The sequence below is a fragment of the Pholcus phalangioides genome, unplaced genomic scaffold (assembly GCF_987345545.1).
Source record: "Pholcus phalangioides strain wild (caught in Gottingen) unplaced genomic scaffold, Ppha-v1.0 ptg000015l_1, whole genome shotgun sequence".
Classification (NCBI taxonomy): Eukaryota; Metazoa; Arthropoda; class Arachnida; order Araneae; family Pholcidae; genus Pholcus; species Pholcus phalangioides.
In genome coordinates, this window is record NW_028301608.1 from 24,156,657 (window position 1) to 24,281,951 (window position 125,295).

General features: G+C 35.0%; 4 protein-coding genes across 6 annotated transcripts; 2 read left to right on the forward strand and 2 right to left on the reverse strand.

Moving 5' to 3' along the window:
- Positions 1-5,639: 5,639 nt before the first annotated feature.
- Lnk (SH2B adapter-like protein Lnk) lies at positions 5,640-25,476 on the forward strand. Of its 2 annotated transcripts, none has more exons than XM_089243210.1 (7): positions 5,640-6,613; positions 11,442-11,543; positions 12,083-12,198; positions 12,976-13,061; positions 14,557-14,769; positions 20,252-20,439; positions 23,631-25,476. In XM_089243210.1, exons 1-7 carry the CDS (start codon positions 5,861-5,863, stop codon positions 24,033-24,035), a joined length of 1,863 nt encoding a protein of 620 aa, XP_089099336.1. In that variant the 5' UTR covers positions 5,640-5,860; the 3' UTR covers positions 24,036-25,476. The 2 variants fall into 2 exon arrangements, with proteins under 2 accessions (XP_089099336.1, XP_089099337.1); XM_089243211.1 differs by having other exon boundaries at positions 5,732-6,613; positions 12,979-13,061; positions 23,631-24,138.
- A 9,857-nt stretch (positions 25,477-35,333) lies between these two features.
- LOC149075709 (uncharacterized) lies at positions 35,334-57,507 on the reverse strand. The gene is made up of 9 exons (XM_089243212.1): positions 55,830-57,507; positions 54,506-54,643; positions 49,613-49,657; positions 46,524-46,665; positions 45,495-45,595; positions 44,303-44,352; positions 43,397-43,532; positions 42,089-42,186; positions 35,334-35,573 (listed from the first exon to the last, which is right to left on the reverse strand). The coding sequence occupies exons 1-9, from the start codon at positions 57,148-57,150 to the stop codon at positions 35,385-35,387; spliced, it is 2,220 nt and encodes a 739-aa protein (XP_089099338.1). The 5' UTR covers positions 57,151-57,507; the 3' UTR covers positions 35,334-35,384.
- A 221-nt stretch (positions 57,508-57,728) lies between these two features.
- LOC149075710 (cation-dependent mannose-6-phosphate receptor-like) lies at positions 57,729-74,964 on the forward strand. Its single transcript, XM_089243213.1, has 6 exons — positions 57,729-57,950; positions 62,744-62,895; positions 67,516-67,625; positions 67,759-67,898; positions 70,257-70,383; positions 72,799-74,964. Exons 1-6 carry the CDS (start codon positions 57,754-57,756, stop codon positions 72,904-72,906), a joined length of 834 nt encoding a protein of 277 aa, XP_089099339.1. The 5' UTR covers positions 57,729-57,753; the 3' UTR covers positions 72,907-74,964.
- A 6,125-nt stretch (positions 74,965-81,089) lies between these two features.
- Positions 81,090-122,937, reverse strand: Usp5 (ubiquitin specific protease 5). 2 transcript variants are annotated; one of them, XM_089243215.1, is made up of 20 exons: positions 122,620-122,937; positions 119,265-119,390; positions 115,620-115,668; positions 113,967-114,085; positions 107,685-107,791; positions 106,637-106,872; positions 106,093-106,187; positions 105,411-105,604; positions 101,569-101,640; positions 101,371-101,449; positions 100,060-100,182; positions 98,214-98,367; positions 97,199-97,256; positions 96,595-96,717; positions 96,163-96,251; positions 95,958-96,053; positions 93,773-93,916; positions 91,174-91,304; positions 88,167-88,281; positions 81,090-82,003 (listed from the first exon to the last, which is right to left on the reverse strand). In XM_089243215.1, the coding sequence occupies exons 1-20, from the start codon at positions 122,713-122,715 to the stop codon at positions 81,828-81,830; spliced, it is 2,382 nt and encodes a 793-aa protein (XP_089099341.1). In that variant the 5' UTR covers positions 122,716-122,937; the 3' UTR covers positions 81,090-81,827. The 2 variants fall into 2 exon arrangements, with proteins under 2 accessions (XP_089099341.1, XP_089099340.1); XM_089243214.1 differs by having other exon boundaries at positions 101,362-101,449; positions 122,620-122,845.
- Positions 122,938-125,295: the final 2,358 nt, after the last annotated feature.

Here is a 125,295-nt window from a genome sequence, read left to right on the forward strand (position 1 = left end):
GTTTCCAACGTGCAGTATCTCCCGGAACCCTAGATAGTTATAAGGCTGTTCCTCGGAACCCTTGATAATGATGAGGCTGTTCTACATAACTCAAACAAATATTTGATTATTTACCCAAAAATGGTGTTCCTACTGCTGTCTGAAAAGCATCATAGCCATAGGGCAAAATGAAAGACGACTTAATATTTATTTTCGTAAATCATCTTGCCTTTGCTGACAGGGATCCGGAGGCCCGAGATCATTCTCTCTCTCTCCCATAATTTTTGATTTCACACTACAAATTCATTATAGACAAGCCCTTTAACAGTCTGAATTGAGGGGCCCACCAAATATTTCAGTCTAGGGTCCTTACTGCAGGATGTGGAGGCCATGGGTCCCCGTGCAGTGCCCGGATGGGACTCGTATATCCACTTCTAGTGGATAAAAAATTTCCGAAAAATGAATCAAGCGGTTTGATTACAACCATCACCACACAGAAGAAAAGCTCCCGTACAAGAACTCTGACATATTCTTCAACATGCTAATCATTAAAATGATAAGGTGTTCACCCGAGTTGTCAGTGAATATCCTCTGAGTACGAAATCAAGCATACATCCACAATAGTTTAAGTGAGAACCATGACCCCCCCCCCCAGGGTAATCAACACGGAAACGCAGGGCTCAACACGAGGACCCGGGACAAATCTTATTATTTTTTGTTTTTTTAACACTAAAAATTCACTATCGAGGAAGCCCAAAAAATATCGCAGTCCAGGGAGCCTGGATATAGGTTGTAGAGGAGGGGGGGGGGGGGGGAGTCGAGCAGTCGAGCACCGAGATTCTCCTGGGGAAAGAAAAACTTTATTTCTGCATTAAAAATGTGCTTGTAAACTTTTTCTCCCAGACGTGTGTATGGACGCATTTTCTTTTATTTTATCTGCGCACAAAATTTTGATACCTAGATATCTACTCGAAATGACGAAAATAAAATAATATTTTAATATCAATACAAAATGAAAGATACTTTATGCAAAATAGGGAATTTTTCTCTGCTCAACAAAAAACTGTGTGCAGAGAAGCATTCTTAGACTCTAAACTTCCATACTTTGTAAACTTTATTCACCATGCCATTAATGGTGCCTTTCTTTGTTACTTTTGTCCATAACCAATAAACGGGCAAAAATAAAATGTTATCAGCAAAAAGGTCTTCTAGAAAATACTGAAAATAATTATTCCGTTCAGTGCATATACATATGCATGTACACATAGGCGTACGCAGAATTTACACATAGGCAGTACGGAGCTGTCCCGGAACCCCAAGGTTTTGCGAAACAGCAGTTGGAAACCCATGATTTTGTTGAAGAATGAAAATGTCCCTTGAAAATTTTTTTTTCGGATAGCACTGGTCGGATGTTTCAAACCTGTGGATGCTCGTCTTTAATCGTTAACTTCGTTAACAGGAAGTTTTGATTCCTGAATCGATTTTGCTCGGACCCATGCCACAAACAATACTGGTGCTACAAGTGTCCAAGCACCCATAGCACCCCTATTTCCGATGCCGGGATTATAACAGTTTCGTTTATCTATGTATTTGGCAACATTTATGGCGGCGATTTGCAATTTCCCGATTTGAGATCTCGTATTTTCTCCTGAAAATATGGTCAGCTTAATTATATGGACACCTCATACAACCCTTAGACAAGGTATAGGAGTACACAAGGAGGTTAGAAAACTGCCTTCTAAACTCCCCTGCAGAGGATTCTAACCTCCTTGAAAGAGTATACCTCCTCTATACTTCTATACTTCCTCTAAGATGCAATCTCCTGACTATGAAGAGCATATTCACATGAGAAAAGTATGGGAAATTGTGATTCCCAATACACCGGGAAAACCCTGCGACACCGTCAATTATGGCCAAACATGATACCGAAAGTAAGCAAAGTTTCGCATTGTTGTTGAAATTCCCGAACTACTGCGAATTGAAATGAATTCTATGATATAAAACGCTTCCTAGTTCCTTCCAAACAAAAAAACGACGAAATATGTAGGATGAATATTCATATTATAATAGTTATTGTAATTTTATTATATAGTTCGTTTATTAATGGTTATTATAATTATAAAGTTGGGGAAAATAAGTTTAATCCCTGATTTCAAAAAGTTCAAGTGGGCTTCACAGTTGAAAATACAGAAATCGATGGAGCATTTGAAGAGCCACCCTTAGGAATGTGCGACAAGTGCGGTCGCACCGGGTGCCAAGCTTTTTGGAACCCCCACTCTCACGGTGAGTTATATAGGAGGCTTCCACAAATTCTGAATTTTCGTTAATTACGGGATTATTTCTTTATCAAGGAAACAGTTATTTTCCGGATACTATGCTGAGGTGAACTTGGAAAGAAAAGTCGTCACGTCTCCGCCCTCTTGCATACCGGGTAAGCATGCTACCATCTACACCACTGGAGACATGACCTTGCCTTTCTTATTTCACTCACTGTGGTGTGAGGCGCTGAAGTAGAGACATTAGTAGCCTCTCAACTTCGGGAAATGGCCCCTGGAACGGTTTAGAGAAAGATAGATGGCTTTTTCTCAGCCCATTATTTCTTTAATTAATCCCGAATTTTCATTGATGCTGGAATTATTTATCTTTCAATTCTTTCTTTAATTCATCAGGACTAAAATTTTCATTAGTTTGGGGAATTGTTTCTCTCATTAGTTTAAAATTACTTTCAGTGCTAAATTTTAATCAATTTTTGTGTTGATTCACATTTAATTGTGTGTTTAAAATTTTTTGTAAAGATATTTCTCAGCTTTCCTATGCACTCTGAAATAATGAATCCCTATCCCCTCCCCCTCCCCAAATACAATAAACTCTCTACTATCAGACTCGAAACTATCCTGGTCAAAAATGAATACATATTAATTCTCCATGATTCCAAGATGCTCAAAAACGGTTTTTGGGTGTGGCTACACAAAATCGACCATCAAAATCTCCTGCGCTAGCCACACCTAAAACCGGATCGGTTTTTGCGCGGGTTAGAGCGTAAGTGGAGGAACATTGCGTCACGAGAGAGGGCTAAAAGGGAGGAAGCCCTCAGCATAGGTGCCGCTGTGGTGGTCTAGTGATCATAGTTACGGATCCGTATCGCGAGGACCCGAAACCGAGCATGACCTCCGCTCTGTCCCCATAAGGGGATATAAGCTGGTCACCCAGAGGGTTTGGGCATTGTTGGAAGAGCGACGCAACGTCCGGAACACTAAGCACCGAAAGACCACCAGCGGGCAAGACAAAAAGTTGAGGTTACATGGGCAGGTGCATACGCACGTCGCCAGCAGGCCTCGAAGGGGCCCACGAATAACTATAGACATATATATATATATATATATAAGAGATATATAAACATATATAACAAACATATAAACACTCATATATATAATATATACAAGACAGGCGCATTGCCCATTGACAGCAACGGGAATCAAGGAACTTCATTGTCTATCAGATCGCACAAAGACACCGCGAGACAATCCCAAAAACATCTCATCTTATACCAGAGGATCATAGTCTGAGCCTGATGAAAGGTTGTTATCAGCTTGTGAGGGAGCTGAAACATTCGTACTTTGGCACTGTTTCGTGACTGTAAATGACGTATCTAATAAGGCGCTTAATTCTTTCGATTCGTTTTCTCAGTAACTGTAACTTCCACGTGGTGTAATTCTGTGAAGGGGGGCGGTTCGCGTTTTTTCCTGAAAAATAACACTATAATCTTGGCTCACCCCTTTAGAACCCCAACCCCCCTCCCTTGCGTACGCCAATGCCTGCTCTTATGAAAATGATGGAGATAGGAGGGGGAAGGAGCCAAGCTCTGAAAAAAATAAAATAGCCGCTCTAGAACAGCCATATACTCGAGGACCCGATTTCAACCCCCCCCCCCCCACCGCCAAGTTGGTTTTTTGTGGTTCCCAACTTTGAGGCACGAAAGCGTGCCGATCTTGAAAATGTCGCGCCAAAGAGAGAAACAGGCCTGCAAGCTATACAGATATTCAAACACAACACTTCACTCTTAATTTATAACTGATAAACTTTTTATGTGTGAAAATTCACACATGATGTCGTTTATGAACTCAGACTGTTGGGTACACACATTCACACTTCTGGCGCAACTCAATCAGCAGTAACTTGTCCATGGCGATAGATCGCAGTTGTGCTTGGCTTGAAAGAAAGAAAGATTTTAGGGGCTGAGGCCATTTGGGACACAGTGCCGTCTTGACACATGGACCCTACCGGGCACAATCCAGGGGCCTCAAGAGAAGAGGGAGCCCCAAAAATTAGATCTGGTTGAAATTTTCTAGAATTTCCCAAGTAGGGCCTCAGAAAAATCACTTTGCCCAGGGGCCCATGATGCTCTTAAGACGGCTCTGTTAAGACACTCCCCCTAATAATTTCTGGAAAAAAAAAAGCAATGAAATAATGCACCTTCCTTTTCCTGCGTACGCGCTTGAGTCCCATATATACAGGACGAAAAGCAACTTTCAGGTCCCCCCCTCCCTCCAATGTTTTCATGTCAGTGCTTCTGGCTCTTAAGTCATCTGCATCACAATGACTTTCAAAAAACCGAAACTAAGTTTCGACTCTAATCTTAGACCTACCTTCTGAGATTTTGCGTTATTCAATGAAGAGTGTGAAATAATAAAAATTATAATCTTAGGTTTTACGTTAGTGTTTTGTTTATTTTAAAAGCGCGTACGGCATGTGTTTATCCTAAGAATTCACCCTTCAAAACCTAAAATGTGTCCAATATTTTTATTCGTGGACCATTAATTCTGTAATAAATTCTTAAAATGTCAGTTCAGTACATAGCAAACATTTATTAAGTACTCGCCTGTACTTATAGCTCAGAAAACATGAATAGGAGCGGGTTAGGATGTAAAAAGGGTGTTTTTGATGGCGTTTTGAAAGGTGTTTTGGGTGGTTATAGGAAGTGAGCATTTATACAACTCCGGTTCATTCTCTCCGGCTTTTCTATAATCCGGTCCGCCCTTCCACCCCATTTGGCCGGATAGTCCAGAGTCTCTTGTATACAGTTGAATCCAGTTATAACGAACTCCAAGAGACCAGAGGAATCAATTCATTATAACGAAATTTCGTTATAAATGAATTCGAGGTTTTTGCATTCTTCTTATGTAAACTTATCTGTGGGATTAGAAAAGTTTTTGTTATAAAACGAGGATTTTTTTCGCTATAACGGTTTTCGTAACAAACGGAATTCGACTGTATGAAGTCGGGGCGAAGCTAGCTCTCCAGACATTTGAACAAAAAAATCGGATGACCAAAATTTCGTGAAAATATAGGATGGTTCGGGGAAATACGGCTCATATGGTCAGTTGAACTTCTGATTTGCACCACCAAATTTGGCGAATAGTTGGTGACATTTGCGAAGAAATTGTGAACTCATTTGGCAAGAATTGGCTACATGTCCCGTTTTCGTATCATTGAAATATCGTCACGCATTAACTGTTGGCGATCAAAGAAATGATGAACCATCTGTCGTCTGCTTGTTTTTGAAACCAAATCTTTTGTCGTCTTTGAAATTGGTTTCCCCATTTTGCGGACACACATATTTTGCAAGACGTAAATAATTTCATCATCCCCGTTGAAGTGACGTCCCAATGACGTCATAAGGGCAGGGCGCTGCCGTCAATCCTTCGTTGATGAGTGCGCAACGCGAAAAATATTTCGTGGTGATGATGATGAAATGGCGGATTCCTGTTATTATTCCGTAATCAGTCCGGCGAGGGTTATTTTTATTGTTATCATTAGTTATGGATTCAACCGTGGACGGTTATCATTGTAACAGCCGCGAAGTGTCGGACACAGTGGTATAATGGCGACTTCGGCGAACGGTGGCGGCGGCGACGATCACGAGAAGAGCTTGTGGCCGGAGTTCTGTGAGAAACACGCTCGTGCCGCCGCAGTTGACTTCGCACAGCAGTATCGCTCGTTCATGGCCGAGCACCCGAACCTCGGCAAGTCCGTGTGCAACCAGGACATCAGCAAGAAGTTCGTGGACTCCTTCCTGGACTACTTCGACGCCGAGGTCAAGAAGAGGATAGGAGCCTCTGGCGAGATCCTCGTGCCACCATCAACTAATGGACACGGCGGTGGTGGTGCTGCTACTTCGCAAGACGATGGTGGTGTTGCAAGGACTCGGCCAAAGACTCAGCTGGACGCGACTTCGCAAGAGAACGTGCGCAGCAGCAGCAGCGTGGTCGTGACGAACCACGAGGATTACAGTGACCTTTCGGACGTCGAGGGGGAGTCGCCAAAGTCTCACCACAGGCCGTTCTTCAGGAGGCTCTCCTTCAAGGGACTCAAGAGGGGCAAGGGCTTCTTCCACAAGCAGCATTCGGACGAGGTGGAACTTTCTCACCATCACCACGACCATAGGCGTGGTCGCGGTGGCGACAAGCACGAAAAAACGAAACTAACTAAAATCGTGGTCGAAAGCATACGCGATGGTGTGGTCAGTTATTTGACTGGGGACTATCTGGATGGCCGTCAAAAGTGGGAGAAGTGTCGATTGTCTCTGGTTAAAACCACTGGTGGTTATTTGCTAGAATTTTATTCTCCGCCAAAGGTAATAAAATGACGTGGAAAAGCTATAGTATAATCCCTTTTGGCGATGTGTTGACAGTTTTTTTTTCTTTGGTGAGGGAAAAACCTCCAAAAGCATGATGAGAAGTCGCCAAAACAAACGAAGTCATGCTTTGGGATGTCTTTCTTGTTTAAAAAGAAAAAATTGCCAAAAAGGTATGATAATGTCATGGCTGTAAAACGGAAATTAAAACAAACCACAAAACCAATAACAAACAAAACTTTCTTAGACAACTCTCTTTTAAATACACGAAAATCTTTCAGACACCGGCGGGGTAAAAAAAATTTGTCTGTAAATGCAGGTTGACTGTTAATAGTGGGATTTGAATACATGCTTTTATTGCACAAGGGGGAAATTAATATTTGGCCATAAAAAAAGGGGTGTGTGTCTTGACTTACGTCCTTTTATACGTCAAGAGGGGTTTTACTGTAATACAACGGTCTGGGCAAAAAAAAAAAAAAAACTATAATGGCTAGTATGCAAGAAATTATAAGTATGCTAGTACACAATGGTTCACCCATGAAATGACATCGATCATTTCTAATGAAAATTGCTCTAATTTTTTATCAATACTGTTAATTCTATTGTTTTTTTTGTACAAGTATGATTAGGGAAAAGATTGGGAATTTTGCAGCCCAGCGTGAAAAATAATTTTACGATTATGATATTTTAATGTAATGCTCCAAGTGGGATCAAAGATATCTTTAGAGGGAGGGACTACCTGTGTGTTGCGGCAAGCATGGAGGAATGGTAAATTTGAAAAATGAGTGGACAAGAAAATTCGACTAAAATACTAGAAGGGCGGCAATACCATAATTCCAGTTTTAGAGAGCATGTGTGTGAACAAAAACATGACCCAGAGAGTGAGTTACAGAATGTATGCGATTATGTGAATGTTCAAGGGAGCAAAGGGCTAGATCAGTAAGTGGGCAAGAGAGCGATGAATCATATCGGTGATCAAACAAAATAATGACTTGAGGTATAGGTATATTATTGAGACGGGGGGGGGGGGGAGAGTGCTTATAGCCCAGTGTGGTAAAATCGGTTCAAGAGAATTAGACTAGAAAGGGCAGCAAGATTTGTATAGCTCGCAGGGGCCAAAACCATAAATCTGTTTCTGAGGGTAAAGCAATAACTAGAATTATTGCTGCTTGGGCAGACATGATTTAGCTACCCCCACAACTTTAAAATTTGATAATTAAAAAAATTTTTTTGTTCCCACCTAAAACTGCTACCCGGGGCAGTTGCCTCTTTTTGGTTCCTGCCTTGCAGGGGGGATGATGATAGGACTATTCTGAAGGTTCTGGGCTTCCATTTTATATGGGTTCTACTTTCCTACAGTGGAATTGCTCAGTAATGGTTTTCTGTGGGGACGGTTTTTCTCTGCTAACAGCTTGACGTTGACATTCTATTCCACAGGGTTCGGAAAAATTCTTTAATTGTAAGTGTTGATCAAGCGGAACAAGGTATGGTTATATCCCAACTTGAGTTATGTCAATAATTTGTTTTTAGACTAACAGTGTAAGTCAAGGTAAATTTTTCTACTGATAATCCATACCCTAGAAGAAGAAGAGATAAATATACAGATTTTCTTAGTTTCTTAAAAATTTTGTTTTTTTTAATGTAACTTACAAGTAAACATTTACATTTTAAGAGTGATGTCAAAAGCCTTCTAAATTTGTTCAAATTACATCTAATATAAAACAATCATGTAATTTGCCATGCTGTATTATGTAAAAGGAGCAGTTAGGTTGTGATTTAGAAAGGGTTTGACAGTTTCTTCAGAAGTGGAAGGAAACCGGCCGGAAGAAATAGGTTTCTTCGGAGTGGAAGAAATTAGTTTTCCTTCAATAATTTATCATATAAGTTAGAATTTATGCTTTAGACATAGCAAATGTATATTTTTTATAACATTCAGTGAATTTAATTTCACTAATTTAATTATGTATGCAAATTGATAAGTGCATCAATCTTTTGAAGAATTGGACAGTTTCTTCCACTTGGGAAAAAACTGCCGACCCCGCTTCCAAGTAGAAGAAACCGGTCTTCCTTCTATATTGATCATTTGCACTACAATATAAGATATGGCAAATACATTTTAACACCTCTCTCACAAATAATTACAAAATATCAAAATATTATAAAAATCCTCATTCTTCTCACTGCAGTTCAACATTGAAAAAAAAGTGTTTTTAGCAGTTGTATGCTGTAATCGATTTCTCAGCTTAGAATGAAAATACAAAAATGCAAAATACGAGGAAATTCTTTTGAGTTCTGCAGAACTTGAGAGGGTACTGAGAAAAGCATTATGACATATCTACAAAAAATCTATTAGGAAGCTCCTTCCGAGTTGGAAAAAAACAGCAGGAAGAAATAGGTTAGAAATTAGCAGGAAGAAACTGATTTATAAAAAATTACCTCCTTTTGTAATCATGCAATTATATCAGGATTTTATCAACTGTAATGTTAACATAATATCAATTTTGAAAGGTTTTACTAGTTGTATATTTAAATAAAAAGTCCTTTATTTATGAAATTTAAATTACTTTTATGGAAGAGAAACATAATCATTTTAAAATTGTTCACTTCCATCAGTTCAGTGTAACAAAACCTTTTTGTTATGACACCATTATGCTGTTCCGAAGTTGAGTGGGTGAATCCAAAACACATATTCTTTTTAAACCTGCTGAATTGGCAGAACAACATAGAAGCATTTCAACACAATCACAGGTTTTTGAGAATTTCAGATATTTAACACATTCTTTCTTACCATAATACTATATTAAAATTTGAATGGTATGACAGAAGTGTTGCACTTGCAGTTAAAAAAATTACAAGTTATGCTTTGCCACAGTTCCTGTTCAGAATTCAGTCTTTCATCCTAATATTCAGTATCGATAAGACGAGAACGAATGATAGGGAAGAATATTTTCTTCATATTCCAATTTTGTTATACAAATAAGGCATCAAGTTAGCATTTCGTAAAAAAAAAAGCATTCATTCCTGATAATGATCAGTACTTTGCACAATCTGTCTAGCTGATTCATTGAGTGGACCCTTATGCAATTTAAATTTTAAATTATGTCAAGTATGCTTCTATCCACCTTACACAAGTCCCATGATAATTCCTAAAATACTTTTGCATTTTTGTTAAACACAATATATTATGCCTTTTAGTTATATATTGTCAAGTAATTAGATAAATGTGCTGAATATATGAAACTAATTATTTTCTACAAACATGTATTAATTATGCTTTAAATTGTACATTATTTATACTCATTAACATTTTGAGCGATGATTAAAATAATTTGTTTTAATATGTATGCTTTATATTGGAAAATTAAATATTACACATCTTGGTGAGATGCTTATAATTAAATGTTTAAAAATATTGTTTTAAAACATGCTTGATATTATTTCGCAACCAATGAGGTGAAATAATAAGTATTAATTACCGTATATACTTGTGTATAAGTAGAGTTTTTTTGTGGAAAAATTCGTTTCTCAAGTGGAGGGGGGGGGGGCTGCTTATACTCGGGTCAGTTTTTGATGAGAAAATATTGACTCCCGGATTATTGGTATGGGATATGTTCAAACCCCACAGAACCAATAATGTCAAAGCTAAGGCAAAGAAATCGAAAACATCATTGGCTTTGATTTCAGGTGGGCTAACGTCGTTTGCAACAGCCTGTAGATGTGAGCATCAACAAGCCTCTCAAAGACTATTTGAGGAATTTGTGGATTGAATGGATGAGTTCCTATGATCAAGAAACTACAAACAGTGGTGCCTTGAAGAAAACCTGACATTGGCCTAGTGTGCCAATGGGTACATGAGGCGTGGAATTCTGTTTCCACTGATCCTTCAAAAAGTGTTGCATCAGCAATGCGATGGACGGAACTGAAGATGATATCCTCTTTGAAAATGACAATAGCAATAACAGCCCAGATGAGGATAAAAACAAAGATGCCGCACCCTGTGAGGATCTGATGAATTACGATGAGTTTGGAGATGCAGGCTTAAAAAGTTTGAATCATTTTATGTTGTAAATTTCTGCAAGCTATTCATTTTATATGAAAATATAAGAATTTTTTTTTGGGGCGGCTTATACACGGGTTTTCAATTTATTGCGGTTTTGGTGGTCCTGAAGTGGGGGGGGGGGTCGTCTGATATACAAGTCGGCTTATACACGAGTATGTGCGGTATGTGTACTTCAACTAAAAGGTAATTAATGTAATTTTTTCAGTTTCTCCCATTTCTTCCGGTTTCTTCAGTTTCTTCCACTGTCCCAGAAGAAACCTAACCCGGATTTAGATCAGTTTCCTCAACCTGGGACCATATGGCCACCTTGCGGTCCTGAGATACTCTAACGGGTAGCCAGGGTTGCAAATCAAGTCTAAGGGAAGCCATGATAAGCTGCCAAGCAAGTCACAAAGAGCAGTGGAAAAAGTTTCAGATGTTAAGAAATGAACCTTCATGTGAAATATGATGGGGGGAAAGTGTGGCTACTTTCAGATTGAAGCAGAACTGCCTCAGAAGCTAGGGCCGTCTTAACACATGCATCCACTCACACATGGCCCAGTTTTGAGTGCATTAAGGGGACCGCCCATGACACCAAGATTTGATGTTACTGTATTTTTTTCTGATTCTGACAAATCTTGGCTCGTGCTATGAGAGTGAATTTGGTACAATCAGGGTTGTAGTTTCCAATTAAAATTTGGTTATTTTTCCTGAATTAAGTTTTATTTCTGCTAAATAAATGTGTGAACAAATTTGCTCAATCAATAATTTATGACTGTTTTTATTCAGGCAGTGAAACCAAGGAGTGGCTTGTTTTGTTTCCTCATAACAGAAGCAAGAGAAACTACAGCACTAGAGATGCCAGATCATGAAAATACGTTCGTTTTAAAGGTAAAGCTTATTCTGTGTTAAAATTTCAGTAGCATCTCTTTTCTTGAAATGAAAGTATATGGTCTGTGACTTCAAACATAAGGGGGCATTCAAGTATTACGTAAGCAGATTTTCAGACATTTTTGACAAACCCCCCCCCCCTCCCCCGTCATCAGCAAATCCGAAACCCCCTTGACTCCTAAAATGTTTGTGTTGTGCCTAGATTTTCTTTTTTGATTCATTAATCCCTGAGATGATCAAGAGCAGTTTTCTCCAAAGTGGACAATACTTACCTTCGTGCATATGAAAGTAGTTGGAAAGGAGGGAGATATAACATTTTCTTATGGACCAATTTATCATGGGCAGGAGGGAGGGGGGCAGACAGTGTGAACAATTTTTTCATCAGAAGGAGAGGGAATAAAGAGGCAAATGAGTTCAGTAGCTTCTGATCAAGATAGTCTTGATCACTGCATGTAATATAGGAAAAAAAAATTTTTTTCTCATGAGTGTTTGATGCATTTTAGTATTATGACATTTTCTCATTTGTTTGTTGCATGCAGGCGGAAAATCATGTAGAATATGTAATTGAGGCTCATGATTTGGACGATATGAAGTCTTGGCTGTCTACTATTAAATATTGTATGCGCCACCTTGGAGACTTGTCTGTTGAGAATTCGTAAGTTTTTCTTTATGCAAATAAAATTGTTTTGATTGCAGTTTTTATGCTATTTCTTTGCATAACAGATATATTTATCTCAGATGTGCTCAAGTAAATGGATATAGTTTTGCTAAGTGTGTGGCAATACAAATTACTCTTACCCAACTTTCTTCTCCCATTTTAATTTTTGTACCACCCATTTCCCTCACTTGAGTTTGTGGGCTAAACCTCTCTTCCTGTGAATACATATTTGGTCCAACTTCACATCCTGTGATATTTTAGAATGATGCAGTACGTTATAAATCTCGTTATAAATCTGTTTGTGATCCGGGCAAAATTCACACACACGCACGTTTGGCATGCAGGTCTAATTTTGTGCATCCATGCTCTGTATGGATCCAGCAAACTCTGAATTTTCCAGCATATAATTCTTTGTGTATGTTTAACATAAATTATAATATTTTTCTCGTAATCTGCAGATTATACTTACCTCATAAACTACAGATTATACTTACCTCATAAACTGCAGATTATAACTACCACTATTCCTCCCATAATTCCCACAAGCAGTGTTACCGTCTCAAAATGGGAAAGGGCTGAATATCGCATGCACACACTCCCCCTGCTTGTTAAATAATGTAATTGTGTGTATGTGTGGTTTTCTTTTTGTTTGTGAGAATGTGATTGCATTTGTCATATTTTTGACAAAAAGTGATTACAAAATATTATCTGTTATCTGTTCTTTTTCCTTTTCTTTTGTTTTAAAATGAGGCTGAATTATTCTTAACTTTTTAGTAGACCACGTCTGCCAACTGCTCCAACGGAGAGCTTGAATCGTTTACGAGAAAGACAGAGTTCTGCAGCTGCTGCTGGACCAAAGAGTAAGACTATATTATTAAATTATACTGGTCAAGGATCTGTATCGTTTCTCTCTTGCAGTATCAACAGAAACTTATTTATATGTTTATTTATGAAAATATATATTAAAGCATGTTCACTGAAAAATTTTTGTTACTGGTTATATAATTTTGTGTAACAGTGAAACTAATTTAATGACAGTTGTAAGAAAAAAAGGTGTTAAATTGAGGATGTTAAAAACAAAGAAAATAGCTGTGAATTTGAATTGTAAATTTAACCCTTTGCACTCGAAGCCTTTTTCGCTCGGGCGAACCAGCAACTCAAGACGATTTTCCGCATATTTGGTTAATTTCTTACAGATAACTTAAAATGATTTTCCACACAATTTAATGTTTAAAACTTTTATATTTTAACATTTTATATATCTTTATACTTCAAATAAATAACAAGAAAATCTAATGGTTCTTTTATGTGTGAAGATACTTGTCCTGCGGCTCTTTCCCCGGATACAAACGGTATTCTTCACGGTATTTCTTCGGATTCTGTGCACGGTATACATTCTGAATTTTCTGTCTCTTCGGAATCACTGTTGCTTTCACATTCACTATCTATTATCCTGATTTTTCGCCTTCTTACACCTCTTATTTCATCACTGCTTTTCTCCTTTCTATCATCAAGTAGTCTATGCATAGACGTAATTTCGTTCCTCATCAACGAAAAATTGAACTCATCTTAACTTGAACTGATTCCTTCATCGTGTTCCATGCTTATTGGGCTCCGTAACTTTGAAAGTGATCGACCATTAGCTTTTTTATCATTGCTTCAGAGATTTCAAAATGTATACATTTCAAAGAACATAGAAAGGCCTAATTTAGCATTTCAAGAAAAGTAAAAATTGACACTATGAAGCCAAATTTAACTTCTTTATGTGCAGGCTTTTGGCAGCAAATTTGGATCTTTATTTGAAGAATTTGCGATAAATCTCAAAAACTGGTTTTCTTAGAAACAGAAAGGAAAACGAGATAAATGTTATATATATATATTTCTCTTTCATGATCAACCACATCCTTCACTTTTTGCTACGTGTTTTTTCTCTCTCATATGCGTTATATATGGGGGAATCACTAAAACAGGAGTATAGAAAGATAGAAAAACAACTTCTGTTTGTGGGGTTATAATGAAGCTTCATGAGGATTAGAAGAAGTAAAGAGAACAGGGAGAGCCAGAATGTGTTTCTTCCATTTGGGTTGGTCCGAGATATCTCGTTCCTGGTCATTAAGGGGGTTAAACACTGTATTTGAGAAGCAAGATTTTTAACTATCATTGAATCAAAGAAATTAATATGATTCTATCGTTAAATCATTGAACAGATCAATTAAATTTTGTTTAGACCTTATATTTTTGTTGTTTCGTCGAGATTTAAATGTCTTCTCACATGTTTTTAGTTTGTAATGCAATGAGACTTCAATATAAATTATTACTATCTATATTTATTTTTAAAATTTTTATAATGTGCAGAAAATGACGAAACAACCCCCGATGCTAGTCCTGATCCACCTCCTGACCTACCTCCTAGAGGGCTGTCCACAGCTTCTAGTGCTGCTGCTGCAGCAGTCACCTCAACAACAACCACTACAACTACCACAACTGCTGCACCAATTCCAGCACCTACAGCTGGAGGATCAAATAGTGCCAGTGAACCTGCAGCACACAGTGATAGAGAGCAAGGAGGTAAGTTCAGTTGATAGATTTTTCATTATTTTTCATTGAGTAGCATTTATGTATTCGATTTCAGTATTATATTTCTTTGCACCACCTGGGTCATAACGTTTTGATCAAGATGTTACATTATCCCTTATAACAACAGATTGCAGAACTGTTATAACTATCACATCGCAAAACCTCAAATAGCACATGTTGAAATAAAAATTCCTATTAAAAAAAAGAAATATTGGTTTCATTTAATGTTTAAAATGGCAATAATACATTAGCAACAAATATCTAAAATGATTATTAAATAATTTACCAGTTTCTCTATAGACTTATTTAAGCAAGAAATGGTGAATCTTTCATAGACTACCACCATCCATTCTCCACCAACTTTCCTTTGCAGCCAGTTTTTCCCAGAATTGACAATAGGTGCCATAGACATATAGTGAAATCTTTATATAACAATACTCTGTGGATCAAGAAATAATATTGTTTGAGAGAAATTATCGTGATATCGAGAGACAGCAGTTTAACACTAGAGTATAAACATTTCCATTAAACACTTGAAAAAATATCATTGCAGAGGGGTTTATCGTTATATCGAGTGTCATTGGCGTGAGGTTTACTGTAATACAAAAACCCAATCCTATTCCATGGCCACCACCATGGCTGACATAATACTAAGCCTTGGAAAAGTGGAGGAATGAGTTTAGGAGAAGGCGAAAGACCTTTTTTAAGAATGAAATTGAGTATTCTATTCTTTTTCTTTTTAACACCATAGCTGTTCATCACTGAGAATTTCCAAATCGCACAGTTGCATTCAGAATAACAATACCATTCAACTTTTAAGTATAAAAAATGGGGGAGGGGGGGGGGGTTTAAACTGAAGTGAGTGACCATGCTCTTATCCACACTGAAGGTCATGCTTCATTCATTAGCCCATGCTACCATATATATGTGACATCCATATTTTTTATGGGCATGTTTTCTCAGCCACCTCATTGGGCAATTTGTCTGTTGTGGTATTTTTATGCAGTCAGTCAGCAGCCAACCTGTCCGTGGCCGCCACTTTATAGATAAGAGTTGGGGAGAAAAAAACTTTTCGTGGTTTTTTTTTCTAAAAAAATGCATTCAGAGCTGATAGTTCCCTTTGTATAACCTTATAAGATGTAATAAAAATATGACCCATTGATATTGTTCCCACTGCAACTGCCATGTCAACTTTATGTACAGTATTTTGTTTTTTAAGAAGTTCTCCTCCTATTGTTTTTTCCCCTCTTTCATTTATTATGATCATTATTATAATTATGCTATTAATTATTATTTCTGCCAATTTATACTCTGCAATGGTGTGATTGCCAGTATGAGCCAAGTCATCTTTTTTGGCATTCCCCCTGTTTTTTGTATAATAATGTGTTTTCCTAATGAATAAAAATATGTTGATTGATTCGAAAAACCTCATCTTTATACATACTCACATAAATACCTTTTCGGATTAATCAGATTTTCTGTTCTTGTATGACACTATCAGGTTGGAAACATTTGTAAATAGGATGACAAAGGCTAATGCTATACACGGTTGCTCCTAGCTGATAACGTTTAACATTTTCACCTAGGGTGACAGGGAAAACAAGATAAATATGATCTTTACTGAATAGGTAAAAGATGTGGAAGTTCTGGCTTTTTGTGGCTACTTTTTTTTTTAATTTTCAGCACACAACTATTTATTAACAGTGGTGAGGGAGTAAAAGAAATGTGAGGAAAAAACATGTGTAACTTGCTATAAGGCAAGAACAGACCCCTGATAATACAGATTTAGAAATTGATTGGATGATCTGACATTCCAAGTTCTGCATAAAATACCGTGAAACCTTGATGTACATAATGATACTGGATGAGGTTGTTGTAGAAGGATTATTGTTATATCAAGAGGCAAATTATCATCACATGCCATAAATTTATGTTGCTGTTAACATCTATAAATCAGCATTGTTAGTACCACCAAAAAATGTGCTTTTGAGTATCCATTTGCCGCAAAAGATTTTAATTCATTAGCTGATATCCAAAAATTAAGATTGGCTGTATTGCCCTTGTAAAGAGGCTTATCACAATACATTTTGATGTATCACACAAAAAGTAGTTATACTGAACACTTTAGTGATCAAGTGGTGCTGAATACGAACAGTATTAGACGTCCTCGGAAGAAAAAAATGTGTGATGAGTTTAAAAACATATTTAAAGATATTTCATGTGAAATATCAAAAGAAAACATGGTAGCCATTTCAAAATCTTCTAAAAGTATGGGAAAAAATCTCCTAAAAGAGTGGATTATCATGGTAAAGTATATGGGTTATTCTAAAAAAAACACTTCCACATTTTTGAAACTGAAAATTCATATCATAGCCAAATAGCCAATCACTTGAATTAATTTTTAATATTTTATAAATATTTTTCACTTCTGTTTTGTAACAATATTTAATTTTTTGGATTTTATGACTGAAGTCATGAATTTTGTCCACCCTGTTATGAAAAAAAATATTGCTGTAAAAAATAAATATTTCTGCTAAATTAACAATCCCTAAAAATAATGAAATTTGCTTATTTCTTGCACATATGCTGAACAAAAGGCAGTTTTTTTAAAAAAAATTCTTTTGATCAAAAGTCTTTTTGATGGTTTTCCATGATTTTTTCAAAATAGCATATAGAAAAGTTTGTTTTTTACATATATTTAGCTATTTAAAATCAAAACTTTTTTATTTCTGACGAAGGAGTGGTAATTTATAATTTAACATCTTAGTTTGAACTTTTCTTAAATTTTTTGCCTGTGATCTGCAAAAATGCTTCTCATAACAGAGTGGACACCATTGCAACAGAGTGCACAGAAATGTTTAACTGAGAGAAAGATATCTCAAATATTCTAAATAGGCTATGCAAATACACTTTTATTTTCTCAAAAAGTATATACAAAATGTGATAGGTGACCCAGAGACTCCTCTATAACCTTTAAAAAACATCCACCCCATGAGCAAATTCTAAAACACACACCCCTTGTAGTTTGAATTTTGGTCTGGTAAAATTTTAAAAATTTGGACGCTAGACTTGCTCAGCTGTATATTATATCATCAGGATGATTTTTTTACATCAAATTTTTTTGTTGAAATTGAAAAAACATCAAATTACTTAGAAAACTAATTTGATGTTGCTATAAATCTCGTTGGTTGGGAGAGGGAGAGAAGAGCTTGGAAACAAAAATAATGTAAGAAAATAATGGTTCTGTCCCATAAAATACAGAATGTATTGTGATATAATGACCTTTACTCATACTAAAATGTCCCTTATGGCACATTTGAATCTATGCCTGGCAGTGATTTTGAAATCTGTACTACTTTTGTATTTAACTGAAAGAATAATAGAGAATGTGGTAAATGATTTGAATTGAATAGATAACTTATTAAATTTAACTTAAAACCTCAAAACCATGAAAACTTTACTTTAAATCATAGTTTCTATTCTGTTGCAGTGCTTGAGTTTTTTGAAGATATAATAGAGTGGACAAATTAGCCTAAATTACATTTTTTTACATTGAAAATTTCATTATATTTTGAAGCTTATATCTCCATGTACTGTAACTTGATGTTGATACCGATAACAAAAAAATCCTAATTATTTATGATAGTGACTTAACTGAGTGGACATTCCACAGTGAAAAATCTGGTATTGAAGACATATGAATCTTAAGTCGTTTTTCAAAAGTCAAATCCAAAAAAAGTTGATCAAGCGTTAAAAGTGAATCCTTCAATGAGCTCAAAAGTGCTATCAGATTTAATCTGGAAAAAAAAAGTATATTTCCCAAATGACCGTTACATAGTGGACCATTTTAAGACAGGAAAAATTTTGGGGCACGAACACAAAAAAATAGTTTTTCATAAGAAAAGACATTTTTCCAAAATTTTGTCACTTTTATTCATCTATGACACATATAAAATGTGATTCCATGTTTTGTGGAAAAAAAATTCCAGATTTGCACCAAGTCTCTTTGTTTAACACTTTTTTCAATCTGGGACAGCCAGATTTGAGGTTTTACTACAAACAAATTTTTAACAATATTAGATACCATCTGAATCAAATTAAGACATACCATATGACAGGGAATTCAATGAAGAAATATAAAACGGAATTAAAATTACTCTCAGAGTGCTGAAATTTTATATAAAAAAAATTATATAGTCTCGGAGAAATGGTTTGTGCACTTTTTTGGGAATGACATACAGATATCTGAATTAAGAGGAGTTTAGCGTTAGGCTACAGGCAATTCCAAACAAGATTTGAAAAAAACCATATTGTTATAGAGGGATTTATCATTATATCAAATATCATTGTAGCCAGGTTCCACTGTTTTTGTATCTGTTTTTTGGGCATTGTAAATACATTAAGCATACAATTGTTATTTTTGTGACATTGAAAGCCGCTATTTTGACAAGGCCCCCCCCCCCCCCCACCCACCCAAAAAGATTTTTTTCTGCCGTAGAACTTCTAATCGGTGGTCACCACCAAAGACAGTCACTTTTGTATGGAACACCTAGTAGCAACCTTAGAGAGGTTTCACTCTAAATGCAAACATCTACAGGACACTTTTGCTGAAAAATATATATTTGACAAATTCTCTTTCTTGTTATGCATAGCCTATAGTGTCAATTTTTATTACTAAATGATCTTGAAAATTCCAGGCACTTAGAAAACTACTCTTACTGGGTATGACTTAAAAATATATCTTACAGCTATCTATTCAGCTTGAAATTGGGCAACAATAAACTTTTCTGCTTGTCAGTGCTGATTGGATAAGAAACTGAAGAAAACTAAACTTAGTACAACAGAAAGAATGTCAAATAAATTGTATGATTTTGTGAAAAGGAATTCTCAAATGTTTTTCAAATAATGTTGTATAAACTTATGACAATCATGCTCTGTTAGCATGGCTTCAACCTAAACAATATTTTCAAACTTTGCCTTTGCAATGTTTTAATATATTAGAGATGTGTAAAGTTATAATGATAATTTTGCTGATATATGTAATCCATGATATTCTGTATCTAGTACAGCTTTTCTGAATAACATCAAAAACTGCCTTATTGGCTCATATGTGTATCACACTATATACTTACCATGGTCCAGACTTTAGTCTGCATGTTCCCAAGACAAGGGGTCCACTAATCAGTGTAAATGAAATCTTCAATTATACAGTCAAATCCTGTTGTAACGAACTCCAAGAGACCAGGCAAAATGATTTGTTATAACAAAATTTCATTATAAAAGAAATTCCAGGTTTTCCCGTTTCTACGTAAACTTATCTTCTGAAATCAGAAAACTGTTTGTTAAAGTGAGATTTTTGCTATAAAAGTATTCGTTAAAATTGGATTTGACTGTATTTCCTGTAATCTTTTATTTCATACATTTGATCAATTGAATTTCATTTTCATGATGATTTTCTGTTCCCCACCTTCAGAAAACAGTCCTGATATTTATGCAACTCTAAGGGAATTCCCATGGTTTCATGGTATGCTTTCTCGAAGTGATGCTGCTCAGTTGGTTTTGCGTGAAGGACCAGTAGGCCATGGTGTGTTTTTAGTTCGACAAAGTGAAACCAGGAAAGGGGAATATGTTCTAACATTCAATTTTCAAGGTCGTGCAAAGGTGAGTTTACCACATACCAATGGGCTAATCATTGTATTTATCTGAATTTATTTTTAGAATTCATCTGTCCCATCTAAAAAGTGCAATGTAACTTCATAAAACATGTTCAGTTTATCCATGGAAGTAATTTAATAATTCTATTGAAAACATTCCTGTCATTTGCTGCAAAATAGTTTTGATTAATTACAGTGCCCAATATCTTTTATTCTGGAGATTTTGTTTTATTAATTGGCAGATTTTTATAACCATGTGAATAACTAAAGATATTAAAAATGTATGCGAGAACTAAATATTGAAAATGTATGATTTCAAAAGAAATTCTGTGCTTTAACTATGCCATGTTCTACACTTATGAACATTGCCCTTGCTATAATAACTCATCATATATTACAGTTAATGAAAATATTATTATAGTGGAACTAGGGCTACAACTATATGCTTGATCAGCCAGGCCAGTATGCATCCCTCCCCCCATAATGTTAAAGGGTGAAATTTATGCTCTCTCTGGTCCAACACCCAAAACACCAGACCGGCCTGCTTTCCCCCTTTCCCCAATTGCAGCCATGATTGGAACACTTCCATAACAGACACTTTTGAAATGTGTGAAATGGTGCTTTAATGTATTTTGTTATATATTAACAGAAAATCCTCTAGCAGACAAAAATTTGGACCCCATGGTCACCGTCATTGAAGAGGTTCCACTGTATCTTTATACAATTATTTTCTTTATCACAATTAATGAAACGATATAATCACTTTGCCGATAAAAAAAAATCTAGATTAGTTCATTCTTGTAGCATTCTACTCAAATTTTTATTAAGTACTCTGCTGGTTATCAAGTAAGGCTGCTGGTAATTTTATACAGTCAGTTGTTAGTTGCTCAATAACATTTGCAAAATTGTAAAAAGTTTTCTATTTCTCATTACTTCTTCTATCCTCTAGATTTATAGTTTTCAAGTGTTAGTCCTTGAACTGTGGGAGTCCACATTTTGGTTGTGCTGAGGGATCTGTGTTTCAAAACAATTTGAAAAAGTTTTGCATAAATGCTTGTCTTGGAATATGGATAACTTTCTGGGCATTAGCTTCCCATAAAATAGATTCATTGATCAATTTTGGTCTGAACCTATCTGTCTGAGATATCTAAGGACCTTCTGAGGTCTCTTAATTTCATGATTTCTGAGTGGAATTTTCTCGCCATCCCTTGTAGATGAGGTATGGTTTTGCAGAGATGTAATGAAAGAACCTCCTTTGTCCAGATGGTTGTTCCATCTTAAGTTTAACTGTTTCCACTTGCCACAGTAAAATAACATCCTTTGAAATAAGTGAATTGGACAAACAATGCCCAGATGCCGAAAATAAAACTGTTTCCTTGATATAGTTATTTGCATGTTAAATGAATTTGTTAATGTGATTGAGCAAAAAATTTATGATGTGCAGTTATTTAAATTTGTCCTTAGTAATTTTATTTTGTAAACTTCCAGTTTTAATAGCAGCAGTTACTGTGTTCTTGGTGGGGCTTTTCTGAAGCAGACAAGTGTGCTGGACTAGGAAGGATATTAAATTCACCCTTTAACTCATTCGAAATTCAAACTGGGTGCTGAAAATTCATGCTTACCCTAACTTTAAAGTATCTACACTCATGTCCAAAAGTTAGCATAATGCACACACCCCAAAACACCACCATTCCCGACTAAGTTCTAAGGCATATGCACGATCAAATTTTTGGAGGGAGCACACAAGATTTGGGAAGGTAGGAGCACAAGAATTGCCTCTCTAAAGGAATTTCGAGTTACTAAGCTTCTAAAAGCATTTCAAATTTACAGAAATTCATTAAGATGACATGCAAAGATTTTTTTCTTTTGATATTTTAATTTTTATTTTGATATTTTAATTTTTATTTTGATATTTTAATTTTTATTTTGATATTTTAATTTTTCTTTTGATATTTTAATTTTTCTTTTGATATTTTAATTTTTCTTTTAAATTCAAAAATGTTTTTAATTTCTAATGGTTTTGTGGTAGAGTACATGACCTTTCCCCCTCCTATATTGCTCTCTATGACCACGCCTCTACCCATTCTGACAGGGAAATCCCCGAATGCAGTACACACCAGTGTTTCCTAAAGGGAGCAATATCGTCCTCTGCTGGAAGATAATAGTTATGAATACAATATAGGATGTCACTCGGGGGGGGGGGGGATGAGAGAAAAAGTTTTCTGAGGATGCGATGAACAAAAAAGTTTCAGAAACTGCTATGATCTACATAAACCATTCTGTATTTGGTGATTTCTTCGTCAGAATCTGTGGAGACGTGCTCATAGGAGTATTCGAAGGGTGGAGGGCATATAGGAGGGGGAAGGGTCACGAGTTCTACCACAAAACCATCAGAAATTGAAATCATTTTTGAATTTAAAAGAAAAATTAAAATAGCAATAGAAAACAGCTTTGCATGTCATCTTGATTAACTTTTGTAAATTTAAAATGCTTTTAGACGATTTGTAGCTCAAAATTTCTTTAGAGGCGATTCTTGTTCTTCCTATTTCCCAAATCTTGCTTGCCCCCCTCCGAAAATTCAATCCTGTGTACGCCTCAGAATGTACAGTCTGGAGTGGTGGTTTGTGCATTATACTTTGCTTAACTTTTTGACATAAGTGTAGGTGTGGCCCTGGGTTTATTTTGTTAATTAAACAATGTATTTTTATGGAATTGTGATATTAGGCCAACGTAGTTAAAAGTTTTTCCTTGGACATTTCATTGGCACAAGTGGTAAGAGCATAGTCTCTTATGATGTCTGTGTACTGGAACAAAACTTGCACTTATGCATTTTTCCTGTTTGACTTACATAGCTTTGACATGATTGTTCAGAGTTGAGTCGTGCAAGTCAAGCATAACAAGAAAAAGGCATAAGTACAAGCTTTGCTCCCACCAGATATAGAAAACTTATTTCTTGAAAATGTTTGCCATTCATGCTAACAAAATGTCTGAAAGAAAACAAACTTTTCCATGCCAGGGTAATATCCCAAAACCAAATAAATTGTAAATGAGAGAGAGAGATAGTGCGAAAGCCTTGTTTGCTTCATTATTTTGTTAGTTTGTGCTATGATAGCTTTTGCATCTAATGAATGAGTTATTGAATCTATTGACCTTGTCAGATGTGTTGTCAGTTATGTTATTCATTTTGGTTTTTAATAGCATTTACGCATGACAATCAACCCAGAAGGTCAGTGCAGAGTGCAGCATCTTTGGTTCCAGACCATTTTCGACATGCTGGAGCATTTCCGCGTCCATCCAATACCATTAGAATCAGGTGGTGCCTCAGATGTGACTTTGACTGAGTATGTGGTGAATCTGGACAGTAGCCACTCTTCGTCCTCCCATGCCACACGCTCATCGCCATCGCACACTGAAAGTTCTAGGACCGGAAGCAATGCCCCTGGTCATGCTCATCGTGTGCCTAGCATTCCCGAACTTAGAGAGGTGCTGACGTATGGAGGTTCGGTTCGAATAAGGAGTCAATCCCTCGAGAACCTTCAATCTCCAACTCATCAGCAGACATCGCATAGTAGAGCTGTTGAAAACACGTACTCATTTGTATGATGATTAGCTTGTGTATGTAGTACTCTTTATTGCAATGAAGATTTGTTAATTATTTCTTATAGCCGACTTGCAAAAGCTTTGAAAGAGCCATGGACTTTTTTTCCACATTTATCATAGGTATTACTAGAATGTGAACTGCTTATGTGCTCTTTTTTAAAGCCAAGAAATTTACGAAAGTGTTAATGCAGGCTCGCAAGCAAAAAAAAGTGACAAAAATACATACGCGATACAGCTGTGCGGTGAGCTGTACTTTGAAGTGCATTTAGGCAAAGCCATATAATATAGATGAAGTTTTAGTGTCTGTCAAAAGTCTTCAATGATTGCAAAGAAGGTGCTGTTTTTTTTCTCCCCCTTTAAATTTAATGCGTTTTGTGTGTGTGCGTGTGCTCATGTTATAAATTTTGCTGCATTTTTTAGCTTTTGTCCTTGTCCAAGTATTTATTTATTTTTTACTTGAGCTTGGCTTTGTGATGATGAATCGTCTCATCCCAATGATACCACTCAGATTTCGTTCTTTTCTTATGTCCTATTGCCAACAAAAATGAGGGAATTAAACAAAAATGAATGCTCATATGTGTTGGCGAGATTTGTTTTCTACGTAAAAGTAAAATTATAAAAATCTTCGCATAGCAATGATCTATATGTTCAGTATTGACGTTTTCACTGTTGTCTTGTGTCCAACGTAAATTTTAATGAAATATACTGCTAAAAACTGGAATTAGACTATTTTTTATGACCATGTATAAATTTTATTAAATTTAAAGGCTGAAAGTTTTCAAAAACGCAGGAATCGCAGCTTTCACCTGAAAGAATCATGATTGTCATTTTAAGTGTTAGAGTTCATGATGGCTTCTTTGAGACACAGTAAATGATAGCTATTTGATTTCTACTGTTACTAATAATAGCATTTTTTTGAATTTGGTGTGATTGGATTGATCAGTACGTTATACAAAATCTGAATGCTTCATGCATTCAACTATTTTCATCAGAGTCAAAAATATTTTAATGAAAAGCCTGAAAAATAATTTAAAAAAATATCAAAATCAAGTAATTGAATCATTCTCTTTTATTATGATCATCAGAAATTTTCAAGCGAAGCATGAAAAGAAATTTAATTTGAGAAAATTGAGTGGCATGTAGAAGAGAGTGAGACCAGTGAAAACATAGATAATGTCACAGACTGGTGGAAATGTGACAAAAAATATACATTCTGATGGCTAAGGGAAATAAAAACTAATATAAAGAGACAGTTTTTTATTTATTAAATCTAAAATTATGTAATGGCTGCATGAATTGGCAAAATGTTTCATGGACTGGTGGTTGAAGACCACCGCTCTTTGACGTGAGTGCACAAACTCTAGCCCATTCCATAATTTTATCTGGCTCGCAACAGCAATTAAAAAAATATATGTTCCAAAAAAGATGGAATAAAATTAAATCTAATATATGTATGCAAAATAGTATTAGGAAACCAATGAATATACCTTAATGTGTATGAAGACCTTTGTACCAATCAAAGCAAGTATGTTTCAATTGATTTCATTAGTGTTTTTCCATTCCATATTTGGCCTTCATAGGCATAACTCAGCTCTTACACTGCCAGCAAAAACGTTTCTGGGTGGGTAAAATGGCTGGAAATCTGAAAGTTTGTACAGCCATGGTCTATGACCTCCTGATGAGGAATTGAGTTTGTTAAAATGATTTGCTAAAGGCTTATTTTTTTTAAGGAAAAAAATACATTTTGAAATTTTTTCTTTCTTCACTATCAGAGTGTCTTTGATTTTCTCTATAATCAGATATGCAGTTTGTTGGGCCACAACTTGGAAAAAAATATCATTAATGAACATACCAAAATTCAATTTTATGCATAATATTGCTGAAGTGACGTTTCAGGAAACTTGATGCACACATTGCTAACAGATAAACTAAATAAAGTCTATGTGACTATGCATTGAAATTTAATCAATTATTGCATTTTTAAACAATCTTTCTTTTGGTGAAACTTTTTACCTATAATTCAATATGCTGATCTTTCTCCTGATTGTCAATATGGATATTTGGAGCTTAGTCTGCAAAAAAATTAACTAAATTTTTTGATTACATATTCAAGGATCTACCATTTTTGATCAAAATTTTGACAGTAAATGTGCAATTTTTTTTTCAGCTATGTCATAATATCCTTGTGACAAGAATTACAGTCAAATTCACAGTGACAAATCAAAAACGTTTTTACGATTTCCTTCTTTTTCTCTGTTTTCATGTTTTTCCCCAAGGAAGAAAGATATGCAAACTGTGCTGTTTTGAAATAAGTAGAGCCATTGTTGGATAAGACCTGTTTTCAGGCACACACATAACAATGAATGGTGATTAACATTAAAAACAGATGAGTGACAGCCATTTTTTTTCTAGGATCAGATGCATAAATCCTGAGATAAGGACAGTGTTAGTTAACTATTTTTATTAGTATACTTTATGAAAAATGTTTATCACCATGTACCTTGTTGTTTTTTAATGTAGCTACAACTAAAGTCATCTAGTCATTTGTTTTATGTTGTTCCACTCCCTCCCTTTCTTTGGTATTTGGCTGGTACCAAAACCTGTGTTATTTAAAAAAAATGATTTTTTTTCTCTTATGTATCCTGATTTTGATAGGGCTTGCATAAGTCCTAAATGCCTTTTAACACTCCAATGGTGGCGCTGGATCTGAAAGATCCATATTCACATTTTACTGTGACCACTCCACTAGTTTAGAGGTGCTGAAGCCTCCACTAGTTTTATATTGGTAGTTGGTCAGTTTTATATCAATACATCTGATTTATTCTATTACCTTTTCTCAAACAATATGATATGTATTTGTGATTATATGATCAATTATCTGGATTTCACAGATATGATTCAACTTTTAAACCTCTCAATCATAGAAACATATCTCCAATCAGAAAGGTATTCAAATAACTTAACATGTCATTTATTTTGCAAAGGTTTATGTATTATATTTCTTGGCCTATTTGCTTCAACAGTTACATTTTTAAATTTTGTAGGCTTGTGGCTCTTACGCCTGATGTGCTGCCCATATTAATTTTTTCTTCAAAAAATAAAATCAACCTTCAAAATAGAAATGCCACTACAGGCAAAGTTCCCAATGAGGTGGCTCAAAAAGATGTCCTTTAAAAATATGGTTGTTAAATATATCTGAAATACAGCAACCCAAAATAAGAGAGATTTTCACACAAAAAACAACCAATAATTATATGATACACTGCCCATAAAAAAATTATGGTTGCCGTATTCAAGTATGGGTTAAGCTATTCCATTTATTCACGAAGAAGTTAGAGAAAAATTCCCTTCGACATCACATCCTAGATTTATCACCTTACTAATCTCTACTGGTGTCCTTTTGTTAAAGCAGTTAATTGGTGGTGTATTAATAATTAGTGGTCTATTCTATCCATCCCATTAAAAATTTTAAACACTTCGATTATATCCCCCCTTGCCACCTGATCTCTTCTAATTCAAACGTTGAAAATAAATCTGGTCTTTCTTTGTAACTCAAGCCTGGTGTGCCAACAAGAGTATGTGTAGCCCTTCTCTGCACTCCCTCAACCAATTCAATGTCCTTCTGTAGATATTGTCTTCAAAGCCATACAGCATACTCCAGGCCAGGATGAACTAAACCCCAGAAAATGCAGAAGAATCACTTTAGGAGAACACAGACCTTTTTAAAAAAGAAACAGCATTCTATGTTTTTTTTAAACCACATCATAACAATGTTCAGAAAACCTGAGCCACTCGTCTATGAGAATTCCCAAAGCCGTGATCCTAGTTGTATTGGGAATAATTGTAGTATTCAACATATAAGTGACACATGGGACTTGATTAAACATTTATAACATAGCAGCATGTGATAAAACATCATGAAAATTGAAGTATAAAATTCAAATATCTACTAATAGTATTTCAGGTGTTCAGGATTGGTTTTCTCACTTATATATGTTTTCAGAATACGGAAAAACTGATTAAATGAACATTTCATTTTGGAAAGGTGTGACAGATATATGTCTATGTGGCTCTAACACCTGCGCGAAAGATAGGCCAAGAAATTCGGTAATGAAAATACCTTATCTGCAATATTAGCGTTTAAAACTCTTTGTCTTGTGTTTAATATATCAAGGGTTCTGTTTTCATTGAAAATTCATAATTTTCATCACATAATTTACCAAAAAAAATCCTACTTTAAAGAACTAACTATAAGATAAATGTGCCCGACTGGTGCAGTGGTAAAATGCTCATTTTCCACCTTGAAGGTTGCCATCAAGGTCCACAGGCTAGAACTGCAGGGGGAAAACCACAGATAAGTTCTTTACCTACCAAGCCTGAGGCGACCACCGATTGATGCCACCTTCATTTCCCAGCTAACTCCTATGGTAGTAAATTGTCACGTGGCGATATGACTGGAGTTGGTGTTCGGTAAAGTTGGTATAAGATAAAAAACAAAGCTGAATGTTCAAAATAAAGTATTTATACATCTACGTGAAAATCGAAAGCAAATAGATTCAATTATCAACAAGGTATATAGATGCAGTGAAATTATGACATCAAACCTTCCTCACTTCTGCATTGCTCCCATATAACATTTTAAATAGTTTCAATATGTGACGTCTTTGTAAATATTTCCTATTGGAACATCAAACTTTCTCTGTTTGACTCAAATGCAGGGGTAAAAGTTTCGAGACCATGAGTGTTAAAGCTATGGGTGTAAAATATTGAAAAAATAAAATAAAAAATAATTTAATAATGTACAGCCCGAAGCATTCTGCTTTGGATTCTGTTCTGCAACAAACCCTCTAGTGAATGGTAATGTTCTTAGAGAAAATTCTCATTCACTTTGATAAAATTCTTCCGAGATTGTTCTGCAACATAAATCGCTATTTTCAGCGTATTCTGCTTTGAGGATGTACAGCCCCTTGTAGAATAAGAATAAGTAATGCATTTTAAAATACTTTTTTGTAATTGTAAGTATGTCTCTATGATGAATAGTTTAAAAGTTGTGAAGTGTGAATAAAGCTTTGCGCCCTGTATATTATTACAGTCATGTATTGTCAAAAATGTTTTGCTTCAGCAGAATGGTAATGTTATGGAGCAATGTGTGAAAAAGCATCTGCTACCTATTTCTGCTTTTCTTTTCCATATCAGCATGTGGTTAGGGGGAGCAGTAACTCTGAATGTGCTCAATCAGCAGTGTAAAGCATGTCTGTGGAATGATATTTGATTTCTCATTGAGGCAAAATTTTGTGAAATTATCATTTTTTCTTGCGTTTGCATTTTTTTTTCTTTTTTTGAATAATTTTTGGGACTTCAATTACAAACTTATCAAACAAAAACGAAGAAAACACTATTTTTTGCTTCTGATTTCATTTCTTTTATATCAGAAATGGTGTGAATGTTTCTATTTGCTTATTCTATTTAAATCTTATGTGGTTTTTTTGTGTGTGTGTGTGTGTGTTCTATTTTATCACTGAAAATACTATGTCTTATTGTGTATCATACAGAGATCTTCAATGCCCCTCACATTGTTTATTATGTGTATTTATTGCATGTGTGTTCGTGAAGACATCAATTGTCTTGCATCCCTAATGAAAGGTATTTTTTTCTTCCATACTTTTGAATTTAGGAAACTTTAATTTTTTGGCCATGCTGCACTTCTGTGATTTATGCTTTCAAAAACAGAAATTGTCCAGAAAGATTTATTGTACCATTAACTGATATTTTCATTGCCATTTCACTTCGAAAATATCCTCTCAATCTTTTTTCCTTCTCTAGACTGAAGTGCCAAATTCTTCCACACACTTCGGAAATAAGCCAATGTCTTGACGATTGGAGGCTTTTCAGTGTGGTACAACAGTTCCTAAAAATATGAGTACCATAAAAATCTTATGAATTCAAATACGCAATAATATATCTGATACCTTTGTTGCGGCAAAACAGAGGGCATTAAACTCTTCAAAATTGGGTTTTTTATAATTATTTCAAAAATTTTCTTCTGGTAGGCCTAATAACTTCATGTAAGGATTGAACATTTTTGCTGCAGCTTTAAAAAATGTACATGGTGTGTCTTCACAATTCATGGCCCAATCGTGAGGGGATACATACCAATATTCAATGCAAGGCCCGTGCTGTAAAAGAGAGGTAGACTTTGTGTATTATAGAAAACTTATTTAAATTATGGCCCAAGCATTTTCAATATTTTTCAGTTTTTAAACCTGAAAACTCAAAAAAATGCACAGTGGTGGTCAGCTGAAGTTGGTTTTCTGTAGTTTTCCAATTTTGAGGGGTGAATGCAAACCGGTCTCCCATTTGAAAAAGTCTCTCCACAGATTGCAGTCAGGCCTTCAACATTATACTTACATAACATAAAAAAAATTCAAGCATTTACCATCTTTACTTTAAAATATGGAATGGAACGCAGATAGCAGCCCTAGCAAGAACACTAAACAAGCACAGCTCTAACAACACAAATTCGCTTGAGAAAGGCATGCATATGCATACACTCACGCAACACGTTCTGACATGTACAGATTTGTTAGAAATTTCTCGGGAATGTGCACGAGGTGCATGTTAGGTTAAGTAGTAGTTATAGCATTTTCAGTATTGATTGCACAGGAGATGCTGTCATTTACGAACAGAGAAGAATATCATGTATACATCTATTATATTTCATAGGTGGCATGGTGGAGAGGAAGAGAGGTTGTATCGTAAGCGATATCCTATGTGTTCTAGATGTTTGGCGGCCACTTTTCCCTCTGAGATGCTTAAAATCATGAAATATATTGTGGGTCAGTAGTCTTAATAAGAGGGCCCACAGAGAAGTTTCAGGGAGGTCCATGAGCATGGAGGAGAAAACAGTTAACTTATTTGTGTGCATTACAATACACTGAATATTATTCTGTTAGTGTTTGGGCCAGGGGTGGCTCGAGAAAAGGTTGTCTGTGTGCAGGACCTATTTTTGTCCCCTAGAGAAAAAAATCCTTACCCTTACGAGACCTATTTTTGGCGTCCTGGCCACTTTTTTTTTGGTCGAGACTAGATATGGGACGAATATTTGTGTAAATCCAACATAAACTGATTTTAAAAAATCATATTAATTGGAATTATTTCTATAAATTAAAAATTTAGTGATTATATTTTATTGTGTGTAGTGTATATCCCCTCCGTGAAAAAAATATTATGTCGGGTGAATTCCTAGGATTGAGGAAACATGGAACTGAAAATAGAATTCTAGTGCAATAATTGCATTTTATATTTTATCATGGAGGAGAAATATAATATAATAGTTTTTATAATTACTTTTAATTGATTGCTGTATTTTAGAAATATGACATCCATATTTGCTATGAGCATCTTTTCCTGAACCATGTCATTGGGCATTTTGCCTGTTGTGGCCTCGTATTCGTATAAGGTGGAAGTGAGCACGAATCATACACAAGTTCACTACTAACTGAAGGATGTACCTAGACAAGATACATATTGAGCTACTGAAAGAGGAAAAAGGGGCAAAGAATATCTAAAGAGGAAAAAATAAGAAAAGTCTTAAATTTTATGATGCATTAGTAGGCCTAGTTGAGAGTAAATAATGATTGACATTTTCTTAATTAGATGTAAAATTGTAAGAAGGGCTTAAATGAAAAAAAATGATTTAGTAAGTAATATTAAAATGCAATACATCATCGTTAATTTGATTGTCAGTATCGATGGATATAAAACTCTTTCAATTACCAGTTTTTTTTAAATACTTAAATAATAAATTGCGCAATTAAAATTCAATTTTGATCATTCGAAATATTTCGTTTTTAATTAAAACCATCAATTTTATTTATAATTGATGAATATTAAGAAAATTGGTATTTCTTGGTTGCTGAATATTCTGTATTTTGCCAAATCACTATTCGTCCCATCCCTAGTCGAGACAGCTTTTTTTTGCCCTTTCAACTCAAGATTTAGTGCCCCTCCTAGAGCGGCCCCTATTCATGGCCTTTACCTCATTGGCAAAGTGGATCATTAGCTTCCGTCTTATTGGCAGAAAGGGTCAGTGGAACACAAAGGGTTATAAGAACTGCCATTCTTCACACACCAAAATTAGGTCTACGCATATAAAATAAAAATTAGAGGGAAAAGTGCTGCCAGTTGTCTGAAGCGAACCTTCTAATGACATGATGCCAGTCAGTCATTTGAGTGCCCAAGTGACGCAAAGGTAAGATGCTCGTCTTTCACCATGAATGTTACCTTTAGGATCTGCAAATTCAATCCGGCGAAAAGAATATAGGAAACAAGTCCTTTTTACATAATTACTGAGCCGATCACTGACAAATGCCAACTTAATTTCTGACCCAACTCCTATGGTACTAAATTGCTGTATTACGATATGAGTGGAGTTGGTGTGGTGTAAAGTAGTCAGCCATTCAAGAAGATTGTTTGAGCATTTGTTGTGGTGATATCCAATGAATTATCACTCTGGAAACCTTTGTTTTTCATTTCCAATCCCTCATTGCATTTTCTCTGATGAATGTTGGTGTGCTATCCCCCCCCCCCCTTTTCACATTTGGGCCTTTAAAATCAGTCATCCTGTATATTGTTTGAACCCTAACGTAAGGAATCCGGTTTATGTGACAGTTTCATTTGTGAAATTTTTCCAATTGGGGTCAAGATGGTCATACATTTGCATATACAAGAACTTCAAAAAATTCATTGAATCTGGTTCTACCATATATTCATTCATTTTCAAAATGTGTTATAATGTTTCAGTTTTCTTCCACATTTTCTTTTTTGGTGATGCCACAGTGTCTTTTATACTCATTACAGTGGAACCTCCATAATGGACACTCCTCATTAGCGAACACTTTTAAAGTCTGTGAAACAGGGACTCTATGTATTTCACTGTATGTTATTAACAGACAGTCAAACACTTCCGGTTAGCAGACAAAATTTTCAGTCCCTTGGTGTCCTTTATTGAAAGGATCCACTGTATGTGACTCATTAACTTCATAGCCCTAGAGTTGAATGTAAATGCATTTCTTTGAGGTAAAACTGGGTTATATACGTTCTCTAATTGAAAGTACATAATTATTATATAAAATTATATTGATATTTATATATTGCTGTGTATATCTGAATAAATTTTGTTGGAAATTTCAAAAGAGAAATGGAAACACTGTGTACTCTGATTTTCTTGCCATAAAAGAGGAAAAAAAATAGAAATGTATTGATTTCATTTTGGGCAATATCAAAGTATGGCTCTTCTTACATTTGAGTTGAAAAAAGTGTAACAGTCTATGATTAAAGATATTGAAATGCTTCTATTGAAATTCATTTATTTTGAGACTGCTGTATTCACTGTAATTCTGTTTTATTGCTGGTACGTGGGACAAGGTTTAATTATGGGCCATATTTTGAACAGATAAAATGTGTTTCAAATTATCTATGATTCATTGATGGGCCAGTAACAACCTGCTTCACATCCAAGGGGAGATTTTGAAGCATTTCCTAGGGAATGGGTGTATCTGAAGTCCAACACACCTTTATTAAATTTTGAAAAGGTACAAAAGAAAAAAAACTATCTTTTTGATACAATCAGACCTCAGTATAATGTCATCCCTGGGGGCTGATGATAGTGGTTATTTTGACTGTTATGGGAAAAAATTGACAATTATTTCTCCCTTCACTGAAACTTCTTAAAACAGTGTACAGTCTGACTTATTTTTGCAATAAATCCTTATGACAAAGACCAGTCCTGTGTGTTGTTACTTTTAAAAGAGGTTTGACTACGATTTTTTGAGCTCTTGTAATTCGTGACTTTATTTTGACATGGCAGTCCACTTTTTATAAAACAATATTATTTATTCATGAAAACCCTGACCGGTTCAAAATACAGTAAAGCCTCGATAAGTCGTCACTCACGTTATCGAAAAAATTATGACTGCCTAAGGGGAGTGACGACTTAAGCGAAGTTTCAATGTACAATATCGTGAATATCGTATAAATTTAAAGTTATTATACATTTATTAAAATATGAATTAAAATTACAATATTAACAAAATTTATAGATTAAAAAAGAAAAAAAAAACGAAAGTATACCTTTTTTTGAGTTTTTTTTAGTATTTAACCTTCTTATCTAACCTTTTATTTATTAATTTATTATATTTAATTTATTAATTTTATTAAGTTTCAAATATGATATGCTTGCGTGAAATTAGCAAAGAGATTGGATGTGCAGAATGTGAAAAAACAATAGATGTAAAATATGTAAGACAGCTTTTTTGATAATGATCACATTGTGCACTGAATGAGTTGATTTTTTTTTAAAACATTGACACTCATTAGTAGAGCAATAAAATTTTATAATTTCTGGCAGAAATTTTTCTCGTGATTTCAATTTTATGTGTACATGACATTCAAGACCTAGATTTTCTCTACTACTAACTGTAGAATTATTTTCTGCTCAGTCGAAAGCATGATATGTGGAAAAATAATGGCTCTCATATCCAGCAGGCCCTCCATAGTGAATTTGTAGTGGGAAGAAACAAAAAAATAAGAATCATTTCAGCTCTGTCCATGAGTAAAAATGGTAAATGAAGATTCTTTTTCCATTGTGTGACATTACAGCAACAAATCAATTGTTATCAAAATTGCTGAGAAATTGCAAAAAAAAAAAAAAATGTTGAACCTGAAAAATACGCGAGATGAATATTTATTGACATAATTATAATTTTTTAATGGAAACGCTGTGTATTCATATTACCTTAGTAAATATTACAACTTCAATATTTATTGTATAAAAAAATTGATATTAGATATGTACTCCAATCATTAATAGACTTATCGAAAATGTAGACTGGATTTTGAAAGGGGTTGCAATATATGTATCTTCAGGGATATTGAATGTCACTGTCAATAGAGTGAACTAGATTAACCTTCGTGAAATGAAACAATGTAGGGCGCAGTAGCCCAGATCGATAAGATACTCGCTTGAAGAACCAAAGGATGTTTAGAGGTGTCGCGAGTTCAATACCTGGTTCCGTCCTTGTCAGAAAACTTTCCTGATACAGGGATACAACAGAAACGGCAACATTACTGCAGAAAAAATTGCTACCGCAGAGAGTCCCCATCGAGGGGATAGCGCACCAACCTCTTGAGTATAAAATCAAAAGCCTGCTGTTCGGAATCTGCAATAAATTGTAGGTCCCGGTCTAATTAGCCGTAGTGTGCAGAAAATGACCATGGTGCGACAAAAATTACCAAACGAAATAATGTAAAATATATTGAGATTTATTTCAGTGCTAAAATAGAGACAATCTATCATTTCTTCCTGAATTTTAGAGACTTCAAGTTTCTCTTCATGTGGTCTGGAAGAGGTGCGCTGATGAAAAGATTTCTCCCGCCAAGAATTTGGGGTATAGTTACGCTATGTGCATGAATATGCATTGGTATATAGCGCACTTTGCTCTGCCTGACATCCAATTTCTGTAAGATGTCTCCTGAAAGTTTCTGAAAGAAATTTGAGTCAAATTAATTTAAAAAACATGGATTATGAATTACAAATTTTCACTGACGCATGACTAGATAACAAAATAAGATGCATAGATTCAATGATAGCATTTACTAAGCATTACTACTAGGTTTTTTATTTATAATAAAAAATGTTACTGAGAAAATAAGCATGGAAATGAATCAAGTTCTGCATCAAAGGATAAAATAACTGAATGAATATCAGGGAAGGAGATTAACAATGTTGCAAAATTTTCAAAACCTCACAGAAGATGAAGAGACGAACATAAAATTATCATGCAGATAATGGAGAGGATCAGTGGGTTTTGGGCATGATCTTATTTACTTTGTTCACTTACAGTATCACTGAGGCTGCTTCACCCATCCCTCTATTGCAATTTGCTGAAGACATGAAATTCTCTCCAATAGAAACAGAGGAACCTGAAAATTACATACCAACAACTTTTCCAGTGAAGTTGTGAGTATAAACTCCCTATTTAAATATCAAAAAGTGGATCAATGTATTTTGGCAGATGCACTGAACCTGAATATTATCAGTTAGGTAATGAAACGTTGCAGCAATTAGATACATGCATGGATTGAGATATTGCAATGAGTGGCATCCTGGATTTTACTGAACATTATCGTGACATAGTTTGCAAAGCGAATGGAATTTTATAAATGCTACATACAGCATATCGCAAATCTGATGTGCATGCGTTATCATGTATTCTGTGTGCATGTTCATCCTGCTCTGCAGTTCTGTTCATAAGTATGAAGCCCTTACAAAATTAACACTAGAACTGCAGACTGGGTCAAATTGACCCAAACTGAAAAAAAACGTGTTCTGTAACGAAAACAGGAATTTATTTTCGGTTTCTGAGTTTTTCCCTACTCTCATTCAACGTTGTTTAACTGTGTATTCAATAATGGAAAAATATGTTTGTTTATGAATATGAAATAGGCTTTAAAATTAGTTAAAAAATGATGTAATTCAGTAAAAATAAGATTTTGTATAGAATACACCATTCAATACAAAAACTTTTTTTCGGTATTTCCATAATATGACAAAAAAAAAGTAAAACAAGCATGTCAAATTAATTATGAGAAATTAATATGATCTTGTCAAAAGAAACATGGTTTAATCATTTATGATGAGCAGTTCGGAGCAAATTATTTTCGTAATTTATGTACTTTACCGCATGTTGAAGCTGCAGACCCATGCAAAAAATTAACAGATTCGTTTCTACATTTTGATGACACCTAATACCTAAAATCAGACTCGTTTCTTTGTTTTTTCTTTCTTTTGATAGGTAACAAAATTACGCGATCAAGAGCGCACGAACGTGCTTCTTGCATAAGGGTGCCACGTATGATGAATGCATCTCTTCAATAACATTTTAGAGGAACTGCTTTCGAAAAGTAGTTTTGCTGTTCTGTACAAAATCCAGGAACTTATTATAGTGAGAAGCAGGATGTTGTAGAAAATGTGGACAGAGGCTACCTTCACCAATTATTTTTTCGGTCATTTTATCGGTACATCTATGGCTAATTTTGTTGAATTTTAGTATAAAATAGTTTTCGGGGATGACTTTGGGCCTGTGCTACTGTCGATATCGACTGTAAGATGAAGCGTGCTGACTGATAAAAAGTTTTTTTCTATTTTTCCTTGATAAATTTTCATTATGACATATTCCAGTAGCGATGTTTCGTGCAACTGTAGTGTGTCAGGTACTTCTCTCTGATTTTGTTTCACCGTCCCTACTAAGCTTGTATTTTTTTGGCTTTTGCATTTCAGCTAGCTTCAGTGTAGTGAAAAAAGTTGCCAGTAGTGAGATTTCTGTCCTTGTTCTCAAATGGTTTGATCAGTTGGATGACTATGTGCTCTGAAAGAAAGAGACTCGTTGGATGCTCATCCTTACCTAGATTTAAAAATCAATTCAAAATGTATTTGGTATCCACCTCAACTGCAAGCTAGAATTCTATTCCCTTTCATTGACATCGTTTGTGTACAGAAATTAAATTTCAGCTACACATTTTTTCTAGAGTTGAGTTTTTACTTTCCCAAAACCTTTCTTGAGTTCCCTCATAATATCAGGTATTCATCAAGAAATATTTTGCTCTACTTGCCATTCCTTCATTGAAAAAAAAAAAAGATAATCTCCTCGGACAAGGAATTGGCCTTGACCTTGAAAGACCTTTATTCTTCACTATCTTCTTTAGAAATACATTTTAGAAAGGGGTTAACCACTTCCGAGAAAATCCTACACCTTTTTTTTCCATAGAATAGTATGTTGGGTCAAAATGACCTAAACCGTGGTTCTAGGTATAAGTGCTTATATCTCTGGAAAATGAAATGTGAAGAGAATAAAATTTTCGTGAATTAATACTTATATGACATCGTGAAAACTCACGAAATTTTTTTACCATGTGCACTTAAGTTTTTGAGATAAATGAAAACGAAGTTTGATTTGGGTCAAATTGACCCACTCCGTGGTTCTAGTGTTAAGGACATAAGCTCCAAGAGAAAAGCCACACAAGTCCTTTACCAAACGAAGAGCTAGCATGAGTGGCTGGTCTGATTGCAAGAGGCTTGAATTTCTGGGTTTGCACTTTCTGGAATAGATTAGAATCGCTGCAGATCTGAAGATGTGCTACAAACTAGTCTGCCAAATGTTTTATCTACCATTGAGATAGGGTTTCGAAATTCCCAACATTTTGAAGCTATCGGGAACGGGAAATCGAATTTCCCAAGAATTACCCGAAATCACTTATTTACACTGGAACCCCCATTTATGACTCCTTCCATTTACACGACATTTATTGGCCTAGCTTACTCTCTACTTTTTTAACTTATTATTTCATTTATGCGCTACACAACTTCAATTACACTATGTTTTCACGACACGAGTCCCAAGTTTTATAATTGATTAATGATATATTATTACTATTAGAGCCTGGAAGTTCAGGCAAAATGCCATAAATGCCTATTTTCAAGCTTTTTTGAACTTTCTGCCCCCATAAATGCCTATTTTTACATAGTTTTTAGTTTATTGGTGCATTTCAGAGGCCATAATATGCGAACTTGGATATTTTGAACATTGAGAACAAAAGAAATGATTTTTTAAAAAATGTTTCCAACTCTCAGTATCAATGTATCATCTGAAAGTCCCCCCCCCCCCCTAGTCCTCCCAGCCCCATTTAAAGGAGAATACATAGTCTGAGAGATAGGGAACTTGGTGTTGCTTATGCATTAACTTTGCTTTGACCGGATGATGTTAGACAAGAATAATTTTGTTTCCGATGAATGCAGCCCACTTTTAGAAAAGCAGAGGAAAATTAGAAATTTGTTTCTCCTCATACTTCACGCTATATGTCTCGCTCAGGCATTGCATGTGTATAGTTGGCCAATGATTGTCCCAAAAGGCCATCAGTTGACGTCATGACTCACACAAGACAAGGTAGAAAACAGGGCTCTGGGCCCCCCCCCCCCATTTTGTTTTGATTTTTGTTACACCACAAATGTACTGCAACAACCATAGCTATTTATTTATTTTTTGGTATTTCATTAAATTGACCAGAGTCACCCTCAGTGGTATGAGACAAATACAGCCACACAGGGCCCATTCTTGGAGGAGTCCCTCATACGTATGAGGGAATATTTAAAAAAGTTAATTTTTTCACTACAATAGAACACACAAGGTAGCTATGTATCAACTAAAGAAACTTAGTGATTGTTCTAAATAATACACATCAAATAAAAGAAAATTATTCGCAACTCGAAGGCACCCACAGATTATTTTCTCTTCAGGCTTCACGTCTGGTAATGGTGGCCTTGAAGTTGACCTTTATTTTGGGTTTGAAATCAATTTAACTTGGATAATAATGCCGTTATTATAAACCACAATTAAAATGGTAGATGGGTTAAATGCAACCAATTTTTCACCTAGTTTTTGGGCCTTTTTAAAACCTTTTAGTTTCCAGTTATATTTCATATCTTCCAAAAATTATAAATGCCTTTTTTTAGGGTCTATTTTAGGTATTTTAAGTGCCTTTTGCCCGCCGATTTCGCCCATTTTTAGTGCCTAAACTTCTGGGCTCTAATTACTATAGTATTAATGATCCATGCAGTTAAATGTGGAAGGTGTACAAATCTTTGTGTTAAAGGGTGAATTGGCACTCGTGCTTGTGTGCTCGACTCTCCTGGTGGCCCTGGCACCAGGTCCTAAATTCCATTGCAGTTTGGCCAGGATCCGAAAAACTTATAGGATTTCCTGTTTTTCTTGTTGCAGATTAAATTAAATTTAGGCAGCATAAAATTTTATTTTCTTGCATTTTCCTACAGTTAACAAAGGAAAAAAAAAAAAAAAGCCTTTCCTTTTGTATAGTTTGAATTCCAACTTGCATATGCAGCATTAGGATGGCTTCATTCCAATTATGCTGATCACATGCTTACACATCACACTTAATCATTACTGATATAAATATAATAATTCATACCCACTAACACATAATAAGCATTCAAGAAGTCTGAGTTTTAAACTACGTCTAAACATTTGAAACTTGTAGTGTCAGCTGCATAAACTGATTTTCCCCCCTCTTGTACATCATAGTTTTTTAAAGGCGGATCATGGTCAGTGGTCATGCCACTTGAAAGTAAAAAAAGGTAAACTAAGACGTGCTGATGAGTGAGGAAAATATATTAAATATTATGTATGTTTGACTTTAGAATAGCAGAGAGCTTCAGTCTTTTTCAGAAATGGACGGACCCCATACATAAAATAATAGGGATAACTATTAACACACTACAACACATTTAGAAATCACAACAGGCCCAGAATCATATAACACCACATCCTTTTTTTTCAGGTATCTCCTTCGTTCATCTCTCGTGTTCCCACTTCCCCAAAACAGTATAGGATTTCGTAGTAGGCCAGGGTTGCTCTGGTACAGTTACACAAAATGGAAGCCCCCCCTCCCCTCCACATTTTCTTTTTCAATCTATTCTTTCTCCAGCCCCATATCTATTTTCCAAGCAATGCTATGCTATAGGTAAAGAAAATTAATAAAATTTTAAACAAATATTTCCATTGATTTTTTTAATCTTTTATATTTCATTTTCAGTATTAATGTGTCCGAACAGTAATTTGCCAGATTTCCTAGGAATTTTTCTCGGGATTTCGGAAACGGAAAATCGCAAACTTCCCGAGAACGGGCGGACCGGAATTCTCTAGCGGAAACCTTACATTGGGAGAACCTTTCTTCGAGATCATGGACAGATGAGCCAACCTATGTGGCCATCACTTCCAAATAAGAACACCAACAGCCAGAAGAGATTGCTTTTTCCACGATTACAAACGCATTGCTGTAAGAATATGGAACAAGGATGACGTCACTCTCTGTTATCCATAAGAAGGTTTTCAACAGCTGGCTGATGCAACGATGAATTCAGAAAGAAAGGAAATTCAACTGCCCTTTTGGGAGAATGAATGTCCTCTCACTTGCTGCATGAGCACCCTAGTGAGAGGACATGGGCTCGATTCTAAATTCATCCTTGCATCAGCCAGTTGTTGAAAACCTTCAAATATGGAACAGTCTGCGCATCAGAACTTGTATGCTCTGCCTATGCAAGATTTGCTTTCACTATAGAAGATTTCGGCCAGGCTATGTATACAAAGTGCTTTCCCTACTATTTTTTATTATTATCATTTCTATCTATATCTTTCCAATACACAAGTGTATTGCGTGCTTGGTAGAGTTGTTTAGAACAGTATTATTACTGTTACGATAGCGCGATCGGTAGAGGCGTGGCGTGTTAGAGTTGTTGTAAATAAATAATGTAAGGTTGCACGAAGGCAATATTATTGGCTAATTAGAAAAAGGTGTAGTGATGGAAATAGGGATTACTTAGCCTATTCAAACTTGTTTTGCATAAACTGCTGTCTTCAATAATGAAAAGTGGAAAAATATGGTTATCTATAATGACAATATGTATGAAGTCTCATTTTTGTTGCTTCATTTGCAATCAAGACATGCAACTTGAAAGGAGTCTTAGGAAAAGTAGACATTTAGGACCATGACTAGGGTCAAAAATGTTTTATTAGCAAATAGGTATTGTTTTAAATTAAGACGTAACTATGGGGACCACACCTGTGGATGGGGGAATTAGGTCTGCGTGGCTTGTAGAATAACTATGTAACTGTATAAATATTTTGTTTATGTGTGTGTGTGTGCATATTCTTGCTTCCCTTAGTTTGAATTGTGCTTGTTTGACATAAATAACATGGTAGTATGAATATTTACCTTAAGCATGCAAAAAAAATGTTTCTATTACAAATGGTATCAAATCTATAACAGTAAGAAGGCAAACTACAGTTTTCATAATTAAGCATACTTGTGAGTCCTGACAAGGTAAAATAATGTGTTTATTACAGTTTATATTTATATCACTTAGAAGCCCGACTACTGAACCAATAAATTACATTTGGATGTGTGAAAACTTGAGAATGATTTACCTGAGGAGCAAGTTTATCCAAATGAGAATATTTGTGATCTCCGAGTATGGGGCAGCCCAATCCAAATCCAAAATGAACTCTGATTTGATGTTTTAATCCTGCAAATAAAATGAAAACAAAATAATATAATATATATGTATATAAATAACAAAAAAATTACATTGATATTTATCTATTTGTTTTCTTATTTCTGGTATAGTATGATTGATTGCAATGATAATTTGCAGTGAATAGGGTAATTGAAAACTCTGATTATTTGATTATTTTAGAAACAATAGAAAAGTATCCAAAAAAGACCATGTTAGCAAAACCTACTGTATAATGATTAATGTTACTGTAAAGGGTGATTCAGAAAAACAGCTAAACTGAAAGGGCAATTCAGAGGCATATTATAACAATCCGAAATCACATTGGAACATAAGTGCATGTACAAATGCCTAACGGAGTCGCTAGAGGGAATTGCTACATCACACACTTTTAAAGCAATCCTGAACTCAGCAAGCATGAAGTTGCAATTCTGACAACATACACTCAGACCACACATTCCGGCATAAACCAGTTTGTTAGAAATTCCGCATGGACTGCATGCTTGCTATTACTACTTAACCGCACCTCGTAATAATAATGCATGCACCTCATAATTCCTTTGCAAAATTTCTAATGAATCGGTACATGGCAGAATGTGTGTTCTGAGTGTATGTGTGGTCCCTAACATATTTATGTTGTCAGAATTGTGACATCATACTTGCCAAGTTTGGAATCACTTTAAGAGTGCGTGATGCAACAACACCGTGTAGTGGTGTTTGGATGGTGTGATTCCGGATGGTGTTTGCGCACAACTTCTTTACACAGATCATAGAATAGATCATTTGATTATTTTGTTTCACCACTGTCATTTTCTGCACACAAAGGCTGATTAGACAGGGACCTACAATTTCTAGCCGATTCTGAATGGCAGACTTATTTATACTTACAGAGAGTTTTTGGAATGTTAACCCCTCGATATGGGACTCCCTGCGGTAGCAATCTTTTTCCGTGGTCATGTCTCATGTCACCATCTCTATTTTACCCCTGTGTCAGGAAAGTTTCTGACAAGGACAAACCGGGTGTCGAACTCGCGACACGTCTAAACATGCTTTGGTACTTCAGGCTAGTATCTTATCAGCCTGTGTGTGGGCTACCGCACCCATCATATAATAGAAAGAAAATGGAGTGTGTGTGTGTGTGTGTGTGAGGTGGGGGGGGGGTCAATGAAACAAATTCTAATATTACAAATCTGATCATGAGAACAAAATTAAAAATTATTACCAGTTTCGGGAACAACTTCAACTAAAGCTGCACTGCCCGATACAGATATCACTCTATAATGTGTGATGGCTGTTTTTCCTTTCTTGCTGTGTGATCTATAAGGCAAATCTTTTGGAATTTCTGGACTTAGCACCATCTATCAAATTTAATTAAACACATGCATTTATTTATACATCTTATTTTTCTAAAAAGAATTAATATAAGAGAAAAATTTTCACGAAACATTATTATTGCTATACACTTTTAAACACTTCATACACTGCTATAGAAGTTAATCACTTTAACATACATGGTGAAAACTTAAGTCTGTATCACCTCAAATAACTCTTAAAACCATTGGCTATAGAAACATGCTTTCAATTAGACTTGTTTCTGTACAATCATGAACGGTTTCCGTAAATCAGGCTTTGAGCATGTTTAAGAAACCCTGCACAGTGATGCTAATTCTAAAACAGTGTAGAAGCTAAGATAAATTATTATAATTATCAATTATTAGAATTTGGGAAACAGTTTTGTAACTGATGATAAAATTTAAGTAATTGATAACTATCCTATGTGAACGTTGATGCTTAAATTGTAAATTGCAGTCATTTTACGGAGCCAGGATAGATTAATTGGATGAGTCAAATTTTGTTAAATTCGAACATTTTTCCAGTGACTTTGGACTTCGAATTAACCAAGTTTGACTATTTTTACACAGCTTGTTTTTCCTGGCTACTTTTTTGGAGTAGCTAAGAGTTTTCTCTTAAAGATATATATATCTGTATCTACCACTGATTATAAATTAAACAATAAAAACTTTCAATTAAGAATAAAAAGAAAAATTCTCTCTCAAAAATAACTTCATGAATTAATTAAATATGAGCAATTGTTTTAAATAATGAGCATAACATAGGCATAACTCACCCTTCTTTTGGTGCCTATAGTGCCTTCCGATATAGGTATATCAATAATGCCTATAAAAATAATTTAAAAAAAATTAATACAGTAATGTTGTTTTCAGCCAATAGGATTTGGTTCTTGTTTAAGAGAAGAACTTGCATTCAGCATGTAAACAATCATTATAAAGGTATGTCTGCATATGCTTATTTGCTTTGACCATGAGTTGATAAAAATAAATAATGAAAATTTTGTTTTTTTTTTCCACCAAGTGAATTGGTTGTGATCACAGCGTCACAACTTTTGCTACACAAAATCCAAGAAATATGCCTCGTCTCTTTGATATGATGATCGATGGATGGTCATTCCAAGTCTGATGTTCATCTGCTATGCATCACTTGACTTGCAAGCAATATTTCATTACATTTCACGGGCGGATATACGGAGGGGGGGGGGGGCAATGCCCCCAGCATCAAAGGTGAAGTCGGCTGATCTAATGCATATATGCATAGATGAATTGATATCATCATCATCGTGTCCCCCCAGCAATAATGACCGTACCCCTCCAGACTTCCATGTCTATCTCAGCATATGTTACATTTGTACTGATTAATGGGAAATTTCAGCAAACCACTTAAGAACAATGCACAACACCTGGATGAAGATGCACACCTTAACCTTCTTAATGGCAATTACAAGATATCTTGCCTAACTCAATGCTTGATGCATTTTAAGAATTATGAGATATCTTGTTTAACTTGATGATTTGTATTTTGGCAATTAAAAGGTATTTTGCCTCCTTAAAATATATTACAAGATATTTGACTTCTTATTTTGGTAATGACAAGTCCAGGTAGTTATATTGTTCGCTTCATCTTCAAGCACATTTTCCATATCCCCCCACCTGTCAATCAACGAATGAAGCCATCTATTTTTCATGTTTTGACAAAAGGAGGAGAGAGAAATAGTGTTTGAAATATTACTTTTTTTCTTTTCACTTTGGGGGGGGGGGGTGGTATAGTAATATGCATACAGCACATAAGCTGTACCAAGAAAAAGCCAGTGTTTTTCTCCTGCAGGGGTAATTGTTCTCAAAGTTGGGAGGGAGAAAAGCACCTGCACAAAATCGAAAATATTAGGACTTGCAGGACACCCTGTATATAAGAGAGTAAAAAATATAACTATAATGAAAATATAAGAATTAAAGATGCATACATACCTTCTAATGGATCTGGAACCCGAGTGGTAATAATCCAATATTTTTTTAGTATTTTCTGCTGTGCAAATAAGGCTTTCATGTATGCAGCTGTATGTTCATTTCTTTGAAATAGGCATAATGACATTAATCATATGAATGAGTCAAATATAACTATCAATTTGTAAATTCAAAAAGCACTAGACATAATGAATATGAAGATATCATTGGTCAGTTATTTGAGTGACTGTTGGTGAGATTTAGTGTGCTTTTGATGGTAGCCTGGCATTGCCATTCTCGTGCTTTTGATTAGCTTTTGATCTGGTCTGGTGCCTTTGATATAAATGGCAAATTTTTTTGGCTCATTTTTTCATCGTCAATTAGCAATCATATCACGTGCTGACTAGCACTGTGAAGATTGAAGTCATTAACTATATTATTGAAAAGATGTAGCATAATTTCATACACATTTTTTAGTTATCTCAACCAGAGGCATATGCAGGGAAGAACATGGGACACCCCCTCCCAAGACAATCAACAATTATATAACAATTTTTTTTTTACAAAATCAAAATATTGAAGAAAAGACTCTCGTTGATCTGGCTCATACCTGACTAAGGTATGCCAGATTACTAAAATCACCAGATTACTGGAAGGCAGTATAAAAAAAAGCCCATTTAAATAGTATAAACTTGTGCACACAGACATGTAGTGATGTGTTTTTCCATTCTACACTCACAGGGAGCCTGCCTAAAAACACTGGATTACTGGATGGGTTGGATTAGTGTATGACTGAATTATCAGACTACTTTTTTTTTAATTTAAAATGATATTATTAGTTCATAACAAAATTTCTCTGGAAGAGATTCTTTGTATACACGCTTTCTCTCCAATAATAAAAAAAATGTATGCGTGTCCCCACCAAGGGTAGGTCCTGCTATGCTCCTGATCACAACTAATAATAATGCCAAAAATACTTTGATCATCATATTTATTTCTTAATTGATTTTTCTCGATATTTAAAAAGAACAGGTAAAGAATTAATTTGCTGACCTTGCTAAAATAAAACAGCCCGTTGTCTCTTTATCTATTCTATGAACAGTATATAATTTAGGGTTAGAGCTCGTGGTGTCCATCATTCGTGCAAATTCATTTAAAACCTTCGATAACGATGGTTCTTTGTTTTTTTCCGCATCTAAAAGTAAAAAAAATTAAAACTGAAACTTAAAACATAAGAGAAAAGGATGAAATCTCAAATGCATCAATAAAAAGAGAAAATATTTGAAGCAAGACAGTAAAACAATGCTGAAAAAAATGAATATACATTAAAATGTCATTACTGCAGCAATTTACTAACTAAATGAAATTTTTTTTAATCTGTGCTCAATAAAATAAAAAATAATTGATACTACTACTGTAGTAAACTGAATTTCCATCATAAATTGGTCTTTTTATTCTCAAACACAATGTTTTTTGAAGTGACTGGACAAGGATCTTTTGATTAAAGTGGGAAGCTTATTTTTTGGTTATAAAGTAGATGCTGCTTATTAAAATCACAGATAATGTTGTCACTTTCATTAAGTAGAGAATGGGCCAATATTATAGCATTTGGACCGATATCATAACCAGAGGAAAAAAATTTATTTATTCCTCTGGTAATATATAAGACTTCGGCTTATGTTATCAATTTTTTCATTCAAAGTTTTTTTTCTTTTTCCATATTTTGAAGCTAAAGTTGAACCAGGCTTTTTCCCAAAATGTAGGAGGCATGTAGTATAGCTCTCAAGGACCCTAATAAGGCCTGAAATGTAGCCAGACTATGTAGGAGGCAAGAAGGCTCCCTTATTGGCAAAAATTTCCGTACTCAGCTCATAATGTCCTAATCGAGTTGTAATATCTGCTATGATCCATGTAGTGCTTCTTTTGTAATGACTTTCCCACAGTGAAGGCATGTGTAATGTAAAAAAAAAGGTCCTCTCCTCGGTTCATGGTCATTTTGTTTTGTCCAAACGCTCTTTCACAGTTTCTTGGCCAGAAGGCTTCCATAAGGGAATCAATGGAACATACCATACATTATGAAAAGTATAATAATTTGTAATGCGCATTAGACCAGTGGATCTCAATTCAAAGTCATATGCGGCTCCTTTACCCAATTCATGATTCATCTGCGGCTCCCCAGAATAGTTTATTAGATATTTTCACTAATAAAAGAGCCACTTCAAAGCATAAATGGGTGCACACACAAATCGATATCTCCAGCTCCTCGCAATGTAGACTTTGAGAAATACTGTCTTAGACAATTCTATTCTAACTCACGATTTATAAATAGAAAAAAAAACAAAAAACAATCCTGTTTGGAAAAAAAAGGCACGATTTAACATTTTTGAAACCTGTTATGTGAGAAAGAAAAATGGAATTGTCCCATTCAATCAAACAGGATATATGGTCAACATGCTTACAACCAGGATAATTTTTTTGATATTGTCAATCGGTTATTATTATCGGAGTCCCACTGTGATTACATTAAGCAGCATGAACCAAATGCAAATCTGTAATATGTTGTTCAGTTCAGGGCTGTATCGTTGCCTCCTGGGGCAATGGAAAAGATTGATATTTGAGGAATACAGATATAAATCTTTCTTCACCTGTTTGGCAAACCAGGAAGAACCCTTGAAGCTTGCTCTCCCCCCCCCCACCACTTCCTGACATTGCCCCAATACAGTTACGGTCCCAGTTCAGTCTAATCTAAGAAGCTATTATATAATTTTTTTGAAGAAGAAGAAAACTAGAGGCAAAAGTTGAAAAATCTAAAATATTGTCAATTCAATATATATGTATGTTACGGTAAAAGCCAGAAGACTGGTTGAACATGGATTTTACCGATAAAAACCAGATTTCAACCTAACCATTCAAACTAGGTTACCAACTCGCCTTGGAGAAACCTAGGTTTCACCAAGATGAGTTGGTAAAAGCCAGAAATACTCTTGGAAACGTTTTCATTTTAGACTTGTACCCAGTCAAAAGCTTGTTTTTAATTAATATTCAAACCAGAATCAAATTCTTGTTCCCCCATCCCCAGCTCCAAAGGCTTTTGGTAGGATTACAAATGGTCCCAGCCGGGTTCTAATAATCTTCGGGCTTTTACCGTATTATCGCAATATGTGTGTGTGTGTATATATATATATATTCTAATAATCTTCGGGCTTTTACCGTATTATCGCAATATGTGTGTGTGTATATATATATATATGTATATATATAAATATACACACACATATTGCGATAATACGGTAAAAGCCCGAAGATTATTAGAACCCGGCTGGGACCATTTGTAATCCTACCAAAAGCCTTTGGAGCTGGGGATGGGGGTGGGGGACAAGAATTTGATTCTGGTTTGAATATTAATTAAAAACAAGCTTTTGACTGGGTGTGCATGTGCAAACTTTCGTCCAGAAGGTGGAAAAAAGGAAATAGTGTGATTTTGAATGATGGCTGTCGTGTGTGTGGTGAACACACATGATTGTGTTCGTTTGTGATTTTACTCGTGAGGATGTCATGTTTTCATTTTAATGTTGTATTTCTGTTAATAAATGTGATAGTTATGCATAATGTGATGCCTCATCAATTCGTGTCATGCTACAGTAGAAGTCTATACCACCGAAAAACATGTCACAAGTTGAGGGACACCAGATTTTTTAATGTTGACTTTTTTAATCTGATTCATTCCTGCCATGCTGGGAAAAGTAAGGTTTAATAAGGATCATAGTATGCATTCAGCTAATTCAATGGATTTCTATAATAAAGATATTTTAGAATATTCCAGAATCTGTGATTAGAATTCCCAGGCATGATGATCTCCCTTGATGTTTCTCAGTATGTCGGCTTATGTGGGAGAATGTGGTATTAATAAAATTTTGTAATCAAATACTTAGTAAGCAAATTTAATAAAGCAGTTCAACTGCATTTGCATGAATAAATAAGTGGATGTTGTGCTTTTATAATCACAATGATATCTACTTAAGAGGTTCAACTGTGCATAATGATGTTAAAAAATTTAAAGGGAAGTTAATTCAGGAAATGAATACATTAGAAGAACTTGTAATGTTACCATATCAACTATACTGTTAAACAATTGTACTTACCATGTATCACAAGATTATATGGTTTGTCAATAATAAGTAGATCATCTGGAAGAGACAGAGCAAAAAGTTATTAAATTGTTTGAACTTACAAGCTGTTTGAGTTTGAACTTTATGTTTTTCAAGGAAATTTGACGCAATTTATTTATAGATAATTATTATGTGTTTCATGTAAAAAAAATCTGACAAGTTTTTAAACCTGGGGGGGGGGGGACCAATTTAAATTTTTGACAATGACTATGATATATAGTTACTTATACAAGCATAGACATGGATGGCTCCTACAAGGGTTTTCAACCTGGAGACCTGGAACAATTCTTGAATTATTTTTTTTCCACGCTATTAATTCAATACACAAGGGAAACATGAAAAGTCTGGTCTGAGCCCCCCCCCCCCACAAGATCCCAGCTTAGGAGCTCTGCTGCATGATGTGAGAGTCATGTTTCTAGAACACAAGGGTAAGAGTGTATGGCCTACCCAACAGAAGTCTCACGGAACTTCAGGGTTCCAAGGAACACAGACTGGAAACATATGCAATAGACAACCAAGCAATGGGCCAGGTCCAATTAAGAGTTAATTTTATGCCAATGAACGTGGAATGGAACAATGGGAACAAGGTTATCAATTTCATCACCTGGACACAGCTTGCCCTTACCAGACGCTAGGCAATTAACAATAGAAGGGCTGGGTGTGTCTCAATAATTCTTGGGCATCAAAAATACATATGACTCTAGGATACCTCCCTTTAGCCTGATTTTATTTATTTTGGGAAGGGGAAACAGCATCAATTATTTCAGAATTTATAGGAATACAGAGAAATATCCATACAAAAAAAATTTAAACATACAATTAAAAGTTAACTCAAAAATTGATGAAAATTCAGCACCGATGATAATTTTAAACAAATGAGAAACAATGCCCGAAATTACTGAAAATTGTAGACTAACTTCACTTAAAAATATTTGAGAGAAATTATTCTAGCACCAATGAAAATTCAGAATTAAAGGAAGAGAAAAAAATTCCAGAACTGAAGAAAATTCAGAATTAAAGGAAGAGAAAAAAATTCCAGAACTGAAGAAAATTCAGAATTAATGCAAAAAATAAATTAAGTATTTATTTAAGCATACTGGAACTTGGGATACATTATGCTGGGAAGTCTGTGGGTTACAGGAACCTGTTTGTAATTACTGACTAGCATGTTTAGCGAAAAGGTGAATCGCCTGCAATGTGTGTGGTTAACCACTGCCCAATCTCTGAGAGAGGAATCCATAACAGTTCGCTCTGAAGGGTTGGATGTTTCTAGAGCGGAGGCCACCATTATAAGTCAAAACATCTATCAACTGTCTATAGTCCTGTGTTATTATCGCTTCAATGTTAAATCCAATTCCCCTAAAGCTAAAGATATAGGTTCACAGTTACCTTGGCTTTCAATTTAATTTCATCTTATCGATATGCCAGTCAACCAGTCACCTTGGCGGAGAACCAAGTAGTTGACTCTGAGAAAGAGTCAGTTTTATGGGTTGTCAGAACTCCAGGTGCTGACATATATCTGCACTAAATATGTCTAAAAACACTGATCAACAATTAACTTTTTTTCTATAACACAAAAGTGAAGTAAGTTTTTCCAGACTAATTTTGGGGTGCTGAATCCAAATATGAATGTAAAAATTCTCCATTACATATAGTTTTTTCAGTGTGCATGATGGAAATTTTTTGAAATACATATACACTATGAAAAAACTTATACACACCTTGAAAATGGAGATGATTTGCATATTCTTAATAACAAATTATAATACATTCATTACGATATTTATTTTATCACATTCATACATTGTTATACATGGAATAACAAAGAAAAATTTTTGTTTTCTTCATACACTGACCAGCAAAAAAAAAAAAAAAAACTACAGGCATTTTTCCAGTATTTTATAAAGATAATTCATTTTTTCTTTTTTTTTGCATCATGTTGTCTTTCTGCAAAAACCAATCGTAATCGCTCATCATTGAAAGGTCCCACCTGCCTCCTCTGTAGAATGCCTTTGGTGGAACCTTTGTCCTTGTTCTTCACCAGGTTATCAGGAGAAAAAATGTATTTTTGGAGACATTCGATATCCAAAATGTTTGTACGAATGGAGAGAACAGACCTTGAATAAACTGTGGGCAATTTTTCTCTTTGTGGTTCCCTAAAAAACACACCTTCATTACAGATGTCAATGATTGCTATGCAGGGAATTGTCTTGGCTCTATGACCAGCCCCAATTTAATGTGAAGTGGCTGCAGCAAAACATAGCAAAACTCATTTATAACATTAATGCATCTGCAACACTGACTTTGCTCCATTTTTGGACTAAAGGGTTGTACATAAATATAAAGTGTGTGTTCATCTTCCAATAGTTTTGGATGGCAAAAAGTAGAAATATGATTATCTTGTATCATTTAATACGTATAGCCTAAATATGTAAATTTTGAAAGATATTCAATATTAAATACCATATGACAAAAAAACTAGACGTAATGGCCCTTTTTTAAAGATCAGATCTAGAATCAGCACCCAAAAATTAATCAAGAACAGCTAAAATTTTCCGTGTTAGAAACACCTTGTAGACCACAGTCATAAAAACATAGAGTATAGGGGATTCATTGATGAAGTAAGATAAATGGATACTATATGTCAGGGGTGGCCAACAACCAGGGCCGTCTTAAGAGCATCATGGGCCCCCGGGCCAAATGATTCTTCTGAGGCCCTACGTGGTGAATTCTCAGAAATTCCAACCACATTTCATTTTTGTGAGGCCCCTTTTCTCTGGAGGTGCCCGGGTGGGCCCATACATTAAGACGGCACTGCCAACAACTGACCTGCAAGGTGATTTTGTGCAGCCCACGACAATATGAAAAACTATATTTTTTATATTAGTTTCGATAGACTAAATTGTGGTTAATGTAAAAAAAAAATTAATAGTGATTTGACAAAAACTATTTGTATTTGCAACACACAAACCCTCTTTAAACATACAGGTCACATGATCGATTTCACAAACCTACTGTGGGAGTTATGAGAGTAACAGTAGCAAATGTTCTTGCACAATCATCAGAGATCAGTGATGGTAATCTCGACAAGCAAAATTTCTTCCAAAAATTTTCCTTTGAAGTAAGTTTTTCCATAAAAATAAACAACTAATGTGCTGTCGTATATTGGTAAAAATATTCAGTCAAGTATTTAGCTAAAAAGAAGCAAACTAGAAAAGCATTGCACGAAATTCAGAAAAACGAATTTCAAAATATAAAATTATTTTTTGTTTGATAAACTCTAATCATTTTATGAAGCAACATTCTACCCTGTAGTTAAAGTATTAACATTCATAATTTGCTGAAAGAAAAGAAAAATAAAAAAGAAAAAGTTTTCTTGAAAACTAAGAAATTGTAGTGAAGCTTATAAAAGTTAATAGACTCGGTATACTCTGAGAAAATACATCTACCTTAGTCATTCAGTAAGAATTGGTAGTCAACAAAACTGAATAAATATGCTAGGCACGCAAAAATTATTTGGCCAAGCTGCGAACAACTGACATAAACTCAAGGACTAAAAACCTCAGGAGAAGATGAAGTTCAACACGTTTGAAAAATCGGAAAAAAATAAATAAATAAGCCAACACCACATTTCTATTGGGAAGTGCTTGGGAAAAGTTTTGCAATCATGGAGAAAGCAAAGTCCAAAATCCAGGCATCAGTTGAAATTTTTCTAGGACAGCACATAAGCCTAAAGGTTCTACTGTCTTTGCAGAATCTAATGAATTGTGAGAAACTTGGAAAAAAAATCAGATGCGTTAACCCCAAAAATTTTTCCTAGTTCAGTTTTGTGGACTCGTGGAATGGATCTCCCGACTTTCACAAAAACTCTAAAAAAAAATTTCATCCAGTAAAGACTTGACAGTCCAGTGATCAACAAACAGTTTCCTTCTGCGCTGATTTCACTGTCTATGAGAGAACATACAAATACTTGTTTCCAAAAAATGAAGAGTTCAGTTAATAATTTATTAATAATTATTTAAAATAGTATTTAATTGAATTAACAGTTTTTTTAATTAGTTGATAAATCCCATTAAAAAGTTTGTGGCCTCCGATGCCATAGCAAGCAATCATACTGGGTGCAGCTTATATGCTGAAGTTCTCTTCCCTTGTGCATGCGGCTTATATACCAGAGTTTTGTCATCCCTGGTGCGGCCTGCGACACTGCAGCTCACCATTATGCTGGCCCTCAAACAGAGAGACATTGATGATCCCTGTTATATATCAATAACTGTAAATTTGGAAAATTGCTTACAACCAGTGTTCAGATAAACAGAGCTTCAGTCTTGAGGCCCGGGATGAATTTTATTTATTTTAAAACTTTTTCACACTATGGAGGGGACCCCCCACCAAAGAACCTATCCTATGGACCATGGGCCCAGTTTAAGGATGTTGGAGCCATACAGAGGATGCAAAAACACTTGCTTGCCCCTGACTTACCAAGGATCTAATTGCAGCTTAGTATTCACAAAACCATGGCACCCGCAATGGTGGGGCTGACAGGGATTCAGCCTGGGTGGTGGGGGACGATTCTTATATTTTGTTTTCACATGATAAATTAACTATGAAGGGCCAGGGTGGCCACCAAAGATCCCAGTTTAGGGACCCTGCTGCAGGATGTGGGGGTTAAATGACTCACTCCGGTGGACAGTAATGTTCCAGACTATGCCACAATGCTGGGCTGAGATCTCAGCAACAGGAAAAGTCTGGCGGCAGTGTGCTGGCATTCATTCATTCATTCGGGATGTACCATGAGCATAGCAATAAAATTTATTCTTTAGAAAAACTTCCTTGATTGATGGAAATAAAAGCTTATAAACTGCTCACCGTTGGAATACAAAACATTATTCTTCAAAAGAAGGAGGAGTTCATCTCTAGTGAGATCAGACAGATCGGGAACTTGGTTCTTCAGAATACGATAACCTTTGCTATCTTGAATATTTTCTGTCGACAAAATGAGTTCCCCTAAAAAAAAAATTAATGCAGTAAAAAAAATAATTAAAATATTACATTAAAAAAAAAATCCTTACAGGATAAAGTTATGCTCATGCCAACTATATTATCCCAAAGTAACTATTCATACACTTTATAAGTGATTGCAACATTTAAAAAAATGATCGATTCATTTCAACCGTACCATGTTCATTTTATGTATATGAGCACTAATTGAACTGGGAAGAATATCATACTACAACCAATTTCGAATAACTATACTTCTATGCCTACTTCCCAAGATTCAAAATCATCCTTTTCAAACCAGGGATGATTTTCAAACCACTACATAGCAACACAAATTCATATTATGAAAGTACAGTGAAACCATGGACGGAGATATGGGGGGGGGGCAGCATCAAAGGTGTAATTGGCTGATCTAATGTATATATGTATACACGAATTGACATCATCATCATCATCATTGTGCCACCCCCCCCCCATAGGCGGAGACGGACTTGGAAGTCTGGGGGGGGGGCACGGTCATTATTGCTGGGGGGGGGTACAATGATGATGATGTTAGTTCATCTATACATATATGCATTAGATCAGTCGACTTCACTTTTGATGCTGGGGAGGGGCAATTAAATAAATAATCAAATAAATTCATTAATTGATTACTGCTCAAGTAAAAGTTATCTGATTCATTATGATTAGCACCAAAATTAGCTTACAACGCTAGCACCAAAATTAGCTTAGCTTACTTAACCAACTCAAATGGTGAAGAAATCCATGCTGATCATATTGAAGCAGGATAAAATAAAGAATAATCAACAGTTATCCCAGTCACATCTTTTCGACAGTGCCGTCTTAATGCATGGAACTGAGGGAAAAGGAACTTCACAAAAATGAGATCTAGTTGAAATTTTTGAGAAAAAGCGTGTAAATTTGTAGGCAAGCACCCAGGTACGGCTTAAGAAAAATCACTTGGTCCAAAGCCTGTGATGCTCTTAAGACAGCCCTGCTTCTCTGAACATTTTTTTGCAAATTTTTAATGCTGAATTCTTTGCCATTAAATAAATAACATGAAAAAGTAAAACAGGGATTTTGATTTTTACATTGCCAAGTGGATGTGACTAGGAATTATAGGTAGGTTGTAAAAAATTTCCCTACGTTTTCTTTTATTTTAAACACAAATGTTTCAACTAGGCAAACAAACCTTTTTCATTCACTTGAGTTTTCAGATGTTTTTTTCTCAATTTTGCAACAAACTCCTCAGCTGTTACTGGATCACTTGCAGTGTTATTTTCAATCTTAGACGCTTCATCTTCATCAATTCCTACAAGGATATCTGGTTCACTCCATGTTATGATATCTGCCTTAACATCGTCAATAACCTTAGTAACCTCAGGAGAATTATTGATATTATGTTTAACAGAATATCGGTCCAGTATATCCTCACTACTACTAATTTCTTCATTTTTCTCGAAGAACTTCTCTTCAGCGTAGCTACTTTCTTTCACAAATTTACCAAAATACTGTTTGTCTATTTCAGATAAAAATGAGTCAGAATGTGCGACGCTTTCGACTCTCTTTAAACTGGATTCTTGAACAAAATCATAAATATAATGTATCTTGCTATTTTTACTCTCTTTAACATCATTTGGTATCTCGGTATTCATGGTGAATTCTTGCTTTATGGGCCTAGGTTTTTCATCAATTTGTAAGTTTTGCTGTTCACGCTGATCATTAGAAGTTTTATTGTCTTCGTACAATGAAGTACCAAAGTATGCATTATCAATATAACTGACATTTTCATCACCTAAACCATTATTCACATCATTTTCCGAAATATCACCATTTTTCGAGGACGAATATCGCTCATTTGCACAAGCACTGTTGTTAGCACCACCAGAGTTTCCCATATCGAGCTCTAAACCATGATGATTTTGTTGGTGGTTTATATGAATGTTGTCAGTATTTAAAGAGTACTTCGGATCTTCCTTTAATGCAGAACCAAAATATGCATCATCAATATAACTGGTACTGACAGGAATATTATATTTATCAGCGTCATGTTTATTCGTTGTTGACAATGCGAGTTCTTCATTGACTGATTTAAGTTGTGATTTTGGCGGATAATCAACTGCTTCTAGGCATTTTTTCCTGATTAACTTTTTGCGTCTAGACCTTGGGAGATCTGGGAAGTTATCCGATTTGTAAGACACCCCTTGGTTCCACGAATCTAACCGAATAGCCCCGAAAGAGGTGGTTCTTACAACTTCATCGACTTCTTTTTTCTTTTCGAAAAAATGACTGAATTTTTCTAAACAAATGGGTTTTTCTTCGAAACACACCGCATCTTTGTCACTTTCTATACCGTAAAGATCATCATTGGCTCCTTCATTGGGATCGATATTACCAACATCATTGTCACTAGCTGTGAATGGACTTTTAACAGCATTGGATAATTTACGAAAATGTAGATAGCGGATGCGGCTAAAGGATATTATATTTCTACGAAGGTTACCCCCGAACATGTTATGTGTCACAAATGTTCGCTCATAAAACTTAATGTTTATATAGAGAACTATGGTATTAGCACTTAAAAGTTTTTTCTCCGACGAAATATTATTAAAAGTAACAGCAATAATAATTATTAATTAAGAGCATCAAGAAACCACCCTTCAATCCAGCCTCATGGTTAAATTCACTTCATTTTTCTCGCAAGATTTCCCGCTGATGGTCTTTTAGATAAGATGATGAAGAAACGCTTGAATCTTCTCTATTTTATCGGTTAATTTAATCGTTTTGCTGTTTGGATTTTTCTTGACTTGTTTCGCAGAGAGATGGTCCAATTCTACCAAACTCAACACAGCTTTGCTTTGTTTGTAAACAAATGAGCTCAAGACTAGATGCTGATGATGATAGTTGTAAATGTTGACAAATAAAAATTTATTTCATAAAAAAAAAATATATATATATATATATATGATGTGATTTTGTGATAAAAAAAATATTTTTTTATCATTTAGCTTTTAGATCGTTTGAATATATAACTTTTTAAAATTTTCCGAAAGTTGATTTTGAAGTTTTTTCCTCCCTTCACTTCACTTCATTTTTCTCACAAGATTTCCGGCCTGATGAAGATGGTGGCTGATTGTTTTGTAAATAAGATGATGAAGAAACGTTTGAATCTTTTCTATTTTATCGTTTTGGTGTTTGGATTTTTCTCGACTTGTTTAGCTGATTGCGAGATATTGGGTTTCACTGATGATGATTTACTCAGAGAGCGCGAAAAACAGCTCTTGAAATCCATAGATCCATTGAAAGGGGAAGAGTGAGTTGAATTATTTTACACGCTAATTGAAAATCAAAATTTGATATCAACACACTAAGTTGTATTAAATCTTTGATTACCTTTCATAATTTAATTACTAGTGATTTGTTCAGCTGTTTTCGCTAAAAAAAATGAAATAAACTTATTATATAATGGAAACCATGTCTACTAAGTTTCATTTTGCTAAGAGCTGAAAGAGTATCCTATGTGGTCTATCTATGAATTATTAAATTCACAAAAATTGAATGAGCAATTGTTTTCATTAGTCCAGTACTTCATTTGTGATGTAGCACGCTGTTCAATTAGATAGCAACTCTGAAATAAGGCGGCACAAGCTCAATCGGGACCCTGCAACACAAAGTTCCTGTGGCCTCCAAAATAAGTCTTGCAAAAGCTCACCCGAGCGCTGAAGTGGGGGGGGGGGGCTCCACTGGAAGCCCGCAACACAGAGTCCCATTGACTGGTAGTCAACTCAGAAATATTGAAAAATATTTCAGCAAAAGCTCAATCGATAGCTGGGGGCTGAACTGAGATCCTGCAATATGAAATTCCTTCGGCCGGTAAACACGGTTGAGACATGACAGAAAAGCTCAACCAAGGGCTCAGCTGGGAGCCAGCAACAAAAATCACTTTGGCCAGTTTAGAACAGCGAGACATGGGTGAAAAGTTCTACCGAGTGCTGAGGGGCTGAACTGGAAGCCCTTCAAGTCCCCTTGGCCGGCAACGTTGAGGCATGGTTGAAAAGCATGCAACCGCGCCAAATGAGGCCTCTGTTCGCGTGGTGTCAATATTTGAGTTGTTTTGCAAATTGTATAAAAATTATAAATACTGATTTTTTTTTAAATTTCTCCCTTCCCCCAATTTGTATTATTATATTTTTTTGTGTTTTATTGTCGTGAACATATGTAATTTATATATTCATGATAAAGCACCCAACACTGTTCGGTTCTCATCCCCGGTAATGGCTAACATTGACAATGGTAGATAAAGCCTGGGCTGTGTATGGTATGAAATGAAAAAAAATATGTTGAATTAAGTAAAACTTTGTAATAAAATCATATAATGAATCAGCACAATTTCTTTTTGAATTTACAGAAACATCTCTATGTGCCCCGAAAAATCTGCACGATGAAATCACATTTAGGAACAGCTGTAATATAATCCCTTTTCAGCAATGTATTGCAGATTTTTTCTTTGGCGAGAAAAAGGTCAGAAGGCATGGTGAAAAATCGCCGAGGGTAATACAAACACAACCAAAGAAACTGCCAGCAAAGAAAAAGAGGATGATAAACAATTTGCAATTACAAACAATCCGAAACAAACAATATTCTTATACAAACAGGCCCGTCATTTGGGGGGGGGGAAGGCAGGGGGGCTGTTCCCCCCCCCACCCCTAGCTTTTGAAAATACACTAAAAATGGTATATATATATACAAATATATACATACATTGAGTACATGTGCTTTGCCCCTTTGAGTACATGCTCCTTGTAGAATCTTTTGGAGTCACAAGATACCGAACGTTTATTCGATGTACCATAGATACTTTAAATATGGATCATCCAAATTTGTTGCTAAAAGTCTGTGTCTGAAGGGGATTAAGGATTGAGAAAAGGTTATACTTAAATCAAAAGTGTTGAATAGGAATGCCATGCTATCCTCAAAAATGCTCTCCCTGAGATGCGAGGTAAGATTCTCAGAAAGCGGGAATATTCTGGATATAAAAATTAGAGGAGAATCAAGAATATTCATTTTTCTTTTAAATAATTTTTTTTTACTAATTTCGTTTATATTATGAAATATAAATCAAATATAAATCAATTGCATTGTCTGAAAAATTTAAAACAAAGCAATTTTTTGCATATTCACCCCCTCCAATGACAACTTTTAGTTTGAGAATATTCTCAGGATATTCACTTGGTCATGATGAGAGGTTTAAAGGTTTGGTAATGAAGATTTCAAAGACCTTAAGATTAAACCTTAAAAACTATATTTTGAAATTACATAAAAATTTTCAGAAATAAGCTCAAAACAAAAAATTTAACCAAAGTTGATTGATAAAGGAAGCTGTTCTTATATAATCACCTTTATTCTAAGAAGATACATAACTGTTGTTTTCTTCAATGTACATACAGTTAAATTCTGTAATCACTCGTATTTCTCTCATATTCAGACATATTGGCTTAATTTTCTTGCTTTTAAACTTTAACATTGTGGGCTACACACAACAATATTCCCTGACAGGAAGAGAGACAGGGACCGAGAATATTCTTATGAAGGACTGCTGTTATAAATTACTGGAGAATATTCTTATCAAGAAAAATAAGAATTATTCTTGTCAAGTTAATTATAGAGATTATTTATTATAGTGCATGTTATTACATATATACAGTCAAATCTTGTTATAACCAACTCCAAGAGACCGGAGAAATCCTTTTGTTATAAAGGAATTCCAGGTTTTTGCATTGTGCCTATGTAAATTAATCTGGGAGGATTAGAAAAGTGTTCATTAAAATGAGATTTTCGCTATAACGGTATTTTTTAAAATAGGATTCGACTGTACTTGAGGTACTGTACTCTCTGGAAGGACTTCTGTAACCGGAGAATATTCTCTGGAAGGGCTATTATTAATAACTTGAGAATATAATTATTATTTTCAATAATATTTCCCAGTAATTTATAAAAGTAGTCCATACAGAGAATATTCTCAAGAAAATTCTAATAAATAACTATATTATAAATAACAGGAGAATATTCTTATCAAGAACTTATAAGAATATTCTCAACTTATTTATAATAGAAATTCCTCCAGAGAATATCTGGAGGGATTATATATTCTCCTAAAGATTATTCTCGTGAATTTTACATCTCTAGGTCTCCCGCTAACTGGCCAAACTTGGTGGTTGTGAGGTTTGTTGCTGAAACAATGGTCCTTTCCACAGGATGAATAGAACTTCCATTGATTCATTTCATTTTTCTTTTCTGTATTCATATTACTGCAAATGTTGGGACCTCTTAAGGTCTAGACAATAATTTTCATTCCTGGTCAGGACTACCTCAGTCCTTAGACTTGGCTCCTCCCCCTTAAGACCACACTTTTCTGTGATGTGTATATGGTGGTTGCTAGTTTAACCAAACTGTGCAGTCTGCGTCAAGATTTTAATGCGGCCTGCTCGACGTAATGAAAATGTTCAGCAAATTTTCACTCATATGAGTGAGTGACAGCATGTGACCATACCATATGAGAACCAAAGTGAATGTGGTTACTCATATGGTCACTAACTTAATCATAAAATGGTCGCTCACTTACTCATATAGTCAGTTACACTCACCTACTCATATAGTCAGTTACACTCACCTACTCATACAGTCACTTAGTTGCGGCTGTATTCTCTGATAGAGTTTAACTGCAATCGCAGGATAAAGGGTTAGAGATCTACACGGATTGGTTAAAATTCTGAATTTAACCAATCCATGTCGATCCCTAATTCTTTAACCTGCGATTGCAGTTAAACTCTGTCTGTAAATATGTCCATTGGTAATTTATATGGTCACTCACAAAGTCAAAAGTCACACACATACTTGGTCATTGATATGGTCACTCACCACTTATATAGTCACTCATATGGCTAATTACTTGGTCACTGACACACTCATACAGTAAGAACAGGGGGAAATGTCCAGGGCAAAATGAATTTTAAACTAATGTGAGAAACCTTTTCCGAAAAAGAAATAATGGAAAATTTAGAATTGATGGATTTAAACAAGTGAAAAGAGTAATTCCAGTGCCAATGAAAATTCAGAATTAAGGGAAAAAAAGTAATTCAGGCATTGGTGAGAATTCAGAATTTACTAAAGAAAAAAAATTCTAGAATAGATGAAAATTCAGAGTTAACGAAAGAAATAATTCCAGAATTCTTGAAAATTCAGAATTAATTAGAGTAATAATTTCGCATTCAATGAAAATTGAGAAACAATGAAATAATAATAAATGAGCTTTTATATTTAAACAAAAAAAAAAAGCTGTTTGCTAAGACAGCATCGTCAAAATGCAAACCAGGGTTTAAGCTACAATTGCATTTTTCTCAAAATGCGAAAGAAAATCTTAGAATGCGAAAGGAGTAGTAGCCACTTTCGCAAAAATGCATACAGGAGGTACGAAACAAGTAGACATACAACCATCAATCATTAGCATTGTAGCATTTTGCTGAAGCTTTTTCCCCCATTTTTGCTTTTTTGTGAAAGGAATTTTTTATCAAGTTTAAACCCTGATACAAACTTAACTATTCACTGACCGTTCAGACTTGTTGCAGTAGCGATACCCGGACTTAGTATTGTGCAATTCATTTACCAAGTGATGACCCACACTCACATATCGGGCACGGTGCTGATATGTGTGTCCAGACTTTTAAGCTGATGCAGCTTTAACTGCTGCACAACTGTAAGGACAGTTCTGCAACCAAGAACTTAATGAATGTGTACAATTTGTTTTAAGAAAATGTATTTTTGCTGTTGAATATAAATACAGTCGAACCCAGATGTAACAACATTTATTACGTAAGTTCTCGCATACAACAGATTTGTCATTATATTGAATCGTGGTTCATGTAATCCCGACGTATGGAAGATTTGTCACAGAAAATCTTGTGTGCTAAGTAGTGTTGGCGACATCTGGAGCACTATAACAGGGTTTGACGATATCTGATGTCTCTTGTACAAAATCAATAATTTGTTACAAGCTATAAGTTTTGTGTGAAATTAAAGTGTGGTTTTTTTTTTTTTGGTTTCACACAGATTTACAGTGAAAGATAAATCCTACACCTATAAAATAAGAATCTGTGATATTGTTCAAGGAGAGCATGACAAGACAGGAGCTGTACAATATGACGATAAAGGAAAAGGGAAAGTCCTGGGTCGTATCAATGATACTGATATCACTGGCGGAGGTAAGCACTTCACTCACACACACACATTAATGATTGGTCTACTCTAAACATAGTTTTTGAAACTAATTGATAATGAATTACAGTCAAAATCAGTTATAATGACATACAAGATTTCACAAAATTTTATTATTATAACAGTCAGACATTTTTAACACCTTTTTTTGACGAAAAATATAATCAGACAATCAAGCACTGTGCATAAAGTTTTTATTTCTTCATTATTTGAATGACCTTATTTAATCGAGGGGGGAAAAAAGGGAAATCGGGTTAATTGATATTAAACATATGTTATTCTTGCTAAACATGTTGCCTAACATCGATAGAATTGCCAAATATTGCTCATAAATGCAGTGCTGCAACATGCTCTGCTAAGATTTACTTCACATAAAAAAGACCTTGTGGCAAAATTTTGTGAGATGAAAATTTATAGTCGTATCTCTTATTCATTATGACGCTATTTATAAATAATGTAAATTATACCTTCATTCCTGATTCTGGCAAAGATAAGGAATTGAAGCAAGCTTTGTTGAAAAAGCAGAATATTTACAAAACACAGAAATGTTTTGTATAGTGAGCATGTGCCACTTTGAGCCAAGTCGAGCTTCAGACTTGTAATAAATCTTTTTCAACGTGAGATATACATTGAAAAATAGACGAACATTCCCTGAACGTGATCAGTGCTAATATAGGAATTTCTTGGGGAAAACGTCATTGAAACGGAAACAAAAGTGGTAGAGAAAAGTTTTTATCTCTTGTACAAATACAAATACAACGCCACAACAGGCAAATTGCCCAACGAGGTGGCTGACCTAAGAACATCATGGATCCCCGAGCCATTTTTTGGAGTCCCTACCTACTACTGCTACACCACACATGCACCCCCCCCCCCCTGCGGAACCCCCCAACGACCAACGAATCGGTATATGCGGGAATGTGCGTGTACATGTAGTGCAACCTGACGTAAAGTTTGTTTCGGTGTAATGCTTGTTATGTGTAGTGCTGTCATCTGCCCCCAGTTTTTCTAACTATGAGTGAAGTGTTATGGTTGAATGATTTTTCGTTGTAGGACTGTTGCTCTCTGTGGCGAGACTTTTTAACGGGGAGATCGGCTCGCATTTGCGCCTTGAAGTTGGGAACCACAGAAAACCAACTTCAGCCGACCACCACTGTGGGGTTCGAACCCGGATCCTCGCATCACGAGTCCGGCACTATAAGGGGTGGTTGCTTTTCATCAACGTTATAAGTAAGGTTCATCAACACTATAGCCCACATTCAGTCTGGGCCAACCCACCCCCCTTCGAATTATGGCTGTTGACTGGTTTTTGTTTATCAAGCTAAATTTGCGTTAATTAATGTTACATTTTAATCCATGAGCTATCAGTAGATTATGCAGACATCCCATTTTTAACAATAGGAAGTTCAAATCTCAGTATTAATGTGTAATGAGTTTGCTCTGTTACAGTGTTTTTAGCTATTCAAGTAGGGGGGGGGGGTGACCAAATTTTTTTTGATATGACAGATCGAAAAAATCAGTGATATCCATTCCCTAGAATCCAGGTTTTTGGATTCTCCCAAAGAGTAAAAATATACTGTGGGGTAAACAAACTGCTTTACATGATCTTTCCAAAATTTCACTGCTGAAAAATTTGTAACATCCGTGCCATGGATCTTTAGAAAGGTCTGGATTTAATTTTCAAAGAGTATGAGATGCACATATTATAATATTAGATAAGGGCTTTTAGCAAATTGGAAAAGAATCAAGGCACTAATAGAATATTTTAGGAGCCAAGTTTACTTTTTTCCAGAGCTGGAAACCACACATTGGAAATGTTTAGATGCCAATACTAATTTTTCAGTTGTTGTAGTGACCTGGCACTTGGAATTTGTCAAGCCCTGCATTAGATTCAGGTATAGGCCCTATATGTTATGTTAAATCTGATAAATTGATAATATTTTGCATGCCCGTAAATTGTCTGAGTAAGTTTAGTATCGAGTGGTCATAGTAATGGACTTGCATTGCAAGGACTTAAGTATGAACAGTGGTGGTCGGCTGAAGTTGGTTTTCTGAACATTGAGATGTGAATGCGATTCAATCTCCCCTTCAAAAAGTCTCACCACAGAGAGCAACAGACTGGGCATGAAAAAATCAAGATCTTTTTATTTAAATCAGATTTTTTTGATAAAATTAACTGACGGCATATTAATTAAAACAAATCTTGTTAATCACTAAGAATGCATATCTTCATATCACCTACCTATTATTTTCACATAATCTCTCAAATTGAATTCAGCATCAATGAATAGACTGCAAACGAACTACAGTAGAGCATCGATTGTCAGAATACAGATCAACAAAAACATCGGTTAACCCAAAGCATTCCAGTGGACAAATTCGAATCTGCATGCTATGTAGAAGTTCCGCCTGCAGCCGATAGAGACCGCTAGTGCTCCTCCCCTACTTGTAAGGCATGTGACACAAAATATGTACAGTTTTGTGCTTAATATCACTGTTTCTTTGTTTAATATTCCATCTATGACAATGGTACAATTTTTTTCCGTGAATGATCGGTTATCCAAAAAATCAGTTATCCGAACACCCTCCAGTCCCCAATTGTTTGATCGATGCTCTACTGTAAAAGCAAAACACATGAACACCAAAAATCTGTGTTTATGTAACATGAAAGGTCATTGAGGCCAAATTAACTTCATGGATTAACATTTTTCTTGTAGAGAAAAGTGCTTTTATTATTAGCCCCCCCCCCCATCAAAATGAATGTGTGGTGGCAAGCAGTCAGTATCACATATATGGTGCAGGAACTCAATTCACTTCATGTACAATCAAAGGGTCATTCAGCATCAACTAAAAACCAATTTTATTGACAAGACATGCATATTGCTGCTCAATAGTTTACACATTTTTATTTTTTTACATAAGTATAGTGAGTTTTTGTTTAAAAAAAATAAAGGAATTCAAAATTTCAATACAAAAAAAGTAAAGTCGAAAGCCTAATAATATTTATATTGGTGCAACATCTATTATTTTTAATTTGCAATTATAGGGCATAGAATTCAAGGCTTTAGACAAAAATAATTTTTCTGTTTTTTCAGGGGGCCCTAGTGCCACATTATAATGCATTGAAAATACTTAGTTCAGTTTAGTTAAGTGCTTGACGTTTAGGCACGATTGTGATAAATTTTAGTAATTTCATTGACAATTTATAATATTTGCTAATTCATCCTGACAATTATACATACCATATTCTAACATGTACAAGAGGAATTCTCATGTATAAGGAACCCCTGATTTATTGGGCTTAAAATTAGAAAAATTTGAAAAATATAGGCCTAAAATATCTATAATATGTACTATTCGTATATAAGAAACCCCCCCTCCCTCCCTCCCTCTTATTTTTTGGACCCATTTTTTGGCAACAAGGGGTTTCTTATGCATATTAAAATGTGTTAATCATTGAAATTGTGATAATGCTATATATGAACAAAATTGATCAAACCCTCCAAAATGGTCAGCAATTATACAAATACAAATACAAATACAAATACAACGCCACAACAGGCAAAATGCCCAACGAGGTGGCTGATAAAAAGATGCCCATAAAAATATGGTTGTCATATGTTTCAAAAATACAGCAACCCAATTAAAAATGCAATTAACACAAATTACAAACACTATATACACATGAAAAAATATTATACAATGCCCATAAAGAATACTTATGGTTGTCTTATTCTAAGAATGGATAGCTTCTCGATTTACCCCAACATGTTTATCGTATTTCTTTTTAAACGTGTCAATTGTGTTACAATTTACTACCTCCGGGGGTAAGCTATTCCATTTATTAACAACCCTATTGGAGAAAAATTCCCTGCGACACCATAACCTTGCATTGTCCCTCACCAATCGATACTGGTGTCCCCTTGTAAAAGCAGTCGATTGGCGGTGTACTAAAAGTTCATGGTCCATCCTATCCATCCCATTGAAAATTTTGAACACTTCGATCATATCTCCTCGACACCTGCGTTCATCCAATGTAAACATATTCAAAAAATGAAGTCTTTCTTCATAACTCAAGCCCTGTGTGCCAATAAGGACACGCGTAGCTCTTCTCTGCACCCCTTCAACCAAGTCTATGTCCCTCTGTAGGTATGGTCTCCAAAACCTTACAGCATACTCCAGTCCAGGACGAACTAAGCCTCGAAAAAGAGGAACTTTGTATGGTATAATCACTTTTACCATAACGTATACAGTATACATTGTGCATGCAATCTGCTATCAAGTGATAAATTCTTATTCAAAATGTTAAATTTTCATTACTGTTATTGATTGAAATTATCTTTTTAATCAATGGTGCCAAACCTTCATGTGCCTACAAGCTTATAGGCTATTTTGTTTTTCCTCAACAGGCGAGTGGAATTGTTCAGATTTATTGTTCGAAATGGCTACTTTATAAATATAAATTGATAGTAGATATTTAAAAGGGGGGGGGTGTAGATTGGGAATGACTGTTTTCAATCATGTTTCAATCTTCTTGCACGATTTTTTTTTTTTAGAAAAAAATTTAGAGTTTCATTTTTATTACATGGCTGATTAATTATTTCCAGGTGGATGGATCACTCTATCATATCAAAGTGGTGAGTCCTATAAAGACCATTGTAATGGGAATAATAGAACAACTCGTATAATGATCATTTGTGATCCAGACCAAGTAAAGGTAATGACTTTTTTCTTCTATTTATGGTCTTGTTTTTCCTATTATTGTTATTAGTATTATTATTCAGACGAAACATTTATAGGGCATAGTTGGTTCTTGTATGTTCTGATTACACATTTGCCATTTTCAACAGGGTGAATTCAAGATGTTAGGAGAAATGAGAAGAAACAACACTGCTAATTGCCTCTACTTGTTTGAGCTGAGAAGCAAAACAGCGTGTTTACACGTTGATGATGATAAAGGTCTTAGCTCAGGAAGCGTCTTTTGTATCCTGTAAGTTTATTATTATTTTCTTCCTGATAAAATCTCATGTTTCACATTTGAAATCTAGTGTAACTGCTCTGAAGGGCCACACCCATGAATTTTAACAAGGTATCTACCATTATGGAAAAGTCACAAAGTTCTAGGGAAGCCATGGAATGAAAACTTCTCATTTCATGACTTTTTTTGAGGCTTTTACCTTTATGACTTTTATCAAGCATGATTTTCCTAAGGTCAAATATCTAATAAAGGCATCTCTTATAATAATCTATCTCTATCCATTATGCAGGGTTCCTACAACCTGGAAAGTTAGGGGGGAAAAATTGTGGTCAGAAATCAGACAAGAAAGTCGGGTACAGTACAGTAAAAAATTTCTAAGCACTGTAATATTTCTTCAAGAAATAGGGAAAAACTGTGTTTGAAAAGAAAACGGATGGTACTTATGTATTATCAGCTGTAAACCTGCTTGGTGAGAAAGTATTAACAGATGCCTGTTTGGCAATATTTTGTCACCATGGTGATAATCCTTACCGTATTATTGCTAAATATGACGTCTTTGATGTCTCATATTGTTTATTCCAAGCTTTTTTTAATATAAGTTTAAAATTTATGTAATATTTGTCATGTTACTTTTACGTTTTTCCAAAATTTTTAGACATTTTATCGCACATCATTATTTACCTATCACATTTTATCATTGTGACAAAATTGAAACCGAAATGATGAAGCAATCAGCTACACTGCCTTAAAACAGCCGAATCTTTGATTTGGCCTAGCTGTGAACCGGATGGCCATCTTTGTTGACATATGAACATATACATTGCCTTGACCAACAAAAAATGATGAAAATTGTTTGTTCAGGTTCGAAGACTGTCATCTGTTTGAATTAGTCCTCAACGTTTCAACAACACTAGTGGTTGGCATCATCAGGAGAATTGGTAAAATTGGATCAAAAGTCAAGTTTTCCAGAGTCTCAGATTGTATTTACATACTTGTACATGGGTGGCTTGACATACACTATTGTTTTGCAGTTGGTCAGTTGATCCTATGGCTGGCAGCAAATTAAAAACAGTTCTTATGCTGGGAGAATGTGTCTATTTTAGTATCTCATTGGTCTTCAGTTTTATTTCTAAGTTTTTTCTTCATCCAATCGACTTAAATTTTTGCCATGTAATATTTCACAAAAATTTTTGCGTACTGAAAAATATCACATTACTCAATCTAAGGGCCACAACTGTGGAAGAATCTGGTGAAAAGGGCGCTGGACTAGAAGCTAGAGAGGGCGCCATATCCACTTTCACAGCTTCTAAATTATATGGAGGGGCCAAAATATGTGCTTGCCTCAACTGACAAAGTATCTCACTGCTGCCCGAGATTAGATTGAGCAGAAATCTAATCTTGCACAGTTGATCGAGGAATAAAGTAGAACTTCCCAGTTCTATACAGATCTCAATTTAACTCTTCAAATTGAGTTAGAGTTTTTAATTTAGAAGCTATAATATAGCTATGAAAATGAATATGAAATCAAAGTTGCAGTGGAAAAAACCCTTGAAGCTCGACCATTCTGAAAGAAGTTAAAAACAGATAGGATCTTAAGATATAGGATAGAATCTTAGATGTCGATTTGTGTAGGTCACTTCGATTCTTAGAGTCCAGATGATATTTATGAATTGCTGTGAGTCTAACTCTTATTTTCCGGCATGCTAGCTAATGCAGTAATGAAAAAATTTTTGCCTCAAACTTAAACAGCTGAATGTTCAAGAGTACTATCATTCACCCACACATTGTTTTGGATTAAAGAGATAACATTTTTTGTCCTAATCAGATGTAAATCTTGATATGCTTAAAAAAAAAACAACTAACAAGTACTATTGTATAGGAGAGCGGTTCTCAACCGGTGCTCTGCAGAGCCCTTGGGGCTCCTTGTGCACTCTCCAGGGGCTCTGCGGCTGCTCGAAGAAAATTTAAAAAAATAATTGTAAATATTTTTAAATAGTAAAAATAAATCAGTAACTTTGATAAATAATTAAAAAATTGGCCTGCAGGGCTCCACCATAGAATTTTTTTACTTGAAAGGGCTCCGCGAGTCAAAAAAGGTTGAGAACCACTGGTATAGGATAATATCATATCAATTTGGTGTTTTAGAAAATATCGGTTATTTGATGGTCAGGAAAATATTTATATTCGACAGTCAGGGATATAGTCATTTCATAGTCAGTCAAAAGTTGTAGGAACTCTGTTATGATCCTTTATGAGCTATAAAAAGTTTCATGTGAGAGCATCTGTAGATAATTTTGTTTACATATGTTGAATTATGTGTCTGCTAAAATATTTTACAATGCATCTGTAACATAAAGGTTTTTTTTTTAGGTTTTTTACTTTCTTTGGTATGTATTTTATCCTGGGATTTTTGTACAAGAGACTGGTTGTCGGTGCCCAAGGTCTGGAGCAAATACCAAACTACAGTTTTTGGAGAGAGTTTGGTAATTTACAAGCTGTAAGTATATTTTAAATGTTGCTCATCTGTATTCTAGAGATGAGGCAAATATTCTGCTGCTATTCGGTCCTTTTGCTGAATATTTGGTTTGGCTCGGCCGAATATCTGTGCAAATCTATGTACATCAAACTAATTTTTAAAAAAATATATTTTTTTAATTAGAATTTTCCCCATAAATCAAAAATTTACTGATTTTATTTTATTGTGTGGTATTTTCATGAAAGAGGTTATGTAAGGGTGAGAGAGAGTTTCTTGGTAAGGGGGAAAACATGAAATATTGAAAATGGAATCCTACTGCAATAAGGTGGAAGTGAGCATGAATTATGCTCAAGTTCAACTAACTGAAGGATACACATGGGCAAGATATGTATTGAGCTACTGGAAGAGGCAAAGAACATCTAGAGAGGAAAAAATAAGAAAATGTCATAAATTTTATGATGCATTACTAAATAATGCAGTAAATAATGTTTGAAACTTTTTATTAATTAGATGTAAAATTGGTAACAGGTGTTAAAAAAATTGAGTCCGTAATATTAAAATACAATATACATGGCAATAATGCATCATGGCAATAAAAATCTTTCAATTACCAATTTTTTAATTACTTTAGTAATTAGTTGCATAATTAAAATTCAATATCAATCATTTCCAGGGTTGGGGTTTTGGGCAGGACACGTGGGAAAAACTGTCCAAAAGTGTCTGAAACTGTTCAAAACCTCCAAGTTCCAAAATGTTATATGGAAACCTTTGGTTTTTTGGTTTTTTTTTCCATGATACTAACATATTAAAAAAAATACTAGCAGAAAATTAAAATAAATCAAAAATATTTCAAAAAGGTGTCATTTGGTTTTTTCTAAGTTAATTGTTTTACCAAATTTATGGTTTTAGGCTGGAAATCTGATAGTAAATTAATATCATTCACATATAACTGTTTAAATAAACACAGTTTTCAATTTTTTAGTTTGTTGGTGCCCCCCGATACCTACAAGTATATTTTACTCAATATTGAGTCTATAAACTAAAAAAAAAGTTAAATTTTGTATTTCAGAAGTGACTAATCTAAGGATGGGACTTGGATTGTACTATAAAGTTTTATAAAATGACTTTTATAAAACTTGAAAAATGTAACCAATAAACACATGTTACATTCGAGCGAACTTAACTGATCCGCCTATTGGTTGCATTTTTCAAGTTTTATAAACGAACTTTTATAAAACTTTTATAGTGTAATCCCGGCCTAAGACAGAATTGTGATGTGAATATTTCTAAGCACAGACATTTTGAAAGCCTCCACCCCTCCCCCTTTTTTTTTTCTACTTGCAAATTCTTTGATATCTCCTGAATTTTTTTTTTTTTGGAGCATCGAATGTTTTTGGATTGGATTTTTCGAACATTGGATGTTTTTGGAATTTTTCTTCCATATTTTTCTGAAAAGACAGATTTTTTTTTCAAAATCTTTTGAAAATATTTTAAGACATTTTCTCCCATCGACTACTTGTGAGGATCGGAATGAAGACATCTTTAGACCCATATTCTATGGGGCTCTATACTAAACCACCAAAGAATGCCTCTAGGCACTGAATCAGGGGTGAAGGAGAAAAATAATTACAAAAATTGCGAAAAAATAGTTTTTATGCAGAAATTTCAAATTGAAGATGCGGGCGAAACACCCGCATCTTTAGTGCTCGTGTGAAAGGATATGCCGGTCCGCATCCGCTCTGTGTGAAAGGGGCCTTATAAACTTGTATATACAACTCTACTAATATATTTTCATCCACTTCATTGAGTATCACTTTTTTTCTTTTATTACTCACTCCCACTGTCATCTTTTTCTTTCGTCCATGTCTGCCCCCTTGCAGATTCAGGTACCAACTGTCTTTTTTCTCTCTTCTTTCCCCCAAATACAGAGGGAATGTTTCTTTCAGCCACTTTTTTCCTTCCTCTCCAAGGTCGTGGAGGGGGGGTTTGCTTCTTCTCCCTTGTATCTCACATAATGGTAATACTCTATTCTTCACACCTGAACCAAAACTGATTATTAGAAAAACTTCGTTTTTTTTATTGATTTGTGTTCATTGCTTGTCAAAATGCTCTTTAAAACGAAAGAAAAATTTAATCAATTTGGGTTGTTATCTTTACTAGAATCATTTGAGTTAAGTACACGTATGTGTGCCTCAGGTCTTAATTTGAAAAAAGAAGGATTAAAAATTATTTAAAATCATTGAAAATGAGGTACACTTGTGTATCTCTTGAGTGAAGAAGATAAAAGTGAAATATAGATGGTTGATCGAAACTCGTTAATTTATAAGTTACATGTTTCAGTTTTATTACTCGTGATTAGAAACCATTTTGTGGCATGCAAGTTTGTGTATATTAACATGTAATATTTGAGACAATAAAAAATCTTCCATTTTTCAGGATGCATGTGATTATGTTTGCCGGTGTGGTCCGAGGCGGGAGTCACATGCTTACAGAGGAATCGACGATAGATTGAAAGAAGAACGGGATGAACAACTTCTTAATTGAACTTAATTCGTATTAGCACAAGGGCCAGACGTGCCAACTTTGTGTGTGCATGTTCTCTTTGTTATGAAAATAATTTGTTTGATTTTAAGATATTGTTCATTTATCTTTCCCCACCCCACTAGTACTTTATTTCTTATTATTGAGTTAATATTTTCTGTCTTTCATTCAATCTAAATATCATAAATATGATAATTACTTTAGCATTCCATCTGTGTATTATTAGATTTTTAAAATTTATTTTCAAATTCATTGTTGAATATACTTTTATTAGCATTGGACTAATAAAAAAAAGTATCAAATATTTTTGCTGATAGATTTCATCTGATTTCTGAATAACGGGCCCGTGGGAAGCTAAAAATTTGTTTTGGAAAGAAAGAGGGGAAAACCTATGAGGAGTTCATCTCTAAGTGTCGATATTTATTGGCAGAAATTAAATCTTCAAAACTGTGAATAACTGTGTAGTAAGACTATTTCAGGAGCTGGGTTTATTCGTAAATGTAACATCTCTAAAAACTATTTCATGTTGTTTAGTACAGTGTTCAACCTTCCAGCAGCTGTTGATGGTGAAAGTAGTTGAACAATATTGCGGACTGATGGAAATGGAAGAAATAATTTAGAGATGCAAAAAATATATAAATAGAAATAAGTTTGCAGACCAATAAAAATGTGTAAATAGAAAATATAATTTGCAGACCTACTAACAGCTAACACAGACAGTGTGACATTTAATGAAATCTAAAATATACTAGCCACTGTATATCTAAAATTTATACTGTGGCTACATCAGTTGATTGAAAACTTTGCTGACCGGCAGGAACTTCTTATTGACTGGCACCGGTCTGCAGACCAGTGGTTGAATAAAACTGGTTTAGTTTATAATATTCATTCAAGTTCAAATTTTCAATAATCTATCTCTGAAAGCTGAGAATTGGATATGAAACAGAAATGACGTATCTAGAAAGTCTGAAAATTTATTAGCTTGAAAAAACTGTCCATATCATCTGTACCATCGAAATGATTGAAGCAGTCAAGGAGTAATCATCCTATGAATTTTTAACAGCAGTTATTACAAACCTTAAAGAGCATTTGGCAATTATTAGAAAAGTTTGATTTTCGCAATGACTTTGCTTGTCCAGGAAAACCGTAAAGTGGGGATGTCTGGTCCTTCAACACTCAATGTCCGTAAAAGTTTATTTCTTTCCCTGCCTGCATGATTCTGCTCAAGCTTTGATAAGCTTTTCTTATCAAACAGCACATGAAATTCTTGCAATGAAACCCTCCCCCCATTTCTGTAGTCGATCTAAGAAATTTGGATCTTATCAATATCTCAGCAACCTCAGTTGATTTGTTGCTACATCAGATAGAGGTCATTCTTTTCTGCTTTAATGAATTAACATGAACATTCGGTTGGTTGATTTGCGCAAAACATCTTTCTATCTGGTAGAACGTTGTTGCTATTACCTTTTTTAATTATGTACGAAAACTATCATTTTTGAATTTCACAAAGACATTATTGGTCACGAATATAAAAGTCCATAATAAGTCTTTCGGTTGTTATGACACCAAATGTGTTTTGATGTGGTTTATCCTTGCATTTATTATTTTTTATTAAACATTACGAAGTCTGTGATAGCCACCGAAGCTATTTTAGTTGCCATACTATTTGATTTAAGTTGTTTTTGTTCCAGATAACCCTGTTTTAGAATCTAATATATGTTGATGAAGGAACTAAAAAGTTTTTCTTATTTATAAAAGAAATTGCAATTGTTCTTATATTATTTTTCTTCAGTAAAAAATTTGGCATAGCTTTGGCAGCTTTTATTAATCTCATATGAGAGAATATGTGAAATGTTGGTATTATAAACTATCGCCCATAGATTTGAATTAATTGCTTTTTTAGTCTTTTTTTTTTTTGCAACATCTAGTCACCATACAGCATTGTTTTTTTTGTATGCTTCAATATTCTTTAAAACAAAAATTGTTACAAATTTCAATTTGACACGTATATGTCTATACATATGGAATATATGAAAGTATTTTTCAATAAAAGTTTTCAAGAAAAAATAAATTGTATCTTCCATTTGTTTTTAAAGTTTAACGTTTTGTAAAGAACCAAAATGTCCCCATTGTAAAGAACCAAAATGTCCCCATTGTAAAGAACCAAAATGTCCCCATGTGTACGAGATTCAGGATTGTCCGTCCTCTTACAAAGTTTATTGGGGAGAGAAGGATCGAAGCAACCTGAGTCCTCGGGTTCTGGTATATGTGCCCAACATGTTAGGATGAACTTCTACCATACATATTAAATCTGCGTTGCGATAATCGAGTTCATAACTCGCAAATAAAAACAATCTAGAACCCAAAAGAGTGACAAACTGCACGTTTTTATGGAAATAAGAGGACAGCCAAACAATATTTTGCAAGAACTGAGAAAATGCTTATGTTCAATGAAAAGAGGATGTATGGTCTGAGAGTTAAAATACATGGGTGGCACACGTATCAAAAATAATTTTGATTATGGTGCATCTTGGAAAAAGGTTGGCCATCCCTGCATTAGAGGCTAAACTTCAGCAGATGGTCTCCAGAAGGACAGTAAAGAGCTAGACGGCTTTTTCTCATGGTCCGATTTTTTTAGGCAGGATCGTGTCTTCAATGGCGTAGGTGGTACCATGCTTGCCCGCTTTGCAAGAGGGCCTGGTTTCGAGTCCCAGCAGAGATCAGGTGACTTTTATTTCCAAGTTCACCTCAGCATAAAATTCTAACAATATCTGTTTCCTTAAAAATAGTAAATGCTTAAATTTTCATGTTATATAAGTATCGTGTTGTGGGTCTGTCTGCTCTCTATAGAGAGACTTTTTAAACAGGAGACTGTCTCACTTTCATGCCTTAAAGTTGGAAAACTACAGAAAACCAACTTCAGCCGACCACCGCTGTGGATGAATGGGAGGTTCGAACTGCATCCCACGATGGGAATCCAGCATGATGCCCACACAGCAGCACCAAGAGAACATAAAACAAGCACAACCCTGATAACATAAATACGTTAGGGCTACACGTTCACTCAGAACACACAATTCATTAGAAATTCCGCAGAGGATTGTGTACGAGGTGCATGTACGGTTAAGGTCTCTGGAAGGACTCCGGTTCACACTTGTAAAAATATTGAACACTGCTTCAGCTGATGTGGCACATTTTTTGAATAGCCATTTTTTAGGAACACTTTTTCAACATTCACCTTGTTTTATTTTCAATTTAGTCCATTCAAGGCCAATGGTAAGAAAATTCCAATGATTCAATTTCATTTAATGTCTCTGTTGACATTGCAGAGATGTTGAGTTGATATTCATGATAGCCCTATTACCTCACATACTGTAATTAGACTTCATACAAAAGAGGAGTGGAAAGAGGTTTTTTTCTTCTTTTTTTTTCAATTTCAAAATGTTGCAAAGAATTTCCCCACTGAAATTGTCATTGTATGATCCCAATAATTGAATGAAACTTTGAAAAAGGTTTAAATTTGAAGCAACTTTCTGTGTTTACAGTTTCTGGATCATATGCACAACAGGGCTGGACAAATCGATTGCCCGGTATGCCCAGGGTATGTAAATTCTTACTGCCGTGTATTTTTTTGAACCACATGCCTGATGTTGGCACATGAAAAAAAAAAATTAAAACACTTTTTGCATTTTATTATGATTATGATCATTGGTGGCAATGCAAGTGTTTCTCCATCATCTTTGTGGCATTTGAAATATAAGACCTTATGGCCGGGATTACACTATAAAAATTCGATAAAAGATGTTTCACAAAACTTGAAAATAAGCGTATCAGTTACGTCAGAGTGAATGTAACCAACAGGCTTATTGGTTTTTTATTCAAGTTTTATAAAATATCTTTTACTAACTTTTAATAGAGTGTAATCCCAGACTAAAAGACAATTTTTATGATACTGAAATTGCCACAAGGCCAGGATCAGTCATTGTAAGCATATATCTGTAATCTAATATAAGCATATATCTCGCAATATCTGTAATCTAATATAAGCATATATCTCGCAATATCTGTAATCTAATATAAGCATATATCTCGCAATATCTGTAATCTAATATAAGCATATATCTCGCAATATCTGTAAAATTGATTAATAAGACAAATATTGCGCAGTTTGACTTAATTGGTCCTTGCTCCACAAAAATGGAAATCCATTCAAAATAAGACATTTCTGTGTTTTCATGGCATATAATACAGCATACCCAGAAAGTTACTGGGGAGGGGGGGGGGGCAATAAAAAATGAATGACATAATGTGGTCATTTTACATATCATGCAAAATAAACACATTATTTGTATATATTGTAATTGAAGTATGTCAATAACCGGTTAACCCTTCAAGCAGTAATGATGAGATATCTCGCCTCGCTAAAATTCTCTTATTTTAGCATTGACACGCCCAGATATTTTGTAAAGTTGATTTCTCAATAGAAAAATTTTCCCTGCATCCCCTAGTCCCTAGTTTGCATCTGCTGAAAATCAGAAGCAGGGTGGCTTGAGGTTACCTGCCACCCAGGTGTACAGCCTCATGTGCCACCCCCAAGGATGACCTTGGTGGGAGGATGGAAAGGATTTATACTGTGGGACCTCTGGGATAAAAACAATTTTTCATCCTTTCAAAGCTGCAAGCCATTTTGATCCGAACAAAATGCTTTTGACCATACATCCCGCTTTTTAAGCACCTGCTGTCTTAACGTGTGGGCCCACAAGAAAATAGAGTCCTCCCAAAAATGAAAACCAGTTGAAATTTTCAAGAATTCGCCTGGTAGGGCATCAGAAAAAACATTTGGCCTGGAAGCCCATGATGCTTTTATGAGACCGCTCTGCCTATTTCTGGTCCAGAGTAGTTTCACCATAGATTTGTCCAGCCCTGTTCACCATTAAATATGCCAGATAACTATTTTCCTCATTATAGCTCTTTTTGATGAGCCATATTTTCCTCCCTTTTGGGGTTGAATTTTTTTAATTACTCTCAAATCTCCAAGAGTTCAGCCTTGTTAATGCCAAAATATCTTCTCCAAGGTTCCCAGGCATTAGGGTAATCAGGGGAGGGAACTCTGTTGGTCTAGACCATAGTTTCCCAACCTTTTTTGTCCCATCGCCCCCTTCTTCAGAAACTTTTTTCTCCCATCGCAATCTAACCCATAGGATCCTATGTTACACCCGTAGCTTCTACCGCCCCCGTGGAACTTTCCATCGCCCACGTTGGGAATCACTGGTCTAGACCCTAGACAAGTAAGAATCCAAATTCTTTTTGGCCTTCACTTGGTCGCTCCTAAAAAACTACTGGGGAGGGGCATAAAAATGCACACTTGCCCCTTGTAATAGAGTACATTCTTGCTTCTGGTATTACTGCCCTAGGCCCTGTCTGTTCTCTCAGGTTTTCTAAACATCTTTGTTGTCAAAGTATGATTCGAAAGTGTGACAGCGCTAGTGTCTTTTAAATTGTTATTATACAAAAATATGAAAACATAAGTGCCAAAACAAAAACCTTGGCTATCGCCCCTTAACACAATGGGGGTAGTAAGATAAATAAGATCGAGAAAATCTGTGCTGGTTTTTATACCACATAACAGTAATAAGACAGGTTCAGATGATTTATATATATTAAAAAAAAAATCTGTGTATTCATTATATATTTCTTTTTAAGAGGATTAATGTGAATAAATATTACATGAAACTATTTTGTGTTCTTTTTAACTCTGATGCCATCTACTGACAGACTAGAAAACACGATTGAGGGAAAATGGAACTGATTGTGAAACCTACTGCCATCTGATATACTTATAAAAAACAAACATATCTAGTATTATTTTTGAAAACTAGATGGGTAAACCCTTCGTCAATATTTTTCACACTGAAATTATATAGGTCATATAACATATACAGTAACTCTCGGTAACTCAACATTTATTATTCCCTTGGTTGGGCCCAATACTAATTTCAATGAAGGGGAAACTCTCTGCTTCGATAATTCTTTGTTCTATATGATGGGTCTTTTATGCACTGTGGGTGGGGGGAGGGGGGCAAGCATGTGAAGAATTAATGTTTGAAGTTTCTTGGCCGGCCTATCATTTTAGTGGTGTTTCCAGAACAGGTCTTTCATTCTTTTCATGGCCAAAAGAAGTGTGGTGTGATCCCTATTGGATGTTGAAATTGTCAACATCCAATAGGAATAAAAGTCTTATCTATTGTGAGTTTTGATATTGTCTTTTACGATTTCTTGGAAAAGGAGTAAAAAAAAAAAAAAAAGAGATAAAGCCTGGTTAGAGTATCAACGGCCGTGAGTGCAATGCTCCATGCAAACTTTAACTTTAAAATCAAAAGTTGAAATTTCCAAAAAATTAGAATCGGGAAAAACTCGGAAGAATATGGAGTTGCACAGAACACCATTTCAACATTTGCTAAAAATGAGGGAAATTTTTTTTCAGCATTTTCTGCTTGGTTTATAAGATTCAAACGCATAAGAAAACAGAATTCAGCGATGTAGTGGAAGCAACTCTTTTGTGTGGTTCAAATCCCTCCATCTCACTCACAATCCCATTATCAGGATCAATAATTCAAGAGAAAACAAAAGATTTGGCAAAAAGTCTCAGGCAAGGAAATTAGGCATTATCCTATGAAAACTTTTAACAGAAAATTACAGACAAAAGAAATTTGTGGATGTTAGAATGGATGCAAAAATTTCTGCTTTAGATGCAGTTGAAATGATTGATTCTGCATGGGACTCAGGCACGAGTGCCACAATTCGGAACTACTTCCGTCATGTTGATTTTTGTTCAGAGTCTTTGAAAAACGATTATTTCTCCAAAGATTCCTCCCAGATTAAGTGTGGAGGAAGCATAAATAGCACTATAGGTGACTGTATTCGACGATGAATTTGTGAGTATTGACTCTGATCTTATAACTTCAGGTCTTTTAGCAGACGACTATATTCTAGAATCAATCACCCAAAGCAAGTGCTTCATGTTTCGAAGAAATAGAATCACAGAAAGATCAGATGAAGAAGTATCTGCACCATCTCTCCACGATGCACGAAATACTCTAGATGTGATACATCGGTTCCTATGCAGTCAGGAAAATGGCAAACAATCACTATATAAACTGAATAGTGTAGAATTTTTGTTTTCTCTTCGGAAAGAAAAACAAGCAAATGTACTTATACATTTTGATTCTATTTTAAAACAACCCCAAATTAAAATTAATGAGAAATAACATTTTATTTAATACAATTGTTAGAATGTATATAATTGCATGCACAAAAACGATTGGACAAAAATTTAGAGTGAAACCCCACTAACACGACATGTTTGTCTATACTTTTGGGTTGTCGAATTACAGAGAGTCTAGTGTATAAAAATAGTCATAGTTTTCGGAAGAAACTACAGTAAGCCAGGACCGATTACATTTAAGTCAGTAATGAATATAGTTGAGTTATTTTGTACTTGCGCTTGTACATCAGCAATATCCTCAGGAATATGCCAGCAAGGCCTGGCTGAACATTCAATACGCGGACTGCCATGTTTGTTGACATTAGAAAAATTAGGAGACACTCAGTAGCAGTAAAAAAATATATATTATATCATGAATACTGCAATCTATGGTTTAGAAATAGTAGAATTTTATGTGTTTTTGTTTGCTTTCTAATAGTAATGAAAAAAATAAGACCCGTGCTGCTTTCTAAGTTTCCGGATAGATGGCAGCAAGACTTAAAATTGCATTTGTACTAAACTGACCATATTTCCCAGGGAAACAAACGGATCTCAAATATGGAAAAACGGGCAATTGTAGCCAAAGGCAAAGAAAACCACTAATTATGACAGAAATTTCTGAAAAATTGCAAAGTGGCAGGTATTGAAATGCTCATAGTCGAAGATGGATGTCCATAAGGCCACAAGTAAACATCTTCGATCTTCGCCCACGATTGAAGTCCTGTTCCTCAGGCTTCAAAGGTATCCGTTGATTGGGCGTTCTAATGCACTAAGTTAAAATAGTAATATACAGTAGACCCTGCTTGATAGGTGGTCATACAAGATATAATACGAACACATCAAGCTGGAATCTTCTTGAATGGGAAAGAGACTTCTTGAAACGAAGAGCCCACTGTAATAAAAATAAATTCGACACTGCGAATAGAGACAAACATGTTTAATTCATATAAACAAGATGCAAATGATAACAACATTTCGTTCTGGATAAGATATCTATTTTCCTGTAGAAATATTATTAACTTGTTAGTGATATAAATCTCTGTGCTGTTCTCTTAAATATAATTTTCATACAGATGCACAAAAAAACATTAAAAAAAAAAAATTCAGATTTTTAAGTTTTTCAAGCCATTTTCAAGTTCAATGTTGCAATTTTTTCCATTTCAGGGCAGAGATTCACAAGAAAACCACAGAGCTAATAAAATTTAACGATGTTGCCTACAACTGAATATTATGCATCAGATGTACTTTAAACTTTCATAGTGAAAATTACAAGTTATTCATTTTAGGAAATACTTCGCTCAAGGTGCAAAATTGCAGAAATGAACTTTTATTATTTAAATCACAGTCAATAACTTTTGCTTTACCGCCATTAGTTATAAAGAAAAGCTTCAGTAAGATACAGTGACCAATCATAAAAAAACAATGAGCACAAGGCTAATAATGGCAGGTAATGAGTTTGCATTCGAAAAGGTGTATAAACAAAAGCTGTCTGATTTAATAGCAATTAAGTAACATCTTTTCTTGAACAAACGTTTAAAAACAAAAAGAAAACAATAAAAAAAACTGGTAATCACACAAAAAAGCCATATACAAATTCTCGGTGCAGTCGAGTTATTAATATATAAGTCTCAATAGTTGCTATCTATATTCCACTGGAGATTCAAGACTTTCGTTGATACAGGTACATGTATGCTAAATCCTTTGGTGGGTGCTCGGACAGAGCCACTTTGCTGTCGTTGTATATCACCCAACGTCCGTCTTTCTTGATATGACAAACATAATGTCCAGTTACGGTAGAGGTGCCCATGTGGCTTATGAATGCAACCAGTTCATACTCTGAAAAAAACAAAAAAAATTACAGTACACATTTAATGTGATCACATAGGTTTCTCATAATACATTAAAAAAACAACAACATACATCTCATTTTCATATTTTTGGTCAATTATTTAATACTAATAAAACAGCTCTGAAGCAGAAAAAATGTCTATGGAGTAATAGTTGATTCTTATAGATCGGTGGTTCTTAGTGGTGTCTGATATGTTATGCACTAGCTTGAGCTTCTTGAAGCACCCACTTCACTTTTCATCAATGATCACGATTGAAACTAACAATTTACTGGCTCTAACTTCTAATGGTGGTTCCGTACCTTTTACGCTGCAAGACTTCTACCACTTAGATAGGTGTGCTTACCCCTAGAAATTCATAGGAAGCTTGCATGCCTTAACAAATGTACAGGAGACTTCAGTGATCCTTGAGATGTGTACTGGCCTCCCTAGCGTATCCTCAGAAATTGTAATTTTATGTCCCCTGATTTTATTTTTTCCATTGACAATACAGTGAAACTCCAATCATATTTCTCAGCGTCATAAGCTTTCTTGCTTTCTAATAACTTATTTTTTTTTTAACGTATCATCACATTATCTATACTAAATCTGAAAACAAAATTTAGTGCCAGAAAAATTAATAGGTGCAAAGCATTCCCCCCTCCTAAAAAAATCAGTCCAAAATAGTATATTTTTCACTTGCAGGGGACTTAGGAACCACTTCACACGCTAGCAGACACGCTGACATAATTTCTGATAGTTCTATGCTGTCCTTAGGCCTCAATTCTGTTATCATACATAGAAAAAAATATAAATACAAATAACACAATAATAAATTTTATAAATATAAATTTTCTGTTTTGTCGGTTATAACATCTTAAACCTGCCGCCTGGCATTTGTCAAGTCCTGACCTATACAATGTTCCCCCCCCCCCGTTTTATTTAACATAATAGCATTAGAGAGACGTATGATGTGGCTTTTGCTTCGAAATACAAACAAAATAATGCTTACAGACCAGAGACAGGCACATCCTTTATTGTTTCGGACAAAAACCAAAAGAACCTGAATCAAACTCATGACTATAGCAATGTTTTATCCACATGTGATGTGTATGAATTTATAGAATGCTCTTACAAAGATATGTGAATATATCTCAAGATATGAAAGCTTTTGTTTTTATCATTTTACACCTTCATCAATGATCATAATTGGAACTAACACAGGGTTCATACAAAATTTTCAAAATGAAAAGTAAGGAGTTTTTAAGGACTTTTTAAGGAGTCATGGTAAACTTCATAACTTACAAGTTTTACAGCAAAAAAAGGGGCGGGCACATATGCAAATTTATTTTTAATTTGCAAACAAACTTTCCCTCTTCTCAAAAATATAGATGTAGAAGTGGTTCAAAAATTACAAGTTTTGATTTGTTACCCAGCATCATAAGAATTCATAAAATAATCAATTCACATACATGCTTTCCGTTGTCACCAAAGTGTTCTAAAACCTTCAAGTATTAGTCAAAAATATAACTCATAACAGCATCACATAAATTATAAAAATTCTAAAAGTGATATTCATTCCCCCTCCAATTATTCAAAATAAAAACCACAGCCGACAAAGATTTTTCTTACAAAATTATTTATATTTGCAGCAACTCTAGACGCACACACACACACACTTCCAGCACAACTTCCTAGATAGTAAATTGCCCATAGCTGGTAATAGACCTGAGTTGTGCTTGGTTTGAAAGAAAGAAAGCCCCCCCCCCTCCTCTCCCCCCCCCCGGAAATCACTCACTCAAACAATCTGGGAATGCGCTGCGGGCCGCTCAATTGAAGTAAGAATTTGCCACGAGCCACTTGAGGCAGGCCACATATAGGCCATGTGTTGAGCACATGTATGCTTTAAAATAAATAATAAATAGGGGGCTGTTCAAGTATTACGTCAACAATTTTTGACTCACCCCTCTTGTCAGAAAAAGTCAGCAAAACTCTCACCCTCCCCCTGTCAGCACTCTGCCCCTTTCCTCCTAACGCTTATTGGTGGAATCTGAATTCGGGACTACCCCGCAGATGATCAAAAATTTATTTTTTTAATCCACAAAATATTTTTTACAATTTCGAAACAAAATATCTTTATATGTTATTATAATCAATTTTTGTTAATTTCAATGCTATTTGAAGGCTAAGAACCCAAAATTGCTCAAGAAATTCATTGTGACCCTACCTCTCTAAGCCCTTGGTAACCCTTGACCCGCGGTAAACATTTGGCCTTTGCGGACCAAATGTGGCCCTGGCGTTATGATGTGGCCTGTCCCTAAATCTATTTTTGTAACAATGAACCAAGTGACATATTTACAGATCGCTTAAGTGACTCGAGGCACAATTCCAGACCATTTAAGTGATCTATGGCACATTAAGCGATCCCTTGAGTGACATGTGACAAAGTTTTAGAGCATTGGTCCTGCCACCAGTGCGGTTCTACATCACTCAAGTTATCCGCGGCACATTCCCAGATTACGTAAGTGATCTGCGGCATAATCACGGATCACTTATATGACGCGCGGCACAGCTCCAGAGCATTTGGATCCGCTAAGTATTTGAAGATCACTAGAGTGGCTCTGCAGGGGACTCAATAGGGAGAATGTTATTCCAGGTGCCCACAAACTAGTGAAAAGTTTTACTCGTTTTTCGCGCACCGAGTAAGACGGCATTAAGAATATTTTATATTTTTTATAAAGGGTGGTTGATGACGTAAGAATCGTCCCCCCCCCCTCCACGTCATCAAGTCAGCAAATCGAAAATCCCCCATCCAGGCGGACGTAATACTTGAACGACCCCTAACATAAAGATACCCGAAAGTTATTTTCTGAAGGTTAAAAAAAATGGGTTCAGCTATAGCGGCTGATCGCCCCCCCCCCCCTGTAAAACCAGATGTGGCTCGGGCTGTCACTTTTAAAAGCTGGGTTTTACTAGCAGGTTTTCTATGCCGCGCGCAACATGAATCACCCAGTGAGACACGCTGTCTATTCATCAATATGAAAAGCAGTACGACTGTTTTCCTACAGAGCGCAATACGGCTCACGACAGCGCTTTACGTCGGGCATGATTGGCAGACTGCTTCTGGAGGAGTTAAGAGTGGTGTGCCGCGCGTTTCAGCGATCTTCCCTTCATTTTTGTGTTGTGTCTCTTCCCTTTAAACCGGAGCATGCAGCCGATAGAGTATATGCCGCCAGGGTCATATACTATATAGCCGTCCTGAGCCGATGCGCCACGCTTGGAAAACGCAAATGCGTAACGTCATTATGTAACTCATTTCTGCCGACACGAAATGATGCAGTTAGGTTCATGCGCCGCAAAAAGCCTACTCCTAGGAAAACCTGGCTTCAGGGATGAACGCTCGTTACGGGATCCCAGGAGAGATAAACCCATCGTCTCTCATAGAATCTCTTGTGTGTGGATAGAGCCTGTTCCTCTTTTTTTTTTGCCTTTTTATTTACGACAACCAATCTGCGAAACATATTTGCTTTCCCACTGGATTTCAGTTTTTAGCACTTTCAGGCGCGGCAGCGAAAAGATACGCTTGTCATCGTCCCTTACTCCAGTGGAACTGAAATTTTTTTTCCTTTCTTCTTTTTCAGTAGCGAGTTGTAATGTGAATAAAACAGGTAAAAAAACTGCGGAAAGCAGTGACATTTTGCGGTTTCTCAGAATTTTCGTAGTGAGATATTGGCTGTAAGCAAATGGGAAGGAGGGATAAAATAGGAATAGTAGGAGAGAATTACAGTAAAAAAAAAAAAAATATGATTGCGGTGAAAGTAGGGAAATAGTAGGAAAAATAGGAAAGCTGCGAAGTCTGCACTCAGTATACTGCGTAATATAGGAGGTTCGAGACATCGTTTCGCCGCATAAGTAAAAACTTTAAAAAACTTTCTCACCACTGGGCATGGGGGAATTTTTGGCTACTGGTTCAGCGGAGTGATGTCGTTCTACGGACCATCGATTTCCAATGCTGACCAGTTTGCGACATAGGCAGGAAAACACGTAAAAACTAGCGATTCTGTAAAAAATCATATTTTTAAAAGCAAAAGCATATAATCGTATTAATTTACTAAATATGACAAAATCGTAACGGTTGGCAGGTATGCACAACCATAGGATGTTCCAATCCCATCCCCTGCTTTCACATTTCCTATTACACAGGGAGAGAGCGTTTTTTTTCCCTCCTTTCTTCCTCTTTATATTCGGGGGAAGCTTAATCTTATTTTTCTAGGCAATGCTATTCATCACCATGGGGAATGCCTATTCTAAGAAAGATCATCCCTTCAGAGAAAAAAAAAAGGACTTTTTCAGGCGTGGCTGCAAAAAGTACGGAGTTATAAGGGCCCTTCCTGAGGGAAATGAAAAGTTAGGAGTTTTTAAGGAGTTTGTAAGGATGTGCGAACCCTGTAACAACTTAACTTCAAAAAGGTTTCGCTAAACAAACTAATGGGTGAATATACAGTGTGTGTAACTATAAATTTAATAATTGCATAAAATAAAATACAGATATCGTAGCTAACGAAAATAATCCATACTGGAATCAAGTTTGCTAGCCGAAACAAGATTTCCCATAGAATAGTTTCTATAGAAAATTGTTTAATTTACTCCGGGTAATGCCCAATCTGATATCAAAATTTATAAATTTAAGACATTAGGAGTGCTATAAAAACCAGACAAAAAACTGAAAAAAAGCTAAAATCGGACATGCCAACTTTTGGAATCCAGATCCTCCTTTCAGGGGACACCCCCACGGCACTCACAGACTCAATCAAAAGAAAAAAAAAACACACACAAACATTTTTTTTTTTCATCAATTAAGAAAAAGTTCCATTCCTCCCCCCCAAGGCAGGTTCTGCATTGCCCCTGAGAAGAATATAATTTAATGTCAGTCTTTCCATGCAGAATAGAGAAATCACATACTGTTCATAAAACATAAGTGTTTCCTTTGATGGATGCTATCAGTGGTTAATAATCTTGGGTATATGAACTCTTAAAAGCAGTTTTATATTTTCTTTCTGAAGACATATTTGATCAGAGAAAATAATTAAAAACTTCAAAATACAAAGCTGCTGACGAAAAAACTGGTGTTTACCACATGGCTGTTAATGGAATACAATAACGATTATACAGGAATTTCGGCAACCAAGGGCATCCCCCTGATAAATGATTGCCAATAAAGGCTACGTAAACAAAGTCACGTCTTTGCCAGTTGCTTAAATGTGGTCACCAAGACTTTATGGATGCTCAATGGAAATAACCATGGCTGTTTTCCCTAACGATGATGGCAGTCATTAACGTCACGACAATGTGAAAGCTCGCAGGAAATTTTAATTTTCTGCCAAAATCCAGAGAAATTATAACAAATCGGGGGAGCAGGAGGAAGAGTGAAAAATATGGAGTCTCCCGCCTGAATCCGCACAGTTGGCAGGTCTGTAAAATGAAGTTTAAAACCTGGATAAACGAGAATTTACAGGAACATTATATATCACACTGTTGACACAACCCAGTCGAGTTTGTAGGTGTCTCATCCATTTGTGATTTAGTCAGCTTATTTATGTGTCTGATACATGCAGATAGAAAGGATAAGCTTTTCCTAGAATGTCCAGTTTGATGCCAAGTCTTCCACTGAAAAAACTCATGCACTGAAAACAGTCTCCCTTTTTCTCCAATACATTTTCTATTAGCAAAATCTTTCATTTCACACGAAATGGTTCAAGAATTTTCAGAAAGAGAAGTGGAGGTAAGACATCTGGAAAGATTCCGAGGTGAACATAACTTAATCAGGCTCAAATGACAATAACTCTGATTATACAATTGGCACAAAAATTAAGCTTATGTCATGAAGTTAGCATGAGCATATTCATATCAACGAAAATGTTCGTTATCTGAGGCAGCAAAATCGGAAAAAAAAATTTCTTAATTAGCCAAAACAATTCTCAATCAGAGGCACTTGTTAGCCAAGGTATCACTGTAATAACTTTTCATACAGTATAATTAACCCAAGTCTATGAATGTTGTTCTAGGGAAATTTTCATTGACATTTACTTCAGTAGCATAAATTCTGAAGCGAGATTACATCACATATTGAAATAATATTTTTGTACAAATGATAGATAAAAAATTTTACATACTTTCACTTCCATCTCTATATTTGACCGGGGGTTCGCAACAATCCATAGCTTCTGCACAGTCTAGCTCGTCTGCGTGACTGAAAATCCAATCCACTGCTCGTTCCAAGCTATTGTCCTACAGGAAGGGAAAACCAAATATTGGTCCGCTTTCTAAATGCACTTTTAGTATTATTTGCATCATGGATTTGCTGATTTTTTCACATAAATTCACAAACAGCGTAATCTTCAATGACAAGAAAGTGGTTTTTAAACTAAGGGCCATTCAAGTATTATGTCAGCCGATTTTCAGCAGTTTTGACCCCCCCTTCCCCCTACTTGTCAGCAAAATTTTGTCAGCTTTGTAAATCATTGCATCTATTTTTCTCGTCTATATCATACAGGAGCAGAGATACAAGGGGCATGGCAACTCCCCATTCACAAAAAATTGTATCACTGGCATTGGGGGGGCAAGGCAAATATGGACAACCCCCATCACTATGCGGCGCACCCTCGGTGAACTGCCTTTCCCTGTTCGAAAAGCATGTTTCCACTCATGTATGAGTCCAGCAAATGTTTAACCAGATGCCCCCCCCCCCATAAAGCAGGCGAGATGGGAGGGGCAGTCTACAGAGTTATTAGTAAGGTTTGAGAGAAGAAAGATATATGATATACTTGAGGACTTATCTATACGAATGCAAGTTCAAGTGTTCACAAACTAAAGAAAGGTTTATCTTGTTTTTGGTATTCCTAGTAAAGATGGAAAATAACAATGTCATTAAGAATATTTCATATTTTCATAAAGGGTGGTTGATGACGTATGTATCATTAAACTCCCCTCCACCATCATGTCATCAAAAGTTAGCAAACCCCATCCCTCCCCCTCGATTCTGACATAGTACTTGAATGGCTCCTAATGATTCAAAATAAAAATGGATGACGTTAGGAATTTAATTGAAGAAAAATGCCATATTCTTCGAAACAATAAGATTTTTGCTCTCTAATTAAAAGCAAATTTAGTGGTGTACTTAGATAAAAGAAAAATATTCCAACCATTTAAATTCATGAACCCATTGATATAACCTGTTACAATAATGATAAGCATACAGGTGATCTCACAAAACCCTAATCTGATTAAATGTACAGTGAGAAGAATACACTAATACTGCAATTTCCAGTGTATAATTGGCATAGGTGAATTTCATTCAACAATATGAAATCATAAGTAGACGTGCAAAGTTTTGGAGTCCAGAAATTCTGAGATTCTTTTGGAAGGAGGAGACCCCAGCGCCAAGAGCCACCACAGCCTGATGATAAAATATTTTGTAATCTCAATTTATCCTGTAGAAAATTTAAAACCATCAACTAATTAAAGAAAAGTGCCCCCCCCCCCCCCCAGGTAGGTCCTGCATACTTCTCTGAGCAGAACATAGTAATGAGAAACATTTGTGCTCAATTTCCATGCTATCTGGAATATCACCAGTTTTATTTTCAATACAACTGTATCGCTCAAGCTTTTGGCAGGCAGTTGACACACGACAGCAATTTCTGTATAAGGAATAGAAGGCGTTTGTCATGTTTATGCAGAAAATCAAAATTTAATTTTTCTTATCAATTCCACATGCCATTAATAAATCTTTAAAAATGTTCTTAATATATATTTATATTCAAACTTCTCTGGGGAAAAGGGGTTGCAGATGGTGATGGCGTACAAAGCGGCTGGGGGCGATAAAAGCTATGGGTTTGCTTGAGTAAGGAAGCGATGAAAGAGAAAAAAATTCTGAAGGAGGCGGCGATGGAACAAAAAGTTTGGAAAATTATGGTCTATGATAAAACAATATTTTTATCATGATAAATTCTATAACAATATTGTTTAAAGAGACTCCGAAAACATTACAACAATATTTTTTATAACTTGCTCAAAATCACCTTCAATATATTTTAAAACTCGGTACCCGTTTTTGTTGTGCTATGGGAGTCTAATAACTAGGGCTAGGACTTTTATGCTCTAAAAATTTCTAAAAAAATGCTGTAAAAAAATGCATTTATGCTCTTAAAAAAACTGTAAATATGTCCTAAAATTTTTTTTATTCCTATATCAAATAACATTAGTTTTAGCAAAATAATATGATAATGACAAGTGTTGACGCAGTCTAAACTATTTGGAACCATTACTTATTTTATGAACGGAGAAATTCTTCATTTTACTAACTAACCTCAGAGCCAAAACTTTCCCTTTTGAACAAGTTTTTCCCTCCAAATTTAGAATACATATGCTGCCATCTATAGATAAAAATACCTAGCCAAGTAGTGTATTTAGCTCCAAGTAGTGTCCATTAGTCACCATCACTGACACTGATTCAGATGATTAATCAATTTACAGCCACACACCCCAGTGTTGTTGAAGGGCTAGTATTTTATACTCTAACAATTCAGTGTCATTGGTTGAAAAACCTGAATCTTTCAGGATTTTTTACCAATTACTTGCCCTAAAAGCTCTCGACAGAGGTGGGAATCGTAAAAACCAGTCTGAAGTGGGATAGGAATAACGAGGAAAAAATTTACTTATCAAAAATCATGAATTATGCAAAATATGCCTTGAAATAGTGAAAATATGTTCTATCATGTAAAAATAGCAAAATATGGAAAAACGTAAAAAAAATATGTAAAGACATAGAAATCTGAGCCCTACTAATAATATTAGTATTTTACACTTCCTGATCACAGAAAGTGTTCACACATAAGTGAAATGTGAACTCCACTGGGGCAAGACTATTGAATGAATTTCATTAATAACCAAAATAATGATACCTAATTGATAATTTTTTGTAGAGAATAAACCCTAAAAGTGTATTTTCTGGTAGTACTAACAATGCTGATTCAGAAGAGACATCAACAATAGCATAAATTGTGATGTGTGATTATGCCTTTCAATATAATGATGATCCCAGTGTATAATTTTTTATTGGTCCGAACAGCATTGTTATACCAGAATTTTACTGTATATATTTATAGAATAAAGGAGACTTACAGTGGCTTGAAGGGCTTTAGTTGCTTGAGCTCTAGTGAAGCCCATAGATATGATTTGCTGCACAGAATTTTCATCAACTTGCACATCCGATTTTTTACTCCCACCACCTACACTAAATGGACTGCTGTAATCTGAAACAAAAATAGAAAGTTTCAATTAAAACATAATTTATTGCAGAAAGAAAATTGTTTATGAATTATTTGAGCTGTAAAGGTGTTTTGTTAAAAGGTGAACAACCTCCTTCAATTAACTTGTTTTTCACTCAAAAATGTCTAGTCATTTTTTTTCAGTCTGAATCAGTGAAACACCTATAAGTACCTAATTTTTTTTTTCTTGAATACACTTCATTAATTAACTTCATTAACTAATATAGACTTTTACAGGTTTTTGTTAGTCATCACACACAAATATGATTTTGATTAACGTGTCGAGATTTATTTTAGCCGCTTATGAAACTTTCAGCTTGCAGTGACACGTTGAATTACATTATTTAAATACAGACTGGTTACTTCGGCTTTTAAAAGAGTCTAAACTTGAGTAAATCCAAGTCATAAGCAAAATATAAATTTTTAAATTGCACCACTTTCAAGCCAAAATATTCAACTGATGGGTGGAAAAACACATTAAGCGGATTCTACATATGAAAGTTAAGATGCTTTCAAAAAGCAAACAACAATTGTCATACTCTAATGTGAAATGTATTTGTAAACAAAACCATTCTATTCTGCATAAAATAAGCCTATATATACTGTATTATATCATACCATTTTGATTGATTTTTTAGTGAAATTATTAATAATGTTTGGGTATAGAATAAATGAACAAGATCCCTATTATTTTATACTTTGATTTGAAAGTTTTTCATGATAAAAAATAATTTTGTAAGCCAAAGTACAAAGTATCATTATTTATTGAAGATTAATATGATTTGTTCCTAATGTATAAACATGACAAAACATTCAACACAGTTTAACAACACAATGACCAATAAAGGAAAAGCCACAACTCACAGGTAAAAAAAACATGAGTACACACATAAAATAAACTTGTACCGAGGAAGGCCTTTTGACCTCTTGGCCTTTTAGTAACATACAAGGAAAAAATATAAGATTTACATGTCATTTTATAAATTTCAATACATTATTTTCAACATGAATCATTGAGAAATAGTCTGCTGTATTCATTTTGAACTGGAACAACTCATGCTGTCATTACATTTATTTAATTAATAATTCAACATTTCTTTTTAAAAAGTAACTGGTTTTACTAATTAACTTTTATTATTTTTATGATTTTAAATTTAAATATACTGCACAAAACATCAGTTTTGAAGTTTTTATAGAAACTTCAATCAAAAAATGTATTACAATAGCTTCAAACTTCCAAAAAAGGGAAAAGTGTGCACATCATAAAAAAGGACACAGCGGATGGCACACAAAAATGAATTAGCCAGATGACTGCTTAGACAAAAAAAAAAATTTCACTTTTATTAAATACAAATAGAAATTAGAAACAGAATTTCATGTACCATAATTCTCAGAATAAGTGATGAGATTTAAATTTCAAAAACAATTTCAGAGTTTGAGGATGTCCGTGTTGATGCACCACCTAACCCAAATTAGTTCTATGAAATATATATGTTACAGTACATGTGATAAATCAGTTATTATGAATACCTACCTATGATCTTAGTAAGTTTGATAAATACTAAAAAAATTGTCACTTTTATCAGAGATACCCACAAGCGTTGTTGGTAAATTTGATAAATACTGAAAACAATCACTTTTACCGGTGATTATGCATGGTAACCACAGAAGTGTTGTTGATAAATTTGATAAATACTTGAAAGCTATTGCCTTTATCTGCGACTAGCTATAATACCCGGTGCTGTCTGGGTTTTCTTCAACTGCTGGGAGGATTGGGAAAGTGTCAAACCATTGTAAAGGCATATACATGTCTGAAACACATTGGTAGGTAACCAAAGTAAGCATTCCGAAAGTGATTGTTGAGGCCGAGAAATCATTGTTGCCTAACAGTTTTCCTGCCCGTTTCGGGCATTTGTCCAGCTCTGACAAACTTTTAAAGTAGCCTATCATTTAAGTCAGGTCCCGTTTGGTATATATGCAAAATTTGACGATGATCGATCTAAAATTGTAGATTTGTACAGAGAATACACACAGAAAATCAATTGTATATATATATAGATTATATATAATACCCAAGTGTAATTGGCAAGTTTGATAAATATGAAGAAACTCCAAATGAGGCTAGTAATGAACACAGTTGGACCCTGACATAACAAATTTTGTTATCGTGCTCCCCAATATACTGAAACAATGCATGTATGAATTATCATGTACAGCATATTATACAGTACAATTCACCATGTTTACCAACAATGTGATGCTTGGATATTATGCATAATCGGTGGAAGAAGTGACAAATTTAGGAAAATTTATCAAACTTATCAAGATGCCAGGTATGAATAGTAACTGCATTTATCACATTTTCTGTAACATATACATACTACAGCACTTCACCTATTCTGAGAAATGTAATGATCAAAAAAATGTTTAGGAGCACTTGAAGATAAACTGACCAGGATCACTGCTGTGTTCCAGCAGCCAACCCATAGCCACTTCGAGACCACCATTTTGTGTATGGTACAGAGCCCGTTTACAAGCTTCTATAGGAAAACCCATCTCTGCTAAGCTCATCATCATACTTTCATCATAAGCAAACTCTATGAATCAAAAAATATATAAGAGCTCATGAATTAAGATATTTAAATCGTTATATAGAAAAATGAATTATATTTTACACTTGGATTACTTAAAATGCACAAGAGTACACAATAAATACATGTTACAAAACAAAAATACAGTACTGTGCATCAAAAAAACATTGATGGAAACATTAACTACCCATGCTAAAAAAACACATACAGGTATTTGTTATTTATACTTATTTTTATTTAGTATTTACTCAATTATACTTTGCACGAAATCTGTCAGAAAATTAAGGCAATTTACCTTTTCAAATGTTGCACGTAATCATACTTTTAAATTAAACAGTAGACGCTCAACTTTACGCCCCTCCAATTTACACAAAAAAAATCTTTTTTTTTTTTTTTTTTTACAAACTGATCCTCTGTCCCAAACAGCACACTATAGAGCTAATGAACTCTCATTTCTATTCTATCAACTGCCTTTTCTATGAACTTCATTAGTCTTCTGTTATTTTTTGTTTCAGTTATTTTATTCTTTCTACTACCTCAGAGTTTGTAGTAATCAAAGGTAAACTTCAATTTGGACATTCAACGTGTCTTAAAAGAACATAGGGTCAGTAAAAAGTTCACCAATTTGTCATCAATACATGCCAGGAAAGACAGTTCGATAGTTGGAGATAAATATCAATAACTTTGTCATTACAAAAACAATAATTCTCATTTTTTGGGGGCAAAAGGTGTGGATTAGAGTATGGGTTCTCACCACAGCAGCCCTAACAAAGGGTTTTCAAAGGTACTGCCTGTTAAAATTCTTGGGGACCCATGGATAAGCATTGATTGGGGGGAAGGGGCACCCAGGTGGAAAAAGTTTTAGAACCCATGGGTTAGAGATTTAATTACTGTATCTTATTTTTTCAAAATGTTTCAACTGTCTTTTCTTGTAGGTAATCTATGTTACAAAAGCACAACTGTTCATTAAAAATGCATTGACTAGAAAGAAAGAGTACAGTGATACCTCAGCTAACAAAGAGAATCATGTTCATTGGCCAAAATGTGATTGCCCATGGGCTTCTATGGAAAATTGTTTCATTTGTTCCAGATATGGTTTAAAATTTAAAAATAAGTTTTCTAAAACACCAAGGAGCACTATAAAAAGACAACTGACAGAAAACTGAAATAAACAGCTTCAAAATTGGGTAAATGAGAATTTATAGGAAGATGAGATACTGAAGATATTTTCATTTCACACTATGTACACAACTGGCACCAGCTTAAGTGGACTAACTACATTCGTAGATGTCCCTCATTCATTTGTATTTTGGTCAGCTCTTTGCTGTGTCTCGTACATGCAGATGGAAAAGATAAGTTTGATGCTAAGAGTCTTGCACTGAAGAAATGTGCATTCTGAAAACATTCTTTATTTCTTTTTCCAATGCACTTTCTATTAGTTGAATCTTTCATCTTACATGAAATGGTTCAAAAACTTTCAGAAAAAGAAGGTTGGGAAGAAGCCTTCACCTGGAAAAATATTCTGAGGTACAGTACTTCTGATGATGATTGGCCCTAAAAATCCATCTCACAATTCAGCAGTTTTATGTTAGCGTGTGCAGTCATATCAAGAAACATTTTATGTAAGTAGAGGGATTTGTTGGTCGAGGTATCACTGTATAACAACAGCGATTTGCATATGAAAGCTTAGGTATTGTGAAGGAGTAAAAGCTGACAGCACAGTCAGAGTGCACTACACCATACATACTAAGCACAGTATACCATATTTATTATTGCAAGTAAAAATAAACAGTACTGTCCTCATGTTGATTAATTTTTTCCCCCAAGTATATATTCTAGGAAGAAATCAAAACTATATTTATTATTTTAATGATGGAATAAATCAATCTGATAAATTTAGTAAAATATTAGCAATTAAGTATCCATAAAAACGTAGGAAAGAGTGAAATAGCAATGAAATAAATGAATATCTGTAGGAATAGTACTGAACACCAGCAATATTTTTTCCAACATAACATTTGAAGAATTTTTTAAAGTTGGTTGTCACCTGTAACTTGCTCTGGAAGCTCTTCCTCTCCTGGCTTCTTTCCAGTGCCTCTAAGTGATGACAGATCCAATTCGTCTGGCACATCTATTGATACATCTGGTTATACAAGTCGATGAGGAAAAAATGAAAAATTAATTAGCTGTCCCCACTTTGAAACTCATGGAACATATACATTGTATAACCAATGAGCTAGAGAGATACTCACCTAGTTTTTTTGGCACCCAATCATCTCCTATAGTGAACTTCTTTAAATGCAACATGAGATAATCAGGAAATGTGAACATTCTTATTTTCCTGCAAAAGAATAAAATGATAATTGTTATCAATGACATTAGAATAACATTTGCTGCCATATACTGCATCAGAACATCCTATTTTGGGAAACAGACTATTTTTGATGTTATGTCGATAACCAACCTTTGGAAAGAAAAGTTAGTCGTCTCTTCCAGGAATCTTACCAGGTCTTCTTTTCAAAGGCTCGTATTAGCATAATATTTAGAAAAATCTCTTTCCCAATATTTTAAAAGCGCAGAAAAAACCATTGCCCCATCTTATTTTTGTTAAAAATAAATAAAAAATTCAACTTTAAACTTTTGTTTTGCTTCAAAGCGTAAAATATCATGTTTTATTTACTCACTTCTTAGCTATAGTCAGAGCATTGATAGCAGTACTATAAAAGCCTTCAATCTCTTCTTCAGCAGCAAAACTTTCAATACATGCCAATAGAGGTATTTTTGGTCGAACTATTTCACAAGTGTTACTAAAAAAATAGAAATTAGAATAAATATACAATTTGGTCTCCATATAATGATGCTATTCAGTTTCATTAAATATATAATTTGTTATAAAAAATACTTTCACCAATATAGAGTACCATAATTTCAGTAAAATTAAGCGCTGGGATATATATGCCACATCCAGAAAAACGACTGGAGAAGAAAAAGTTTTATAGAAACACCACGGCTATTTATATGTCGTAGCTTTGGATACATTAAAATAAAATTAAATGCAGTCAACATCATTTTCTCATACAATATTAGTAAAAGACAAAAAAAAAAAAAAAAAAAAAAAAATCTGTTGTTTAATTTCCATTTCAGAAATAAACATTTTTTTATCGTACTTCAAAAATAATACTACTAACAAAAAAACTATGGAAAAATCACGTAAAAGCAATTTCACTAATTTGGCAAAAGTACTGACTGAAAACAAAACTCTTGACAATTCAAATTTGGCATACTTACACTTTATCTCCTTTGGCAATTTTTTCAGCTTTTGATTTTTCAAATGCATTGACTTCATCTGGAATAAAAATAATATAATAATCAGGTTGCTTGCAAATTATTCAATCGAAACCCTTTCCCACAGTCTGCTAAATATACCACACAAAAAACTAAGAACAAATAATTTTTATTCTATGATCGGATACAATTATTGAGAAATCTATAAATCACCATGTAATACATTGAATTACAAATATACTAACACTTTTATGAACCATTATTTTAAGATTACACACAATTTTTACAAATACTGTGGCTATATAACAAAAAATTATATTCTACAATAAATTTGTTTCATGTTCAGCACAAATTGCAGTCGTTTTTTTAATAATTTACTTTTAGCAATCTCATTTGTATCCAATCATTTTGTCAAACCATGATCATTTTCTGGTGGAAATTAGTTTATAGCCCATTATGAAGGGTAACATTCAACTTTTTTTCCCTTCCTTTATGTCTCTTGCTAAGAGATTGGTGACCAATTACTCAATGGGGAAGGCTTCGTGAGGTAGAAATGTGCTTAGAACTTCCTCAGCGGAATTCGTGCACATTAAATACATAATTTAGTTGTAGAAATGTGATGTTTCATTAGTTTGTCACAAATTCGGTTGTATCTCTGTGTCAGTAAAGATTCTGATAAGGGCTGAGCAATTATCAATCTCTTGACACTTCTAAACATAGTTTGGTGCAGTAAGACTGTGTTTCATAGACCTGGGCCTCAAAAGCAGAATATGCCAAAAACTGTGTCGTACGTCCCAGAACAATAATCACTTCTATGACATGAATTTCAAATGAAGGTGAAGAATACGTTTATTAGTTTTTCAAACTGAAGATGAAAAAAAGAAGCACGGTACCTTTTTTCCTAATATTAAAAGCTATAACTCCAAACTACATAAGCACATACTTTGAAAACAAAAAACATTTTTATCATAGTACATTGAGAAGATTTTAAGAAAATTTTTAAATTCACACAGTTTACCTATGTTTGTAGTTGCTTCCATTGGAATCGGTAAGGACAATAAATAATCTGCTCTTGTGTCATATTTGACCTTTCTCGACTTGGCACATTCTATTCTTTCTTCCACTTGAAATTTCAATGCATCAGCTGGATTTTGTTGTGTTCTTGAATGACGCTGAAATATACAGCATTATTTTTTATAGGTTTGTATTCTACATAAGGGCGAAAAAAATGCAGGCACCAGGTTACCATGGCAACAAAAAACAATCGCATACTTGCCAACCTTGAAACCAAGCCTTGCTATAATGGCCATGTTCATTGCCGGAGAGGGGGGGGGGGAGAAGCTCCCCCCCCCCTTACCTTTTTTTTGTAATTTCATTTAATTTTAATTTTCTTCAACTTTAGAAAAAATTGTGACTCTCACATTCTATATCAAATTAGTAGTAATAACTGACACTGCCCGGATTTTCTTCATATACTGGGAGCGTTAAAAAAGTGACAAACTATTGTTCGGGAACACAGGTAACCAAAGTAGACATTCCAAAAGTCATTATTGCAGGACAGTTTTTTGACCCTATCAGGGAATTTGCTCAAGTGCGACAAACTTTAAAAGTTTCAAAGTAGCCTATTGTTTAAGTTGGGGCCTGTTTGGCACATATGCAAAATTTGGCAAAGACTGGTATGAAACTGCAGATTTGTACAGAGAACATACACATAGAAAATCAATTTTATATATAGAGATGTTGAATTTTTAGTCTTGCATCTCCATCTGTGAAATTTGACCCTTCTGTTATTTATATATCAAAAACAACCCTAGGCCATGATAAGTTATCTTAGTGCAAACCACACCTTTTTATGTCGATTGGTTAATTTGATATTTATTCTTTCGAGATATTCCTTTTGGGACATCATTTAGTACTTGATAGGATAATGAAATTCAAAGAAATCCTTGAAAAATTCTAAAAAGAAACAGACTTCTGTAGTTTTTCACAATTCGCCATAATTCTATATTTTATAATTGAAATTCATAGAAACTGTTGAAATTCTGCAATAGTTGGCAAGTATGCAATCGGTATTGGCAACTAAAATTTTCCATGGTGATTATTAAATTAAAGTCTTAATTACAACAAAAATTTTGGAATTTATACCAACATATCTATCAACATATACAAAGTCTTGGAAAAGCAAAAATTTTGAATGGTTATTCTTTTTTTAATGGGAAAAATATTTAATTCCTACGAAATTTTGCTGATGCCTAAATTGTTTTTTGGTTTGTCAAGCCTTATTCTAGATATAAACAATAGCTTTCAGCCTGATGGCTAAGACAACATTAATTTCCAAATAAGTATTGTCTTAGCCAACTTAATACTTATTTTCAAAAAATAAAAACATTTTTTTTCTACTACCTTCCATTTAAAGTTACCATGAATGAATGTTTTTCTTTTTTTGTCTCTAACACTTTTTTATTGGTTTGTTTTCTAAAAAGCAATTTATCAATTTCATTAATGAATATGGAAGGCATGATTAATCACTCACTACTATTGACATTAATAATCATTAATGTTGGAAAAGAAGTGGGAAAAAGTACTCAAGCTGAAAAATATAGAAACATCTTAGAATATCATACATAAGGAACAAAAATGCCATATTTCATGCATGATATTTTCCAACATTTTATTTTGAATACTTTGCCTGTCATGTGAGTTGATGTTTGATTACAGCTTTTTTTTTTTGCCTTACTATATACTGAGGAAAACAAGTTTTACTAAAGATCCTGCTTGAAATTAAAGAATCAACAGTCTTTTTTATGGATTTATATTTTTAAAAGAAATAAATTTAAAAGTAACATTCTCCATGAAGCACTTACTTCAATAACCGTTAAGAAGTGAAGGAAAAATTCCTGTGCATCCTGCTGCCTTTTCGTTGAGAACTCTGGGTGACCCTCACCAATAAGGCACTTGAACATATGTGGTTTGATTCCCTCTTGCTCCTGAAATGCAGTTTCATGCAATAAAAATAATTAGTCATAAATCACTGATTTGTAAAGTAAATATTTGAAAGGAATGACAATTTTGAAAATATTGTTTTTTTTTCTCTTTACGATGACAATCAAGTCACCTAGAAACATTAATAATGTTGTATATGATTAAAAATACTGTATTGTATATAAACACATCACACTTATAATTACCATAAAAGTTGGTATTTTAATGACGATTGAAATTTATAAACCTATCTTTTGCTAATGTCTTGCACTATATCAGTATATTGCACCATGGTTAGGGATAAATAATTTTAGTATCTAAGAAATAGATGTGAATAGATGCAAAATTTACAGATTTTGATGAGTAAAAGCAAAAATTTTTAATTTTTATTATTTTTCCATACAATTTTGGCAATTTACACTTTTGAAAGCAGAATTTGGTAGTAATTTCACATAACATTTACAAAGTGAAAAAAAGTCATACATAATCTTTGAAACAATTCAGAAATAAAAAGTCAACTGAGCTTGTATTTTACAAGCTGGAATTTCATTTTCAAATGTTTATCTTTCAGAGCCTGAAAGAACAACATAGAAAAATAGCTCAATACTTTCATAACAAAATCTTTTAATTTTTAACTATTAGGTCACTGAATGAAAATTCATGTAATGTATGTGAAAGTTACCACTGACAATTTTGGAAACACTGTCAAATAACTGTGGAATAAAAGGAATGGAAATAATGTAAATTTATTATACTTCATCAATATGGATTTTTTTATCCTGTGCTTTTGACTCGATAATTTTTCATACATTTCCATCTTTTTTTCACTGTAGCATTTATTATAAGAAATTTTACAAATCTTCACTCATCAGTTATACAAGACATTATTCATCATACATAATATGTATGAAAAAATATATTTATTTTTAAGAAATTATTCAGATAGCCTAAGACCAGTACTACACTATAACAGTTTGATAAAAATTCTTTTATAAAACTTGAAAAATGTAACCAATAAGCACATCTGTTACATTCAAGCGAACTTGACCGATTCACCTATTGGTTGCATTTTTCAAGGTTTATAAACAAACTTTTATAGTGTAATGCCGGTCTTAGAAAAATATTCAAATTTTCAGATGAGATTTTAATGATTAAAAAAGGAGTATTATAAAAACATGATTTACATTTCGTACCTGAGATGTTGGTTCTCCTTCACATTCAGGTGGTGCCTTAGAATATTGGCCACTTAACAAACCATGTGCAAGTTTGCACCTGAAAAATATCAAACACACACATAATTCTGATAATTATATTCATGGAAAACTTGAATCAAGGTAATTTTATTTCCCCAACATTAAATTTTTTAAATTGTTTTTTTAAACAAAACTCACATTTGAACATTAAAATTGTTTGTAGGGTCCTCGGATGCATTTTCATATATGTCATCTGAATTCAAAAAATATCTGAAATAAAATAATAAAAAAGAGAAATTAATCAACTTTTTTCTGAGTGTGTGTGTGGTTTCATTCAAACTTTTTCTAAAAATTTGAATTTCATCATAATAAGCATTTGATCATTTTTGTCGCACCACGGTCATTTTCTGCACATGAGGGTTAATTAGACCGGGAACTACAATTTATTGCCGATTCCAAAAGACAGGCTTTTTTAATACTTATCGAGAGGTAAGTGCGCTAACCCCTCAATGTGGGACTCCCTGTGGTAGCAATTTTTGCTGTGGTCACATTGTCGTTTCTGTTGTAGCCTTGTGCCAGGAAAGTTTTCTGACAAGAATGAACTAGGTATCGAACTCGCGACACCTCTAAACATCCTTTGGGGTACTCCAGGCACGTATCTTATCGAACTGCCTACCGCGTCCAATTTTATCATATACTCTGATAAAATTGGTTATTGTTTACAGTGTAAGAGGATCCATAGCAAGAGACAAATATTGCAAGAGTTTTGAAAAGAATGTTATACAGAGCCATATATGTTATATTAAAGACAAAAAAAGCTTTTATCTCAATTGTGTAATGACGACTTTATTAAAAATGTAAAAGTGAAAATAAGAACACTTTAAGGTGTCCGACTACCTTTCCTGGCACTTTTCTATAAAATGGTACTGGGGAGTGAACTTTAATAACATTTTTTGATATTAAGTGTCTTGAAAAATGGTGAAAACAATTACAAATTTTAAACTGTGATGAAAAAGTCATTTTAATCTCAAATTTTAAACAAAACTCATGTACTATTCAAGGAATGATAGCAAAAAGTTCTATGAATGAAATTTTTGTCATTTTCACAGTACACTCAGCTAGTGATGATGCAGGTTATGAACTAAAATCTAAAGGATTGTACGGTATGCTCATAAGTTACACTTAAATCTGTTGATGCATGTATGAATTTTTTGAAATTTCATTTAACATATCGTGTATAAAAAACACTGTAATTAGACAAACACACATGACAGGTCTTAGATTTTGGTTCATAACCTTAACAATAGATGATAAAATATATCAAAATTTTGTAATGATACAAATGCCACAACAGGCAAAATGCCCAATGCGGTGGCTGAGAAAAAGATGCCCATAACAAATATGAATGTCATATATTTCTATAATACACTGGTGAAATAAATTAAGAGAATTTGCATATTTTATTGAATTTCATGAAAAGAACTGAACTGAATGTAAAACCACTGCTTCTAGACAAAAATGCAAATCTTGTACGTCAAAATACGTAAGTGTACACGTGTGCATAGGCGGAGCCAGTAGAGGAACAGGCTTTATAAGCGTGCGTAAGTTAAGACACATTTCGTTCGCTAGCACACCTCTGCAAATTTCTTGGTGTTATTTTGCAGCAATCGGTTAATTTCAAATTGTATCAGTAAAAATGAGTAACCACCAACGTTTAGAAGATGGAATGAGGTGGCGAATTGTGGGCAGGCTAGAAGCAGGCCAATCTCAAGTCCAGATTTGTAGAGAGTTCAATTTAACGCCCAGTGTCATGTGTAACTTACGGAAACAGTTCCAGGATACCAGATCCATCGAGTGAAAGCCTGGGCAAGGTCCTCCAAGAGCCACAACGGCCAGAGAAGATCGCCATTTGTCGATTATAGCGAGGCGTAACAGGAGTGCTACAGCTTCTCAGCTCTCTCGTGACTTGTATGCAGCCACAGGAACCCGTGTATAAAGGGTGACTGTTTCCAAAAGACTTCATGAGAGAGGGCTGTTTGCAAGAAGACCTGCTGTTTGCGTCCCGCTCACTTCTAAGGACAGGAGAATCCGTTTATCATGGCCACACATAGAGCTCTTCTGCTCGACGATTTTCTAGAGAGTGAGGATATTCGCCAGAAGGATTGGCCAGCCAGATCTCCAGACCTTAATCCTATAGAGCATGTCTGGGATGCTCTGGGGAGGGCAATTGCAACTCGCAACCCCCCTCCGGGAACCATCCAGGGAAGGAAAACAGCGTTGCTGAACGAGTGGGACCAATTGCCACAGGAAATGATAAACTGCCTTATTTCAAGTATAAAATCACGCTGCGAGATCTGTATATCTGTAAGAGGGGACCTACCCCCATTAACCCATCTATTAATCCATTTTTTTGTTTATTCTGCAACTGCTGTTTCATACCTTCCGACTCCAACAAGTATTACGCACGATCATGCGTTTGTATTACAATTGTTGAATGGTTATTTGTTTTGTATTGTATCAATGTGTGTACATATCAAATTTCATTAAAATCAGTACAGTAGTTCTATAGATAATCGACCAAGTCTGCAAATTCTCTTAATTTCTTACACCAGTGTACAGCAACCCAATTAAAAATATAATCAAAAACCAAAGACTATATATACATGATAAAATATAATACAATGCCCATAAAAATATTTATGGTTGTCTTATATGATATGGTATCTAAGTGATACAATCAGTAGATTTTTAGACATCATGTTTAAAACTTTAGTAAAATGTCAAAAATAAAATTCTTTGCAAAACGCATTTAAAGTTTTTATCCACAGATTACTATATGTAAAAACGCAACACTTAAGTGCATGTAACTTTGATTCTAAGTGTCATATATAAAAAAAAAACGGCTTGTTTTGGAATGCAGAAGAAACGGGGCTTTCATAAAGAAAAATGTAAATGAAAAAAAAAATTATATTATCTACCAAAATGATGTTTCAAGCATAGTCTGATACCGTAAGAAAGAATCATTAAAACTTATTTTAAATATAGGCAAAAATAGAGGCCAAAAGAGCAAACTTTGGTGTTTTATAACATGTTAAACTGAAGTTTCAGTTGTTTTTCATTAATTCTAAGCATAAGATTCAAATGGCGGTATTGCTGGCTATAGAAAGAACCTAAATAGAAGTTAATGCAGCTAAACAGTGCTTTATAGGGGAGGATGTCTTTAGGCTCTACTGTAAGAACAAGTTTTTGGTTTTTACAGTGTTTGCATAATTATTTGGATGGGGCAAGACACTTTAGAAGTCATGGATACACAGCAAGCAAGCTGATTAGAATGTGGTATAGGATGCAATTTATAAATGCAAAGAACAAAGGAAAAACTATAAATGTTGATTAATGTGCATAAATGACCTCAGGACAAATGAAAACAACTATGTTCAAATTCATTTTGTCAGTATTTTTCTTTTTATATTTGTTAGAAGAATCAAGCTCTTATAACACTATACTATATCTGACAAAAGATTATATGCAGAGACACAAATGAGTTGACACTTTCATTTCCAATTCGAAAGACACATGATACAGTGGTTCTCAAAGTGTGTGTCAAAGTTCCCAGGTGGTTATCCAATCTTTGTCAGAAGAATTGCAATGAGCTTGGGACATTGATGTGTGCCTGTTTGGTGCTTTGGAGGGTTCTTCGTTAGACTATTCTAGAGAGCAATGGATGAACATTGGGCAAGGTTTCGTGGTTGATAAAAGTTTGGGAACTACTGACATAACACTAACACACACACCTGAGCGTTAGAGGTTTAGCAATACATCAGGGTAGAGACATATACACATGCATGCAACACTTTTTTGGCATAACACACTTCAGAAAAATACTTAAGAGAGGCACAAGTGGTTTAATAGATAATTTAGAAATTCTAAAATTATCCAGAAGGATACATAAGAAAAATAAACATAGGAAAGAAACATACATAAACATAAAACAAATAATGTGGTACATTTCTTGCATAGACATCATTTGAAAAATGTCTTACTTTTGCCTGAAGTCAGGAATAGTGAAAAGGACTTGCACTACAGAGTTCAAGTAACATGAGTTCCCCAAATTCTGTAGACCAGTATAACCAGGACCATAAATTGGAATCAATTTGCTGCCACTTTCTTGTATGATGGCCCATTCTCCAATTCGTTGGTTCATATCTATCTCCAACTCAATCATGGATTTATCTGTCTGCAGAAATGGAAATCATTTAGTTATTTGACAGAGTTTTCCATCCTTGTTGCACTAAAACCATACAGAAATAAATTTCCCTCAATGCAATTTCTGTATTTCTATGTATAACAATATCTTGCTGTATTAAAATATAACTTGAATAATAAATAACTTTTTAAATTCATTTTCAACAAGAACAAGTTAAAATTACTCATATGCAGAATAACCAAAATAATTTTTCTGCATATTATTTTTCAAAGATAAGCATGCCCATGCCCTAAGAATAAGAGGGGTTTAATGCAAGGCCAATGACCTAATGAATAGGTATAAAATTTTATATAAGCAACAAGCAAATTTCTATGATTTCTATATTCTAGCTCTTTTAAAGCTTCAAGGTCCTTTTAGGGATACAGTAAGACCTCAATTAATCAAGTTTTAGGTTATATGAGGTACTTTTCATATAACCACGCCATTTTTTAATTGAAATCATTCGAAATAATACACACCTTCTCCATTTGATTGATATTTATTCCGAAATGTGCAAGATGAGCTGCAAGGCTTGGATCCTCAACCATGTCATCTTCATCATATGAATACACATCTAAGAATAAAAATTATCAAGAAAATCACAAAATTTCCTTTGCAAGGAATTAAATAATACAGTGAAACGCTTATATAACAACACTCAATGGACCAGAGAAAAATATTGTTACAAAGGAGTTATCACTATAAATAGCATATATTAAGAGTATGAGAAGTGCATCAATAACCAGAGAGTAATACCATTATATCATTATAAAGGGTATTGTTACTGTAGTATAAATTATTTAAAAAGTTCTAAAATATGAAGATATACTCACAAAAATGCAACAATTAAAAGTCATTAGAACCTCAGCTCTTATTTACAATACAAATTCAGTCTTTTGCCATTTTATGATCACTCATTTCCCAAAAATAAATTACTATAAAATCGACATGGTACCCATAATTAAAATTTGATCCTCAACCTTGATGTAATAAAACACTATCAATTCCTACTTTCCAACTTACCAGCTGCTTCAGAAGTGATAGTTCCCAATTTGACAACAAGAGGATACTTTGTATTTTTGTAATGCTCGACAGCATGGTTATTTCCACCTTGACCATCAAAATAACGTCGCCCACATCGGATGGTGCCATCTGTCAAATTAAGCCACAAATTTTCGGTTAGGCCACAGTCTTCACATTTCCAACCCTTGGGCGGAATCTTAACACCATTATCCAACTGTAACAGGCTATCAGCGTGCCTGAAAAGATCATAAATTTAAAAAAAAGTCGAAATGTACAAAAGACTTTGGAAAATACTTTAAATTTTCAATTTACATTTCTCCCCCCTTCACATTTTTACTATAAAAATTGATTTAAGTGTCATTGGCACAATGGTGAGCTGATGTTTAAGAGAAATTCTGTATGAAAAGTTTTCATAGAAACTACTGCCAAACAACACATGCACCTTATCCCCATTCATCTGCGAAACTTCGAACAAACTTGTACATGTTGTGAACTTGCCGTAAAGTTTGTTTCTGCTGTGTAATGCTTTTCATGTGTAGTGCTGCCATCAGTTTTTCTAACTATGAGTAAAATGTAATGATTGAATAATTGTATCATTGTAGGTCTGTTGCTCTGTGGCAAGACTTTTTAACAAGGAGATAGGCTTGCATTTTCACCTGAAATTTGCAGTTTCATAGAAACTGCCGCTCTTTTAATAAACATCACAGTTTTGTAGTATAAACTGCATGCATCTTTCATCTGAAAACTTTTAAAAAAATGTAATGAGACTAAATTTTATTCATTAAAGTTGCCTTCAGTTTTCTTTGAGAATTTTATAATATTTTACGGATTAAACATTAGATATTATCCTGCAGTTAAGTATTCCTAAAGAAATTTACGGAAAAAATAATGAAAATCAATCAGAATTCGGCCTGTAAAAAAGTTCAAAACATAATACAAAATAAGATAAAGCATGCCGAATCCTAATATATTTAGGAGCATAACAAGCCAAGCCACAATGAGGAAAAATGCAAACAGAAAGGCTGACAGAGGGAGAATTTTAACATACTTTGTAACTTCCCTTTTCATTCCATCCCAAGTTCCTGCTAAGGCTTTAGCTTCAGCTACCTTACTGGCAGCATCTGCAGCAATAAGTGTCACAGCACAAAGCTGGATCTGCACAGAAAAAATATCTAATTATAGTTAAACCATTAAAGAACAGTTGAGTACACAAAATTATGATAAAATACAAATACAAATACAACGCCACAACAGGCAAATTGCCCAACGAGGTGGCTGACTTAAGAACATCATGGATCCCCGAGCCATTTTTTGGAGGCCCTACCTACTACTACACCACACATGTGCCCCGCCCACACCCCCCCCCCGGAACCCCCCAACGAATCAGTACATGCGGGAATGTGCGTGTACGTGTAGTGAAACCTGACGTGAAGTTTTTTGTTGTTTCTCTGTAATGCTTGTTATGTGTAGTGCTGCCATCTGCCACTAGTTTTTCTAACTATGAGTGAAGTGTTATGATTGAATGATTTATTGTTGTAGGACTGCTGCTCTCTGTGGCGAGACTTTTTAACGGGGAGATCGGCTCGCATTTGCGCCTTGAAGTTGGGAACCACAGAAAACCAACTTCAGCCGACCACCACTGTGGGGTTCGAACCCGGATCCCCGCATCGCGAGTCCGTCACTATAACCACTATAAAGCACTATAGCCATTGAAATCTGTACAACTGCGAGATACATCCTAGATTCAATAGTAATGCTGTGCATATATTTGGTGCATTAAAAGGGTCCTCATAACGAACTCTGGAGATCCAGAGCCAAAACTCTTTTTGAGACCTATCCTAACATTTCACATGTTTCAAGAGGCAAAAAATCCAAATATTGGTGATATTGCTGAAAATTGCCAGATTTTACCAAGAAAATTGCTAGTTATGGGAAAGAAGATTGGTAGAATACCAAAATCTGCAGTAAACTGACATTTAATAAAATAATAATAAACTATCTTCATAGTGATAAATATGTAAGTTTAATATTGATATTTGCGATCAGGTTATGTAAATAGTTTTATCCCTTAACCAGTCACCTGCCCAATTAATTTCCTCGAGCGTTACTCGCAGTGCCCACTTTTTTTTGAAGATGCGCATGCTTTTTCCCTTTTTTTTAATTTTCTTGGAAGTTTGAAATATTAAAATGTTTTTTATAGCATGTTTTTTTATAGCTAGAATGTGTAGAGACATAATATGACACCCCAAAAGTAAGGAGGGAGCGGTCATAATGTCCTGTGACTAAAAGAAATACTGTTGATGGATTTATGTGGAACCATAGTAGTTGAACCTTTGCTAAAAGATATATAAGTAATAAAACAGATGCATCTTTGCACGGGAGTTGGAAATTGAAACAAAAACGATGGGGATGCAGCTTTGCAACGCATGACAAAGATAATAGCAATAATAATCTCAGACCTTGAAATATAATTGTCAACTCCATCTAGTGATGAGATAATAAAGTAGAAGGATGGCTGTACAGAGATGGCAGCACATGTATGACAAATTATTTCGTCACATCTATGTGAAAAAGACTGGAAAGTCTGTGTGTCGGCAAATGCCGTCGTAGGCAACACCATTACGTATATCAGTGACGACAAATGCCGTCTAAATCACTTGACTGGTGAAAAAGACTGAAAAAAGTCTGCGCATCGGCAAATGCCGTCGTAGGCACCAACATTACGTATGGCAGCACCGGCAAATACCGTCGTAATCACTTGATTGGTTAAGCCCAGTTAAAATAACCAAATATCAAGTAATCTCAATGAAAAAAATTAGATAATTTGGAAAGTCAGGTCGTATGAAAGGTGGGCCCATATGTGTGTGGTCACCTGAATTCTAAACAAAACCAATAAAAAATACAGTGATATTTTCATAAAGATTTACAGATGTAAAAATTTTAGGACAAAACTTCAATCATATACTTTTAGCTATAACAAAGTCTCATCATGACATGCCCATCAATTTTCATAGGTAATTAACAATATACAGTAAAACTCCAAACCAGCCACTCAGCATTCCATAAAAAAGTGGCCATCTGCAGAGGTGACAGCTGAATAGATGTTTGTACCACAGAAATAATACATTTCGGAGGGGGAGGGACGTCAAAACAACGATTTTCAATGCCACACAAAAAAATCTTATGCTCAATTTATTTACGAATTGTTCAGCTCATTTTGTCAAAATAACATGCAGTGAAACCTTGCTACAACAATATTCGATCACCTAACCACCTATGCATCACCTAATCACCGAAAGTGTTTGGTACCACTAGGGTCAGGTGGGGTAAAATGGTCATACTGAACATAAAATCACATAAATTCAGAATTTCAATTGATATATTGCTACCAAATTTCTGTTTTAACTTTTACTTGCAAGTAGCAAAGTTTTTCACTTAAAATTTTACGCCAAGCTCAGGTTCCATTCTGTGAGTGCCTGAATAACTTCTCTCTACCATTTTAGTTGCTCAAACTTTTTATAGATTGGCTGTGCAGGACACTCCAGAAGTGTCTCAAGAACATTGTTTCATTCACTGGTAAGTTGTAATCATTATATTTCCTATTTTATAGTAATTTAACAACGTGGGGTAGAGTGGTCATAGCATTAGGCTTAACTAACACGTAGTTGCACGGAGATATTTTGCCTAACATATAATTGAACTTGAAATTTTTTTTACTTAATACAGTTGTTTCTTTTACTTAATTTACTTTTTATTTGATATAATTCATTTTTTTTCTTTTCCAGAGCAAACACGCACTTGGAAAGTAGGTGTTTGAACCTAAATGTGAAAAGAATATACAACAGTACTTTGACATCCTTCCATTAGTATCACTAGCTGTTGGAAAGAGCATTAGAGTATCGTGTGAGATGCAAGAACACGAGTTGAAGATTCCATATCACTTAAGGAAGATGGATCATTAACTAGTCAAGAAAAAAAGATTCTAGAAGAAAATCATGGTTAACATGTAAAGAAGACTAGAAGATTAGCTAATATTAGTGTTGTGTCTGATGAAAGACGTGAAATGAGCCATATACTGACTACTTTGCCCTCGTTAATCTCAGCTGCAAACAAAAAGGTAATACAGAACACAAAGGCAAAATGAAAACATGTTCAGGATGGCAGAAGAGAAACCTTAATTAAGGAAATAGTTGAACTTTGACTGCCACAAAATAGAAATATGTGAAAATTACATTAAACTCCCATAGCCAAAGAAAAAATTTCATGAAGATCTGAGGCAAATCTATAACTATTCAAACTTTATGAAAGATGTCAGAAGGCTGTGTGTGTGGGATGCTGGTTTAAACCAATGATGCAAATTATCAGACAAGTGATTAATAAGGATTTATTACAAGTATCTGTCGAATATCTTGAAAAAGCCTAAATAATGAAGTTTTATACCTTTTTAGAAAATGAGGACATAGATGAAATAAGGGATCAGTTGTATTTGGAGATCCTAATGAAGCCAAGATTTAACCATAGAGTACATTAAAAGTTAGAAATTTAAAAGTAGAAAATGACTGATAAATGTGTTAAATAAAACTTCAATGCCACAATAATTATTTTTATAAAATTTCATTATTATTTGGTATGACCATTTTACCCCATGCACTACTCATTTTACCCCATGGGGTAAAGTGGTCATAAAAGTGAGGTCTAAAAAGTTGCTGAAAAAAACTGTTACACCCAAAAAATATTTTTGAAAAACGTGCTAATGTAATGTAAAATATCAGCCAAAAGATATCCTTTTTTTGAAAAATGCATATAGTTATACCTCTTCAAAGATGAAAACACCTCTTTTTACGACCATTTTACCCCACCTGACTCTACTTTTTATGTGCTACACCAAAGTGTACTGAGATAAACCTCTTTGGATTGGATTTTAAATTTTCTGGCGCAAGGACCAATTTGGTCAAACTGCGCCAAAACAAATTATAAAAATAAGAAAAATCATCCTTTTGTCATGTCAAAATACTAAAATCATGCATGATAAAAAGCAACGTAAAGCATAAAAAAATGACATGAATTGTAAAAATCTATAATTTGTTATAAAAACCAATGGCTTTGATGAATTTAAAAATGCGAGATGCATCGCTGTGGTCATTTAAAATGTCATGAAGTGAAAGATGACTTTGACCAAAAGCGGTCGTAAAATGATGACGATGATGTGAACAAGTAAAAGCATGAGCAATGGTTAATGGACTTTGACAATGTGGGCACTGTGGCTGACTCTCTCGTAATAAAAGATATGATTGTGTGATACGACTGTGTCCTATGCGCAACCGGGCAAGCAGAACTTCCTCCTTTCGGTTAGTTCTGCAGCTCGAACGCCAATGGCCAAGTGTGGGCTTGATGGCATGTAATTTGTTATTAATTTGATTGTTCCAATGGTCCTGCCAGCGGTGATGCATCACTTCCCGGAGGATTGAGAAGTGGTCACTGGCAGGTACCAAAAGGTTATTGTCAATGTTAGTTGTTGTTCGAGCTGCAGTGTCTGCTCTTTCGTTGCCCGGTATTCCTACATGACCTGGTACCCAGTAAAATTTTACTGTGGTACCATGATGAATGAGGTAATGCAGTTCATGAAAAATGGAATGAATGAATGGATGAGTGTGAAACGTACAGGAACACAGTGCTTGTAATGCGCTGAGAGAGTCGCTATAGATAATGCATCGTCGGTGGCGTTTGCATCGTATATGACGTAGAGCCTGAAGGATTGCGTACAGTTCTGCCGAATATATAGTGAATGTGTCTGGAAGTTTGAAAGATGTCTCCTCACAGCAGATGTAGGCACAACCGACATGGCCAGGGCTCTTGGAGCCGTCGGTATATATGGGGAAGTACCTGTTGTACCTACCCCTGTGCCTAAAGAATATCTGTCGATATATGACATCTGCTGTGGTGGCTCTAGGGTATAATGATAATGAAAGAGAGACATCTGGCAGAGACTGCTCCCATGGTGCCAGTTGCCAAGCAACTGGGGCCACACGACTGATGTCTAATTCTAGTTCTTCCACAAGTGCCCTCATACGAAGACCGTAAGATGGAACACATGAAGGGCGAGCAGCAAATAGTCTATGAAATGAGGGATTAAAAGTGACACGATGAAGTGGATGACCTGGTAAAGACTTCATTTTGATATAATATTTCAAAGAAAGTTGTTGGCGTCTTGATGTCAGTGATGGCTTGTTGCATTCGACATACAGGCTCTCCATTGGAGACGTCCGGAAAGCTCCAGAACAAATCCGCAGGGCGAGATGGTGGACTGGGTCGAGCACACTCAGATAGCTCTGAGGTGCCGACCCGTATACAATGGAGCCGTAGTCGAGCTTCGATCTTATTAAAGCTTTGTATAAGTGGAGGAGCGACTTACGGTCAGCTCCCCACAATGTAGAAGAGATGACCTTCAAGAGATAAACCTCTTTGCAGGAACAATACATCTAACTGAATTTTTTTTATCAGCTAATCAAATAAAATATTTTGATAATAATAAATACTCAAAAGCTCACTTTTTGGTGATACTAAGAACATTGATTTAAAAAAGTTGCCAATTTGATGACACTGCTGCCTCTTTTGATATAACGATAACTCCTATACAAAGATATTTTTTCTAGGTCCGGTATTATTATGCATACCAAGGTTTTACTGTATTTTAAGCAGAATTTCAAATAATAAATCATCTGTTCAATCGAGAAGTGATGCATCACCGCTGGCAGAATCTGAAATAATCAAATTAATGACATAACTAAGCTCACACTCGACCATTGACGTTCGCGCTACAGGACCAACAGCAAGGAAGTGCTGCTTGCCCGGTTGCATATAGGATTTAGTCGCCTCGCACAGTCATACCTTCTATTCTGAGAGAGTCAACCAGTGTGCACATATTGTCAAAGTCCATTGACCATTTTTTATGTTTTTACTTGTTCACATTACCGTCATCATTTTACGATCGCTTTTGGTCAAAGTCATCTTTTACTTCATGACATTTTAAATGACCAGAGTTTAAGCTACGGTTGCATTTTTCGCAAAATGAGAAAGAAAATCTTAGATTGCGAAAGAAGTGATAGCCACTTTCGCAAAAATGTGTACAGGAGGTATGGAACGAGTAGACATCCAACCATTAATCGTTACATTAGCATTGTAGCATTTTGTTAAAGCTTTTCTCTCAATTTTCGCTTTTTTGCGAAAGGAATTTTTTCTCTAGCTTAAACCCTGTAAATGACCATTGTGATACATTTCACATTTTTAAATTCATTTCATTGTTCATGGATATGTTTGGATATGCTCTCACCATTTGAGGCAGTTCAGCTGAAGCAACCATGTACTCATGGAAGTCTGGCATAATAACAATGGTGTACGTGTCCTCATACTCATATTTCTTCTCATCAACCATAAATCCTCCTTCAAGTCCTGAAATACATTTCTTTTTATAACAAACGTATGCTATAAAATGCATAAAATTCAACTACTTTATGATACATTGAAAGCTTGTTATTACAAACTTATTAATCAGAGATGCTCCTGAACTCCAATTTACCTGGGTCCCCCAGGTTATTTGAAAAATGTGGGTCCTTTTTGAGTGAAAGTGGGTCCCTCTCAAAAAAAATTATCTTGAAAAAAAATTATACCCCCCCCCCCCCCTATAATTCACTGGTATATCTATGAATTTTCTTCCAGTATGCTCCAAGTCTTTGATCACCTGCTTATATTTCTTTGTTGAGACTGAGCGGTGGGTCATGTTCTAGGTAAGACAAGAAGGTATCTGTGAGAATCAAGTATAATTCATTTCTAAAAACATGTTCTATCCAAAAAGGTTCATTTACTTTCATTGTCTACTAGTAGGAAAAACTTGCAAAGAAGCTCATTAGCACTGAGAATTTAATGTATGGAATTCCGCATGTAATAAATCTAAAACAAATATACAGTTGAACCCGCTTATAACATTTCTCCCATTTAGAATGTTTTTCCACTTAGTACAACTTATTTTCATGGTTCTAACAATAAGTCATTCTCATTGCGATTTCCTGTTTGAAGTGTTTTCCTACTTATGATGGTTTTTGAAAAACGTTATAAGCAGGATCCACTTAAATTAACACTTGAAGGCACACATTTATATATTTACTAATAATCAATGTATAAATTCCCTTCTGATTGATTTTACATTTTGTTAAAAATATCTTGGCATTTTCAATATCTTCTGATCAAATTTAAAGTAAATCAGATTCCCTATCTCCTCTCTCTCAGACACTTATCTTCTCATTCCCTATTCATACTTTGGCTATCCTGGTAAAATTATTTTATTTTCCTTCCCTGATGGTCCACCATTCTGATCTGTCGGCATTTAACTGCCACATATTTTAACACCTGAACATGGGAGCTATGTCAGATTTGTGTTGGAGAAACCCAGAATTTGGCGTGTTTTGTGTTCAGTAGGTGGTGCCATCTATCTAGCGCTGCAACCAAGTACTTTCTCAAACAGTGCAAGTACACATTGAGGCACACCGATGTAATGTAGAAGAAGCAGTTTAAGGGTGAATTTGGTGCCGCCCCCTCTAGTCCAGAGCCCAGAACCCTAGGCCCGCCTGCCCCTCCCAGTTGCGGCCCTGAATCTATTCTACAAACAGGTAATGTGTGCATTTAAAGTTAAATGTGAGCATATTTGTGTTGTAGGTCTGTGTGATCGCCGTAGCAACCAGAAGTTTTTTCAAAGGAATAGCCAACTCAAAATTTGAAATCTTTTGTGAAATCAAAAATTAGAAAATCACATTTTTATTTGATTACCATTGTGCAATCGCAAGTTCCAAACACGGCCTGATACAGTGCTAATGCTGAGAGAATTGCAATGTAATGTTTAGATGTTTATGTTAAAAAACAAAACATAATTTAAAAAGCACCAGTAGCAGTCCGTGTAGTTGAATTTATGTTACTTATGAAATTCACTTACCTATTGCAAGTTTCGTTGGTTTTGATTCAGTAGCAGGATCTTTCGGCACCTGATAATCAAAGTTTTTGTAAAACAAATAGTTTTTTCACAGACATTAATATGAAATTGACAAAGATAAAACATTATAATAAAAGAAATTGAATAAACATAAAATGGAGTTGAATAATGCTTAGTTTGAAGCAGGGTTGGCAGGTTTTTGACACATGACAGTCTTTGGAGGTTTAAACTGTCAGGCCAAAAACCCTCCGTCAAAAACCTTTGTCAAAAACTGTCGAAAACCTCAAATATTGCTTTTCAATATAAAAATTGCCATTGGAAATGCATACATTAATTGCATGTAATGTTTAAAGTGACTATGTTATAATATTTAATATGATTCTAAAATAATTTTCTACTCTCTACAGAATTATTTTGGACAAAATATATATATGTTTTACTTTTTATAAAATATACAATTTGAATAAAGTATAGCATAAAAACTGAAGGGAAACTATGGAATGATTTAACATTCTCTGATTCAAGATGATTCTTGATCTTCCAAAATTTTTTCAACTGCTTATATATATGTGCTTGGATATAAACCATCTGCTGTACCCTTTTGACAACAGATAAGTGTTTAAAAAGTTTATTACATCATATGTAATGTTGATTTCTGTTATTAAATTATCTAGATAATCACTGAGATACTCTTATTGTACATAACATTGAAATATACCTAGCGATCAAAATACTAAATTGTAGAACCGAAATGTCATTTAATTTGCCAATGCTAGATTGTATATGAAGCTTAAGAAACTCCTGTAACTTATCCTTAGTCAAACTTAGTTATTCTTACTTCAGCACTATGATATGGTATATATTTACCAGCATTTATAATGCAGCGGTTTTCCAATTGAAGCTGTATTTAATTTTAAATGTGCAAAACAAATGCTTTGGGTGTCAAGTCCTGTCGGCTCTGCTTTGGTCGAAAATACTCTTTAAAACTGTGAATTTATACACCCTGAGCTCCAAGAAATTTTTAGATGGAAAATAAATGAGTTTAATTAGTGTATTAACAGGTTTTGTGTGAGAATTTTTACATGGAATAACATTTTGGACAGATCAGAAAATTTAAAATATCAAAATAGATTCTTAGTAATTATAATTCCAAATATAAAATCTTTTAATCTACATAAAAGTGTTTTTTTATTTAGCATATCTATCAAGTTAAAAAAACTATTTGACAACATTGGGAATAAATTTTTTACTGTTTTAATACTTATTTATAGTTTCTGAAATCTAAAACCCAACACTGTGATGCCCATATCATACATATTTTGAATAAGCAGCTCTATTTCGCTTAGCAAATGCAAATTGAGCACAGGTAATCAGTAGCTTAGATAAAATGAACCACAAAACTATATTTTATATGTTCTAGAATCTTGTTGAAAAATTCAAAATTGCAAATTATAATTAATATTTTGTTTTAATTATTACAAATACAATACAATACAAATACAACGCCACAACAGGCAAAATGCCCAACGAGGTGGCTGATAAAAAGATGCCCATAAAAATATGGTTGTCATATGTTTCAAAAATACAGCAACCCAATTAAAAATGCAATTAACACAAATTACAAACAATATATACACATGATAAAATATTATACAATGCCCATAAAGAATACTTATGGTTGTCTTATTCTAAGAATGGATAGCTTCTCGATTTACCCCAACATGTTTATCGTAATCAATTAATGTTTAAAAATAAAACATTGTAATATACAAAAAAAGTAAGTTTTTCATCATGTTATATACCTATTGTGTTCAAAACATTATCAAAAAGCATTCATTTAGGTTTTTGATGGTTTTCGACAGTTTTGAATTTAAACCAGTTTTTGACAGTTTAAACGTGTTCTTGTGATGTCAAAAACTGGTTTTAAATGTCAAAAACCCAACCCTGGTTTGAAGCAACATAAAAAAAAAGAAGCATCACGTGAACCCATGACTAGAAATGCCATCACATGTCACTAGGCGGCACCATTTATGACAGCGCTAGAGGCAAAATATGTGATTTCTCTCTTTTTTTTTTTTTTTTGCCAGATTCTTGTCCAAATAAGATTGCATGCTCCTCCTATAGCAGGGGTTCTCAAACTTTTTCCATTGGCAGCGTCCCTTGCTCTGATCAACGCTTATTCCCCAGAGCAATTCAACAAAGGATCTCTTCGAAAAACATTTGTTGGTGACATTACTCCCTGTAACAGTTTGAGAGCCCCGGTCCTATGGCAACTACTGCTCGAATGAGGGAAAATCACATATTTCTCATCCAGCACTGTCATGAACAGTGCCGCATAGCAGCGTATGACAACATCGAGTGATGGGTTCCTAGCAATTCTCAATCCTTTGATGTTCTCTACCTCCCCTCAAAGTTTGTAGCTCTATTTATGCGACATCTCTTGAAATTTTTTTTTGAGTGGCACTCTGTGTTTTTTCTCAGAATGTGACTTTTTTTTTTCCAAAGAACGGCAGTAATTCCAGTTCTAAAGGGGGGGGGGGGGGGATTTGTCTAGCTACAGTCTTATTATAATGAATAAGTTAAATAACTTAATTAATTAACTTAATTAGTTAATATCAATGAATTAGTTGAATTAAGAAAAAAATGACAATTATTAAATCAAATAATTGTCTATGCAAACTCAAAAACTTTTTTGGACTAGATAGGGTGGGCGTATGTGTGTGGCCTGTTTTTTTCGGAACATTTTTTGTGTCTCGATTTCATTTTTATAAAAAAATAATTTTTTCTCGAATTTCCAATGAAGTTTACTTGAATTTTTTATCCTTCATTAAAATCAAGAATTAAAATTATTTTGCCAACTTATTAAATAAAATTATGAAATATGAACAGGGGCTTATCTTATACATTTATCATAATTAACATTTTTCTCTAAAATTCATTTTAATCCCATGTGATTTGCAGAAATTGTGCTTCATTTCCCATCATTAGCAATTTTAGCAAACAATCGACAACTTTGTTCACTTTTGACATCATATTTGGCAACAACTGCAAATTTCCCATACTCAAAATCCTAGTTCCCCATATTTTTCTGAGAAAACATAGCATTCGATTGCAAGGACTGAAAAAATATTTTCTTCAGGTAAATTTTTCATTCAAGTGAAGCACAATTAAGGATTTTTAGGGATTTTCCTATAAAAATTGAAAAAATCTGGTTTCTGACTGGAACATTTTAAGGACTAACAAAATGGAAAAGCTTCCATGTAAATCGGAAGCATCGACACCCATGGACACAATGCAAAACAAAGAATAAGCAAAGCTAAAATCGTAGACGTTTTCAACGTTTTTTTTGGATAGTGCATGTTTTTAGTAATTTCTTATGGTCTCTACGATTTATTTCAGATTTTCGAGATTCTACTGTAGTCACTCAGTTCAGTTTGATCCTGATCAAACATAGTCACTCTGGTTGCGATATCTCAGAATTGTAAACTCCTGTTGGATTTGCAAATAATTTTTTTTAAAAAAGAAACATCTACAGCTTAACGTGGGGGGGTGGGGGGGCACAGTGATGGTTTCATGACATTTTACTTATGGCACAGTAATTCTTAATAAAGTGGAAAAAATTGAGTCACTGATTAAAAAAAAAGTTACCTCCTTCCTGATTCTTTTAATGTGAAGATAAACATCATGCTTGGTCTTCTGAAAATTTGACTGCATATGCCTCAGGCAGAAACCAAGAAATGAGCTCATGCATACATAAAGACCATGCTCCGATTCCTGCAAATTCAAATAAACTTATAGACTGCAATCAGGTATGTGTACAAGAACAGAAGTCAATATTTTCAATCAAATTAAAAAGTTCATATAAGGCCTACAGTTATTTCATATGAATGTGACATTTAGAGTTCTTTAAACCTCTACATCAGGGATGCACAACGTTTTTAGTCCACAGTCCAGATTGGTGTTATTTCCACCTCTCAAGATTAAGACCTGTATTTTCAAGTATTTCAGGAATGTTCTGTATTACCTTGGCCATCCTAACTTTTTGTATAAAATTCTTTTTGTTTTTTTCTTCAACAAGACTTACTCGAATTGTTGAAATCAAGAATTAAGATTATTTTCATGACTTATAAATTATATTATGATAATTACAACCTGATAGATTGTAGTCATATAAAAATATTCATCCCCCATGTTTGTCAAACATGCACATTTTTTTTTTCGTTAATCAAATTTTCACCCATTAGCAGTCCCCTATTTACTGCACTCGCAAATTTATCAGAAATTTTTGTCTTCAGCAAACTTTTTGACAATGATTGGTAGCTTTACTTGCCATTGACAATTTTTTTTGCTATAATTGGGACTATTCTGCATGAATCCCGATTTCTTATTTTTATGAAGGAAATATTGCGAGTCTTAACATTTATCATTTTTATCATGTTGAATGAATTGATACTTGATATGTTTCTACCAGAACACCTTTCAGGGACCATATAAAACCCTTTGATGGGCTGACAGAGTTTGCACACCCCTGATCTGCATCAAAACATGGCCATTGGCATACACAAAGGGAGGTTGGGGTTCTAACCGCCTCAAGCCAAGATTATAGTGTTAGTTTGCATTAAAAAACGTAACCCCCCCCCCTCTTGAGAAGAAATAAAAATTGAAACCCTCCTTCCTTGAGAAAATTCCGCGTACGCCTATGAACATTGCTACCAACTTTGGAGGGTGTAAACAAGATTTTAATAAGTTAAATTAGGTCTACGTGTTATCACTATACTCAAAATCAAGCCACTGGTTCACCAAAACAGACAGACTAAGCAGAACATTTCCCTATCCACACAGATCATCTCCTTGATTTTGACTGCGGAGAGACCTCATCTATTTCAGCATCATTTTTATTTCTTAATTTTACCAGCGTCATTGCTATCATCCGCATCTAAGGTCTCATTATCGTATTCGTCATGATTGAAATTTATCAAGCAATAGGCAGAAACTGTTTGCAGGCCTGCAAATAGGATGGAGCAGATGGGTCTGGCACTAGACTGGATGTGCAGAATTCTCATTTTAAATGCTCCTTACATGAGGGGCAGCAAAAAAACAGCTTGCCCTGGCTGATAAGGTGTCTAGTTTCAGCCCTACCTGTTCGATATCATGCATCTTGCGAATTTCTCACATTTTTTTTATAAATAAGCATTATTCAGTCAGACGAAAACATACTTTAGTTTTTAAATCAGTCAATGTGAAACTTAGAAAATAAATTACAGTTTTTTGCCCAAAAGTGTGCTGTTAGCATGGTTTCAAACAGCGATCACAATCACATCAAGAAATTCGGTTGACATGTGGTTTGCCAGAATAGAGACCCAAACCCGAATGTAATTGGTCGGTGTGAATCTCATGGACAATACTTTCTTCATTGCTTCCAGAATTCTACCTCATGATGTTCTAGCTTCTCAAAAATAAAATAACCATTCAAGCCTGGAGGAGATTTAAGTGAATCCAGTCTCATAGGTCGGAAGAGATTAAAATGGAATCATCGGTTTTCACAGATGTGTTTAGTAAAAAAATTAATTTTTACACTAATCATTACACACAATTTGAAAACTTTGTTTATAAAATCACATTTTGTCTATAATATATAGCAGCATTTCTCAACCTTCCTGAGCCGTAGGACCAGTAAAATGTCTGAAACAAATTAATAACATAACAATCGACTGTATAAATATATATTACTACTTAACCCTACACATTCCTCTACGGAATTTCTAACAAATTGGTATGTCGGAATGTACGTGTTGTGAACCTAACGCTAAGTTTGTTTCTGTGTAATGCTACTATCAATTTTTGCTAACTGTAAGTGAAGTGTAATGACTGAATAATTGTACCATCATAAGCTTCTCTGTGGCGAGTTTTTAATGGGGAGATCAGCTTACACGAAAATGAGCTTCGAAGTTAGGAACAGAAAACCAATTTCATCACTGTGGCACCAGACAGTAACTGTATATACCGACAAATGAGGATTTTTAACACCTCGTCAATATTTTCATTTACGCACCTCTCTGTATAACTCTTTAAAGCCCCGTTAACTTGTACAATAAAACATCCCAGGAAGTTCCCGGTAACAGGGATTTTCGCTACAAACCGTTCACATGACGTTAAGTTTATGCCGGTAATCCCCCTCTTCTTTCCGGAAGTCGTCACTCGTTACATAGGTTGAACGGAAGTGATTGATGAAGGAGCTTATAGCAAATTTCGCGACGCAAAGGATTATGGGAGAGAAGGTCGGTATCAACCTCTGATCCCCCCCCCCAAGAAAGATGGGTTTTTTTTTATGAGCTTCTCTCCCACCTTTTTCTTCCCTACGAGGGGAAAAAAGTTGTCATGCCAGTAATTACCACCAAAGCGACCCCCAATCTTGCACATGTGAACGGGGCTTAAGACAGAGCTCAATCGATTGTGCAGGTTAAATACTTTACAAACATTGATGTTTTCAAAAATTTCCCGGTCTTAAAAGGCATAGTGTAGTGGTCTAGCACATTTATCTGGTAAGTGAGAGAACACATGTTCCATTCTCCGCAAAAGCAGTTGAGTTTCCTTTCATCTTTGAATCAGCCAGCTGTCGTACCATTCACAAAAAAGGATTAGCGTGGAATTTCTTTTCTTTTGTCGACCGTCTTGATCTTCACCATGTTGAAGATGTTCATCAAGGTGCACCTTGGGCGAACATCTTAAACCTTAATAACCACGATATAATAAACCTTAGCGAAATTAGAAATCGCCAAATTTGGCGCAACCTTGCTCACTAAATCTCAGCCGAAAATATATAATACCACAGAGAATATTACAAATGGGAGATCAATATCTTTCACGAAATGCAGCCATTTGAGAAAACTTACGCAATACAAAAACTCTACAAATAGAAAAAAAGGGTAAACAATTTATCAAATGGAAGTGTGTGGAGTAAGTAGAGAAATAAATGGGAATGAAATTGAGTGGAATAAGTTACCGGCGTGTCGAAACAGAAAACGCATTCTTCTTTGTGGATCTTGTCCCCTTGATTGGGAATTCTAGTCTTGTTGATGTACTTGGAAAGATCCATCATGTCATCGGAGTTCCGACTCCTAATTCTCCCTCGCAGTTGAATATTTCAAATATTACCTTCAACACTGTCTAATCATCCAGTGACGACATACTTCTTTACTACACCTTAAGTGCTGTCCACTAGTAATGATGTGGTCTCCTCGCCTCAATTTGAAAAAAAACAAAAGACAGAAGAGGGGGGGGGAAGAAAAATGTGGTAAGGTTCAGGTCGTTTACGAAGTTACAGCCGTACGAACGTTTGAAAATCACGGCGGGAAAAATTGAAAAAATTTTCTGACATCCAATGGGGACCATTCAAGTATTACGTCAGCATCGAGTGAGGGGGGTTCACTGACGCTTATGCCATCAACCACCTTTTATAAAAATATTAAATATTCTTAATTAATTAATTTATTTATTACACATTTTAATGGCATCTTTGCCAGGAATGCGAAAAACTAGAGAAACCTTTCCCCAGTTTGTGGGCATCTGAGCAAACATCCCCCCTATTTATAAGTCCTCAAAAGACTTTCTTCTCTAGTAGACTTCTCAGGTCCAGGGCCGTCCTAAGAGCATAATGGGCTCCCGGGCCAAGTGGTTTTTCTGAGGCCCTAACAGTTAAATTCTACCAAATTTCATTTTTGTGAGGCCCCCGGGCCGTGCCCGGGTGGGCCCACGCGTTAAGATGGCACTGCTCAGGCCTCAACAGGCGTTCCCCCTGCCATGTCCTGTCTATGGCCCCCACATCCTGAAGCAAGGCCCGTAGGCTGGGATCTTTTACGGGCCCCCGACCAGACTTTCACGGGCCCCTTTATGAAGAATTTATAGCGTGAAAAACAAAAAAACGATGAAAATCATCCCGGTCCCCAGGGCTGGAGCCTTGTCAGCCCACCCCTTGTGGGGGGCCATGGTCCTGTCCCACTTAAAAAGCGGGGGAGTCGGATAACGGTTTTGTGTCCACGCAGTGTTGTCACCTGCGTTGTCCTTGATTGATTTTCTAGACTCTCGTACATAAGCGGATTCAAGCTCTTCAAATGGGGAAGGAAGTGTGGTTCACCGAGGTTGTGCATAGTCATCGGAGGGGGGAAGCTTGTCTACTTTCATCCTACCGCCCTTCGAGAGCAATCCCAATCAGAGGCAAACGCAGGATCGAGAGGGGCACAAAAGGCTTAGGAGGTGGATCGCAATGCATTTCTTGAAGAGAAATTCTCTGCGTTCTCAGCCTCCAAACAGCATTGGAATAATAGCAGAAATTTATTATAATAACATATAACGGATTTTCTTCCGATATTTTAATTTTTTTAAAGTATTTTTTTCCATGAAAATTTATTTTTAATCGTCGGGGGGGGGGGGGCATGCGGATGCTCGTTCTGCCTATCCCCCTCCCCTCTCCGCGCATGTCTCTGATCCCAGTAGAGGGGGCAGAGTCGATGAAATTTTGCTGATAAGGGGTTTGGGGTCAGAGTTTTGCTTCCTTTTGTTGATGGGGGGGGGGGGGTCAAATAGGGCTGCTGACGTATTGATGTAATACTTGAATAGCCACCAAAACAGGTATAGAAACAGGGCCGGATACACCATTAAGCAAAATAAGCACGTGCTTAGGGCATCGGGAAAAAAGAGGCACCATAAAAAGTCATCAGAATTTTTTTTCTATGCACAATTTGTTTCCATCACCAAGACTCCGTTGTTCCATTCATTGTTCTTAACAGCACTGTGCCGGCGCCAGGCATGAGAGGCGACGAGGCGGCCGCCTAGGGTGGAATGATTACAGGGCGGCATTTTTTATGACAAATTTATTGTATTGATTTTCACTCTAGGAAATTTTTACACATCGAAATAATTTTGAAAAAGTGCGAGTGGATAAATAAGAGCAGGTAAATGAAACGCTTTTCAGCGCTGAAATGCACTGTTCAACTCTTTGCTGTTAAATTATCTTAATTCATCTCAACACACCTCCTTTCTTGCACTTCCAAAAAGTGTCACCTATCGCTAGAGAAGTTGGTTTGTGAAAAAAAATTAGGCTACTTCTATTTTTTTTTTTGTTAAAGATCTTTTCACTCTTTATCAACATTTTTCCGAATGATTTTCCTTTCTTTAGTCGATTACCCCGGTACATATTTGGATTTCTTGTTCATCTCCCGACAAATGTCTTTTTCAGCCAACACCATAATAGTGTCTGTCACCATGAGAACAGAATCTCAAGTGTCGTGTTGTTTGGTTCCGGAATGTTCTTCCTGCCCATTTCTGTATACTTATATCTGATCTCTATTCCAAGGTAAAGTTTCTCGCGGAATCCTTGATGATAATGAGGTTGTTCTACAGAGAACTCAAACAAATTTTTGTATATTTAATTCAAAAAAAAGTGTGTCCCTACTGCTTCCCTAACAAAATCATAGTCCCAGGGAAAAATAAAAGGGTGCCTAGGCAGTACCTCTTAATTTACATATTTATTGCTATAAATCATTGTGCCAGACCTTATCGTCGAAGCTCCTATTCCATGCAATACTGAGGTCCTTGCATAGCCCCACAAAAAGAGTGGGTCGAGAAGGGCTCCTGCTCGGGGCCCGGTATAATTCTCTCATCAGATGTGATTCTATTTTTG

Coding starts and splice junctions, on each gene's coding strand:
- LOC149075710 (XM_089243213.1), top strand. CDS start 57,754: ATGAAGATGGTGGCTGATTGTTTTGTAAATAAGATGATGAAGAAACGT. Junction 57,951..62,743: donor GATCCATTGAAAGGGGAAGA/GTGAGTTGAATT, acceptor GGTTTCACACAG/ATTTACAGTGAAAGATAAAT. Junction 67,899..70,256: donor GGAAGCGTCTTTTGTATCCT/GTAAGTTTATTA, acceptor TTTTTTTTTTAG/GTTTTTTACTTTCTTTGGTA.
- Usp5 (XM_089243214.1), bottom strand. CDS start 122,715: ATGATGGATCTTTCCAAGTACATCAACAAGACTAGAATTCCCAATCAA. Junction 93,917..95,957: donor GCTTCCAGAGCAAGTTACAG/GTGACAACCAAC, acceptor TTTGATTCATAG/AGTTTGCTTATGATGAAAGT. Junction 88,282..91,173: donor CTAAAGCCCTTCAAGCCACT/GTAAGTCTCCTT, acceptor CCCTTCCTGTAG/GACAATAGCTTGGAACGAGC.
- Lnk (XM_089243210.1), top strand. CDS start 5,861: ATGGCGACTTCGGCGAACGGTGGCGGCGGCGACGATCACGAGAAGAGC. Junction 6,614..11,441: donor AATTTTATTCTCCGCCAAAG/GTAATAAAATGA, acceptor GTTTTTATTCAG/GCAGTGAAACCAAGGAGTGG. Junction 20,440..23,630: donor ATTTTCAAGGTCGTGCAAAG/GTGAGTTTACCA, acceptor GGTTTTTAATAG/CATTTACGCATGACAATCAA.
- LOC149075709 (XM_089243212.1), bottom strand. CDS start 57,150: ATGTTCGGGGGTAACCTTCGTAGAAATATAATATCCTTTAGCCGCATC. Junction 43,533..44,302: donor CTATAGGCACCAAAAGAAGG/GTGAGTTATGCC, acceptor TAAATTTGATAG/ATGGTGCTAAGTCCAGAAAT. Junction 35,574..42,088: donor TGGATAAACTTGCTCCTCAG/GTAAATCATTCT, acceptor AATTTCTTTCAG/AAACTTTCAGGAGACATCTT.